General features: G+C 45.7%; 1 protein-coding gene across 1 annotated transcript; it reads right to left on the reverse strand.

The window, feature by feature from the left end:
• Window positions 1-12184: 12184 nt before the first annotated feature.
• LOC106609786 (nuclear respiratory factor 1) lies at window positions 12185-55301 on the reverse strand. The gene is given in 14 exon segments (XM_045711669.1): window positions 12185-13804; window positions 22720-22767; window positions 22770-22843; window positions 37013-37170; window positions 37624-37674; window positions 40672-40752; window positions 41218-41316; window positions 41883-42086; window positions 42966-43124; window positions 49353-49493; window positions 52145-52271; window positions 52540-52654; window positions 53316-53552; window positions 55150-55301. Coding segments are annotated over 13 exon segments (1629 nt in total). The 5' UTR covers window positions 53527-53552; window positions 55150-55301; the 3' UTR covers window positions 12185-13643.
• Between the last annotated feature and the right edge of the window lie 88878 nt (window positions 55302-144179).

The raw sequence follows: 144179 nt of genomic DNA on the forward strand, positions 1-144179 counted from the left end.
ATTGTTTGATCTGTGAAGATTAAATGATGGAAATATTTTAGCTGCTGGGCAGAACAGTCAGTTCCTAAAAAGAGGCCTGTAAGCCTCTATGGATGGTACATTTGCCTTCTCTCTGGTCTGCCTGTGCAAAGACCCTAATGTGTCAATGTATCAATGGGTAATCAGTTTGCCAGGCCAGTATAGCCAATTATGATGTCAATTCGAGGGCGTCATACCGGACGATATCAGCATTTCTCTGACAGAAGAGAGTAGGGGAACAGAGGTAGGTGTAAAGAGATCACCTAGCAACCAAGGGTCCTCAGGACCACTGCTATCACAACCAGGGTCGTGTTCATTAGGGCACGTGGTGCTAGGTAGTCCCTCCCTTTTTCAGTACATTTTCTTCCATTTTGTGCTTAATGAGCATGACCCACCCTTAAATTAGAGGAAAAAAGGCTTATGGGTAAATGTTGGATGCTTCTAAGACGGGCTCTTTCTCAATGAGTCTCCATGCAGACGGTAATCGTCTAGATCCGGGCGGAAGACTTCAGGTTACTTCAGGGTTTGGTGCTACTGCAATGCTATTTGGATAACCGAATGCTGGGCCATTGACACCCTTTGGAAGGTTAGAATGGTGGTTAGTGTGAGAGGATGACTGGCATATTCTGTGTCCTTATTAATAGTTTTATGTTGTGCCATCTTTTTCATTTGAGGTGTTATTAAGTGAAGATGGTGTAATAAGCAATTCTGAAGGTCGTTCCCACTGGGCACAGATGTCATCAGTTCAGTGTCTAGTTTTGATTTACATTTGGTTGAGATGTCAACTAACGTGAATTCAACGTGAAGTCAACATAAACATTTACCATGTCATTGGATTTAGGTTAAAAGTTGGGTTAAAAAAAGACCAAATCCCCTTACTTTGAAGACCAATCAGTTTTCCATGTTGATTCAACTTCATCACATTACATTTTGTGGTTGAAATGACGTGGAAACAATGTTGATTCAACCAGTTTTTGCCCAGTGGGTTTTGTGTTTCTGTATCCGGTGGTTGTATAATGAGGCCTTGTTATATCAATGTGTTATAACAGCGTAATATTTATTTACATTTTTTTAATGCTAAGGATATTAAGATCCCAAAACAAATCCCAGACATCTAATAAAGATGGGTGAATACTGATGTTGAACAGCCTTTTACAACATTTACAAGATGACTAGCTTTGGCCAAGGACCATCTGGCATCTTAACCAAAGGGTTGGGGTAATCTCGTAGTCCTCTTCATACGTTGTGTAAAAGTACTGCATATCTTCCAGCTAAATTGAAAATATTCAAACTAAAGATGCCGGTTTTGTAACAAATGATTGGCACAAGAAATGCCCTGTTTTCAAACTTACAACTCAAGTGAATGAAGTGTGCAGTAACATCTTGGAAACAGTGAGATTAATGTTATGAATGGATTACACATTATTACACATTTACCTCTTCAGTGCCCTAAATGTAGTGACTGTGTGATCACTCGCTCTATTGCTTGCACACATTGCCAGAATTGCCAATATTACACAGCCTTTCCCAGAAATCCAAAGATGGCAGCTCAGGGCGATTAGCGGGGAGGAATTAGTCGTGGCGGTCTACTATTTGAGGAAGTGGACTTACGGTCAGTCTCACATCTCCAAGGCATGCTGACCATCGATTTATTTCCTCGAACGCCATTCCATCCACTGCAGCAGTGCCTCTTTGGCTAAGCTGCGTCACTCCATTCAGGTGGGAAAACAGAGAGTTTTGGAATGTTGCCACCTTTCTCTCACTCTGTTTACATCTCTCTTTCTACAGTCTACTCTCACCTGTCTCCCTCCCTCCCTCCTCACATTTTCTCTCTGTCTCTCTTCAGTGTTCATCTTCTTCCCTCTCTCCCTCTCCTGTGGTCTCTCGTTTCTTGCAGAGTTTGGCTTTACAGGGCTGACTGTCTGGCTGACTGTCTGGCTGACTGACTGGCTGACTGTCTGGCTGGTTCTCTTATACGTGTTGGGGTGATGATGACTCCTGTTCTGTGTATGGCACTGGTAGAATTCACTGTGAAAGCACACTATCAGTGAATTACCATAGGGCCATAAACAGAGCAGAGAAAGAACCACTGGATGACGCCCGTCCATTCCTAGAGCTAACTAAACCCTCCCTTGTCTTCTTCTGCTTGGGGTGAATGTGATGTCTCTGTTTCGGGTGGTATGAGTAATGCTATGGATCTTTGATCGGGTACCTTTGGGCCTTTGGGATCTTTGTGGGTCGATCGAGCTTTGGTGTGTCCCTCACGACAACCGCATCGACTTGCATTGGGACGTCTCCGCCTCTGCTTTTCTTCTTCGCCCATTTTGGCACTAGCACATTTTTGCTTCTGTATATATGCTTTGAGCAATCATGTGTAGTGCCAATATAGGACAAGATAGATTGACGTCGTTTTTGGGGGGGGAATTCAACATTCACTGTGTATTAATACTACCTTGTCTTGTCTCCTGCATTGACAGTTGTAGGACTTTGACTTGATTGATCCTCTGTCTTCTTGCTCTGCAGTCCTGTGTAGATCATTTTCTATTCTCAGTACAATGGAATCTGAGCCTCATTATCTGAATGGATCAACAGAAAATTCAATAGACCAATGGACCACTTTTAAAATATATTCTGCTGACTGCAAGTGTGTGGGAGTCTCGCATGCCATCCCCTCTGAAACCATTCCTTTTAGCATTGACAATGATGAAGATGAAAGTCAAGGGTTTTTATTGCCTAAACTCAGAAAGATGTATTGAATATAATAGCAGAGTGGAATGTTGCATGAAAGCAGATAGGAGCAGATTGATTCATTGCCTGTACCTTCTTCCCCCTGTCATAGCCGTGGTTTTAGAGACAATGCTAGACGCAACCTTAAACCATCCATGTCCCATCCATCGGAGGTACTGGTTCGCTATTCAGACGGACAGGCCTGGATCAGCCAGGCAGCTCTCTGGCGGTGTTTGGCAATGGTAGAACTCACACTGGTGAGGTAGCTGGATCCGGTGGTTCTAGACTTGCCAACTACTGCTCCAGAGCTTCAGCTCAGCCCATCGAGACCAGTGAAGACATCAAGGCACTCTCTACGGTGTAACTCTTCAATGTTCCTATAACGTATCTCAACATTCTCCAAATGAAGACACCTTCTGGATGGCTAGGATAGGGATAGCTTCCTCCCTGAGTGAGTGGCTGTTGGTGGTGAAGGGTGGGGTGAGTCTTCTGTATTCCTCCCTCCACACCCCAGTCTCACAGCTCCATTGAACCAACCTTACAGGCAAGTCTCAGAGCTCCATTGAACCAACCATACAGGCAACAGTTTCAGAGCTCCATTGAACCAAACATACAGGCAACAGTCTCAGAGCTCCATTGAACCAACCATACAGGCAACAGTCTCAGAGCTCCATTGAACCAACCATACAGGCAACAGTCTCAGAGCTCCATTGAACCAACCCTACAGACAACAGTCTCAGAGCTCCATTGAACCAACCGTACAGGCAACAGTCTCAGAGCTCCATTGAACCAACCATACAGGCAACAGTCTCAGAGCTCCATTGAACCAACCGTACAGGCAACAGTCTCAGAGCTCCATTGAACCAACCTTACAGACAACAGTCTCAGAGCTCCATTGAACCAACCGTACAGACAACAGTCTCAGAGCTCCATTGAACCAACCATACAGGTAACAGTCTCAGAGCTCCATTGAACCAACCGTACAGGCAACAGTCTCAGAGCTCCATTGAACCAACCATACAGACAACAGTCTCAGAGCTCCATTGAACCAACCATACAGGCAACAGTCTCAGAGCTCCATTGAACCAACCATACAGGCAACAGTCTCAGAGCTCCATTGAACCAACCGTACAGGCAACAGTCTCAGAGCTCCATTGAACCAACCATACAGGTAACAGTCTCAGAGCTCCATTGAACCAACCTTACAGGCAACAGTCTCAGAGCTCCATTGAACCAACCTTACAGGCAACAGTCTCAGAGCTCCATTGAACCAACCATACAGACAACAGTCTCAGAGCTCCATTGAACCAACCATACAGGTAACAGTCTCAGAGCTCCATTGAACCAACCATACAGGCAACAGTCTCAGAGCTCCATTGAACCAACCTTACAGGCAACAGTCTCAGAGCTCCATTGAACCAACCATACAGGTAACAGTCTCAGAGCTCCATTGAACCAACCATACAGGCAACAGTCTCAGAGGAAAAGAGGGTTTGTGTTCCAACTACAGGAATATCAGTCAGGAAATGTGACAAGATCTGGTCTCTCTTCCATTGGACCTGACTGTATATGTAATGTACCCAGACTTTTCTTGAGAAGTTATGCTAGTAAAACATAGCTTTTGAATGTTATTTGTCATGCCTGCTGGTATTTCACTGTGAAGTCTGTGTATTTGTATATCGCTGTGTGTTTAGAATGAGCAAGTACTGTTTTCTTGCTGTTGCACTCAACCTTTCTTCACTAGCCTGGTCCCATATCAGCTTGTGCTGTTTTGCCAACCCTAATGGCCCTTGTCATGCCAAACAACCATAAGACGGCAAGACAGCACAAACAGATCTAGTGCCAGGCTATAGCTCCATTAGAGTTGAATAGAATTGGAGTCCAGTTCCCAAGTCTGTATAATGAGCCCCCTGTCTGTTCTGCCCATGGCCAGCCAACAGGGGGCCATGCCTCCCTCTCTGGAGTCCCAGACAGAATTTGCAAACTGTGTGGTGTCGTCTTACCCTCCTCTTTCAATGCACCTCTTTTTCCCTCCCGTCCCAACCTGCTTGAGAAAAGAGTGAGAGAGTAGGAGTCTGTATTTTCAGAGAGAGAATGACTTTGGTTGTTAGAGAAGCCCGTAGCCAGGAAGCTACTGCAGTGCTCTGCTCAGCAGATCAGGGTCAGGGTATCTGCTAGTGTAGGTGACAGGGGGATTGGGGGGGTTAAAACCCTTCATCTGCTTTTGCATAAATCCTTGCTATACGCTTCAGCGTCGGCTTATATGATTTGTATCGTCACTCATTCAGCCGGGGGCTATGTCTGTTCTGTGCGCACGCTGTCATTTGACCTGCACAGCGGTGCTTTTAGCTTTTGTGTTGGAAAGCCATTCAAATTTAAAAAGAAGGGAAGTGGTAAGATTGTGGTCGATAGACAGCCAGTATGCCTCGATAGACAGCCAGTATTCCTCGATAGACAGCCAGTATGCCTCAATAGACAGCCAGTATTCCTCGATAGACAGCCAGTATTCCTCGATAGACAGCCAGTAAGCCTCGATAGACAGCCAGTATTCCTCGATAGACAGCCAGTATTCCTCAATAGACAGCCAGTAAGCCTCGATAGACAGCCAGTAAGCCTCGATAGACAGCCAGTATTCCTCGATAGACAGCCAGTAAGCCTCGATAGACAGCCAGTAAGCCTCGATAGACAGCCAGTATGCCTCGATAGACAGCCAGTAAGCCTCGATAGACAGCCAGTAAGCCTCGATAGACAGCCAGTAAGCCTCGATAGACAGCCAGTAAGCCTCGATAGACAACCAGTATTCCTCGATAGACAGCCAGTATGCATCAATACAGCCAGTCTGCCTCGATAGACAGCCAGTATGCCTCTATAGACAGCCAGTATGCCTCGATAGACAGCCAGTATGCCTCGATAGACAGCCAGTAAGCCTCGATAGACAGCCAGTAAGCCTCAATAGACAGCCAGTATTCCTCGATAGACAGCCAGTATGCCTCGATAGACTGCCAGCAAGCCTCGATAGACAGCCAGTATGCCTCAATAGACAGCCAGTATGCCTCGATAGACAGCCAGTATGCCTCAATAGACAGCCAGTATGCCTCGATAGACAGCCAGTAAGCCTCGATAGACAGCCAGTATGCCTCGATAGACAGCCGGGATGCCTCGATAGACTGCCAGTATGCCTCAATAGACTGCCAGTATGCCTCAATAGACAGCCAGTATGCCTCGATAGACAGCCAGTATGCCTCGATAGACAGCCAGTATGCCTCAATAGACAGCCAGTATGCTTCGATAGACAGCCAGTAAGCCTCGATAGACAGCCAGTAAGCCTCAATAGACAGCCAGTATGCTTCGATAGACAGCCAGTAAGCCTCGATAGACAGCCAGTAAGCCTCGATAGACAGCCAGTAAGCCTCGATAGACAGCCAGTAAGCCTCGATAGACAGCCAGTAAGCCTTGATAGACAGCCAGTAAGCCTCGATAGACAGCCAGTATTCCTCGATAGACAGCCAGTATGCCTCAATAGACAGCCAGTATGCCTCGATAGACAGCCAGTATGCCTCAATAGACAGCCAGTATGCCTTAATTGACAACCAGTAAGCCTCAATAGACAGCCAGTATGCCTTAATAGACAGCCAGTAAGCCTCAATAGACAGCCAGTATGCCTCGATAGACAGCCAGTATGCCTCGATAGACAGCCAGTAAGCCTCGATAGACAACCAGTATTCCTCGATAGACAGCCAGTATGCCTCGATAGACAGCCAGTATGCCTCGATAGACAGCCAGTATGCCTCGATAGACAGCCAGTATGCATCAATACAGCCAGTCTGCCTCGTTAGACAGCCAGTATGCCTTAATAGACAGCCAGTATGCCTTAATTGACAACCAGTAAGCCTCAATAGACAGCCAGTATGCCTTAATAGACAGCCAGTAAGCCTCAATAGACAGCCAGTATGCCTTAATAGACAGCCAGTATGCCTCGATAGACAGCCAGTATGCCTCGATAGACAGCCAGTATGCTTCAATACAGCCAGTATGCCTCGATAGACAGCCAGTACACCTCAATAGTGAGCCAGTACGCCTCGATAGACAGTTGATATGCCTAGATAGACAGCCAGTAAGCCTCGATAGACAGCCAGTATGCCTCGATAGACAGCCAGTATGCCTCGATAGACAGCCAGTATGCCTCGATAGACAGCCAGTATGCCTCGATAGACAGCCAGTATGCCTTAATAGACAGCCAGTATGCTTCGATAGACAGCCAGTACACCTCAATAGTGAGCCAGTACGCCTCGATAGACAGTTGATATGCCTAGATAGACAGCCAGTAAGCCTCGATAGACAGCCAGTATGCCTCAATAGACTGCCAGTATGCCCTCGATAGACAGCCAGTATGCCTTGATAGACAGCCAGTATGCCTCAATAGACAGCCTGTATGCCTCGATAGACAGCCAGTATGCCTCAATAGACAGCCAGTATGCTTCGATAGACAGCCAGTATGCCTCAATAGACTGCCAGCAAGCCTCGATAGACAGCCAGTATGCCTCAATAGACAGCCAGTACGCCTCGATAGACAGCCAGTAAGCCTCGATAGACAGCCAGTATGCTTCGATAGACAGCCAGTAAGCCTTGATAGACAGCCAGTATGCCTCAATAGACAGCCTGTATGCCTCGATAGACTGCCAGTATGCCTCAATAGACTGCCAATATGCCTCAATAGACAGCCAGTATGCCTCGATAGACAGCCAGTATGCCTCAATAGACAGCCAGTATGCCTCGATAGACAGCCAGTATGCCTCAATAGACAGCCAGTATGCTTCGATAGACAGCCAGTAAGCCTCGATAGACAGCCAGTAAGCCTCAATAGACAGCCAGTATGCTTCGATAGACAGCCAGTAAGCCTCGATAGACAGCCAGTAAGCCTCGATAGACAGCCAGTAAGCCTCGATAGACAGCCAGTAAGCCTCGATAGACAGCCAGTAAGCCTTGATAGACAGTCAGTAAGCCTCGATAGACAGCCAGTATGCCTCGATAGACAGCCAGTAAGCCTCGATAGACAGCCAGTATGCCTCGATAGACAGCCAGTATGCCTCGATAGACAGCCAGTAAGCCTCGATAGACAGCCAGTAAGCCTTGATAGACAGCCAGTATGCCTCGATAGACAGCCAGTATACCTCAATAGACAGCCTGTATGCCTCGATAGACAGCCAGTATGCCTCGATAGACAGCCAGTAAGCCTCGATAGACAGCCAGTAAGCATCGATAGACAGCCAGTATGCCTCGATAGACAGCCAGTATGCCTCGATAGACAGCCAGTAAGCCTCGATAGACAGCCAGTAAGCCTCGATAGACAGCCAGTATGCCTCGATAGACAGCCAGTATGCCTCGATAGACAGCCAGTATACCTCAATAGACAGCCTGTATGCCTCGATAGACAGCCAGTATGCCTCGATAGACAGCCAGTAAGCCTCGATAGACAGCCAGTAAGCCTCGATAGACAGCCAGTAAGCCTCGATAGACAGCCAGTATGCCTCAATAGACAGCCAGTATGCCTCGATAGACAGCCAGTATGCCTCAATAGACTGCCAGTAAGCCTCTATAGACAGCCAGTATGCCTCGATAGACAGCCAGTATACCTCAATAGACAGCCAGTATGCCTCGATAGACAGCCAGTATGCCTCAATAGACAGCCAGTATGCCTCGATAGGTAGCCAGTATGCCTCAATAGACAGCCAGTATGCCTCGATAGACAGCCAGTATGCCTCAATAGACAGCCAGTATGCCTCAATAGACAGCCAGTATGCCTCGATAGACAGCCAGTATGCCTTGATAGACAGCCAGTAAGCCTCGATAGACACATCTCTGGTGAGTGGTGTAACCTGTTTTCTGCTTGACAAACAGATTCAGATTCACTTGACTCTATTCTAGTCTCACATTGCCAAACTTAACATGCATGGGTGACATGTACATTATTAAGGAAAATGCTTTTTTATCTCTTGATAATGTGATGATTATGTGACTTGTGAAACCCAGTCCTGACTTTGTAATGTAAGTGCACCTGTTGACATTCTAGCTTTTACATTTTTCCTCCATAGAAAATCACAGTCTCTCTCATGCAAATAATAAACTTATTCAAAAGACTAGCCCATTGTCTCAGACTCCTGTAACGATCTTCTCTGCTGTAGTATAGTGCATTGTGGGAAAGCCATCGTCAAGGCAGGGGCCTTCTCCAGATGGGCTGCACCTCTCAGGTTACACCACATTTTCAGCCCCCCTTCTCTCTCACTCTCTCTCTCTCTGCTTCTCTTTCTCACTCTCTCTCTCTCTCTTTCTCTCTGTCTGTCTGTCTCTCTCTGTGTCTCTCTGTGTCTCTCTCTGTGTCTCTCTCTGTGTCTCTCTGTGTGTCTCTCTCTGTGTCTCTCTCGCTCTGTTGCTCTCTTTCTCTGTCTCTCTCCCTCAGAGGCATGATGAGTGGTGCTCAGGGTTAGGTTGGGAGAGTTGGGCTGAGGGCAGAGACAGCCGTGCCTGTACTCCTCTAATGCACCCAGGGGCATTAGTGAAATGAGATTAGGACCCATCGTTCTTACGCCAGTGTCTGTCTGGGCCGGAGGGAGGGTAACAGAGGTGATGTGAGTTAGTAGTGTTGCTGGGGGAAGGTGTGGAGGCCATTATTAGTTATAACCCACTATGTGACAGAGTAGAGCACTTAGTATACTGATAGCAAATGTTGCTATAATTCAGAATTATCCCCTGGTTCATCCAACACATTGTGTGTGTGTAGAAGTGTGGACAGTGGAGTCTTGTTCAGCCCCTCCCCTTCTCCCCCTATCAACCAATCAGCCCCTCCCCTTCTCCCACCATCTCCTATCAGCTCCACCCCCTCTCCCACATCACCCCACCCCTTCTCCCCATCTCCCCCATCTCCTATCAGCCCCACCCCTCTCCCCTATCTCCTATCAGCCCCACCCCTCTCCCCCTCTCCCCCTCTCCTATCAGCCCCACCCCTTCTCCCCATCTCCTATCAGCCCCACCCCTCTCCCCCTCTTCTATCAGCCCCACCCCTCTCGCCCTCTCCTATCAGCCCCCATCCCCTCTCCCCTCTCCTATCAGCCGACCCCTTCTTCCCCCTCTCCTATCAGCCCCACCCCTCTCACAGCCCCACCCCTCTTGCCCTCTCCTATCAGCCCCACCCCTCTCCCCCTCTCCTATCAGCCCCACCCCTTCTCCCCATCTCCTATCAGCCCCACCCCTCTCCTGCCCCCTCTTCTATCAGCCCCACCCCATCTCGCCCTCTCCTATCAGCCCCACCCCTCTCCCCCTCTCCTATCAGCCCCACCCCTTCTCCCCCATCTCCTATCAGCCCCACCCCCTCTCCTATCAGCCCCACCCCCTCTCCTATCAGCCCCACCCCTTCTCCCCCATCTCCTATCAGCCCCACTCCCTCTCCCCCTCTCCTATAAGCCGACCCCTTCTTCCCCCTCTCCTATCAGCCCCACCCCCTCTCCTATCAGCCCCACCCCTTCTCCCCCATCTCCTATCAGCCCCACCCCTTCTTCCCCCTCTCCTATCAGCCCCACCCCCTCATCTCCTAAGGCTGGTGCTGGGACGAGGGGATGGAGTGGAGATTATCCCTTGTGCTGGAGTATTAAGAAACGATTAGTGGAGATTAAAGGCCTGCCCCAGAGTCTGCACGACTCCAGGCAACAAGAATGGAGCTGGCTCAGCCAGAGAGAATCAATATCAATACGCCTCCTACTACTGTGTGTGGAGGTACTGTGTAGGTACTGTGTACAACTGAGTACCAGCACACACAGCCAATGATGTCATATGTAATAAAATGATATGCTATTGATATTACGAGGCTTGACTGCAGTGTATTGTCCTGAGTGGTATTCCCTTGGACAGAGTAGCTTAGTGCTGAAACATAACTGGGTCGTGTTCAGTTGTCACGAAAAGGCAAAGAAACAGTCAGAAACAGAGTAAAACAGGGAGGTACTATCTGAATCCAATAAGAAATGCACGTTTTTGCTTTCCGTTGCAAATCACTTTATTACGGTGTGTCCTTATGAAAAATACCTTGGTTTCCGGGGCATAGTCAGGATTGGTGGACAGGTGATTTGTCACCACAGATGCCCCCTGCTCTTCATCCTTTACAGGTCAGGTCACACACCTCACCGCATCACCGAGCCCCCCAACAGGCATCCGCATAGATCCATCTGCTGCCACCATTAGCTGATTACATCACCACCACCCACCTCACTGACTGACCGGCTTACCACAGCACCTTTCATCAGTGAGCCTGCCTTCATCAGACACTGGAGATGAAACAGTTAACATGAAGTCTGCGTCCTAAATGGCTCCCTATTATAGTGCATTACTTTTGACCAGGGCACATCCACTATAGGGAATAAGGTGCTGTTTGGGACGCAGGGTGCTGAGAGGCGTTAGGTGTATGTCAGGGCGCGTACACCGCTGCTCATGTTGAGGTACGATGTGCACTTAGTGGTTACTTCCTGCTACTTTGTTAATTCCTATTTTGTAGTGGATACTTCATTCTATAAATCCCAAGAATATGTTTGGATGGACAAAACAACAGACAGGGATGGTAAGAATCAATCTCGACACACAGAACCAAATCTGGTGTCTGCGCTGGCCGGCTACTCCATTAGAGTCCATTCATTTATTTAGCAGTCTGTCATGAGAGACGAGGTAAGAACGAATGTGGCTTTAAATTCCCTGTATAGGTGGATATTTTCGAGAGAGAGGGCAAGGCCTGTTTCCCAGAAAGCATTCTAATAAGGCTTTTTTACTCTGGTGCTACAGGGTGATGCACACGTGTCACGCTCCTACCCCCCAGTGGCCAGCTGCCCCCTAACCCCCAACATCCCCCTACCACATCAACACACACACCATTTAGACATCCTCTCAAAATTGTCTCCTTAAAATGTCTCATAAACAAGCGCTTCAATACAGAGAAGATAGCAAAGCAGGAAACAACAGGACTTGGTGTATCTTTCCATCCATGAGGTTGTAACCTGCTTCCTGTGCTGTAATCTGGGAGGCAGAATGGGGTGTGTGTTGACGCCTGACGGATTAGGGCCCGAACCAACGTCTCTCTCCCACTCCGTAACAGAAGGACCCAGCTAGCAAATCCCAGGCTTTAACCACGGGGAGGGCTGCACAGTGCAATACAGCTTATGATGTAACCAGGACCCTGAGCGTCCGTCACGACAGGCTCTGAGTGTGTGTGGCGGGTAGGGGGATGACAGTGGAGTGTATAGAGGTCATGGAGTTTTCATGGCAGGGTAACTACATCGATATACCATGTAGAAAAAGAGGGGCATGGACCAACAACGACCTGGTATGATGTGAAGAATAATAGTAGGGTTTTGGAAAGGAAGTATTTCACCTTCAGAGTTCAATGATGACACTGGCTAGTGTGACCGGTGAACAGTAGTCACTTTATTGGGCGATCACATGGACTGCATGCTTGGTGTAATTCAGTCACCTAATGTATTTCCTAAATCATTCATTCTACGAAGGATTCTCTGTAGTGAGCTGAATTTATTCATACCGTCATATCAATCCAAAGAATGCACACGTATTCTGTACAAATACAAAAGTCATTGAATGCTCTGTAGTACACAGTACGGCCTCCCTCAATGTATAAAATGATTTAGAATAAGTTCCTACCACTGACATCAAAAGGAGCGTCTTGGTTGTTTTGTTTTTAAATACTCAAAAAGGGACAGCTACTCATGCATTGGAGACACCAATTGTGATATTCTCTGGAGTCAAAATGGCTGCCTAGCCAGGTCGTCAAATATCCAGCACAAAAAAATACCTTACTGATAAATCCTGAGTCTTCACAAATCCCAGCATGTGTGTGGAGTGGACTACAGTACAATAAACCACACAACAACAGGTAACATATTTCAGAAATAATGTTTCATTGGAATCATTCTAGGCAGTGAAGTGTCTTACAGTTGATAATTGGGATGCTTCATAGACATCCAGGGTACAAGAGGAACATTGACTAATATAGCAGGGGGTGGAATTAGTGGAAAGGTTCCTGGGTTTCGGCACAACCTGATTGCATATGAAGTCCATGACAACAGAGCAGAGAGTGATTGTGATTTAGTAACCGCATTCTATAACAAACATGGAATAACACTCACATAGACATAGTACCAAAACGTCATTAATGGGACTGTGATATAGGTTCAGAATGAAAGGTGAATTGGTGGTGGTGGCGTCCCCCTTGGCTTTTTGGTTATTCTTTAAGTAAATGTTAAGGTGTGCAGAAATAAATACTAAATACTCTAACCCATGTCACACAATGCTCAACATCAAAGCTAAAAAAGGACATTCAAACAAAAAAACATATCTTCTACTATATACACACACATATAGTAAACAATGCATTGATAAATCCGTCACTTTTATTCCCCTGCAGATGTACATAAAAAATATATTTTTTTACATTGTACAGAGCGCAGCATGTGGAAACCATAGAGAATGATAGAGGCCTCTACTGGCCAAAAGGCTGTATTAGCATGGGCAGCGCCATTTAGGGCTTCCACCATTTTAATGTAGTCAACTGGGGGGGGGACTTCCAACTTCATTGGCTGATCCTTCCTGGTGACGCTGACGGAGTCATGTCCAACCGGGTTATCAGGAGGGATCAGTCAATCGTGAAGCGGAAAATTGACTACTTCAAAATGGAGATGGCCTCAATGGTGATGCCCATGCTGTCACAGACACTATAATGGCACAGATACAAAGATGAGCCCTCTCTCTCTCTCTATGGTGAAAACGGACTATCCCTCCCTCAGCTCCCGGCGGCGGCCATTTTGGGACTTTGTTCCAGCGGAACACACCTGCCAAGGGAGGATTCAGTGTCACTGCTCCAGAGTCACTACCTCCACCGCGTGGCCGTCCAGTGTGACTGTGTTGTCGATGCGTGTGGCCACGGGCGCCATGGCCACTTGTACGGGCCGGTTCCCCTGGGCTAGGCTGGTAACCACCGTCTGGTACATGCTGACTGGGATCTGCACCAGGCCTGGAGAGAGACAGAGGGGGATACAGGCTTAGACACGTTTAAATAGTATAAAGTAGCCTTTTCTTCTGTTCTCCATCGACCTAAATGTCTTTTTATTTTATTTATTTCACCTTTATTTAACCAGGTAGGCCAGTTGAGAACATGTTCTCATTTACAACTGTGACCTGGCCAAGATAAAGCAAAGCAGTGCGACACAAACACAGAGTTACACATGGGATAAACAAACATACAGTAAATAACACTATAGAAAAGTCTATATACAGTGTGTGCAAATGTAGTAAGATTAGGGAGGTAAGGCAATAAATAGGCCATAGTGGCAAAATAATTACAATTTAGCAATTAAACACTGGAGTGATAGATGTGCAGAAGATGAATGTGCAAGTAGAGATGCGGGGGTGAAGAAGCAAAAAATAAACAACAATATGGGAATGAGGTAGTTGGGTGGGCTATTTACAGATGGACTGTGTACAGTGGGGGGGGAAAGTATTTGATCCCCTGCTGATTTTGTACGTTTGCCCACTTACAAAGAAATTATCAGTCTATAATTTTAATAGTATGTTTATTTGAACAGTGACAGACAGAATAACAACAAAAAAATCCAGAAAAAACGCATGTCAAAAATGTTATAAAATGATTTGCATTTTAATGAGGGAAATAAGTATTTGACCCCTCTGCAAAACATGACTTAGTACTTGGTGACAAAACCCTTGTTGGCAATTACAGAGGTCAAACGTTTCTTGTAGTTGGCCACCAGGTTTGCACACATCTCAGGAGGGATTTTGTCCCACTCCTCTTTGCAGATCTTCTCCAAGTCATTAAGGTTTCGAGGCTGACGTTTGGCAACTCGAACCTTCAGCTCCCTCCACAGATTTTCTATGGGATTAAGGTCTGGAGACTGGCTAGGCCACTCCAGGACCTTAATGTGCTTCTTCTTGAGCCAGTCCTTTGTTGCCTTGGCCATGTGTTTTGGGTCATTGTCATGCTGGAATACCCATCCACGACCCATTTTCAATGCCCTGGCTGAGGGAAGGAGGTTCTCACCCAAGATTTGACGGTACATGGCCCCGTCCATCGTCCCTTTGAAGTTGTCCTGTCCCCTTAGCAGAAAAACACCCCCAAAGCATGTTTCCACCTCCATGTTTGACGGTGGAGATGGTGTTCTTGGAGTCATAGACAGCATTCCTCCTCCTCCAAACACGGCGAGTTGAGTTGATGTCAAAGAGCTCCATTTTGGTCTCATCTGACCACAACACTTTCACCCAGTTGTCCTCTGAGTCATTCAGATGTTCATTGCCAGACTTCAGACAGGCATGTATATGTATTCTTGAGCAGGGGGACCTTGCGGGCGCTGCAGGATTTCAGTCCTTCACGGCGTAGTGTGTTACCAATTGTTTTCTTGGTGACTATGGTCCCAGCTGCCTTGAGATCATTGACAAGATCCTCCCGTGTAGTTCTGGGCTGATTCCTCACCGTTCTCATGATCATTGCAACTCCCCGAGGTGAGATCTTGCATGGAGCCCCAGGCCAAGGGATATTGACAGTTCTTTTGTGTTTCTTCCATTTGCGAATAATCGCACCAAATGTTGTCACCTTCTCACCAAGCTGCTTGGCGATGGTCTTGTAGCCCAATCCAGCCTTGTGTAGGTCTACAATCTTGTCCCTGACATCCTTGGAGAGCTCTTTGGTCTTGGCCATGGTGGAGAGTTTGGAATCTGATTGATTGCTTCTGTGGACAGGTGTCTTTTTTACAGGTAATAAGCTGCGGTTAGGAGCACTCCCTTTAAGAGTGTGCTCCTAATCTCAGCTCGTTACCTGTATAAAAGACACCTGGGAGCCAGAAATCTTTCTGATTGAGAGGGGGTCATATACTTATTTCCCTCATTAAAATGCAAATCAATTTATAACATTTCTGGATTTTTGTTGTTGTTATTCTGTCTCTCACTGTTCAAATAAACCATTAAAATTATAGACTGATCCTTTCTTTGTCAGTGGGCAAACATACAAAATCAGCAGGGGATCAAATACTTTTTCCCCCCACTGTACAGGTGCAATGATCGGTAACCTGCTCTGACAGCTGATGCTTAAAGTTAGTGAGGGAGATAGAGACTCCAGCTTCAGTGATTTTTGCAATTCGTTCCAGTCATTGGCAGCAGAGAACTGGAAGGAAAGGCGGCCAAAGTAGAAGTTGGCTTTGGGGATGACCAGTGAAATATACCTGCTGGAGCGTGTGCTACGAGTGGGTGCTGCTATGGTGACCAGTGAGCTGAGATAAGGCGGAGCTTTACCTAGCAAAGACTTATAGATGACCTGGAGCCAGTGGGTTTGGCGAAGAATATGAAGCGAGGGCCAGCCAACGAGAGCATACAGGTCGCAGTGGTGTGTAGTATATGGGGCTTTGGTGACAAAACGGATGGCACTGTGATAGACTGCATCCAATTTGCTGAGTAGAGTTTTGGGGGCTATTTTATAAATGACATCGCCGAAGTCGAGGATCGGTAGGATGGTCAGTTTTACGCGGGTATGTTTGGCAGCATGAGTGAAGGATGCTTTGTTGCGAAATAAGAAGCCGATTCTAGATTTAATTTTGGATTGGAGATGCTTAATATGAGTCTGGAAGGAGAGTTTACAGTCTAACCAGACACCTAGGTATTTGTAGTTGTCCACATATTCTAGGTCAGAACCGTCCAGAGTAGTGATGCTGAATGGGCGGGCAGGTGTGGGCAGCGATCGGTTGAAGAGCATGCATTTAGTTTCACTTGCATTTAAGAGCAGTTGGAGGCCACGGAAGGAGAGTTGTATGGCATTGAAGCTCGTCTGGAGGTTAGTTAACACAGTGTCCAAAGAGGGGCCAGAAGTATACAGAATGGTGTTGTCTGCATAGAGGTGGATCAGAGAATCACCAGCAGCAAGAGCGACATCATTGATGTATACAGAGAAGAGAGTCGGCCCGAGAATTGAACCCTGTGGCACCCCCATATAGACTGACAGAAGTCTGGACAACAGGCCCTCCGATTTGACACACTGAACTCTATCAGAGAAGTAGTTGGTGAAGCAGGCGAGGCAATCATTTGAGAAACCAAGGCTGTTGAGTCTACCGATAAGAATGTGGTGATTGACAGTCGAAAGCCTTGGCCAGGTCGATGAATACAGCAGCACAGTATTGTCTCTTATCGATGGCAGTTAGGATATCGTTTAGGACCTTGAGCATGGCTGAGGTGCACCCATGACCAGCTCAGAAACCAGATTGCATAGCGGAGAAGGTACAGTGGGATTCGAAGTGGTCGGGTGATCTGTTTGTTAACTTGGCTTTCGAAGACTTTAGAAAGGCAGGGTAGGATGGATAAAGGTCTGTAACAGTTTGGGTCTAGAGTGTCTCCCCCTTTGAAGAGGGGGATGACCGGGGCAGCTTTCAATCTTTAGGGATCTCAGATGATACAAAAGAGGTTGTTTAATGCAGTACGCTCAACCAGCCTCACAAGGGCAGACCACGTGTAGTAACCATGCCAGCCCTGGACCTCTACAATGTTTAATGTCATTAATTGTAATTGTTTGTAAATGTATTTTTAGTTATGTGTCCGACCCCAGGAAGAATAGCTGACATCATGGCGTCAGCTAATAGGGATCCTAATAAACATGTATATTCCATATTTTCTTGTGTGATGTTATAAATGTAATTTGAAGTGAAATATTAATTTCCCAGAATGAGAGCAATCCATTTTGCTATGCTATTATATTTTTTGGCCACACATACAATGCAGTATTGACAAAGGGACTGATGAAATGGACAAATGACAATTGGCCATTTTAGTTCTACTGTGAAGTGCCTTGGTCCATGAGGGTCTTTAAGGTGGGGTTAGGGCCTGAGAGAGAGCCATGCTTGAGTCAAACCGCTTTAGGCAGCCATTTTAGAGAGGCTACATTGCAGAACAATGGTCCAATTGAACCGGACTGCCTCTCCTCCCTGCCCAGCTGTGTGTGAGTGTGAGTGTGTGTGTGTGTGTGTGTGTGAGAGACTCTGCCTGGGGATTACTACTTAAGTCACGTGGGTCTCTGCCCAGCCCCACAAGCTGTCACAGTGTCACAGGCTAGGGGAAGGAGGTCATAGCTGGGCGGATGCTCGTGGTCATTCCACATTTCAGTGATACACTGGCATAATGATAACTAATGCGGGCATTTTGAAAATGATGCATAAATGTGATCAACAATATGATAACCCACACCTCTTTACCTTATCCACTAGGTAAAGGATCCAGACCCCTCCTTTAGAAAATGTGATTAGTTTAAACACCACATTTTAGTGTTAAAATGTAACGTGAGAAAATGCAATTTAAACAATGTCTGTCTACAGACATTAATAAAGTCTCAATTATGTTTCAATTATAAAATCACTAAATGTAATGCCAAGTAAATCCATTTGGTCGACTCGTATGATCAATCTGCGGCGTACATGCCTTCTCTAAATGAGGCCCCAGGTCCCCCCTCTGTAGTAGTCTAATAAGCCCCCTTGGTCCAGCTACGTGACAGAATCAAGTTGTGTTGATTCAGGTAGTTGACTGGCTGTGATGATTGTATAGTAGCAGGGCTTACAATACAGTGTGTGTGGGGGGGCAGTCTGGCATAGTAAGTTCACCATGTCTTGACTGATTTCAAGTCAATGCTAATATGGCACAATTTGCTAGCTAGCTGACCAACAACTGTAACAATGTATTTGAGAGACAAGCGCTCATTGTGCAAATGTAAATATGTTTTCAATAAACAGTTGAGACTAAATATAGTTTACATGTTGTCAATATGTGGCAGGTAGCCTGGCATTCAGAGAGAGAGCCCGGTGCTTACTGAGTCAAGTACCAGGCCAAGCCGCTCACACTTCACTTACTGTGACATTGAGGGCCATGGTCGATGAGTGTGTGTATGTGTGCTAGGGACAAAGCTAGCCAATCAGGCAGCACTTCAAACAGTGGCCCCTCCACTCCTCCATTACGGTGATTAGGTAAAGGTCAACAGGCTCAGGAGAGGAGCAGCACTGGGCCAACAGGTGAAGGGCTGGTTGTTAGCTGAGTGGGGCCTGCTGCTAGCTAACATACTAAGTGTGTGTTCCAAATGGCATTCTATTCCCTATACAGTGCACTACTTGTGACCGCTTTGGACAAAAGTAGTCAACTATACAGGGGATAGGGTGCCATTTGGGATGCAAACTAACAGCAGAAGCTACAAGGGAGGGAGGTTTAGCGCTGTGGCTTCTACCAACTGGCTAAAATAACCCACTTGTAGAATGATGGGGCACGGAAGGGGCTCCAGCTATCCCACAATGCCCTTTCCTAGCCTCAGGCTCCTTGGTTCTGCTGCCTCCCTCCCTGTCCATTCACTAAACAGAGTGGCTGAGTTTTTGACGGCTCACAAAAAGCCACAACAGATGTGTTTTCACTAGATAACACAGCCACAAAGTCAAAATTGTCTTTTGGTCTTAAAGTTAGGGTTAGTAGTGTGGTTAAAGTTAGGTTTAAAATCAGATTTTAAGAAGATAAATTGTAGAAAGGGGTGGGGTTTAGCCATAATTACGACGTTGTGGCTGTGTTAACTAGTGACGACCCAACAGATGGGCATCTTAAAAAGGGTAGCTATTTTGCAAATGACCGTATGATTCATGTCCAAATCGGAACATGTTTTTCGTTGGTCATACCGTCTGTCACTCCTGTGAAACATACCACACCCAATAGGGACAGCTTTAACTTCACTTAGGAGAAAAGCATTAGATTCTCACTGCAATGCAATGCAGCGACTGTAAAATGATGGGCAGGCACATTGTGGGGGGGAAAGAAGGCTTCCTGATGTCCATTTCTTTAAATGTAGTTGTAGTGCTTGCTAATCAGCTTTGGGTGTTTAAAGACACACCTTTGCTAGTGGCCTTCTTCCTACTGCAGCCTGTGGGCAGTGGTAGAGGAGGGGACAGTGTGAGTCACCATGAGGCCGGTTGCTGTCCGGTCCCAGGGCGCTGACAGCTGGCCCAGTGATTAGACTATAGACTGATAATGGAGTGGATCAAAGCCTCTTTAGCAAGAGCACTTCAGGGAGATGACAACGCCCCGTGCCTGGGGGGAAGGGTCACCAGCAGGGGCATGGCCCACTGTAGGACAGGGAGGTGACGAGAAGAGACAGGAAACTAGCCCTGAAGGCAGAGAGTATGGAGTTTCTGGAATGATGGTGGTGGAGTGTTACGTGGATAAAAGCTGCTGCTGAGATCATGATGTAACCATCAGCTGATGAGAGCTGGTATCATACGACCTGAAAGAATTGAAATAACTGTAATCAGTATGTATTGGAAATGTGTATCTACAGTATGAACGGTCTGCAGCAGAGTTGTAGAGACATAGTAGGGATTAATAGAATGGTGGACATGCTCACATGGGTCTCTGTTGCATCAACACAGAGTGTCTCACTGACAGGTCCTGTCCTATTCCCTCACATACTGACCAGACCTGGCATCTCCTGTCCTATTCCCTCACATACTGAACAGACCTGGCAGTTCCTGTCCTATTCCCTCACATACTGACCAGACCTGGCATCTCCTGTCCTATTCCCTCACATACTGACCAGACCTGGCATCTCCTGTCCTATTCCCTCACATACTGACCAGACCTGGCATCTCCTGTCCTATTCCCTCACATACTGACCAGACCTGGCATCTCCTGTCCTATTCCCTCACATACTGACCAGACCTGGCATCTCCTGTCCCATTCCCTCACATACTGACCAGACCTGGCATCTCCTGTCCTATTCCCTCACATACTGACCAGACCTGGCATCTCCTGTCCTATTCCCTCACATACTGACCAGACCTGGCATCTCCTGTCCTATTCCCTCACATACTGACCAGACCTGGCATCTCCTGTCCTATTCCCTCACATACTGACCAGACCTGGCACCTCCTGTCCTATTCCCTCACATACTGACCAGACCTGGCATCTCCTGTCCTATTCCCTCACATACTGACCAGACATGGCAGATCCTGTCCTATTCCCTCACATACTGACCAGACCTGGCAAATCCTGTCCTATTCCCTCACATACTGACCAGACCTGGGTTTAAATACATGTCTATTTAAGTATTTGAAATACTTATTTTCTTGTTTTGAAATGTATTTGAAAGTAATTAAAATACAGTAAATAGTACTGGAACCCAGCTGTGATACAGACACTACTGTGTAACTGGGAAGACTAGACTCAATGGAGGAAATGCTGTTGGTGGAAAACCAGCTTCACTAATGTGTCCCGGTGTTGCTACCACCCAAGAACCATACTCATCAACAGTCCTTTTATGTGGACCTCACCTTCTGGGGTAAAATCAGAAAGTACACAACAAACTCCACAACTAAAGTACAGGACCAAATATCCAGTCATACCAACTCCTTTGTTAAATGCACATTGAAACCTATGGCCTTGTTGAAAACCTCCGGGCCTTTTAGTGATTTTCATTTGCCACCCTTCCAGACAATTTGAATGAGTTGAATATGAAAGGAGCTTGACTTGCTCTGAATGTAATGAATGATATAAATCTAGTGTAAACTGAGTATCATTAACATTCAAACTGGACAGTTGTGGTCACTTAATGAAACACATGGGCAGAGTCAAGTTCAGGCAGGCCTCTGCGCTACAGTAAAATCATTCTCCCCCCAATTAGTCCTTTTGGAAGTTTTTCTTGTTAAGCCCTTTTGTTGGTCTGGACAGAGTATCTAGTATGACACACACACACACACACACACACACACACACACCACACACCACACACACACACACGCACAGCACAGCTGGGGAACCTGGGTTATCCTAGCGAGAGCAGGGGACAGGTTTGTATGTGCTGTGTTACCTGTAGCTGACACCCCAGACAGGTCATCATGATATGGGAGGATTATGTTCAACTGAGTGATTTAGTCGTTTTGTATGCATGGTGTATATGAAACAACGTGTGGGTTCAAACGCTAGGGCTGCGTGGGTTCAAACGCTAGGGCTGCGTGGGTTCAAACGCTAGGGCTGCGTGGGTTCAAACGCTAGGGCTGCGTGGGTTCAAACGCTAGGGCTGCGTGGGTTCAATGTTAGGGCTGCGTGGGTTCAATGTTAGGGCTGCGTGGGTTCAAATGCTAGGACTGCGTGGGTTCAAATGCTAGGGCTGCGTGGGTTCAAACGCTTGGGCTGCGTGGGTTCAAACGCTTGGGCTGCGTGGGTTCAAACGCTAGGGCTGCGTGGGTTCAAACGCTAGGGCTGCGTGGGTTCAAACGCTAGGGCTGCGTGAGTTCAAACGCTAGGGCTGCGTGGGTTCAAACGCTAGGGCTGCGTGGGTTCAATGTTAGGGCTGCGTGGGTTCAAACGCTTGGGCTGCGTGGGTTCAAACGCTAGGGCTGCGTGGGTTCAATGTTAGGGCTGCGTGGGTTCAAACGCTAGAGCTGCGTGGGTTCAATGTTAGGGCTGCGTGGGTTAAAACGCAAGGGCTGCGTGGGTTCAATGTTAGGGCTGCGTGGGTTAAAACGCAAGGGCTGCGTGGGTTCAATGTTAGGGCTGTTGTTTGAATTGACATTTACATTTTCCATCAATGAAGTAGCTATCAGCAAAGTCAGAGCTAGAAAGGGGGGGTGCCAGTGTTAGTTCACAAAAGGCATTATTATTATTTTATGTTAGGGGGTGTTGTAATGTTAGGGGGTGTTGTAATGGGTGTTGTAATGTTAGGGGGGTGTTGTAATGTTAGGGGGGTGTTGTAATGTTAGGGGGTGTTGTAATGTTAGGGGGTGTTGTAATGTTAGGGGGTGTTGTAATGTTAGGGGGTGTTGTAATGGTATGAGGAGTGTCAGTGGACTATTTCACATTGATTTATACAGGTGAGTCAATTACCTGACAATAGTTGTTGAGAGGTTGTGTGGTACGTACCGCTGCCATCTTGCACTCCAGTCAGTGCTCCTACAGCAGCCGCCGTTTCCCGGCCAGAACGATTTGACCTCCTCCCTGTAGGGTGGCCTCAGCCAGCGTCGCCACTGCATGGGCCGCAGCCTCACTGCAACACAATCACACACAGCTTAGAGATGGAAAGGAGGTGATGCGTGGCTATTTGTCCACCCTTCACATCATTGACAGACTGGTGGACATGGACAATTATTGGGAGAGGGGACAACAACCCAAGCCCCAACCCTGACAGTATGGTGGTGTCAGAGGCCCAACATTAGCCTACAGTTGACTGTATGGTGCTACCAGAGGCCCAACATTAGCCTACAGTTGGCTGTATGGTGGTGCCAGAGGCCCAAGATTAGCCTATAGTTGGCTGTATGGTGGTGCCAGAGGCCCAACATTAGCCTATAGTTGGCTGTATGGTGGTGCCAGAGGCCCAACATTAGCCTATAGTTGGCTGTATTGTGCTACCAGAGGCCCAACATTAGCCTATAGTTGGCTGTATGGTGGTGCCAGAGGCCCAACATTAGCCTACAGTTGACTGTATGGTGCTACCAGAGGCCCAACATTAGCCTATAGTTGGCTGTATGGTGGTGCCAGAGGCCCAAGATTAGCCTACAGTTGACTGTATGGTGCTACCAGAGGCCCAACATTAGCCTATAGTTGGCTGTATGGTGGTGCCAGAGGCCCAAGATTAGCCTACAGTTGACTGTATGGTGCTACCAGAGGCCCAACATTAGCCTATAGTTGGCTGTATGGTGGTGCCAGAGGCCCAAGATTAGCCTACAGTTGACTGTATGGTGCTACCAGAGGCCCAACATTAACCTATAGTTGGCTGTATGGTGCTACCAGAGGCCCAACATTAACCTATAGTTGGCTGTATGGTGCTACCAGAGGCCCAACATTAACCTATAGTTGGCTGTATGGTGCTACCAGAGGCCCAACATTAACCTATAGTTGGCTGTATGGTGCTACCAGAGGCCCAACACTCTCACCCAAACACCCACTTCAACTCCCCCACATCTGAAGGTGAGTAGGCAGCACAAAACCGACCCCAGTGCCCCAGGGACTGCGGACAAGGAATGGGGTCATTAGAACATGGGGGAGATGGGGTCATTAGAACATGGGGGGAGATGGGGTCATTAGAACACGGGGTGGAGATGGGGTCATTAGAACACGGGGGTCATTAGAACACGGGGGTCATTAGAACACGGGGGGAGATGGGGTCATTAGAACACGGGGGGAGATGGGGTCATTAGAACACTGGGGGAGATGGGGTCATTAGAACACGGTGGGGTCATTAGAACACTGGGGGAGATGGGGTCATTAGAACACTGGGGGTCATTAGAACACGGGGGAGATGGGGTCATTAGAACACGGGGGGTCATTAGAACACGGGGGAGATGGGGTCATTAGAACACGGGGGAGATGGGGTCATTAGAACACGGGGGAGATGGGGTCATTAGAACACGGGGTGATGGGGTCATTAGAACACGGGGGAGATGGGGTCATTAGAACACGGGGGAGATGGGGTCATTAGAACACGGGGGTGGGGTCATTAGAACACGGGGAGATGGGGTCATTAGAACACGGGGGGTGGGGTCATTAGAACACGGGGGGTGGGGTCATTAGAACACGGGGGGTGGGGTCATTAGAACACGGGGGAGATGGGGTCATTAGAACACGGGGGGAGATGGGGTCATTAGAACACGGGGGGTGGGGTCATTAGAACACGGGGGGATGGGGTCATTAGAACACGGGGGTGGGGTCATTAGAACACGGGGGTGGGGTCATTAGAACACGGGGGTGGGGTCATTAGAACACGGGGGATGGGGTCATTAGAACACGGGGGAGATGGGGTCATTAGAACACGGGGGAGATGGGGTCATTAGAACACGGGGGGTGGGGTCATTAGAACACGGGGGTGGGGTCATTAGAACACGGGGGTGTGGGGTCATTAGAACACGTGGGGTGGGGTCATTAGAACACGGGGGGTGGGGTCATTAGAACACGGGGGTGGGGTCATTAGAACACGGGGGGTGGGGTCATTAGTCAGCTCAGCTTTCCCCATTGAGACCGTGTCTGTGCCTTGATCTAGGTTGGGCAAAATTAAAAATGGCGGTGTTCGCTTTAGCAATCTCACTAGTATAAAGACCTCCTCCATTCCTGCCATTATTGAAAGAGATTGTGATACCTCACATCTCAAAATTGGGTTACTTAATGTTAGATCCCTCACTTCCAAGGCAGTTATAGTCAATGAACTAATCACTGATCATAATCTTGATGTGATTGGCCTGACTGAAACATGGCTTAAGCCTGATGAATTTACTGTGTTAAATGAGGCCTCACCTCCTGGTTACACTAGTGACCATACCCCCCGTGCATCCCGCAAAGGCGGAGGTGTTGCTAACATTTACGATAGCAAATTTCAATTTACAAAAACAAAGTGTTCGTCTTTTGAGCTTCTAGTTATGAAATCTATGCAGCCTACTCACTCACTTTTTATAGCTACTGTTTACAGGCCTCCTGGGCCATATGCAGTGTTCCTCACTGAGTTCCCTGAATTCCTATCGGATCTTGTAGTCATAGCAGATAATATTCTAATTTTTGGTGACTTTAACATTCACATGGAAAAGTCCACAGACCCACTCCAAAAGGCTTTCGGAGCCATCATCGACTCAGTGGGTTTTGTCCAACATGACTCTGGACCTACTCACTGCCACAGTCATACTCTGGACCTAGTTTTGTCCCATGGAATAAATGTTGTGGATCTTAATGTTTTTCCTCATAAACCTGGATTATCGGACCACCATTTTATTACGTTTGCAATTGCAACAAATAATCTGCTCAGACCCCAACCAAGGAGCATTAAAAGTCGTGCTATAAATTCTCAGACAACCCAAAGATTCCTTGATGCCCTTCCAGACTGCCTCTGCCTACCCAAGGACGTCAGAGGACAAAAATCAGTTAACCACCTAACCGAGGAACTCAATTTAACCTTGCGCAATACCCTAGATGCAGTTGCACCCCTAAAAATAAAAACATCTGTCATAAGAAACTAGCTCCCTGGTATACAGAAAATACACGAGCTCTGAAGCACGCTTCCAGAAAATTGGAACGGAAATGGCGCCACACCAAACTGGAAGTCTTCCAACTAGCTTGGAAAGACAGTACCGTGCAGTATCGAAGAGCCCTCACTGCTGCTCGATCATCCTATTTTTCCAACTTAATTTAGGAAAATAAGAACAATCCGAAATTTATTTTTGATACTGTCGCAAAGCTAACTAAAAAGCAGCCTTCGCAAATGGAGGATGGCTTTCACTTCAGCAGTAATAAATTTATGAACTTCTTTGAGGAAAAGATCATGATCATTAGAAAGCAAATTACAGACTCCTCTTTAAATCTGGGTATTCCTCCAAAGCTCCATCGTCCTGAGTCTACACAACTCTGCCAGGACCTAGGATCAAGGGAGATACTAAAGTGTTTTAGTACTATATCTCTTGACACAATGATGAAAATAATCATGGCCTCCAAACCCTCAAGCTGCATACTGGACCCTATTCCAACTAAACTACTGAAAGAGCTGCTTCCTGTGCTTGGCCCTCCTATGTTGAACATAATAAACAGCTCTCTATCCACCGGATGTGTACCAAGCTCACTAAAAGTGTCAGTAATAAAGCCTCTCTTGAAAAAGCCGAATCTTGATCCAGAAATTATAAAAAACTATCGGCCTATATTGAATCTTCCATTCCTCTCAATTTTTTTTGAAAAAGCTGTTGCACAGCAACTCACTGCCTTCCTGAAGACAAAACAATGTATACGAAACGCTTCAGTCTGGTTTTAGACCCCATCATAGCACTGAGACTGCACTTGTGAAGGTGGTAAATGACCTTTTAATGACGTCAGACCGAGGCTCTGCATCTGTCCTCCTAGATCTTAGTGCCGCTTTTGATACCATCGATCACCACATTCTTTTGGAGAGATTGGAAACCCAAATTGGTCTACATGGACAAGTTCTGGCCTGGTTTAGATCTTATCTGTCGGAAAGATATCAGTTTGTCTCTGTGAATGGTTTGTCCTCTGACAAATCAATTGTAAATTTCGGTGTTCCTCAAGGTTCCGTTTTAGGACCACTATTGTTTTCACTATATATTTTACCTCTTGGGGATGTCATTTGAAAACATAATGTTAAATTTCACTGCTATGCGGACGACACACAGCTGTACATTTCAATGAAACATGGTGAAGCCCCAAAATTGCCCTCGCTAGAAGCCTGTGTTTCAGACATAAAGAAGTGGATGGCTGCAAACTTTCTTCTTTTAAACTCGGACAAAACAGAGATGCTTGTTCTAGGTCCCAAGAAACAAAGAGATCTTCTGTTGAATCTGACAATTAATCTGGATGGTTGTACAGTCGTCTCAAATAAAACTGTGAAGGACCTCAGCGTTACTCTAGACCCTGATCTCTCTTTTGAAGAACATATCAAGACTGTTTCAAGGACAGCTTTTTTCCATCTACGTAACATTGCAAAAATCAGAAACTTTGTCCAAAAATGACGCAGAAAAATTAATCCATGCTTTTGTTACTTCTAGGCTGGACTACTGCAATGCTCTACTTTCCGGCTACCCGGATAAAGCACTAAATAAACTTCAGTTAGTGCTAAATACGGCTGCTAGAATCCTGACTAGAACCAAAACATTTGATCATATTACTCCAGTGCTAGCCTCCCTACACTGGCTTCCTGATAAGGCAAGGGCTGATTTCAAGGTTTTACTGCTAACCTACAAAGCATTACATGGGCTTGCTCCTACCTATCTTTCCGATTTGGTCCTGCCGTACATACCTACACGTACGCTACGGTCACAAGACGCAGGCCTCCTAATTGTCCCTAGAATTTCTAAGCAAACGGCTGGAGGTAGGGCTTTCTCCTGTAGAGCTCCATTTTTATGGAATGGTCTGCCTACCCATGTGAGAGACGCAGACTCAGTCTCAATCTTTAATCTTTACTTAAGACTTATCTCTTCAGTAGGTCCTATGATTAAGTATAGTCTGGCCCAGGAGTGTGAAGGTGAACGGAAAGGCTGGAGCAACGAACCGCCCTTGCTGTCTCTGCCTTGCCGGTTCCCCTCTTTCCACTGGGATTCTCTGCCTCTAACCCTTATACAGGGGCTGAGTCACTGGCTTACTGGTGTTCTTCCATGCCGTCCATGGGAGGGGTGCGTCACTTGAGTGGGTTGAGTCACTGACGTGGTCTTCCTGTCTGGGTTGGCGCCCCCCCTTGGGTTGTGCCATGGCGGAGATCGTTGTGGGCTATACTCGGCCTTGTCTTAGGATGGTAAGTTGGTGGTTGGAGACATCCCTCTAGTGGTGTGGGGGCTGTGCTTTGGCAAAGTGGGTGGGGTTATATCCTGCCTGTTTGGCCCTGTCCGGGTGTATCATCGGATGGGGCCACAGTGTCTTCTGATCCCTCCTGTCTCAGCCTCCAGTATTTATGCTGCAGTAGTTTATGTGTCGGGGGCTAGGGTCAGTCTGTTACATCTGGAGTATTTCTCTTGTCTTATCCGGTGTCCTGTGTGAATTTAAATATGCTCTCTCTAATTCTCTCTTTCTGTCTTTCTCTCGGAGGACCTGAGCCCTAGGACCATGCCTCAGGACTACCTGGTATGATGACTCCTTGCTGTCCCCAGTCCACCTGGCCGTGCTGCTGCTCCAGTTTCAACTGTTCTGCCTGCGGCTATGGAACCCTGACCTGTTCACCGGACGTGCTTGTTGCACCCTCGACAACTACTATGATTATTATTATTTGACCATGCTGGTCATTTATGAACATTTTAACATCTTGACCATGTTCTGTTATAATATCCACCCTGCACAGCCAGAAGAGGACTGGCCACCCCTCATAGCCTGGTTCCTCTCTAGGTTTCTTCCTAGGTTTTTGGCCTTTCTAGGGAGTTTTTCCTAGGGAGTTTTTCCTAGCCACCGTGCTTCTTTCACATGCTTTGCTTGCTGTTTGGGGTTTTAGGCTGGGTTTCTGTACAGCACTTTGAGATATCAGCTGATGTACGAAGGGCTATATAAAAATAAATTTGATTTGATTAGAACACGGGGGGTGTGGGGTCATTAGAACACGTGGGGGTGGGGTCATTAGAACACGGGGGGAGATGGGGTCATTAGAATACGGGGGGAGATGGGGTCATTAGAACATGGGGGGATGGGGTCATTAGAACATGGGGGGATGGGGTCATTATAAAGCATCTTTTCTGCCATGGTCAACTTTGGGAATCTAAAAGACATGAGCTGGCGCACACCCAGAAAAAAGATTGTGTGGAGGTGCTGACTAACGGCGAATAAACTATAAAAATAAAGAGTCTAACACTCCATATATAAACTCCCAGTAATTTATTGGGTAAATCACCTTACTTTGGGAATCTGACACATATTCCTCAACAGGGATACTAACTTCTAGTTCTCCTCTTCCAGCCAAACGACATAGGAAATATAATCAACACCCAAGAGTTTCATCCACAACGATTCATAGAATGACTGTTTACAGCTCACATTTATAGAACAAACTAAAGATCACACTGACAAGAATTGACATATCCCATTTTCAACCATTCTGTCATAATGAGAACATCCACTAGGATAAAAAAATAAGCTCTTTTTGAGAGAAAAAAAAAAGCCTTTTCCCTCCTCAGTGGGCACTGGGGGTTGGGAAACAGGGACGGAAGGTTCTGGCAGTGCAGAGTGCAACGCTGCTCACATGAGGTAACCAGGAGGGAAGAGGACTCCTGTAACAAGCCCCAATGGGAACTCCAAGACACTGGAGGAAATGACTCCAAACTACCGTAGTGTCGACGAGTGCACCGCCAGCATCTACCGTAGTGTTAACAAGTGCACCGCCAGCATCTTCACACTTAGTACACACAATAGGTTCCAAAAAAACAAATGACTTTAAACCAGTTTTACTGTTTAGTTCACAAACACCCGTTACCACACTTTTGTGAAAAGTGCAAACTCATTCAGCAGTGGTTTTGTGAGGAATAAATGTAGCGGCTGATTGGTTGGTTAGCAACCACTTAACACCCCAGAAACCAGGCGAGGCAGTTGAGTACAAAGGTAACGGCTAATTAATTAACTAAAATTAAACACTGAAACGGGAGGAAAAAGCAGCTGACCCCATGTCCCTATGGGACCCTTAGTTTCCTGCTCCAACCGTCCCCGCTTTCTGACATCACAGGTGTTATAGAACTACCTATGCAATTAGAGACTATGGGAATAACACTATTCAGCCTAGTTGCCTGCCCCTCCCTTGTTACGGCTCAGACCCCAGGGTCTCGTGTCAGCACTTGCTGATATGAATACACCTAGATGCACTTTGTTCACGCTATAAGATGCCCCATTGCCAATGCAAGCACTGTCCTTAAAGGCCCAATGCAGCTGTTTTTATCTCAATATCAAATCATTTCTAGGTAACAATTAAGGACCTTACATGATTGTTTTCAATTAAAACGGTTTCAACTAAAATAGCTTCTTAATAAAGGACAATTTCTCAAACAAGAACTTTGCTAGGACTAGAGTGGTCTGAGTGGGGAGAGGAAAATGTAACTTCAGCTGTTATTGGCAGATGTTTGGAATCCTCTTTCTTATTGGTCTATTAACTAATTTACTGCATGGTGAAATTTCAGGCGGTCTTTTCAAACAGCTCTAACACTAAAATGGCATTATCATCATTTTATACAATTTCAAAGTATTATTCCAACCTCAGTGTGGAAATATATAAAACACAGGAAATCACCCATTTGACTGCACTGGGCTGGACCTTTAACCATCAGTGGGGGACATGCTAAACTGACCCAAAATCAGTGTCTATGGGCAACTTCATCCTACTCCATTATAAACAGAGAGGAGAGAGCATCTCTCAATCCCACTGCGGCATTCTGGGACAGCAGGATTCTGACTCCACACCCTTGTACCAGCATCCTGCATTAAGCCCACAGAGAGCCCCACCCCTAAGCAGTGCAGCAGGAGATGTGTGCATTGTGCACATTGTTTACAGAATTAGATTTCTCCCAATCTCAAAATGTTTCTGCAGGTTTCATTCAGTTTGGATGTTTTTAGATTGACACAGTGTGTTACGTAATGACATTCTGTAACAACATTATATCATGGTTACAGTTTTTATTTGATTTAACATTTAAATATACAGTTTAGTCTCACTGACATCAAATCTATTTCACAAGAGAAACCTGTTAGAGATGACTGTCAGTAGCTCAAAACATACACACTGATGACTGTGTTGCTCAAAACATACACACTGATGACTGTCAGTAGCTCAAAACATACACACTGATGACTGTCAGTAGATCAAAACATACACACTGACGACTGTCAGTAGCTCAAAACATACACACTGACGACTGTGTTGCTCAAAACATACACACTGATGACTGTCAGTAGATCAAAACATACACACTGATGACTGTGTAGCTCAAAACATACACACTGATGACTGTGTAGCTCAAAACATACACACTGACGACTGTCAGTAGCTCAAAACATACACACTGACGACTGTCAGTAGCTCAAAACATACACACTGACGACTGTCAGTAGCTCAAAACATACACACTGACGACTGTGTTGCTCAAAACATACACACTGACGACTGTGTTGCTCAAAACATACACACTGACGACTGTGTTGCTCAAAACATACACACTGACGACTGTGTTGCTCAAAACATACACACTGATGACTGTCAGTAGCTCAAAACATACACACTGATGACTGTCAGTAGCTCAAAACACACACACTGATGACTGTCAGTAGCTCAAAACACACACACTGATGACTGTCAGTAGCTCAAAACACACACACTGATGACTGTCAGTAGCTCAAAACACACATACTGATGACTGTCAGTAGCTCAAAACACACACACTGATGACTGTCAGTAGCTCAAAACATACACACTGATGACTGAGTAGCTCAAAACATACACACTGATGACTGTCAGTAGATCAAAACATACACACTGATGACTGTCAGTAGCTCAAAACATACACACTGACGACTGTCAGTAGCTCAAAACATACACACTGACGACTGTGTTGCTCAAAACATACACACTGACGACTGTGTTGCTCAAAACATACACACTGACGACTGTGTTGCTCAAAACATACACACTGACGACTGTGTTGCTCAAAACATACACACTGACGACTGTGTTGCTCAAAACATACACACTGACGACTGTGTAGATCAAAACATACACACTGATGACTGTGTAGATCAAAACATACACACTGATGACTGTGTAGATCAAAACATACACACTGACGACTGTCAGTAGCTCAAAACATACACACTGACGACTGTGTTGCTCAAAACATACACACTGATGACTGTCAGTAGCTCAAAACATACACACTGATGACTGTCAGTAGCTCAAAACATACACACTGATGACTGTCAGTAGCTCAAAACATACACACTGATGACTGTCAGTAGCTCAAAACATACACACTGACGACTGTCAGTAGCTCAAAACATACACACTGACGACTGTGTTGCTCAAAACATACACACTGATGACTGTCAGTAGATCAAAACATACACACTGATGACTGTGTAGCTCAAAACATACACACTGATGACTGTGTAGCTCAAAACATACACACTGACGACTGTCAGTAGCTCAAAACATACACACTGACGACTGTCAGTAGCTCAAAACATACACACTGACGACTGTCAGTAGCTCAAAACATACACACTGACGACTGTGTTGCTCAAAACATACACACTGACGACTGTGTTGCTCAAAACATACACACTGACGACTGTGTTGCTCAAAACATACACACTGACGACTGTGTTGCTCAAAACATACACACTGATGACTGTCAGTAGCTCAAAACATACACACTGATGACTGTCAGTAGCTCAAAACACACACACTGATGACTGTCAGTAGCTCAAAACACACACACTGATGACTGTCAGTAGCTCAAAACACACACACTGATGACTGTCAGTAGCTCAAAACACACATACTGATGACTGTCAGTAGCTCAAAACACACACACTGATGACTGTCAGTAGCTCAAAACATACACACTGATGACTGAGTAGCTCAAAACATACACACTGATGACTGTCAGTAGATCAAAACATACACACTGATGACTGTCAGTAGCTCAAAACATACACACTGACGACTGTCAGTAGCTCAAAACATACACACTGACGACTGTGTTGCTCAAAACATACACACTGACGACTGTGTTGCTCAAAACATACACACTGACGACTGTGTTGCTCAAAACATACACACTGACGACTGTGTTGCTCAAAACATACACACTGACGACTGTGTTGCTCAAAACATACACACTGACGACTGTGTAGATCAAAACATACACACTGATGACTGTGTAGATCAAAACATACACACTGATGACTGTGTAGATCAAAACATACACACTGACGACTGTCAGTAGCTCAAAACATACACACTGACGACTGTGTTGCTCAAAACATACACACTGATGACTGTCAGTAGCTCAAAACATACACACTGATGACTGTCAGTAGCTCAAAACATACACACTGATGACTGTCAGTAGCTCAAAACATACACACTGATGACTGTCAGTAGCTCAAAACATACACACTGATGACTGTCAGTAGCTCAAAACACACACACTGATGACTGTCAGTAGCTCAAAACACACACACTGATGACTGTCAGTAGCTCAAAACACACATACTGATGACTGTCAGTAGCTCAAAACACACATACTGATGACTGTCAGTAGCTCAAAACATACACACTGATGACTGTCAGTAGATCAAAACATACACACTGATGACTGTCAGTAGATCAAAACATACACACTGATGACTGTCAGTAGCTCAAAACATACACACTGATGACTGTCAGTAGCTCAAAACATACACACTGATGACTGTGTAGATCAAAACATACACACTGACGACTGTGTAGATCAAAACATACACACTGACGACTGTCAGTAGCTCAAAACATACACACTGACGACTGTGTTGCTCAAAACATACACACTGACGACTGTGTTGCTCAAAACATACACACTGACGACTGTGTTGCTCAAAACATACACACTGATGACTGTCAGTAGCTCAAAACATACACACTGATGACTGTCAGTAGCTCAAAACACACACACTGATGACTGTCAGTAGCTCAAAACACACACACTGATGACTGTCAGTAGCTCAAAACATACACACTGATGACTGAGTAGCTCAAAACATACACACTGATGACTGTCAGTAGATCAAAACATACACACTGATGACTGTCAGTAGATCAAAACATACACACTGATGACTGTCAGTAGCTCAAAACATACACACTGACGACTGTGTTGCTCAAAACATACACACTGACGACTGTGTTGCTCAAAACATACACACTGATGACTGTGTAGCTCAAAACATACACACTGATGACTGTGTAGATCAAAACATACACACTGATGACTGTGTAGATCAAAACATACACACTGACGACTGTCAGTAGCTCAAAACATACACACTGACGACTGTGTTGCTCAAAACATACACACTGACGACTGTGTTGCTCAAAACATACACACTGACGACTGTGTTGCTCAAAACATACACACTGATGACTGTCAGTAGCTCAAAACATACACACTGATGACTGTCAGTAGCTCAAAACACACACACTGATGACTGTCAGTAGCTCAAAACATACACACTGATGACTGAGTAGCTCAAAACATACACACTGATGACTGTCAGTAGATCAAAACATACACACTGATGACTGTCAGTAGATCAAAACATACACACTGATGACTGTCAGTAGCTCAAAACATACACACTGATGACTGTCAGTAGCTCAAAACATACACACTGATGACTGTCAGTAGCTCAAAACATACACACTGATGACTGTCAGTAGCTCAAAACATACACACTGATGACTGTCAGTAGATCAAAACATACACACATACACACTGATGACTGTCAGTAGCTCAAAACATACACACTGATGACTGTCAGTAGATCAAAACATACACACTGATGACTGTCAGTAGATCAAAACATACACACTGATGACTGTCAGTAGATCAAAAGATACACTCTGATGACTAGGTGTAACTCTTGGGTAAAACACATGTATTGACAAAGGAAGGCCGCTGTCCTGCAGTCCTTGCCAGTGAGTATCTTTACTCTCAGTATTCAGCTAATGGGTCCACAGGTCATGAGGTCATCACTCACCAACTAGCCTACAGTAGTCGAACCAATAGCAGTCCGCTGTGGAGCCTGGGGGAATTGGGATGGTTTATAAAAGCGCCAGAGGCACAGCCCATGGGTCACCTGACCAACAGGGCTCTGCCTCGTCCTATCAGAAGGTCCGTATGAGGTTGTGCATTACGTCATGCAGCCAGGCCCGGTTGGTCACATTTGACTGCACTAGGCCTTTAAGTAAACATGGATGGGTCATCTAATGGCTGTGGTATCTGTGTGTTGTCATTATGAAGACTGGTCCCCCAGACTAAGTACTCTCAATAGTCACCTACTCCCAGAGTCAGTGCAGATACAGCATATGGCCTGATTGTCCACAATGCTGTTGAGATGCACATTTTCTTCGCCTGGCTGGACGACCCTGCTTGTCCCTTGACACCAACCCCCCTGAACACGCCCTACCTGTTAAGTGCCATGGTGACGGTGTGCCCTAATGAACACGCCCTACCTGTTAAGTGCCATGGTGACGGTGTGCCCTAATGAACACGCCCTACCTGTTAAGTGCCATGGTGACTGTGTGCCCTAATGAACACTCCCCACCTAATTAAATGCCATGGTGACGGTGTGCCCTAATGAACACGCCCTACCCGTTAACCTGTTGGGGCTAGGGGGCAGTATTTGCACGGCCGGATAAAAAACGTACCCGATTTAAACTGGTTACTACTCTTGCCCAGAAACGAGAATATGCATATAATTAGTAGATTTGGATAGAAACCACTCTAAAGTTTCTAAAAATGTTTGAATGGTGTCTGTGAGTATAACAGAACTCATATGGCAGGCCAAAACCTGAGAAGATTCCATACAGGAAGTGCCCCGTCTGACAATTTGTTCTCCTTCTGTGGCATCTCTATCGAAAATACAGCATCTCTGCTGTAACGTGACATTTTCTAAGGCTTCCATTGGCTCTCAGAAGGCGCCAGAAAGTGGAATGGGGTGTCTGCAGTCTCCGGGCGAAGTACAGGAGCTCTGTTTGTGAGTGGTCAGGCTGGGAACAGTGACACTGAAGATGCGCGTCCACGAGACTACTAAATTTTTTTCTTTCAGCCTTTGAATGAATACAACGTCGCCCGGTTGGAATATTATCGCTATTTTACGAGAAAAATAGCATAAAAATGTATTTTAAACAGCGTTTCACATGCTTCGAAGTACGGTACGGGAATATTTAGAATTTGTTTGTCACGAAATGCGCTTGCTCGTCACCCTTCGGATTCTGACCTGAACGCACGAACAAAACGGAGCTATTTGAATATAACTATGGATTATTTGGAACCAAAACAACATTTGTTGTTGAAGTAGAAGTCCTGGGAGTGCATTCTGACGAAGAACAGCAAAGGTAATCCAATTTTTCTTATAGTAAATCTGAGTTTGGTGAGGGCCAAACTTGGTGGGTGTCAAATTAGCTAGCCGTGATGGCCGGGCTATGTACTTAGAATATTGCAAAATGTGCTTTCGCCGAAAAGCTATTTTAAAATCTGACACCGCGATTGCATAAAGGAGTTCTGTATCTATAATTCTTAAAATAATTGTTATGTATTTTGTGAACGTTATTCATGAATGAAAATGGCTGTGTGATTATTATTATTTTTGGCAGAGTACTCTCCTGACATAATCTAATGTTTTGCTTTAGCTGTAAAGCCTTTTTGAAATCGGACAATGTGGTTAGATTAACGAGAGTCTTATCTTTCAAATGGTGTAAAATAGTCCTATGTTTGAGAACTTTGAATTATGACATTTTGTGGTTTTAAATTTGGCGCTCTGATTTGTCACTGGCTGTTGAATAGTGTTGGACGATTTCGTCCCACGTACCCTAGAGAGGTTAAGTGCCATGGTGACGGTGTGCCCTAATGAACACGCCCTACCCGTTAAGTGCCATGGTGACGGTGTGCCCTAATGAACACGCCCTACCCGTTAAGTGCCATGGTGACGGTGTGCCCTAATGAACACGCCCTACCCGTTAAGTGCCATGGTGACGGTGGCTCCCTGCTGCATCTCCTGGGAGGCGGCAACAGCGGCCTCGGCGAGGGACGCGACCGCCTGATTGGCCTCGGATGCCTGTGTGGTCTGTATGGTCATCTCCCCACCCTGTAGAGTCGCCCAGTTCTGCTCAACCTGGCCAGTAAGGAGGGATGGAGGGGGAGAGAGGGATGGAGGAGGAGAGAGGGATGGAGGGGGAGAGAGGGATGGAGGGGGAGAGAGAGGGGAGAGAGGGATGGAGGGGGAGAGAGGGATGGAGGGGGAGAGAGGGATGGAGGGGGAGAGAGGGATGGAGGGGGAGAGAGGGATGGAGGAAGAAGGAGGGATGGAGGAAGGGGTGAGGGAGGGATTGAGGGGGGGAAATAGGATAGAAGGAAGAGGGTAAGAGAGAGGGAGAGCAAGTGAGAGATGGAGAGAGGAAGTCGTAAGAGAGATGGAGAGAGAGTAAGAGAGGGGGAAAGTGACAGAGAGAGGCAGAGTTAGGGTGTTTCTACACTACAACAAACAAAAACGAGTATGATTGTGATCCTTCGACAAACATTTGTCATAGTCAATTAACATAAAATGTGACGTAGATCTGCCGCTTACAATAAACTGTGGCGACACCTCCATCGGTAACGTGCGACACACCGACATATTCTGGTGAAGAGTAGAGAACTTGGTATTCAGCAATGATATTGAAACAAGTATGAAGTTGCATTGCAGGGTTACAGAACAGTAAATATAACATGTTCCTCAACAAGAGATGAAGGCATAGTGATTTATGATAATCCTACAAATACCATATCATGCAAATTACAATAAAAATGTTTTGTTGGCTAACATATTCAGACAACGCATAAAAGCTTTTGTTGTTGTTGATTAAAATGATTAAAAGCTTTTTTCCTCCCCAATTTCATGATATCCAATTGGTAGTTAGTCTTGTCCCATCGCTGCAACTCCCCTACGGACCCGGAGAGGCGAAGGTCGAGGGGCCATGCGTCCTCCGAAACACGACCCCGCCAAGCCGCACTGCTACTTGACACACTGCTCGTTTAACTCGGAAGCCAACCGCACCAAATGTGTCGGAGGAAAAGCCGTACAGTTGGCGACAGAAGTCAGCGTGCATGCGCCCGGCCCGCCACAAGGACTCGCTAGTGCGCTATGGGACAAGGACATCCCGGCCGGCCAAACCCTCTCTTAACCCGGACAACGCTGGGCCAATTGTACGCCGCCTCATGGGTTTCCTGGTCGCGGCCGGCTGTTTGAACCCGGGTCTGTAGGGACGCCTCTAGCACTGAGATGCAGTGTTTTAGACCGCTGTGCACTCGGGAGGCCGGAACGCATTAAAGTCTTGAGTAATATTAAATTCTATTTAAAACCATATCCTTGTATTGATCATCTCTTGAAAATGAAATAGGACTATATACCAACAGGATTATTTATCCATGCGTGCACATCTATGGCTAGCAGTATCGCCGGATCCCAGAGTGTAAGGTACACCACACTAGCAGTATCGCCGGATCCCAGAGTGTAAGGTACACCACACTAGCAGTATCGCCGGATCCCAGAGTGTAAGGTACACCACACTAGCAGTATCGCCGGATCCCAGAGTGTAAGGTACACCACACTAGCAGTATCGCCGGATCCCAGAGTGTAAGGTACACCACACTAGCAGTATCGCCGGATCCCAGAGTGTAAGGTACACCACACTAGCAGTATCGCCGGATCCCAGAGTGTAAGGTACACCACACTAGCAGTATCGCCGGATCCCAGAGTGTAAGGTACACCACACTAGCAGTATCGCCGGATCCCAGAGTGTAAGGTACACCACACTAGCAGTATCGCCGGATCCCAGAGTGTAAGGTACACCACACTAGCAGTATCGCCGGATCCCAGAGTGTAAGGTACACCACACTAGCAGTATCGCCGGATCCCAGAGTGTAAGGTACACCACACTAGCAGTATCGCCGGATCCCAGAGTGTAAGGTACACCACACTAGCAGTATCGCCGGATCCCAGAGTGTAAGGTACACCACACTAGCAGTATCGCCGGATCCCAGAGTGTAAGGTACACCACACTAGCAGTATCGCCGGATCCCAGAGTGTAAGGTACACCACACTAGCAGTATCGCCGGATCCCAGAGTGTAAGGTACACCACACTAGCAGTATCGCCGGATCCCAGAATGTAAGGTACACCACACTAGCAGTATCGCCGGATCCCAGAATGTAAGGTACACCACACTAGCAGTATCGCCGGATCCCAGAATGTAAGGTACACCACACTAGCAGTATCGCCGGATCCCAGAGTGTAAGGTACACCACACTAGCAGTATCGCCGGATCCCAGAGTGTAAGGTACACCACACTAGCAGTATCGCCGGATCCCAGAGTGTAAGGTACACCACACTAGCAGTATCGCCGGATCCCAGAGTGTAAGGTACACCACACTAGCAGTATCGCCGGATCCCAGAATGTAAGGTACACCACACTAGCAGTATCGCCGGATCCCAGAGTGTAAGGTACACCACACTAGCAGTATCGCTGGATCCCAGAATGTAAGGTACACCACACTAGCAGTATCGCTGGATCCCAGAATGTAAGGTACACCACACTAGCAGTATCGCTGGATCCCAGAATGTAAGGTACACCACACTAGCAGTATCGCTGGATCCCAGAATGTAAGGTACACCACACTAGCAGTATCGCCGGATCCCAGAATGTAAGGTACACCACACTAGCAGTATCGCCGGATCCCAGAATGTAAGGTACACTACAGTGCTGCATGTTCTACAACACTTAACATAATGAAACAAAAACAAGACTGATTTCTATGGCGCTTTTTATATCAGCGCAGGGTTTTTCTGGATCAAAAAAGGGCTTAGGTGGTGGGCGTGGCAACGGGCGCAGTCAGCCCGTAGGCGCAGATGAATTTAAGAGGCCCTCATCTTGATGGTGTACAGTATTATTTGCATTTTATGCCAATTTCCCGCAGTTCTACACATTTCTCCATGGAGCGGAGATAATTTTCTGCAGTTCTACACATTTCTCCATGGAGCGGAGATCATTTTCTGCAGTTCTACACATTTCTCCATGGAGCGGAGATCATTTTCTGCAGTTCTACACATTTCTCCATGGAGCGGAGATCATTTTCTGCAGTGCTCACATTTCTCCATGGAGAAGAGATCATTTTCAGGAGGTTTTAAAAGTTCATTTCCTGCAGGGCTCACATTTCTCCATGGAGCAGAGATCATTTTCTGCAGTTCTACATATTTCTCCATGGAGCTGGGAGAAGATATTGCAATTTTAAAGCAAAATTCCTGCAGTTCTGCCATGGCTAATGCAGTGTTATTTTGCTCAAACATAATAACAAAATCAATACTGGTAAATTTATTGTTTTTACTTTGGTGATTGTTAGTTCTCAAAGATCATATTCTAATATATATACATCTAGTCTTTTCTACATCCGTTATATCTGTTGTTTAAGTTTACACTGAAAAGTGTTTGTCCATCCCGAAAATCTATCAAAAATAAAAACGTTTTTCTCCCTCACTGTGTGGACTTAGGTGACCCGATAAACCGTTCAGGCGGCCCGCCCAAGGATTTCAATGGCAGAAAAATCCCTGTCAGCGCTTTAAATAGTAAGGGGGAAATCACCTCATCCATGACCAATGTGTAGAACCCACCTGGGTGTGGTCTGGACTGCCCCTTTGCGCCAGAAAGCTCACCACACATCAACTATTGCCGAGGAGAGGTGAGGAATGATATATGCCAATTAGGAATCAGGAGATGGTTAACATTAGCATCTCAAAAAGAGGAAACGCTGTCCGCACACTGCAGAAAAACGACCTTCAGGCTTAAAACGCCATCAAAATCGTTTTGTATTTATTTATTATAAGTGATAAGGTGTAAAGGGGCATATTGCCTAAAAGTGTGTAATGGAGCCAGTCAAAGAAACATTTCAGCTACACGCTATGTTCACTACTCTGGAGACTTAACAGTAACATTAACACTCCTCACAGAATAGTAGTAACACACCTTACACACAGGAGGGACTGTCATTACAACCGCATACAGTCATCAGATAGGAGAATCAGGTGTCTCTGCACATGTGTGTATTTGGAAGCGTGTGTGTGTGTGTGTGTGTGTGTGTGTGCGCGCGTTTGTGTTCTGAGAGACTGATGAGGTGTGTGGTGTGTGTACCTCTCCGTCGTTCACAGTGTAGTTGACCTGGGCCACGGTCACTGTGCCTGGCAGCTCCGAGGCATCGGCCAGAGTGGCCACCGTCTGCCCTGTGCCCACCTGAGGGGAAGAGAGAGGAAAAGAGAGTTAGAGACAGAGAGAGGAAAGGGAGATTACAATGGGCAGCCTGGGTACAAAACAGCCAAATCCTTCCCATGGATTATATCCCTTCAAATCATCACCCAGGGCATCTTTTAATCACCACCCAGAGAGAGGGAGGCCTGCCGGCCCGCCCAGGGACAGGGAGGCCTGCGGCCGCCCATGGACAGGGAGGCCTGCGGCCGCCCATGGACAGGGAGGCCTGCGGCCGCCCATGGACAGGGAGGCCTGCGGCCGTCTATAGACAGGGAGGCCTGCGGCCGTCTATAGACAGGGAGGCCTGCGGCCGCCCATAGACAGGGAGGCCTGCGGCCGCCTATAGACAGGGAGGCCTGCGGCCGTCTATAGACAGGGAGGCCTGCGGCATCTGGATCCTTAGTAGGGTTGCAAAATTCCAGATCTTGGGCCAGTTTGGCATTACCCCACAAAAAAATAAGCTGATCTGTTCCTAGGGGAAACTTTACCCCGGAACTTGACCAAATATTGGTTAAGGGAGATCCTAGATCTGTACCTATGGGAAATCTGACCTGTATGAGGGAGACGGTGCCGTCGGGGTTGCTGATGGTCTGCACCACGGTCTGTGAGGGCACCAGGTGGGTGATGCTGTGGGTGGCCGTGGTCATGGCCGTGTGCTGTGGCACCTGGTCCTCAAAGGCGTACAGCAGGTCCTCGCGCCCATGCTGCTTGTAGCAGTTCTTCACGATGGTCCGCAGCGCCTGCGTCCACGACACCTAGCAAGGGGCGCCACAGCACGAGATGTTATACAAGGGGACTGGTAGATTGTTTGTGTTGTTTCCGGTACTCTTGAAACCCAGACAGAATTACGCCATGTTTCACTATAGTTTAACTTTACTAATTGATATAGTGGAGTGAAACGGAGCTGAATTCAGTCTGGGCTTTAGTTGCAATACATAAATCATTTGAATAAGTAATTTCATTGCAATGATATTCTGATGGTATACTTTTTTTGTATATTGTTGTCTTTTATGTAAAATAGTAAGTCAAACAAAATGTACATTTGTATTCATTGATACCTATGCTTCATAACTAAACATATTTTAAACAGTAAAGAAGTCATTTCCACATAACTTATTGTTGGATTGTCCCTGGTAGAACTCTATCCCACCAAGTTATTTGTGTTGGATTGTCCCTGGTAGAACTCTATCCCACCAAGTTATTAGTGTTGGATTGTCCCTGGTAGAACTCTGTCCCACCAAGTTATTAGTGTTGGATTGTCCCTGGTAGAACTCTATCCCACCAAGTTATTTGTGTTGGATTGTCCCTGGTAGAACTCTATCCCACCAAGTTATTAGTGTTGGATTGTCCCTGGTAGAACTCTGTCCCACCAAGTTATTAGTGTTGGATTGTCCCTGGTAGAACTCTATCCCACCAAGTTATTAGTGTTGGATTGTCCCTGGTAGAACTCTGTCCCACCAAGTTATTAGTGTTGGATTGTCCCTGGTAGAACTCTGTCCCACCAAGTTATTATTCTCTAACCGTCTCCACTCAAAGACCCTTTGACCTCCACAACGTCTTACCTCTCTACCATATTCAACATTGTAATGATACCAGGGAGGCAATTCACAGGGAAAGTTTGTTTTCATCCTCACCCTCTGTTTCTGTTCCTCAGTGCGCACGTCGCTGCGCACGTTGGCCCAGGGGATGTCCTCTGGCCACCAGATGGGCTTGCAGCTCTCCTTGCCCCAGCCAGGCTTGCCCCTGCCCGTCGAATACTTCAGCATCTCTGGGATGAACGCTCGCAGCTGGGCCTGACCAGAGGAAACAAGATACAGGGGGTGAGTGGTACACACACACACACACACACACACACACACACACACACACACACACACACACACACAACACACACACACACACACACACACACACACGCGCCCTTGACTAGGGGAGGGAAGCGGTATTGATTACATACCTGCAGCTTGCTGAGGTGGACTGGGCCCAGAAATAGGATTTCTAAAAAGGAGACCACACTGCACTGAGGTCTATCTACAGGCCAGTCTATGACTGAGGCTCCAGTCTGCCTCCCTGACTGATGAACTAAGACAATCTTGGCCTAATGGCTCTGAACTTGGGTGGCACTGAATGGAAGAAAACAGACTGAAACCTAGAGGGACTACCTGGACTGCGCTCTTTCCTTTTCCGCTGAAAAACATTTTACAACTTTTCGCTGTTGCCTGCCCAAATGAACAAAACCCTGTTCTGGGCAGAAAACCTGAACCGCCTCAATAGCTGACACTCTAGTCTCCATCAGTTGTACTGTAACAAACAACTACATCCAGATAAACACACCCATATTAACTACAGTTCAATAACATGTTAACAGACTGCTGTAGTGACCAGAGGAGATTCACTACAGTTCAATAACATGTTAACAGACTGCTGTAGTGACCAGAGGAGATTCAGTGAGATTCACTACAGTTCAATAACATGTTAACAGACTGCTGTAGTGACCAGAGGAGATTCACTACAGTTCAATAACATGTTAACAGACTGCTGTAGTGACCAGAGGAGATTCAGTGAGATTCACTACAGTTCAATAACATGTTAACAGACTGCTGTAGTGACCAGAGGAGATTCACTACAGTTCAATAACATGTTAACAGACTGCTGTAGTGACCAGAGGATGAGATTCACTACAGTTCAATAACATGTTAACAGACTGCTGTAGTGACCAGAGGAGATTCACTACAGTTCAATAACATGTTAACAGACTGCTGTAGTGACCAGAGGAGATTCACTACAGTTCAATAACATGTTAACAGACTGCTGTAGTGACCAGAGGAGATTCAGTGAGATTCACTACAGTTCAATAACATGTTAACAGACTGCTGTAGTGACCAGAGGAGATTCACTACAGTTCAATAACATGTTAACAGACTGCTGTAGTGACCAGAGGAGATTCACTACAGTTCAATAACATGTTAACAGACTGCTGTAGTGACCAGAGGAGATTCAGTGGTAGTTTTAAACCAGTAGTAGGTGGATGATGTTTCATTCATTCTCCCTACTGTTTAAGTGGTGTGCTGTACTCTGTGAACTGTACTCTGAACAGTTAGGATTGACGACTAACCACAATGAAGCCTGATTGCTTGGACTCATCCAACCTATTTGCATAAGAGGCCTCCTCATTTATTTATTCTGATTTGCCCCCTCCTCCTCTGAGATGAAGGGGGCCTTACCAGTGCCCTGTGTGTGTGGTATGTGTAGCCCTGTGTGTGTGTCTTCCCCAGCTGGGGTGGGTTTAGTCCCCATGTCCTCAGTGTCCCTGGTAATACTGGGGCCGGGGTAGGGATGGGGCCACTGCAGCATCTACCCACATTGACATCACTGAGTAGATTTGGCTAAAAATAGAATCACCACACAGCTATCCAGTTTGCTCTGTGTTCTGAGAGAGTAGACAAAATGGCGGTGCCTTGACTGGCTCTGGACAGTCTGAAAGATGGATGGGTAACCTCTGGTAATAACATATCATACTAGAAATTGTTTTTGAGAAAGCCATTCTGACCCGTCTTCGTCTCAGTCCTGCTGTAGTTGCAGCCAGTGAATTAGCGTTTGGAGAAACCCTCTCAAAAACAACAGAAACACACATGTCAGAGTTTATAAAATGGAGACCGACAAAGACTAGTTTACTAATGTAGCAGGTAGCAACAGCTATAGTAAGCTCCTCAGTGCCTCTGTTTCTCCACCTGAAGCTGGTGAGGGGGGAATTGGGGGACAGATGGCCTAATTACAGTGACTGTGTGTGGCGTTAACCCCCTCCCTTTGGTCTAATCCGGCAGGCTATCAGCCAATCAGCAGCCAGCCACTCCAAACCCAAAGAGCTGTAATTACGGGTTGGCTCACCCTGGCTGGTCTCTTGACTCACCTGCTGCTCCTAGGCTCTCCATACCACCAGCCACCAGGGCCCTCTCGTGAACTCCCCAAACCCAGCCAGATGAGCCTCTCCAGGGATAGTCAGGGTGACTCCCCTCCCCTGGTTGTCACTCAATCCCTATCCATCTTACAACCTCTTATTTGAGCCTTTCTCCTGGCACAACCATGTCTTCCACTCCACTACTATATTTAACCTTTACATGTATACAGGTTTGTCTCATTGAGAGCATCTCTTTTGAAAGAGACACCTATTCAGCATAGTAGCAGTCGACAGACTACATCTCCACAAAGCCCATACTCTCCCGTCACTCTGGCCCCAGCCAGGTGAGTGTCCTGGGATACTGATTTGACCTGGCTCTCCAGCTGCTCCAGAACCCCCCCCCGTTGCAAAACCTGGACACATACAAATCAGCTGGGCTAGACAATCTGGACCCTCTCTTCCGAAAATTATTCGCCGCCATTGTCTCAACCCATATTACCAGTCTGTTCAACCTCTCTTTCGTATTGTCCGAGATCCCTAAAGATTGAAAGCTGCCGCCGTCATCCCCCTATTCAAAGGGGGGTGACACTCTAGACCCAAACTGTTATAGACCTATATCCATCCTGCCCTGCCTTTCTAAGGTCTTCGAAAGCCAAGTTAATAAACAGATCACTAACCATTTTGAATCCCACCGTACCTTCTCCGCTGTGCAATCTGGCTTCCAAGGTACTAAACGATATCATAACCACCATTGATAAAAGACAGTACTGTGCAGCCGTCTTCATCGACCTGGCCAAGGTTTTCGACTCTGTCAATCACCGTATTCTTATCGGTAGACTCAACAGCCTTGGTTTCTCAAATGACTGCCTCGCCTGGTTCACCAACTACGTCTCAGAGTTCAGTGTGTCAAATCGGAGGGCCTGTTGTCCGGACCTCTGGCAGTCTCTATGGGGGTGCCACAGGGTTCAATTCTTGGGCCGACTCTCTTCTCTGTATATATCAATGATGTCGCTCTCGCTGCTGATGATTCTCTGATCCACCTCTATGCAGACGACACCATTCTGTATACTTCTGGCCCCTTTTTGGACACAGTGTTAACTAACCTCCAAACGAGCTTCAATGCCATAAAACACTACTTCCGTGGCCTCGAACTGCTCTTAAACGCTAGTAAAAGTAAATGCATGCTTTTCAACCGTTCGCTGCCCGCAACCACCCGTCCGCCCGACTAGCATCACTACTCTGGACGGTTCTGACTTAGAATATGTGGAACTCTACAAATACCTAGGTGTCTGGCTAGACTGTAAACTTTTCTTCCAGACTCATATTAAACATCTCCAATCCAAAATGAAATCTAGAATTGGCTTCCTATTTCGCAACAAAGCCTCCTTCACTCACGCCGCCAAACATACCCTCGTAAAACTGACTATCCTACCGATCCTTGACTTCGGCGATGCCATTTACAAAATAGCCTCCAACACTCTACTCAGCAAACTGGATGCAGTCTATCACAGTGCCATCCGTTTTGTCACCAAAGCCCCATATATCACCCACCACTGCGACCTGTATGCTCTAGTCGGCTGGCCCTCGCTACATATTCGTCGCCAGACCCACTGGCTCCAGGTCATCTATAAGTCTTTGCTAGGTAAAGCTCCGCCTTATCTCAGCTCAATGGTCACGATAACAGCACCCACCCGTAGCACGCGCTCCAGCAGGTATCTCTCACTGGTCATCCCCAAAGACAACACCTCCTTTGGCCGACCTTTCCTTCCAGTTCTCTGCTGCCAATGACTGGAACGAATCGCAAAAATTGGTGATTGATATTTCCCTCACTAACTTTAAACATCAGCTAACCGATCGCTGCAGCTGTACATAGCCCACCTGTAAATAGCCCATCCAAGCTACCTACCTCATTACCATATTGTTTTTATTTACTTTTCGGCACACCAGTATTTCTACTTGCTCATCTATCACTACAGTGTTAATTTGCCAAACTGTAATTACTTCGCTACGATGGCCTATTTATTGCCTTACCTCCTCACGCCATTTTCACAAACTTTATATACTTTCTCCCCCCCCCCCTTTTTTCTCTGTTGTGTTATTGACTGTACGCTTGTTTATTCCATGTGTAACTCTGTTGTTTGTGTCGCACTGCTTTGCTTTATCTTGGCCAGGTCGCAGTTGTAAATGAGATCTTGTTCTCAACTGGTTAAATAAAGGTGAAATAAAAAAATAAGAACACACCGTCCGTAAACCCATTGCCAACCAGCTTTGGCAGAGTAAAGTAAGGCAACAGATCCTCCTCTCCTCAACTAAAAAACAAACAAAAAAACAACAACCATCGAGATTCTTCCTGGTTCTATCACGCCTGCCCCAAAGGAGACAGGATTGGCCGCTCCTCTCCCTGTGGGCCGTGTGATTGGCTGTTTCTATCCCTGTGGGCTCAGTGATTGGCTGCCTCTGTCCCCTCTCCCTGGGGTAGTGTCTCTGAGGGCGAGCCATGGTACCAAGTCTCTGATGATGACGATCCAATGACTGTGTCAGCAGTGAAGTAAACAAGCTAGCACCACTTGGGATGAAGACTACTCTGTGAGCCATCTCTGGGCTGTGTTCATTAGGGCACAGCGAAGCAAAACACTTTGGAATGGAAAAACAAAAATGAGTGGCTCTTACTTTTTGGATAAGTTCAGATAGCACCTCCCTGTTTCAGTCCGCTTCGTGCCTACAGAACAGGACTCTAGTGTGGACCAGGACACAGCGTTCACTGCTTTCTCTTCCTCTCATACTGACTGGCACCACACCCTGACAACCAAATGGAGGATATCTGCCTCTTAAAACGATACGGGCATATCGGAAAGCCTTGTTTGGCTCATTATGGATTCCAAATGTGTCTCATGAAGTTACATACCGTAATTGGACTATTAAGCGCACCTGAATATAAGCCGCACCCACCGATTTTTTTTATTTTTACTATTTTGAACATAAATAAGCCGCACATGTCTATAAGCCGCAGGTGCCTACCGGTACATTGAAACAAATGAACTTTACACAGGCTTTAACGAAACACGGCTTGTAACAAAAATAAATAGGCTTTAACGAAACACGGCTTGTAACAAAAAATAAAAAATTAGCAATAAGCTTTAGTTGTCTTTTCGCACTGAGTCAATTCCTCACGCTGCTGTTTCCAATGTCTTATCATCGACTCATTAAGACCAAGCTCCCGTGCAGCAGCTCTATTTCCTTTTCCAACAGCCAGATCAATCGCCTTTAACTTGAAAACTGCATCATATGCATTTCTCCGTGTCTTTGCCATGATGAGGGTGACAAAATGACTACCGTAATCAGAATGATGGGAAGTTTGAGAGCGCTCGATTTAATCTAAACAGTAAACAAAAAAGTTGTTTGACCGTAACCCGTTCGGCAATTTCATTGGTCTAATGAAAGCTTCATGCCGCCAAAAAACGGAGCACGTCACAGAATGTTAAAAAAAAAAAATGTAAAAAATTGAAAGCGGGAAAAATCCATATATTAGCCGAGTCATTGTTTAAGCCGCGAGGTTCAAAGCCTGGGAAAAAAGTTGCGGCTTATAGTCCGGAATTTACGGTAGTTAAATTACAAACTAGAATCAAATAGGATCTATAGTTCTAACGAGCAACTCATGCTGGAGAAACTAGTGGCAACTATCATCATGAGAACAGGTGACAACCTTGACAAATTGACCTAAAAGGGGCATTTGACCTTGAAGCATGTCATTTTCTAGCGTAGCCAACGCATGAAACCATGGTCTGAGCAGTGAGGGATTTATAACCAACTGGCGCCATCTGCTGGACAGACGAGGGTTCTCATCTCACCCATAAACATGAATAAATATAGCTGTGTGTGTCAGTGTATCATCTCACCCATAAACATGAATAAATATAGCTGTGTGTGTCAGTGTATCATCTCACCCATAAACATGAATAAATATAGCTGTGTGTGTCAGTGTATCATCTCACCCATAACATGATAAATATAGCTAGGTTCATCTCACCCATAAACATGAATAAATATAGCTGTGTGTGTCAGTGTATCATCTCACCCATAAACATGAATAAATATAGCTGTGTGTGTCAGTGTATCATCTCACCTGTGTCATCTTGTCCACAGAGACGGGGATGCCGTCAATGGTGAGGGGGGGCAGCTCGGAGGTTAGTTCCCCCCCGGGGGGGGCGTGCTCGGCCAGGGCATTCTCCAGGTCCTCCAGGATCATGCCCTTGTACTTCCTCACCTGCAGGGAGAAGGAGGAGGGGTAGGAAAAACATGGGTTAGTGGACGACCCAGAGTAGGGGGGCAAAGGTCAAGGGAAGGTTATCCCTAACCTTGTAAAAGCAGTCTGAGAACCAAACATGTGAGGTACTCTGCAGGCTAGGGCTGGGTAGATATGGCCAAAACCTCATATCCTGACATAGGTCATTTCATATCCCGATAACGATACATATCACGATATAGCACATTTTCTGTAAATTCAATGAATAAATAGTTTATATAAAATGACCACATGTAAAGGCCTATTTCTTATTACATTTTGAATTATACTCAACAAATAAAAGGTACTGACTCATATTTGAATATTTCTTCTTTTATTTAGAACCTTTGTGCAAATGTTCAATTAAGCACGTAACAAAATATAAAATATTAAATCTAAAAAGGTAAATAGAAAACACTTCAACTATAGTTGCAAACTAAATAAAAATAGGCCGAAAATATATATTTTTGGTGGGGGTGGGTGGGGGGGGCTTGCCTGTTCTGCATGTTATTTTGGCATTAATACGTGTCACATATGGGGTGGCAGGTAGCCTAGTGGTCAGAGCGTTGGACTAGTAACCAGCAGGCAGCCTAGTGGTCAGAGCGTTGGACTAGTAACCAGCAGGCAGCCTAGTGGTCAGAGCGTTGGACTAGTAACCAGCAGGCAGCCTAGTGGTCAGAGCGTTGGACTAGTAACCAGCAGGCAGCCTAGTGGTCAGAGCGTTGGACTAGTAACCAGCAGGCAGCCTAGTGGTCAGAGCGTTGGACTAGTAACCAGCAGGCAGCCTTGTGGTCAGAGCGTTGGACTAGTAACCAGCAGGCAGCCTAGTGGTCAGAGCGTTGGACTAGTAACCAGCAGGCAGCCTAGTGGTCAGAGCGTTGGACTAGTAACCAGCAGGCAGCCTAGTGGTCAGAGCGTTGGACTAGTAACCAGCAGGCAGCCTAGTGGTCAGAGCGTTGGACTAGTAACCAGCAGGCAGCCTAGTGGTCAGAGCGTTGGACTAGTAACCAGCAGGCAGCCTAGTGGTTAGAGCGTTGGACTAGTAACCAGCAGGCAGCCTAGTGGTCAGAGCGTTGGACTAGTAACCAGCAGGCAGCCTAGTGGTCAGAGCGTTGGACTAGTAACCAGCAGGCAGCCTAGTGGTCAGAGCGTTGGACTAGTAACCAGCAGGCAGCCTAGTGGTCAGAGCGTTGGACTAGTAACCAGCAGGCAGCCTAGTGGTTAGAGCGTTGGACTAGTAACCAGCAGGCAGCCTAGTGGTCAGAGCGTTGGACTAGTAACCAGCAGGCAGCCTAGTGGTTAGAGCGTTGGACCAGTAACCGAAAGGTTGCAAGATCGAATCGCCGAGCTGACAAGGTAAAAATCTGTTGTTCTGTCCCTGAACAAGGCAGTTAATCCACTGTTCCTAGGCCATCATTGAAAATTAGAATGTTCTTAACTGACTTGCCTAGTTAAATAAAGGTAAAATAAATTCAAATAAAATTCTATTTGATACCTTGGGTCGAGTGTTTGCACTAACTCACGAAACCCCTGTTTCTCGACTGTGTAAATTGGGGCCATGTCTTTGCAGATGTAAGTTGTAACGGCAGCTGTTATCTCCTTCCATCTTCGTGATTCTTTGCCATATGGTGTGGCGCGGACAAAAGCCACTTGCAACGTCTGAGTCTGGGGTTTGTTTTGAGCACTCGACTGTACTTTCTGGGGTCTGATCCGTAGACTCTCTCCGTACTGTTTCACATGACTGTTGTGTAGGTGGTAAAATAGGTTAGTGGTGTTTGAGCCGGTTGTTGGGACCGGCCTGCGGCATATTTTGCAGAGGACGGTTTTCTGGTCCGTGTCAGACTTTTCATACCCAAACCACGTCCATGTGACAGAAGCAGCCCCTCTTTTAGGTACGAGCTCTGTGTCTCTGTGCTCTGTGTCACGCTCACGCTCCTCCATGTTTGTTTGTGTTGCAAATTTCCTTCCGCATAGCATCGTCCAATTGATGAAAAATATTGACGTAAAGAGTGTGATTTGTAACACAATGAAATAAACGATAAGAGCATAATATGAAACGATAGACGTTTTTCTATCGTCACACGATATAGATCGTCCTATCGCCCAGCCCTACTGCAGGGCATAGAGTCAGTATGCATTGAGACTACTGTTGGTAGGATGTTGACACTGCGACTTGAATGGCCAATGCAATGGATGTTCTGGATAAAAGACTTTAGGCACAAATCTCAGATCAGAATACAACCCCTTAAATAGTAACCTTAACCACTAGGAAGGAAAAACGTTTAGGGTAACTATTTGTCGACACTGATATTTTCTAAATGCATCTGTCTTTTCCTTGAGGTAAGGAAAGGAAAAGCCCTCGTCGAGCGAAGACGATGTTTCAGTCTACTGCTTTCACCAATCACAGATCAGCGTTTACTTCAACCAATGAAGGACAGAAGAGCGGATGCACTGAGAAAAGTTGAACTGGGCCATTGTTTTAACCCCAATGTAAGGCAGGAACAGTGAACACACTCCTTATATGAAACACTAACTCCTTTTTCTTCTGTGTTACAGATTCAGCCACACATTATGAGGCGGCAACACATCATCCGTCTGTGTGGCTGACGTGTGGCAGACATGTTTGCACTCACCACATTCTCCAGCGGCGCAGCACCAAACACCTTGAACAAAGCGTTGGGCTTGGAGGGAGAGATGCACAGAACTATGGCCTGTTGGCCAACTCTGGTGGTGTACTCATCCAGGGTGGCTCGCAGTTTCCTACAGACACAAAAACACCACAAAAATCACTCAAACGGGCTCTTCCTAGTCACGGGGACTATAAAAACAAATAGCCGTGACAAATGACTGTAATTCCATACTTCAATTAAAATAAAATACCCCCTTTCAGAAAAAACTAAATGATTACAAATAAAACTAAATAAAGTAGGATTCTGTTCAGAATGACAAGACAAAAAGAGGCAGGAAAACAGTTTCCTAGGTGAGTTCTAGAAGATTTTGGGGTCATAGACAGTTTTGGGACGTTCACCTCAGCAGGCGTGTCTGCTGTCTCTTGCGGATGGACGGGTTGGACTCGAAGATGTGGGGCCTCTTGCGTTTCTTGCCTGTTGCTACGGCAGCAGCTGCAGCCATGCCTACTGGGCCTGTGAATAGAAACAAAACAGTTGAAATGGAGCAGTTCTCATTAGTGGTCTGACAGCACCATCTGCTGGTCAGTTATGTACATTACACCATACATATGAACAAATGTCTATGGCTAGGATAACTACTCTTTTAGGTGTGGGGATCAGTTCAAAGACTTGTCAATGTCATGTCTGAAATAAGTAGTTGGGGAAAAGATTCAGAAGAGTGTAGATCCGTCAAACTCAACTCTGGACCTGGATTCCAGGTCCCACTGCCTTTTCTTTCACTGTTCCCCTCTACAGGGACTGATTTAGACCTGGGATACCAGGTGTGTGTGCAATTAATGATCAGGTAGAAGAGAAAACCAGCAGGCTCCGGACCTCATCGGGTCAGAGTTGAGTACCCCTGGTGTAGATAGACATGTTATGTACAGAGCTGGTTATGATCGCCTACTCTACATGACAGACAACCATGTCTTTCTGTTCAACACAGCATTCTGTCATTTTCCTAATGTGTGACCCTGAAACAAGGGTCCCATGACCTAGCTTTGGCAGAGCAGATCCTGAATACAGTAACCTCTTCAAGACAGAGACCAAAGCGCTCATTTCACTCTGCTACTATGATTAATAGACTGTCCTCCATCATGCCAAAGACCCCCTCCTCTCATTGGCCGGGGCTCACCTGCGGCTGCCAGGTGCGCGGTCATCTCGTCATTGCCGGCCGAGTGAAGGATGTCTGAGTCATCATAGGCGTCGTCGTCAGGGGATGAGGGCGAGTCCTCGTCGGCGCTCAGCATGCTGTGATCTGTGTACGTGGCCACATGTACCTGCTGCACGGCGTGCTCCTCGATGGTGGTCATGTGCTCGGTCTGGTGAACGTTGTGGTCCTCCATGGCGTGGTGCTAGCCTCAAACACTAACTGAAAAGAATAGAAAATAACTTATTCTATTTGCATGGAATAATTCATTTTTTTGCTGTCTCAGTATGTAACAGGCTGGGACAGCCATAGAGAAGTGCTCCTGCCTCCTGGAGCAGAGTTGGGGTTTATGTGCTTTACAGCAATAGTTAGGCCATGGGATATTGATGCAAGCAAACTGGACACACACACGTGTCATTCAGGGGTGTGTATAGGCCCCCGCCCACTTCTACTGTGATACTATCCCAGAAGTATGTTAACAGGGCTCAATGAAATAAAGCTTGTTATGTCTAGGGGCTATATATGAAAATGTGTACTAGCTAAATGTGTGATACATGACATAGCTAATGATGATGCATATGGATCTTCCAGTAGTAATATTGTCAGTGTAGACACATTGATGCAGTGCCTCTGTACTTATGTTCAATAAATGTAAATAGCATGTATAATGGCTGAGGTTGACTATATTCATTCAAAAGGCATGTATTACTTTACTACTCAAAAGGCTAATTGAGTATTGCACTGGGTGACCAATTAATGATATTTCAGAATAGATTTGGTGGTGGGGGGGAGACAGGAAATGCAAAGATTGAATGTTGAATGGCTTGCATGATGCATCTTTATAAACTGTTATATAGCCCTACTGTGAATTATGTGAGGGGGAGAGGGTGTACATAGATAGTGAGACAGACAGGGGCAGGAATGGGCTGGCTAGCCAACCAGTTAGTCTTGACAAATTATCAATTGACATCGAGATTGTCTAGCTAACAGTAACTCAAAATTAGGTTGCACTGATAAGCATTCTCTGTCTCTGCTATTAAATACTTCCGAATAATGAGACGTATGCGAGCTATATTGATAACAGACCATAGGTACTAGCTAGCTAACGCTACCCAACCTGCCATTCAATGGCGGTGGATAGACCATAACAAGTTAGCTGGTTAGTGGCTAAGTTAAGTTAGCAAATGTGATTCGCTAAGTGTTTAACAGCATTTCTGATCAAATGTTATGATTATTTTACTAGCCATGTAGTTAGCTAGGTTACTGTTAGTTAACTCCGATGATGCTTTTAGATATGACAAGAACCTAAATAAACCTCTTATTAACGTTAGCTAGCAAGTCAACCATAAAAACGTAGTTGGCTAGCAAATGTCCAAGACACATTTCGCTAGAGAATTAGCTGGCCAAGCGGCTGTATTTAGCGACATACTAGACAATTGTGTAAAAACTAGAACAATTATTGGAATCAGAATCCAAAATATTGCATGCTAACCAAACATCGCATGCGATTACATGTGCTGTGTACTGGTAAGCTAAAATAACGCGACTACTGTAGCAGCGAACCCGCCATCTCGAGCTACAACTGTAACACAATACATAACAGGCCTAGCGGCCTACACCAACGCTATTGCTGCATTATCTCGACTTATTCTCAGTGTGCGCAAAGTGTATTGTCGTCAAAAATGACAAATATTCGTTTTTTTCGTTTTCTCATCGGTATCTAAAACAATCTGCATCTTTTCGCCCCTATGCTGCCGGGTTTGTTGGTGCGGCTGCGCCGGGGCTGAAATAGCTGGAGATTGCGCGGTAGGGCACTAACCTCAGAGCGGCTGCGCTACTTCGGGCCTGCGCCGTACGATGGGCCTGGGAATCCGAGCTGTAATGGAGGACAAAGAACAGCCAGCCCGAAAACACACCGGAGCTGAAGCTCAGCGGTCCCACTGATCTACAACACCGGCCTAACCACGCCCCTTTCAGTTCAACATCACCGCACGGCAAAAGGAGATTTTTCTTATTTTATAAAAAGTAAAACATATACCAAATATTCTTCAGTATTCATTCAATATAATCCATATAGATATGTTTATTTTGTCCGATTTTTTTTTATACAGTATCGCCAACCACCCATGAAATAATTAGTTTTTATAAACATCGCTAGCAAAAACAATACACGCAATTTGAATGACATACCTACTGTACAAAATAGGATAATATCTTATTTCTAATGATGTCAACTTTAAACAGCTGCTCTTATCGACAATGTGTTTAGAGTTACCTTTCTAGCTAATAGTCTATGTTATAGTTTACACTTCTTCCAATTATAGTGTGGGGAGGTAATGGAAAAACTATCTACCAAATCTATTCATTTTAAAATGTTGATTACTTCTCCTTGCGATTATCATTCACCTGATGATAAGACAAGACATGTGGAAAACATTTTTGCCAAGGTATTGGAACGACCCTGGGTTTATACAGTGAGGGAAAAAAGTATTTGATCCCCTGCTGATTTTGTAAGTTTGCCCACTGAAAAAGAAATGATCAGTCTATACTTTTAATGGTAGGTTTATTTGAACAGTGAGAACCAGAATAACAACAAAAAAATCCAGAAAAACGCATGTCAAAAATGTTATAAATTGATTTGCATTTTAATGAGGGAAATAAGTATTTGACCCACTCTCAATCAGAAAGATTTCTGGCTCCCAGGTGTCTTTTATACAGGTAACGAGCTGAGATTAGGAGCACACTCTTAAAGGGAGTGCTCCTAATCTCAGTTTGTTACCTGTATAAAAGACACCTGTCCACAGAAGCAATCAATCAATCAGATTCCAAACTCTCCACCATGGCCAAGACCAAATAGCTCTCCAAGGATGTCAGGGACAAGATTGTAGACCTACACAAGGCTGGATTGGGCTACAAGACCATCGCCAAGCAGCTTGGTGAGAAGGTGACAACAGTTGGTGCGATTATTCGCAAATGGAAGAAACACAAAAGAACTGTCAATCTCCCTCGGCCTGGGGCTCCATGCAAGATCTCACCTCGTGGAGTTGCAATGATCATGAGAACGGTGAGGAATCAGCCCAGAACTACACGGGAGGATCTTGTCAATGATCTCAAGGCAGCTGGGACCATAGTCACCAAGAAAACAATTGGTAACACTATGCCGTGAAGGACTGAAATCCTGCAGCGCCCGCAAGGTCCCCCTGATCAAGAAAGCACATATACATGCCCGTCTGAAGTTTGCCAATGAACATCTGAATGATTCAGAGGACAACTGGGTGAAAGTGTTGTGGTCAGATGAGACCAAAATGGAGCTCTTTGGCATCAACTCAACTCGCCGTGTTTGGAGGAGGAGGAATGCTGCCTATGACCCCAAGAATACCATCCCCAGCGTCAAACATGGAGGTGGAAACATTATGCTTTGGGGGTGATTTTCTGCTAAGGGGACAGGACAACTTCACCGCATCAAAGGGACGATGGACGGGGCCATGTACTGTCAAATCTTGGGTGAGAACCTCCTTCCCTCAGCCAGGGCATTGAAAATGTGTCGTGGATGGGTATTCCAGCATGACAAGGACCCAAAACACGGCAACAAAGGAGTGGCTCAAGAAGAAGCACATTAAGGTCCTGGAGTGGCCTTGCCAGTCTCCAGACCTTAATCCCATAGAAAATCTGTGGAGGGAGCTGAAGGTTCGAGTTGCCAAATGTCAGCCTCGAAACCTTAATGACTTGGAGAAGATCTGCAAAGAGGAGTGGGACAAAATCCCTCCTGAGATGTGTGCAAACCTGGTGGCCAACTACAAGAAACGTCTGACTTCTGTGTTTGCCAACAAGGGTTTTGCCACTAAGTACTAAGTCATGTTTTGCAGAGGGGTCAAGGGGTCAAATACTTATTTCCCTCATTAAAATGCAAATCAGTTTATAACATTTTTGACGTGCGTTTTTCTGGATTTCTTTGTTGTTATTCTGTCTCTCACTGTTCAAATAAACCTACCATTAAAATTATAGACTGATCATTTCTTTGTCAGTGGGCAAACGTACAAAATCAGCAGGGGATCAAATACTTTTTTCCCTCACTGTAAGCGGATATTCCAGTATGTTTAGTTACCGGTTTGCCTGGAAGGGGGTCTCTGGGCAAGAAAAGGTTGAAGACCCCTGGCCTTGAATAATATAATATTTTGGGAGGTCCAAACGGGATGACGCCATTTCAATCTGATACAGGTTTGTCAGAGTCGTTATTGTTCTTTAAACATTTGACTCTTATTTGAATCAAATTGCATTTTTTTTATCTTGTTGACAACATTGATTTGTGAACAATCATTGTTTATTCTCTATGTATAGTCACTTTACTCCTACCTACATATACAAATTACCTCGACTAACCTGTACCCCCCCCACATTGACTCGGTACCGATATCCCCTGTATATAGCCTCGGCATTGTTATTTTATTGTGTTACTTTAAAAAAAATTATTTTTTAATTTAGTAAATCTTTTCTTAACTATTTCTTTAACTGCATTGTTGGTTAAGGGCTTGTAAGTAAGCATTTCAGGGGAAGGTCTACATCTGTTGTATTCGCCGCATGTGACAAAAATTGTATTTTATTTGATGTGAACATGAGTCTGCTTGTAGTCAAATTCAATACAATGACGCTTTTGACAACAAAATTGTCAATAAGGTTATACTAAATATGGCATAGCACAGTAGCCTACTGTGCTATGCCATATTTAGTTGGGCAAAAAATAAAAAGCCTGATTCAAAGGGAAAATGTAACAGTAGCCCTGTTTATCAAGGGGAAATTAAATACAACTAGGGTAAAGCCAAGCACATGTCAAAAGGCCTCCTGCTTCTACTACAGTTAATATGGTACAAAACCCACTACTACTGCTATAACAGTTAATATGGTAGAAAACCTACTTATTCTGCTATTACAGTTAATATGGTACACAACCTACTGCTGCTGCTGCAATTAATATGGTACAATACCTACCCTGCTGCTACTACAGTTAATATGGTACATTACCTACCCTGCTGCTACTACAGTTAGTATGGTACATTACCTACCCTGCTGCTACTACAGTTAATATGGTACAATACCTACCCTGCTGCTACAACAGTTAAAATGGTACACAACCTACTGCTGCTGCTATTACAGTTAATATGGTACATAACTTACCCTGCTGCTGCTACAGTTAATATGGTACATTACCTACCCTGCTGCTACTACAGTTAGTATGGTACATTACCTACCCTGCTGCTACTACAGTTAAAATGGTTCATAACCTACTTCTGCTGCTACAGTTAATATGGTACATAACCTACTGCTACTGCTACAGTTAATATGGTACATTACCTACCCTGCTGCTATTACAGTTAATATAGTACATTACCTACCCTGCTGCTACTACAGTTAAAATGGTTCATAACCTACTTCTGCTGCTATTACAGTTAATATGGTACATAACCTACTGCTGCTGCTACAGTTAATATGGTACATTACCTACCCTGCTGCTACTACAGTTAATATGGTACATTACCTACAGCTGCTGCTACAGTTAATATGGTACATTACCTACCCTGCTGCTACTACAGTTAATATGGTACATTACCTACCCTGCTGCTACTACAGTTAATATGGTACATTACCTACCCTGCTGCTACTACAGTTAATATGGTACACAACCTGCTCCTGCTCCTATTCTTTATTTTACATGAGTTATTCCCTAATGAAGGCTAATGGTAATTGCCTAAAAATGCCTAGAAACTAGGTTACTGTACATGTAAAAATAGGTTTACCAGAAACGTTGGCTCAACTTAAAAGAATATCTTTACTGTTTTACTTCTTTACAAATTTAGTTTCAACATGCTAAAACCAATAACTACCATGAATTTGAACCCACTGAAGAGATCAACTTTTTCACTGTCCCAAAGCAGCAACACAACTGAGCGTTGCTATTCTTTACCATGCCCACAAAAGGGCAGTGTTGCATCACTAATCACTTCATGAGTCCAGCATCTCCACTTCACAATAACAGGAGATGGCAGCACCTGTCTCTCCGCAGGTGCCTTGGCATCCATTCCAGATGATGGATGTTTTACATTAGTATGTGATGACAACAACGTATGTTTGTGTCCCACTAAATGTCAGCAAGTATCATATTCAGAAGCTGATGCAGGCCTCATAGTTTGTCTCAACGTTTCACAGCCCCCATACTGTGACCTTCGTGTCTCTTCGCCCCCTCCCCATCTCACATCACAGTAGTAGACCTATAGGGTTACACATGTCCAGTAGGTTATTCAGGACTGGAAATAAATGGCATATTCAGTTGAAACCTAAGTCGTGTACAATATGACACTAAAAATCCATTACACCTTTTCGACTGAGATCAGCCAAAACAGAAATTCGGGCACACAGTGTCTGTCTGTCATAGCTCAACGTCACACCTGAAGTGAAGGTATGACACTTAAGAATGAGCCATGTCCTCGTCACTACCCATTCTGTCCCTGTACCCATCCCCTTCCACTGGGCTGTGGTGGTGAGCTGTAGATAAGCCCTGCAGCCTGGGGGGCTGGGATCAATAAGAGCTGTGGTTATTGGTAACGGCATATGATGTTTACACGTGTCAACTAAAAAACAGAATACTTGAGTATCCCGAATAATAACGGGAGATTGGTGTGCATGTAAACGTGGTCACTGTTTCTGTCTTTCTCTGTCGGTCTCTGTCTCGTCGCAATAACCATGTGTTTATAGGGTTTATTAGATAATAGCCTTATCATATTAATCGTACAGTATCTAACCTACCCACGTGCCTTTACCTCCCGAGTGGCGCAGCGGCATAAGGCACTGCATATCAGTGCTGGAGGCGTCACTACAGACCCTGGTTCGCTTCCAGGCTGTATAATGACCGGCCGTGATTGGGAGTCCCATAAAGCGACGCACATTTGGCCCGTCGTTGTTAGGGTTTGGATAGGGTATGAATTTGTTCTTAACGGACTTGCCTGGTTACATTTAAAAAAAAAATGTTATTGATTAATATGAAGGCATTGTAGGGCATCTCTTCTGAGTAGGTCCTGTATCAGGTTGTCTGCCCAGGAAATATTTTTTAAAACAAGCAGGATCCCAACTAGTTGACCATTTATGCAGTCTTCCGATAGCACCTCCCAGGACCTTAGATGAGATTCGAATTCAATGTCAAGTTTGATTCCCACGGCTTTTGAGGAGCAGGTGCAATGTCATCTCCTTGATGAACAAAAGGGGGCAGTAAAGCACCACATATAAAACGAAATAAAATGCTGAGTAGGGAACAACTGAAATAACATCTCCAAAGAGTCATACTGACTTATTTGAAACACAAATATTAGCGTGCAATTTTACCTTGAGAATAATTACAGATTGTTGTAATCCCTGTCTAGGTCATTGTGACCATGTTCGAGGAGTTGTATTGCTTTGCAAACAGAACTTATTGTTGGATCTTGCAGAATGTACGGCGTCTGTACTGAGTGACTTCCCTTTGTTGCATAACTTTTCACCTTCTATTTGATCTATGAAAATAAAGATATCCAATCAACACTATAGGATGGGCTATTCTGGATAGGCAAATGTCACAATGTATTTCAGGAGGCTGTAGTTTATCCACTCTACATCAGTTTGCATGGGTTTTACATTGTAGCCTGAGGTATATTGTTATAGTGTTACATCACATTATTATTGAGCTTTTTCATTTTCTCTCAGACAATTGCTTTCATTTTTGGTCTAATTCCCATTTCTTGAAAAACAGGCTTAAAATAAAGGTTAAAATCCAGGTCATGTGACATGATTAACCCAAACAAAGGAAATCCAGGTCATGTGACATCATTAACCAAAACATGAAATCCAGGTCAGTTGACATGATTAACCCAAACACAGGAAATCCAGATCATGTGACATGATTAACCCACACATAGGGCCCTGTACATTCCGCTCTATGTAACAGCTGTGAACATGGGCAGGAGTCAATGAAAGGTGAGGCCATGGTCATGAGTCTTAACTCTTGAACTTATACCACTGCATCAGCCAGCATCCTCATCTGTCCATGATTTTGATCATTGAGGATCATGAGTAGATGGATGGATGAATGGATGAGACAGTTGAATGGGAGATAGGATGGGTCGACGGAGAGGTGAACGCATGGTGGATAGATGGACACCGATAGACAGATGAGTGGACGGAGGATGGATATGCCATTGATCATCCTCTGCACCAGGGACAGCGTTTCCAGACGGCTGCTCCACTTCAGTGTTCCTACCTGCCGCCGTTTTATCTCAGAGATGAAAGACAAACTCTATTTAACTATCATGTTTGTCTCCTTTAACCCTACGTGGACACCTGTAACATCTCTATGTTGATGTCTAACATCTAACGATATAATGACGGATGTAGCCATTCACGAGTGGCCATGGAATTTGAGTCGTCAGAATAGAAACACAATGTTCCCCAGTGACATTAGCTATCACTATGAGTGAGGAAGGGAGAAATAGCTGCATAAATAATCTAATGTTATTGTTTTCTGTGGTAACCTGTTGCTAGGTGAGATTCCTCTCTGTCATCATCTCTAATCTCCAGATCTCTTTTTTTCTCTCTCTGTTTCACGTCTCCTTCCTCACTCAGACAGAAGTCCTTGGCATGGAACACATGGAGAAAATATTTTTCCAATCAGAAAGGTCGAGCGAGAGAGAGAGCTGGGGAGAGGTTTGTATGTCACGTATTTGTTATGTACTACCAAGTCAAAGCCCTGCCTTTATCCGCCACAAACACACACCTCCTGTTGTCAATGGAAACAGGGAGGACTGGAAGAGAGGGAGCTGGACACAGAAATAGAGAGAAAGAGAGAGAAAGAGAGGGGATGCAGGAGAGGGACAAACAGCTACTTAGTACCTCTATAGCCCTCTGTTAGGGTTTACATCCTTCAGACTATGTTCTCCTGTTTAATGGCAATGTCATGTAGAGAATGAACCAGACTTACATGATAGTATTTATCAGAGGCAGGTCTTGTAGATGGTGGATGGAGGGAGGGAGGGATAGAGGGAAGAAAGCCAGTATGCCATAATCCCATGTATACTGAACAACAATCTAAACGCAACATGCAACAATTTCAAAGATTTGACTGAGTTACAGTTCACATAAAGAAATCAATCAATTGAAATATATTAATCAGACCCTAATCGATGGATTTCACGTGACTGGGCAGGGGTGCAGCTATGGGTGGGCCTTGGAGGGCATAGGCCCTCCCACTTGGCAGCCAGGCCCACTCACTGGGGAGCCAGACCCAGCCAATCAGAATGAATTTATCCACAAAAAAGGGCTTTATTACAGACAAAAATACTCCTCAGCAACAAAAAACCCCGACAATCCCGCAGGTGAAGAAGCTGGATGTGGAGGTCCTGGGCTGGCGTGGTCTGTGGTTGTGAGGCTGGTTGGACGTACTGACAAATTCTCTAAAACAACTTTGAAGGCAGCTTATGGTAGAGAAATGAACATTCAATTCTCTGGCAACAGCTCTGGTGGACATTCTTGTAGTCAGCATGCCAATTACACGCTCCCTCAAAACTTGAGACATCTGTGGCATTGTGTGACAAAACTGCACATTTTAGAGTGGCCTTTTATTGTCCAGAGCACAAGGTGCACTTGTATAATCAGCTACTTGATATGCCACACCTGTCAGGTGGATGGATTATCTTGGCAAAGGAGAAATGCTCACTAACAGGGATTTAAAGACATTTGTGCACATCATTTGAGAGAAATAAGCTTTTAGTGCGTATGGAACATTTCTGGGATGTTTTATTTCAGCTCATGAAACATGGGACCAACACTTTATATGTTGCGTTGATATTTTTGTTCAGTTTAGTTTTCTAAAAACACCCTGCAGGTTTTACGTAGATGTTAAGGGAAAGGAGCAGGGAGGTGGTCTGGAGGGAGAGGGGGATGGAGGAATAGAGAGGGAAAAGAGAGCCAGATTGCCGTGATGCCATTTTCCAAAAACACCTCCCAGATGTTCCCACCTGGCACCTGCTCCAAAATGTCTGGCCGCCGAACAAGTGCTTGGACGGAGCTAAAAGGGGCACGCTCTGTCTCCACAGTGAACTCTTAATTTAACGCCTTGGAGAGGGGACCAGAGCGCCCCTGACACGAGTGTCACTGCTGTGACCATTGCTCAAGAGGGTGACATTTTCAGCTCTGCAGGTGTAATGACCGAGCACGGTGGAAAGTGAGAAACTAACCAGGGGAGTAACAGAAAGAAAGGAGGAGGGAGATAGGGGAAAACTCTGATAGCAACTAACAGACTGTAGATGCCAACACCTCACTCTCTCACACACCTATCCCAGCCTGCTCTCCTCTTCTTCAGTGGCTGACACTAACAATGGCTTATGGGGCTCTGCTCCTGTCTCAGAGGGCGACTTTGGGATGAGACCACTCCACCCCGCCCCCCCCCCCCCACCGCCCCCACCCCCCCACCCCTCCATTCCCATAAAGAGATTGAGGGGAAAATCCAGTAGTGGGGATGTTTTTTTGCTGCATGTGTGTTAAACTTACATCATCACCCAGATATGTTTTATCCTTGTTGTGTTAACGACTTCTAACATGTTTGAGATGCTCAAAAAGTTTAGTAAGCCTTGTAAGGCTTCCTCTTATTTACCGATTAACTCTCAGAAAATGTTATTAGTCACAAACTACACAGGCACAAGCACTGTGACCTTGGCTCTCATCATTGAATAATGCATAATAACAGCCCGATAATAGATTTACCTATTTTGACTCAAGTTTTGACTTGAGTGTCGCATCATTTTAAATGTAGAAGAAACTGTTGTTTTGACACCCATGGCTCCTCGTTGCTTAACGGAGAAATATTTAGCAGTTTGACTTAATGAGCTTCATTAAATTATGACTCATACGTCTATGAGGTTGAATGTCTCTTATTTCCATATTCCCCCTCTTTTTAACGCTGGTAATCCTTCTCTCTTTTTCAGAGTTCTGACACTGTCTGGCCAAATCCTTAAAAAAATAAACGGTGTTTGATAGTGTTCGTTTTTTTAATAAACACATGATTCAACACAAAGGCTCCATGGTACGGCAAGTATCCTAGCGGTTAGATTGGTGAGCCAGCAACCGGAGGGTTGCCAGTTTGAATCCTGGGTCTGACTGGAAAAATCTGGTGGGAAGTGAGCTGGTAACTGCCCAGTGTGGCAGCCCCCTGCACCTCTACAAAAAACAGTATATACACTGAGTGTAGAAACATTAGGAACACCTTCCGAATATTGAGTTTCACCCCCTTTTGCCCTCGGAACAGCCTCAATTCGTTGGGGCAGGGACTCTAGGTGTCAAAAGCACTCCACAGGGATGCTGGCCCATGTTGACTCCAATGTTTCCCGCAGTTGTGTCAAGTTGGCTGGATGTCCTTTGGGTGGTGGACCATTCTTGATACACATGGGAAACTGTTGAGTGTGAAAAACCCAGCAGCATTGCAGTTCTTGACACACTCAAACCAGTGCTACTGGATGGAAACTGCAAGTGTAACAGGGAAACAGATCCCAATCAAAGGTGTTATCACATGCTCCACTGAGGTAAACATTATGTGGGTAAAACAAAGTGCAAATTAAAAGTACGAATCTCGGAGCATCGTAGCACCGTTAGGAGCAAAAACTCGACTTACCCAGTTGCGGCCCACCTTTTGGAAGCAAACCACTTGATTTCGTCCCTACGTTATATCGACATCGAACATGTCACCCTCCCTAGGAGAGGGGTGACCTCGACAATTATTGTTAAAACGAGAGGCTGGCTGGATCTTTAATTTAAAGACCCTTACTCTCTTCGGTCTCACCGTAGACTTTGATCTGAAGCCATTATTGTGATTGTTGTGATTTTGCTATTGTAAATGTTTGTAGTCCTATGTAGCCAAATTGTATCTATGATCGTATGCTATCGTTTCATGTTTTTGGTATGTTATTTTTATGTCTGAAGATTAACCAATGATATCAGGCCACACTCGGCCATGATTACAGACACCTGTGTGTGTCCTTTGACACTATATAAACTGGTCACCCCGCAGTGTTTGTCATTATACCCTGATGAAGACAGCTTTTCTGTCAAAACGTTGGTTATTCAATTATTGCATCTGAGCTCCTAAAGTGTGCGGCTCTCCTTTAACGCTAGCCAGCACCTCGCCTGAATAGGTGTTCTACTCCGCTAGCCAGCACCTCGTCTGAATAGGTGTTCTACTCCGCTAGCCAGCACCTCGTCTGAGTAGGTGTTCTACTCCGCTAGCCAGCACCTCGTCTGAATAGGTGTTCTACTCCGCTAGCCAGCACCTCGTCTGAATAGGTGTTCTACTCCGCTAGCCAGCACCTCGTCTGAATAGGTGTTCTACTCCGCTAGCCAGCACCTCGCCTGAATAGGTGTTCTACTCCGCTAGCCAGCACCTCGTCTGAATAGGTGTTCTACTCCGCTAGCCAGCACCTCGTCTGAGTAGGTGTTCTACTCCGCTAGCCAGCACCTCGTCTGAATAGGTGTTCTACTCCGCTAGCCAGCACCTCGTCTGAATAGGTGTTCTACTCCGCTAGCCAGCACCTCGTCTGAATAGGTGTTCTACTCCGCTAGCCAGCACCTCGTCTGAATAGGTGTTCTACTCCGCTAGCCAGCACCTCGTCTGAATAGGTGTTCTACTCCGCTAGCCAGCACCTCACTTGAATGGGTGTTCTACTCCGCTAGCCAGCACCTCGTCTGAATAGGTGTTCTACTCCGCTAGCCAGCACCTCGCCTGAATAGGTGTTCTACTCCGCTAGCCAGCACCTCGTCTGAATAGGTGTTCTACTCCGCTAGCCAGCACCTCGTCTGAATAGGTGTTCTACTCCGCTAGCCAGCACCTCGTCTGAATAGGTGTGCGTTTCTGTTCATGCTGTATGACATGACAATGACCATAAGAGTTGGCAACATCGTGCAAACAGATCTGGGACCAGGCTACCTGATTTCAAGATGGCTCCAGCCTCTTCTCCCTCAGTCATGTTCATGTGCAGCACACAGTGTTCCTAGTTCGGCCCCCGAGATGCGATTGTGATGAGAAAATAGCTGACGAGAGGGGAAAGTATGACCGGCTCTTGTTTTAAAAGTCAGGACGTAGAAGAGGTGTGTTTGCTGCTGTCCTTTCTCTAATTGTCTGTCCGGGGCCTACGTGTTCTGCTTGACTAAAACGTCCATTGATTCGCAGTCATTTGCACACCAGGGTTATTGCTTCGCTTGTAGCTTCCACTCTGCCTAGGTGTAGCGCTGCGATGGAGGGATGGGGAGAGAGGGAGAGAAGGAAGCTGTGTTGGAGGGATGGGGAGAGAGGGAGAGAAGGAAGCTGCGTTGGAGGGATGGGGAGAGAGGGAGAGAAGGAAGCTGTGTTGGAGGGATGGGGAGAGAGGGAGAGAAGGAAGCTGCGTTGGAGGGATGGGGAGAGAGGGAGAGAAGGAAGCTGCGTTGGAGGGATGGGGAGAGAGGGAGAGAAGGAAGCTGCGATGGAGGGATGGGGAGAGAGGGAGAGAAGGATAGGGAGGGGTGTGTTCTGGCATGCCATCCTGTCTCACTACGACACCTGAGATGATGTTCTGATAGTCAATGGAAAGTGTTTGCATTATAGATCAAGTACAGCATGTAGCAGAGTGCAGTACAGATACTTACTCAAGCACCTGACTTCCTTTATGAATCCATACGAGCCAACATGTAGATTGATGTAATGAAATGGGAACGATTCCCAATTTAATCGTTGTTATCCATAGCTGGCTTACATTACAGTGTAAAATGTTCAGTGTCTCTTGAATATCATATGAAATACTTGTGATCCAGGCAGAAGGTTCATGCTATGTAATGTACTGTATGTGTCTATCAAAGACAGACCACAACCTATAGAATATGTCATATGATCCAGTGATGCTCAAGCAGTAAATGTATTACATGGAAATGAAACATCTAGAAGACATTGTAGATTCAACTTATCAACAGTCATAATGTACAACTAGTTTGAGTGCAAGATATGACTTTGACACTTGAGAACTCAGAACGTAAGACAAATGTTCTGTTATGGTGTCCTTCAACATTGGAATGCAGCCAGATACTCCCGCTAATGTTATACGACCGTTGATCTCTCATCCTTAAGGACCTTCCTTAACGAGGCACACTTCCTCTCCCTGGGCCGAGCAGGTTGTCGGGGTCCGTGGGAGGTGTGGTCTGGAGACCCTGAAGGTGAGGGTCCAGTCCAGTCAGCAGAACCTACAGTTACAACATGTGAGTGTCCGTGTCAACCAGCAACTTCATCATTGTTGTTGTAGTTGTCATATTTATCATCACCACCATCATCATCACCATCATCACCAACCCCATCATCATCACCATCACCACTACCATCATCATCATCATCATCATCATCGTCTTTGTCGTAATCGTCATCATCAACCATCAACCATCAGCCATCAACATCACAATCAGAGAGTTTCTCAATGAGAGCCTGTCACAACTTCTGCCGAAGTCGATGCCCCTCCTTGTTCGGGCGGTGCTCGGCGGTCGACGTCACCAGTCTTCTAGCCATCATTGATCTATTTTTCATTTTCCATTGGTTTTGTCATGTCTTCCTACACACCTGGTTCCAATCCCATTCATTACATGTTGTGTATTTAACCCTCTGCTTTCCCTCATGTTCTTGTCGGAGATTGTTTGCTGTTTTTGCAATTGTTGTCATGTTTGGTGCGCAACGGGTCTTTGTACCCATGTTACTTTTGTATTGTACTTTGGTTATGGAGTTTGTTTTACTTGATTCAACTTCTCCAGTTCCACCAAGATTGTTTCTCCTGCGCCTGACTTCTCTGCCACCTACACACACGCCGTGACAGAGCCTCTGTCTCTGAAAGTGCTGTCTGTCTGTAACTGTCTCCAGCAGGAGGGTCTACTGCCCATCGTTAGGAGAATGTCTACATTTATGGGTCCATGTGACATGGTGACAGCTCATTTTTGTTGTGGCCTGGAAGAGGAGGTTGAGTCTGTGACTTAGGTTATGTAAACTGCCTAATGTGTGTTGGCAGTCTTCATTTGCCTGCTTGCTTCTCATCATCATAAGTGATTATAATCATTTTGCTTTGGTGCAGATGCATGATGAGTGTGTGTGTGTGTGTGTGTGTGTGTGTGTGTGTGTGTGTGTGTGTGTGTGTGTGTGTGTGTGTGTGTGTGTGTGTGTGTGTGTGTGTGTGTGTCTCTATGTGAGTTAGTGAGAAAGTGAGTGTGTGTGTCCACGTGTATGTGTGTGTGCCAGCATGCATGCCGTGTGTGCTCAGGAAGGTGCCTGTAATAACTGGAGTGTAATACATGTGAATTCCCCCTCGCCTCCCCCTCGCCTCCATGATTGATGTCACCATAAGCCCCTCTCTCATATACCAGTCTGGCTTTTGCGTCAGTATTCACACACTGACTAATGGACAGTTTGTACAGACCATCTGCATTCATGGCAGCATAACTTTCAGACAAAGAAACGGACGTATCTCCTGACATCTCTCTTACTCTCCTTGTAATACACAGACGTATATATCCCCGCCTACCATAAATCTCCCATAAGCACCTGCTGTATTCTGAAAAGCACTTTATAATTAAAAACACGCCTAGTCGAAAATCCAGACGCTGAAATATTAAGATCCACTGTGTGCATCGATCCCCCGTTTTCTGTAACCCCGGTTTGTTCTACAGAGCCAAACTCTGTGAAGCATTCCATTTTTAATGTCGACTTATTTCCAAATGCATTATTTATTAGGCAGTGGGCAGGGTGATTTACAAGCCATCTGATTGTCTGTGAGTCCAATGCCCGGGTGGGATTGACCCAACTGAGGTGTGTGTGTGTGTGTGTGTGTCTGTGTGTGTGTGTGTGTGTGTGTGTGTGTGTGTGTGTGTGTGTGTGTGTGTGTGTGTGTGTGTGTGTGTGTGTGTGTGTGTGTGTGTGTGTGTGTGTGTGTGTGGGCATCAACTGGAGGATAGATGGATCATGGCTGGATTCGACAGTGCAGTGAGACAGGGATTGGTGGTGTTGGATGCAGAACTGATTTACACAGTATGGTTATGTGGTTTAAAGTCTGGGCTGTGGAATCAGATCTTCGACACTCGTTTTAATGGCCTATTCCGTTAGAAGCGCTGCCATTTATGAGAACTGAAATTGTGACCCGGAAGATAATCACCATCACTGAGACATGGTGGGATATGGAGGGGTCAAGCTTTCTGAATTATGCGATGTGTCATCATGTAAGGTGTAAAAAAGCTGTAAACTCTTCTATTGCTGCAGCTGCTTCCCTTCGTCCTCCGGGTAAGTTAGAGACGTGCTTTTCTCCCCCCTCCACCCATTCTCCCTCCTTTATTCATTTGTTTTATTGCATTACAGAATTATGTAAATATGTGCATTGCCGATTCTTGAGGGAGAGCGCAGGGCCGGGGCCCGAGAGCATCCGCAAGGGCAATTTGATCGTTTGCGATGAATGCTCACTAACATATGTCGGCTTGTCACACATACAAATGGACATTAATACGATCACGGAATGAACCCATCTGCGGAGGGGTGACATGGTAAGGGGCATCCTGGTGTCTAATTTACAAACTGAACCGTGGAGTGTGGGATACATGAGGCCTGTGAATGGGTATTATTAATGGATATCTGTCACACACACACACACACACACACACACACACACACACACACACACACACACACACACACACACACACACACACACACACACACACACACACACACACACACACACACACACACACACACACACACAGGGCTGTCTATCTGGCTGCTTAGTGGCTGACCCTCAGTCAATGTGAATAACAAAGGCAGTGGGATCATTAGCCCCCCCCACCTGGGGGCATCTTTAATCGGGTTTGTATAATGAAGGCAGCTGCCGCGAAATGCTGCATATCCATAATGTGCCGGCGACGTCGCCGTAATGTTGTATTAGTGTTGCATCGTCCGGGAGTGTGTGTGTGTGTGTGTGTGTGTGTGTGTGTGTGTGTGTGTGTGTGTAATTGGGTCTGTGAAATTATGTCCACAATCATATCCCGCAGACGTTTGCGGTAGTTCCAGCGTTGCTCAGGCGTTGTGACAGTGTTATGACAAGGCCTGAAGGCCACACCGATGATGTCAGACGGAGCGATGATGTCAGATGGAGCGATGATGTCAGATGGAGCGATGATGTCAGATGGAGCGATGATGTCAGATGGAGCGTATGAAATGAAGGTGCACTAAACTGTCTTGTACTGTGTGCATGACGCAAGAGCATCTGATTGGTTGGGCTCTGGACTGGGGGACAAAAATGACAACCAATGAACCAATGATGCCCTCTTGTCTCAGGGCCTGGGTACCAACCATAACTCTCCTAAACTCTCTTACAGTGACTCTCCTAACAGTGATGTCATCCCTATACAGTACATTCTGTTGACTAATCCCTTATTGTGGGCACATCAGTTAAGCCTTCATGTTCTTCCTAGTGGGAAAGTGTGTTTTTAAAATGAAATCTGCCACGGAAAGTGTGACGAGTCGCTCTCTTCCCCACCCTCTGACATAGGCCCTACAGAGTAATGACAGAATCTGGAGCCCACTCCGATACAGCAGAGCCACTCTGCACTGTAAAGAGCTAACTCCTCCAGCAAGGTACAAACCCCCATGACTCTCTGCGCACACACACACACACCGCCCAGTCATGTCCCACTAATACCACATCCCCTTTAAAAACGACAAGATCTGTATCTTAATGAGGGGGCCAACCAATGAGGTTTGTTTGTATTGAGTCAATCCGATCAATCTGTGTGATCAGTTGCCAAATAAGTGACCCTTTTTGTTTGTGTTCCTCTGAGGTGCCAGCGTTGCCAAGTCTAGGCTGATTTCCCAGCTGTTTGACCCTAATTAATTGGTATGGCGAGCAGCGTGCCACTCTCATGTGTTTTTGATGTCAGCGACCACGCTCCTGCCTTTGTACGGCCCTAGCAACAGTGCAGGGGTCTTAACCGGCGCCAAGTTGTTGTCTTATCTAAATTAAAACTATGCTAATCTCTGTATTATTCCCACCCCATAGAGCTGCACATTTCCAACAAGACCCCTCTCTCTCTTACTCTCTCTCTTTCTTTCTCGCTCTCGCTCTCTCTCGACCTCCTATCCTTTCTCTCTCTCTCTGTCTCTCTCTGTACCCCTCTCTCTCTCGCTCTCTCTGTCTGTACCTCTCGTCTCTCTCTCTGTTCCTCTCTCTCTCTCTCCCTCACTCTGTACATCTCGTCTCTCTCGTCTCGTCTCTCTATCTATCTCTCTCTCTCCCCCCCCTTCTCTCTCTCTCGCTCTCTCATTTCCTGAACATATTTGATCAGCAGTCAGATATAGCAGTCAGTGCTGTGCGCCGGGGGAATAATAGCTATTGAATGCCCCACTTTAATTGCATACATTTGTTTTTACAACCATTGTTTTTTATCCTGCCGCTTTGAGGTAATTACGAGTCTGTTGTAAGGCTGCCAGGATACATGGTGTCTCCTGCAAAGGCACGTAGGGATAGATCCCCTGAAGGAGATGACTAGCTGAATTAAAAAAAACTCAGGGGGGGTGGTGGCATCTGTCCCAAATCCTGACCTCCCCTACTGTCTTACCATTGGCTGTTTATGTTTATTTTTGTTTTCAGGGACCCCTGAACTCCTCAGTAGCAAGTCCCATTCCAAACCCCCTCCATCTGTCCTACGCATAGAAATACAATTACGCAATTCTATTCAAGTTCATTCTAGTTATTATATTTCTATGGTTCTATCATAGGACAGAAGGAGGGGATTTAGAACAGGCCCCGGTCACGCAGGCTGTTTACGAAAGCAGACACAAGGCGTGTAGCCTAGGGGTTAGAGCATTGGACTAGTAACCGGAAGGTTGCAAGATCAAATCCCTGAGCTCACATGGTAGTAATCTGTCGTTCTGCCCCTGAACAAGGCAGTTAACCCACTGTTCCTAGGCTGAAAATAAAAATGTGTTCTTAACTGACTTGCCTAGTTAAATAAAGGTAAAAAAAGGAGGCTCCATTTACAAATGCAAAGGATGAGTTGTTTTTAAAGAAGGGAAACCTCTCCTGTCGGTGAATAAAGAGAGGGACTGAATACATATGAGGCATGCCTTCATGATCTGTTTTAATAGTCTATTTTACTGGGGAGAAGTGTCCAAGAGTGAGTCCTAAATCGCTCAGGTCAAAAGTAGTGCACTATATAGGGAATAGGGTGCCATTCGGGAGTCAAACACAAAGTTCTTCTTCATAAAGCAGCCCAATCCTCAGCTCGTCAAATGCCAATCGCAAGGCCGATAAAAAGCAAAATCCATTTGAGAGGGTTTTTCCCCATGTGCACATCCCTGGCTTTTTATTTCGGATGTTTTTTTCTAGCGGGATGATCTGATGGAAAGTGCCTTAAGGGATATAAATGGTTTTTGTCTGTCTCTTTCAAAATACGCAAGGGGCAACGTTGCCTCGCAGTGATTGGGGGATTCTCTTCTGTCTGTCTGCATCAGCATAATTCAAGACTGAAGTAAAAGGGTTTTGAGTGCCACGCTTTTGGCAGCCCCTACGTGAAGAGAATCCATTGCTGCAATCAAAGTCTGATTTATATCATTGTAAATGGCTGTTGAGTTGCAGGGGCCCACTGTGAACTGTACTGTACTATACAACCACTACTCCTCCTAATGTAGGAGTTGAGAGGCATGTTTATCCATTTCCAAGCCAAAGGCACACCACAGTTGAAGCAGACCTTTCAGTCACAATGACTTTATTACAGTGTAATCATTCCATGATAAAATATTGTTAATGAACTGTAAATGTAATATCCACACAAACACACACATCCCCACCACCACCTCCCACCAGATACACATGTTCCTTGGCTTCCTGAAGTAAGCAAACACACACATCCCCACCACCACCGCCCACCAGATACACATGTTCCTTGGCTTCCTGAAGTAAGCAAACCTTGGCTCAGCTTTGTAGTTGCAGGAGAGGTTGCACAGAGTTAGGTGAACTAAGGGAAGAGTATCTTTCTCTTTAGGACTTTAGTTTTCCTGTCACATTCTGAACGGGAAGATAAGATTCCATTAGTGGTGGGCGACAGACTGTGTCATTTCGACACAAGATTCTCAAACAAAGCCTTCCTTTCTCCACCTTATTAACCTCCCAGGGATCTCTCTTCACAGAGAAGCCAGTCCCCTCGCCCACCTTATTAACCTCCCAGGGATCTCTCTTCACAGAGAAGCCAGTCCCCTCGCCCACCTTATTAACCTCCCAGGGATCTCTCTTCACAGAGAAGCCAGTCCCCTCGCCCACCTTATTAACCTCCCAGGGATCTCTCTTCACAGAGAAGCCAGTCCTTATCTCAGTAATAAATCCATTCCAGCACACCGCCACGGCTTTATTATTTATTATTCATATTACTTTTCTGCTGCTGTATAATCTGAGGACAGATCATTAGAACGGCAACACACAGGGAAATGTCACTGCTGAGAGGGAGGCTGTGGCTATCTCCTCTCCTGGATTATTTTACTACAACGTGGAGAGGAGACACAATAGGACTTGACTTTACGGAGTTAGGGACTGGGATAAGTTTTCCCAAGCATTAGGTAAACCCAAAAGAGGATGTATATTTTGACAAAGCCAGGAAATGTGCAAATAGAAGTGATGATGGATGATGTAGATAGGTAGTGGATGATGTGGATAGTAGATAGTTATTGGGGGATGTGGATAGTATGTAGGTAGTGGATGATGCTGATAGTAGATAGGTAGTGGATGATGTGGATAGGTAGTGGATAATGTGGATAGTGGATTGGTAGTGGATGATGCTGATAGTAGATAGGTAGTGGATGATGCGGATAGTATATAGGTAGTGGATGATGTGGATAGGTAGTGGATAATGTGGATAGTGGATAGGTAGTGGATGATGCTGATAGTAGATAGGCAGTGGATGATGTGGACAGTAGATAGGTAGTGGATGATGTGGATAGGTAGTGGATGATGTGGATAGGTAGTGGATGCTGTGGATAGTAGATAGGTATTGGATGATGTGGACAGTAGATAGGTAGTGGATGATGTGGATAGGTAGTGGATGATGTGGATAGTGGATAGGTAGTGGATGATGTGGATAGTGGATAGGTAGTGGATGATGTGGATGATGTGGACAGTAGATAGGTAGTGGATGGTGTGGATAGTAGATCGGTAGTGGATGATGTGGACAGTAGATAGGTAGTGGATGATGTGGATAGGTAGTGGATGATGTGGATAGTAGATAGGTATTGGATAATGTGGACAGTAGATAGGTATTGGATAATGTGGACAGTAGATAGGTAGTGGATGATGTGGATAGTAGATAGGTAGTGGATGATGTGGATAGTAGATAGGTAGTGGATGATGTGGATAGTAGATAGGTAGTGGATGATGTGGATAGTGGATAGGTAGTGGATGATGGGGATAGTAGATAGGTAGTGGATGATGTGGATAGGTAGTGGATGATGTGGATAGGTAGTGGATGATGTGGATAGTGGATAGGTAGTGGATGATGGGGATAGTAGATAGGTAGTGGATGATGTGGCTTGGTAGTGGATGATGTGGATAGTGGATAGGTAGTGGGTGATGTGGACAGGTTGTGGATGATGTGGATAGTGGATAGGTAGTGGATGATGTGGATAGTAGATAGGTAGTGGATGATGTGGATTGGTAGTGGATGATGTGGATAGTGGATACGTAGAGGGTGATGTGGATAGGTTGTGGATGATGTGGATAGTGGATAGGTAGTGGATGATGTGGATAGTGGATAGGTAGTGGATGATGTGGATAGTGGATAGGTAGTGGATGATGTGGATAGGTTGTGGATGATGTGGATAGGTAGTGGATGATGTGGATAGTAGATAGGTAGTGGGTGATGTGGATAGGTTGTGGATGATGTGGATAGTGGATAGGTAGTGAACGATGTGGATAGTGGATAGGTTGTGGATGATGTGGATAGTGGATAGGTAGTGGATGATGTGGATAGGTAGTGGATGATGTGGATAGTAGATAGGTAGTGGGTGATGTGGATAGGTTGTGGATGATGTGGATAGTGGATAGGTAGTGGGTGATGTGGATAGGTAGTGGATGATGTGGATAGTGGATAGGTTGTGGAATGTGGATAGGTAGTGGATGATGTGGATAGTAGATAGGTTGTGGATGATGTGGATAGTGGATAGGTTGTGGATGATGTGGATAGTGGATAGGTAGTGGATGATGTGGATAGGTAGTGGATGATGTGGATAGTAGATAGGTAGTGGGTGATGTGGATAGGTAGTGGATGATGTGGATAGTGGATAGGTAGTGGATGATGTGGATAGGTTGTGGATGATGTGGATAGTAGATAGGTAGTGGGTGATGTGGATAGGTTGTGGATGATGTGGATAGTGGATAGGTAGTGGATGATGTGGATAGGTTGTGGATGATGTGGATAGTAGATAGGTAGTGGGTGATGTGGATAGGTTGTGGATGATGTGGATAGTGGATAGGTAGTGGGTGATGTGGATAGGTAGTGGATGATAGTAGGTTGTGTTTGTTTATGTATGAACTACAGAGGGTCTACTCTAGTTGAATTTGACATGCCTTCGTGTAGGAAATAGGTAAAGTGGTCTGTGTAAAAATACCATGTCTCCATGTGAGAGATATGTCAAAATGTCTTGTGTTGGATTGTCAAGTCTTCGTGTGAGGGATATGTCATATCGTGTGAAAATATCACCTCACATGCTGTGTGTGGAAGCCAGGGTATACTCTATGTAAAAACGCTGTGTGTCCACATGGGGTAGGTAATTGTCATGTCTGTGTTTGGAAATAGGATGAACCGGAATGTACACGTGTCAAATATCTGTGTAATAGAGAGGCAGGGTCTACACTACTGTATACGAACATGTTCTGTCTTGTGAGAGATACAGAGTGTGTGATGCATGTGTGATCTCAAGTACGTGCCAAGCGGATGATGGACAGGCTTAGGTAATTATGCATTATTCAATCATCTGCTGTCTAAAAATAAGCCCTGCCATCTGTTGAGTCCAAAACAAGTCACAACACTATTTATTTCAATATTAATATGGTGAGCCAGAGAAAAGGTGAGGCGCTTTGTGCGATTGAATAATATCAGAGTATGTGGCTTGTCGACCAATCGAGAGCCTTGACCTTTCTGCAGTGTTTCACGTGTCACAGTGTGCATGGGGGGGAACTATGTGTGAAGGAATAGACGTGTGTGGTAGAGGTAGAGAACAATAGCAAGCGAGAGCAAGAGAAGGGCCTTTCACTTGGCCCTCATCCAGCTTCGTATCACTCGGCCTGTCAAAACTTTTCAAAGTCAATTTATTTTTTTAGATATTTCATTTGGAGGCGATTTTCGCTCTGTGGTCCCCCCGACTGCTGCAGTCTTGCCCACCTCTCCCGCGGGTGTCCGTATATAAGCCCATTCCTCGCCTGCAGTGCAGCGCTATTTGATTTAATTCAGAGAGCCATCTGTAACCCTCTGCTGGACAGAGTCCCAGGGCCCCCATAGCCTCTCTCTCTCTCTCTCTCTCTCTCTCTCTCTCTCTCTCTCTCTCTCTCTCTCTCTCTCCATCTCTCTCTCTCTCCTCTTTCCCTCTCTCTCTCTCCTCTTTCCCCTCTCTCCTCTCTCTCTCTCTCTCTCTCTCGCTCTCTCTCTCACCTCTCTCTCTCCCCTCTTTCTCCACTCTCTCTCTCTCTCTCTCTCTCTCTCTCTCTCTCTCTCTCTCACTCACTCTCTCCATCTCTCTCTCTATCCTCTCTCTCTCTCTCTCTCTCTCTCTCTCTCTCTCTCTCTCCTCTGTCTCAGTCAGACTAATGCAGACAGGTCCCCATAACATTCAGGTGTTCTGCTCCTTTGTTGAAATAGCCACATGCAGAACTCCCTGCTCCTGTAACACACAGTACCATACAATACCGGTTACTTTAATTACTTTAGAACCAGTAGGTTATCTTAATCACACGTAAGAAGTCTGCTGCTATGGGTTGGAATTGAAGTTGCTCAATGTGAGAATGGACACAATGCAAGAGACTCTTCAAAATCAAATAAACAGTAAGGTGGACAGTCTCCGTGACAACCTGGAGAAGCTGCTCATAGAACATCTAAATCAAATAAACAGTAAGGTGGACAGTCTCCGTGACAACCTGGAGAAGCTGCTCATAGAACATCTAAATCAAATAAACAGTAAGGTGGACAGTCTCCGTGACAACCTGGAGAAGCTGCTCATAGAACATCTAAATCAAATAAACAGTAAGGTGGACGGTCTCCGTGACAACCTGGAGAAGCTGCTCATAGAACATCTAAATCAAATAAACAGTAAGGTGGACGGTCTCCGTGACAACCTGGAGAAGCTGCTCATAGAACATCTAAATCAAATAAACAGTAAGGTGGACGGTCTCCGTGACAACCTGGAGAAGCTGCTCATAGAACATCTAAATCAAATAAACAGTAAGGTGGACAGTCTCCGTGACAACCTGGAGAAGCTGCTCATAGAACATCTAAATCAAATAAACAGTAAGGTGGACGGTCTCCGTGACAACCTGGAGAAGCTGCTCATAGAACATCTAAATCAAATAAACAGTAAGGTGGACGGTCTCCGTGACAACCTGGAGAAGCTGCTCATAGAACATCTAAATCTCATGAAAACCGATTTAGCGCAGAAAGCAAAAGAAATCCGTGATGGTGTTGACCTGGATATAGCGCACCTGAGTTAAAGAATGGACAGTATCAAGGAAAAAAACGCAACAACCCAAAATGAACCCAACTAACCGGTTTGACCCAAACATATCTATATTAACAGGACTAGCTTATGAGTACAACAAAGATATGGCAGAAAAGGCGAGGGAGCCGCTCACCGAGGGTCTGCACTGTGAGCAGGTGCCAGAACTGGTGGCTACCAAAAGGATGAGAGCGAGAGGCCAGGGACCAGGAGTCGTGAAGGTCACATTCTGGGGGGTCAAAGATAAAGTTGATATCCTCTGGCTGAAGCAACATCTGAAGAGCAGCCAAAAATGTTCATCAGATCAGCCAAGTCTCACACAGATCGAATCCTCAAACTCAATTTCAGAAAACTCCTACGAGAGATCCCGGCTAGGAGAGATTTCACATTTTCGGGGAATGGGAGGATGATGAAGCGGCCTCCTGATCCCGAGAGCGACCACAGGGGCCGGGGAGCTGTTCCTGCTGATCATGCCCAGTAAGGCTGTGAACCATCTGCCCAGTCCGTAAGTGCTGAACAATGTTCTTTAATTCACTGGAGCGTTTAAAGGATGGATGACCACAAACTGTACACATAGAACATCACTACTACAGTCCCTAAACCCTGACTTTATTTCTTTGAATGAAACTCATTTGTATGACGACTTCACTGTTGATTTGGATGGTTATTCTTGGTTTGGACACAACCGAAACGTTCATAGAAGAGAGCCTCTGAAGCTTCAGGTGACGTCAGACTTTTTGTTAGGCACGAAGGATTTGAACTATATAGAGTGAACATTGTGGACAAGTCAATGGATGGAATAATTTATGTAATATTTGAACACCGTCTGTCGCAATATTCTTTAGTTTATTTTCTCTTGTTATTTACCACCTGAGGGTTCTACAAGGGGATTGGACTCTTTTTTTCAGCAACTTGTTGTTGCAGGTGAATTCTCTGGACACTGACAATACACATGTGGTGACCTGAACAGTCGTATCTCTGATCTGAGAGATTGTGTAATTGACGTTGATGGTATTGCACCTAGAGTTGCCATAGACAGGTGGAAGTAGGCATGGGGAAATGTTAATTGAATTCTTAAAGGATTCCAAGTGCTGCATTCTAAATGGTAGACTATCACCACAAAATGATCATTTCACATCAGTATCAACAAAGGGCAAAGCAGTCGTAGACTATATTGTAACACCCCGTGACTGTCTGAATAGAACTGAGCTTGTGGAAAGTAAAGGTCCTGAGGGTATTAGACTGATTGGAGACTGTAGTAGACTGGCTGATCATTCATTGTTGTTTCTCAAATTCACGTGGGAAACTATAGTGGGGAGGATGGGGAAGTAGGCTTATCTAAGTCAAGTGCAAATCAATCAGACCAAAGAAGGCCCAGAAACCTACCCGACCAATGTCTTTCATCTGACATGTGCTGTACTGTTCTTATGGACCTTATTGATAACCTGGAAGCTTGCCAGAAAACACCATATAATATTGATCAGTGGTATGGCCGGTTCTGTCATGTACTACATGAGGAAATGGAATAGTGTTTACCTGTTAAATCACTATCCTCCAAGGCTAAGATACCTCAACACATTGGTAAACTGTATTGGAATAAAGAGTTAAGTCATTTATGGTCTGTAATGACAGTTGCAGAAAATAAGTTCCTAACATGTAAAGACCAATCTTCTCATTGACTGGTCTTTACATTTTAGGAACTAAGACCAGTCAATGAGAAGAGGTTTCAATGAGAAGAGGAACATCTGTAAAGACCTTGGCTATTGTTTATATTCACAGTTCTATCATGCATGTGTGTGTCCTATACTGAATTATGCAGCTGGAATCTGGTGTTTTAAAGTATCCAAAACAGCAAACTCGATTCAGAAAAGAGCCATAGCAGGTTTTCTGGGAGTGCATATGTTTGCCCCAAGCCTTGCTATTCACGGAGACATGGGTTGGTGCCCGGTGAAGTATGGCAGAGGGTTGAATTATTAGGTTATGGAACCGTCTTATCAATATATCAGAGGACAGAATAACAAACACGGATTTCAACTGGGATAAAACACACAGCTACCCTTGGACAAAGGAACTCGATGCCATATTTAAGGAAGCTGATCTACAACACATATTTAGAAACAAGTTAGGATGCAATGTCAAGATGATCAAACACAAGTTAAGCATAAGTTACAAAGACATAATGGTCAACTGACATATGGCTAAAACCAAAACTCAGAACTTACAACCAGATCAAAAACAGCTACGATCCAGAACTTTATGTCACCTCTCACCTAACCAGAAACCAAAAATTGTTGTGTGCCCAGTTGAGAACCGGATACTGCAGCTGGCAAATGAAGTTGGTAGGTTCAATGCCATAGATGGAGAAGAGGTCTATGTACAGTCAGTTATTTAGGGGAGTTCAAAATGTACTTTACATGATGATTTGAGAGCTAAAATGTTTGATAAAATGATGCAAAGAAAACAGGAACAGAGAAACCACTGATGGGAGCGGCCATTTGTAATGTCTGTGTAATGTATTGTTTTGTATGTATTGTATTGTATTGTTGTTAGAAATATATTTTAGATTTTTTGAAGTAATTAGGAAAGAAGTATTCGTGGTTGCAATTTTTATGTCCAAAGCTCAGTGGCGGTTCTAGACCATTTCAACTGGGGTTTTTCACAGCCGAATGTTTATACAGGAAAAAAATATATATATATACACTGCTCAAAAAATAAAGGGAACACTAAAATAACCAGGAGACGTGGAGGAGGCCGTAGGAGGGCAACAACCCAGCAGCTGGACCGCTACCTCCACCTTTGTGCAAGGAGGAGCAGGAGAAGCACTGCCAGAGCCCTGCAAAATGACCTTCAGCAGGCCACAAATTTGCATGTGTCTGCTCAAACGGTCAGAAACAGACTCCATGAGGGTGGAATGAGGGCCCGACGTCCACAGGTGGGGGTTGTGCTTACAGCCCAACACCGTGCAGGACGTTTGGCATTTGCCAGAGAACACCAAGATTGGCAAATTCGCCACTGGCGCCCTGTGCTCTTCACAGATGAAAGCAGGTTCACACTGAGCACGTGACAGACGTGACAAAGTCTGGAGACGCCGTGGAGAACGTTCTGCTGCCTGCAACATCCTCCAGCATGACCGGTTTGGCGGTGGGTCAGTCATGGTGTGGGGTGGCATTTCTTTGGGGGGCCGCACAGCCCTCCATGTGCTCGCCAGAGGTAGCCTGACTGCCATTAGGTACCGAGATGAGATCCTCAGACCCCTTGTGAGACCATATGCTGGTGCGGTTGGCCCTGGGTTCCTCCTAATGCAAGACAATGCTAGACCTCATGTGGCTGGAGTGTGTCAGCAGTTCCTGCAAGAGGAAGGCATTGATGCTATGGACTGGCCCGCCCGTTCCCCAGACCTGAATCCAATTGAGCACATCTGGGACATCATGTCTCGCTCCATCCACCAATGCCACGTTGCACCACAGACTGTCCAGGAGTTGGCAGATGCTTTAGTCCAGGTCTGGGAGGAGATCCCTCAGGAGACCATCCGCCACCTCATCAGGAGCATGCCCAGGCGTTGTAGGGAGGTCATACAGGGACGTGGAGGCCACACACACCACTGAGCCTCATTTTGACTTGTTTTAAGGACATTACATCAAAGTTGGATCAGCCTGTAGTGTGGTTTTCCACTTTAATTTTGAGTGTGACTCCAAATCCAGACCTCCATGGGTTGATAAATTGGATTTCCATTGATTATTTTTGTGTGATTTTGTTGTCAGCACATTCAACTATGTAAAGAAAAAGTATTTAATAAGATTATTTCTTTCATTCAGATCTAGGATGTGTTGTTTAAGTATTACCTTTATTTTTTTGAGCAGTATATATATATATACACACACTACCGTTCAAAGGTTTGGGGTCACTTAGAAATGTCCTTGTTTTTGAAAGAAAAGCATTTTTTTTTGTCCATTAAAATAACACCAACATTGTTGTGTTGTTAATGTTGGAAATGACTGTTGTAGCTGGAAAAGGCAGATTTTTTAATGGGATATCTACATAGGCGTACAGAGGCATTATCAGCAACCACATCACTCCTGTGTTCCAATGGCACGTTGTGTTAGCTAATCCAAGTTTATAATTTTAAAAGGCAAATTGATCATCAGAAAACCCTTTTGCAATTATGTTAGCACAGCTGAAAACTGTTGTTCTGACTAAAGAAGCAATAAAACTGGCCTTCTTTAGACTAGTTGAGTATCTTGAGCATCAGCATTTGTGGGTTCGATTACAGGCTCAAAATGTCCAGAAACAAAGAAGTTTCTTCTGAAACTCGTCAGTCTTGTTCTGAGAAATGAAGGCTATTCCATGCGAGAAATTTCCAAGAAACTGAAGATCTTGTACAATGCTGTGTACTACTCCCTTCATAGAACAGTGCAAACTGGCTCTAACCAGAATAGAAAGAGGAGTGGGAGGCCCCGGTGCACAACTGAGCAAGAGGACAAGTACATTAGAGTACCAAGTTTGAGAAACAGACGCCTCACAAGTCCTCAACTGGCAGCTTCATTAAATAGTAACCGCAAAACACCAGTTTCAACATCAACAGGGAAGAGGCGACTTCGGGATGTTGGCCTTCTAGGCAGAGTTGCAAAGTAAAAGCCATGTCTTAAACTGGCCAATAACAATAAAAGATTAAGATGGGCAAAATAACACAGACACTGGACAGAGGAAGATTGGAAAAAATAGTTACGGACAGAGTCATCTAAGTTTGAGTTGTTCGGATCACAAAGAAGAACATTTGTGAGACACAGAAAAATGAAAAGATGCTGGAGGAGTGCTTGACGCCATCTGTCAAGCATGGTGGAGGCAATGTGATGGTCTGGGGGTGCTTTGGTGCTGGTAAAGTGGGAGATTTGTACAGGGTAAAAGGGATCTTGAAGAAGGAAGGCTATCACTCCATTTTGCAACGCCATGCCATACCCTGTGGACGGCGCTTAATTGGAGACAACTTCTTCCTACAACAGGACAATGACCCAAAGCACAGCTCTAAACTATGCAATAACTATTTAGGGAAGAAGCAGTCAGCTGGTATTCTATCTATAATATACCTGGGATAGGATAAAGTAATCCTTCTAACCCCCCCCTTAAAAGATTTAGATGCACTATTGTAAAGTGGTTGTTCCACTGGATATTATAAGGTGAATGCACCAATTTGTAAGTCGCTCTGGATAAGAGCGTCTGCTAAATGACTAAAATGTAAAATGTAAAAATGTATAATGGAGTGGCCAGCACAGTCACAAGATCTCAACCCTATTGAGCTGTTGTGGAAGCAGCTTGACCTTAAGGTTCATAAGAAGTGCCCATCAAGCCAATCCAACTTGTGCGAGGTGCTTCAGGAAGCATGGGGTGAAATCTCTTCAGATTACCTCAACAAATTGACAACTAGAATGTGCAACACAGAGTTACACAATAAACAAACATACAGTCAATAATACAGTAGAAAAAAATCTATATACATTGTGTGCAAATGAGGTAAGATAAGGGAGGTAAGGCAATAAATTGGCCATGGTGGCGAAGTAATTACAATATACCAATTAAACACTGGAGTGATTGATGTGCAGAAGATGAATGTGCAAGTAGAGATACTGGGGTGCAAAGGAGTAAGATAAATAAATAAATACAGTATGGGGATGAGGTAGTTGGATGGGCTATATTACAGATGGGCTTTGTACAGGTGCAGTGATATGTGAGCTGCTCTGACAGCTGGTGCTTAAAGCTAGTGAGGGAGATATGAGTCTCCAGCTTCAGTGATTTTTGCAGTTCATTCCAGTCATTAGCAGCAGAGAACTGGAAGGAAAGGCAGCCAAAGTATGAATTGGCTTTGGGGGTGAGCAGTGAGATATACCCGCTGGAGCGCGTGCAACAGGTGGGTGCTGCTATGGTGACCAGTGAGCTGAGATAAGGCGGGGCTTTACCTAGCAGAGACTTGTAGATGACCTGGAGCCAGTGGGTCTGGCGACGAGTATTAAGCGAGGGCCAGCCAATGAGAGCGTAAAGGTCACAATGGTGGGTAGTATATGGGGCTTTGGTGGCAAAACGGATGTCACTGTGATAGACTGCATCCTATTTGTTGAGTAGACTGTTGGAGGCTATTTTGTAAATGACATCGCTGAAGTTGAGGATTGGTAGTATGGTAAGTTTTACGAGGGTATATGTGGCAGCATGAGTGAAGGATGCTTTGTTGCGAAATAGGAATCCGATTCTAGATTTAATTTTGGATTGGAGATGCTTAATGTGAGTCTGGAAGGAGAGTTTACAGTCTGACCAGACACCTAGGTATTTGTAGTTGTCCACATATTCTAGGTCAGAACCGTCCAGAGTAGTGATGCTTGACGGGCGGGCAGGTACGGGCAGCGATCGGTTGAAGAGCATGCATTTAGTTTTACTTGCATTTAGAAGCAGTTGGAGGCAATGGAAGGAGAGTTGTATGGCATTGAAGCTCGTCTGTAGGTTAGTTAACACAGTGTCCAAAGAGGGGCCAGAAGTATACAGAATGGGGTCGTCTGCGTAGAGGTGAATCAGAGAATAACCAGCAGCAAGAGCGACATCATTGATGTATACAGAGAAGAGAATTGGCCCGAGAATTTAACCCTGTGGCACCACCATAGAGACTGCCAGAGGTCCAGAAAACAGTCCCTCCGATTTGACACACTGAACTCTATCTGAGAAGTAGTTGGTGAACCAGGTGAGGCAGTCATTTGAGAAACCAAGGCTGTTTAGTCTGCTGATAAGAATGTGGTGATTGACAGAGTCGAAAGCCTTGGCCAGGTCGATGAGTACGGCTGCACAGTAATGTCTCTTATCGATGGCAGTTATGATATTGTTTAGGACCCTGAGCGTGGCTGAGGTGCACCCATGACCAGCTCTGAAACCAGATTGCATAGAGGAGAATGTACGGTGGCATTCGAAATGGTCGGTAATCTGTTTGTTAACTTGGCTTTCGAAGACCTTAGAGATGCAGGGTAGGATAGATATAGGTCTGTAGCAGTTTGGGTTTGGAGTGTCTCCCCTTTTGAAGAGGGGAATGATCGCAGCAGCTTTCCAATCTTTGGGAATCTCAGATGATACGAAAGAGAGGTTGAACAGGCTAGTAATAGGGGTGCAACAATTTTGGCAGATCATTTTAGAGAGGGTCCAGATTGTCTAGCCCGGCTGATTTGTATGGGTCCAGATTTTGCAGCTCTTTCAGAACATCAGCTATCTGGATTTGGGTGAAGAAGAAATGGGCTTGGGCGAGTTGCTGTGGGGGTTGCCGGGCAGTTGAGGGGAAGCCAGGTGGAAAGCATGGCCAGCCGTAGAAAAATGCTTATTGAAATTCTCAATTATAGTGGATTTATCGGTGGTGACAGTGTTTCCTAGCCTCAGAGCAGTGGGCAGCTGGGAGGAGGTGCTCTTATTCTCCATGGACTTTACAGTGTCCCAGAACCTTTTTCAGTTAGTACTACAGGATGCAAATTTCTGCTTGAAAAAGCTAGCCTTAGCTTTTCTAACTGCCTGTGTATATTGGTTCCTAACTTCCCCGAAAAGTTGCATATCACGGGGGCTATTCGATGCTAATGCAGAACGCCACAGGATGTTTTTGTGCTGGTCAAGGGCAGACAGGTCTGGAGTGAACCAAAGACTATATCTATTCCTAGTTCTACATTTTTTGAGTGGGGCATGCTTATTTAAGATGGTGAGGAAGGCACTTTTAAAGAATAGCCAGGCATCATCTACTGACGGGATGAGGTCAATATCATTCCAGGAGACCCCGGCCAGGTCGATTAGAAAGGCCTGCTCGCTGAAGTGTTTTAGGGAGCGTTTGACAGTGATGAGGGGTGGTCGTTTGACTGTAGACCCATTACGGATGCAGGCAATGAGGCAGTGATCGCTGAGATCTTGGTTGAAAACAGGATTCTTTGACGAAAGAAAAGTTTGAAGGACACAATTATTATTTCAATTAAAAATCATTATTTATAACCTTGTCAACGTCTTGACTATGTTTCCTATTCATTTTGCAACTCATTTCATGTATGTTGTCATGGAAAACAAGGACATTTCTAAGTGGCCCCAAACTTTTGAACGGTAGTGTATATATATACAGTACCAATCAAAAGTTTGGACACAGCTACTCATTCAAGGGTTTTTCTTTATTTGTACAATTTTCTACATTGTAGAATAATAGTGAATACATCAAAACTATGAAATAACATATATGGAATCATGTAGTAACCAAAAAAAGTGTTAAACAAAATATATTTTATATTTGAGATTCTTCAAAGTAGCCACCCTTTGCCTTGATGACAGCTTTGCACACAGTTAATTTGTGGAATTTATTTTCTTCTTATTGCGTTTGAGCCAATCAGTTGTGTTGTAACAAGGTAGGGGTGGTATATAGAAGATAGCCCTATTTGGTAAAATACATAGTCCATATTATGGCAAGAACAGCTCAAATAAGCAAGAGAAATGACTGTCCATCATTACATTAAACATGAAGGTCAGTCAAACAGGTAAAATTTCAAGAACTTTAAAAGTTTCTTCAAGTGCAGTCGCAAACACCATCCTGTGATGAAACTGGCTCTCATGAGGACCGCCACAGGAAAGGAAGACACAGAGTTACCTCTGCTGCAGAGGATAAGTTCATTAGAGTTAGCTGCATCTCAGATTGCAGCCCAAATAAATGCTTCACAGAGTTCAAGTAACGGAAACATCTCAACATCAACTGTTCAGAGGAGACTACGTGAATGGTCGAATTGCTGCAAAGAAACCACTACTAAAGGACACCAATAAGAAGAAGAGACTTGCTTGGGCCAAGAAACACGAGCAATGGACATTAGACTTGTGGAAGTCTGTCCTTTGGTCTGATGCTGATGAGTCTAAATTTGAGATTTTTGGTTCCAACCGCTGTGTGTTTGTGAGATGCAGAGTAGGTGAATGGATGATCTCCGCATGTGTGGTTCCCACCGTGAACCAAGGAGGTGGTGTGATGGTGCTTTGCTCGTGACACTGTCTGTGATTTATTTAGAATTCAAGGCACTCTTAACCAGTATGGCTATCACAGCATTCTGCAGCGATACGCCATCCCATCTGGTTTGCGCTTAGTGGGACTATCATTTGTTTTTCAACAGGACAATGACCCAACAAAACTCCAAGCTATGTAAGGGCTATTTGACCAAGAAGGAGAGTGATGGAGGGCTGCATCAGATGACCTGGCCCCCACAATCACCTGAGCTCAACCCAATTGAGATGGTTTAGGATGAATTGGACCGCAGAGTGGAGGAAAAGCAGCCAACAAGTGCTCAGCATATGTGAGAACTCCTTCAAGACTGTTGGAAAAGCATTCCTCATGAGGCTGGTTGAGAGAATGCCAAGAGTGTGCAAAGCTGTCATCAAGGCAAAGGGTGGCTACTTTGAAGAATCTCAAATATAAAATATATTTTGATTTGTTCAACACTTTTTTGGTTACTACATGATTCCATATGTGTTATTTCATAGTTTTGATGTATTCACTATTATTAGAAAATAGAAAAGATAGAAAGTAGAAAATAGAAAGTAGAAAATCATACAAATAAAGAAAAACCCTTGAATGAGTAGGTGTGTCCAAACTTTTGACTGGTAATATATGTGTGTATGTGTGTGTGTGTGTGTGTGTGTGTGTGTGTGTGTGTGTGTGTGTGTGTTTGTCTGTGTGTGTGCATACAGTATATAGACATTCAAAATTTTTTTAGCTACAGCAAATACAGTGTCTTATAAGCCCATGTGGGCGAGGCATCCTGAAGATGCATGACACTATACTAATACAATATATCAAAGCAATCAATCAAAACCTACAAATTGGTCCTTCAGGCCTATTTTTGTGAGGTATTATATCTATACCCCAGCAATCACAGAGAAGCATGGAGTTCTGCACAGTTTGTGTTCAATTGACAGGCTTCTCTAAAGGACCTAGAGCCTCTTAGTGCACACATTAATGGGCTTAATTACTCCCTACGTGCCTCCAAAGTCCTTCTCCAGCAAGATTCACAGTCACTCTGCAGTCTGTGACCAGTTTGATTGAGTCCCTCCCAGCAGCAGTGAGGCTATGCTAGTGTTTTGCTAGGCTATGCTAGGATATGCTATGCTAGGATATGCTAGCTAGACGATGTTAGGATATGCTAGGCTAGGCTAAGATATCTGCCCTCTGGTGGTTGGTGGTGGTAGTGCAGTGGCCACTGCTGAGCGAGGCTGCCATTGCCCCCTCTCTCTTAGGGTGAGCGGCCCCTCTCTCTTAGGATGAGCAGCCCACTCTGTTAGCTCTGGCCAGAGATAAGCACCTGGAGAGCTTTTCCATTTCCTAAAGTACCCAATCAAGTGGAGGGGGACAACTCAGCACTAAAGAGGTCCAAGCACTCCCCTCTATCCCTCTCCCTCTCTATCTCTCTCTAGCTGTCTCTCTATATATACTGTATCGCTCTCTCTCTCTCTCTCTCTCTCTCTCTCTCTCTCTCTCTCTCTCTCTCTCTCTCTCTCTCTCTCTCTCTCTCAATATCCCCCCTTCTCTCTTTCTATCTCTCTGAAGCACTTCATTTAGCCCTGGGCTTCACCCACTGCCTTTGAGGGGACACCTGGCCTGGCGAAATGTTGTAGTGATACTCCCACGTCAACTTTTCACAAATGTCTTTTTTTTTTGGCAGAAAAAATCCATTCTTGACAAGTGGTACTCATTGGATCCTACTCACGTCAGGCCGTTATTCTAACCTGGCATATCTAGATCTGAGTTGTGAAGTGGTGCTTAAAGGGTCATGCTACTTTGATGTGTGGTTAATTAAAAAGGTAAAGTGCGGGGTGTAGAAGCAGACCATAATCCTACTATGTTCTGACTCAGTATAAAATGTGTGTGGAGTTAAATGTTATCGTCTCCATTGGATTTCAAAGTTATTCTTCCCATATGGGGTAAAAAGCTGGCTATAGCCTATGTAGCATGCAAAGTACCTTATGGCAAACTAACGTTACGTTTATGTGTGCACTGGCTTTGTATGTAAATGTTATGATATCGGGTTGGAACTTAGTTGCCTTAGTTGCCTGTGATAGAAAAAATCTCTCTCTCGCTCCCTCCCCCCTTTCGCTCTCTAGCTTTTACACTCCTCCTCTCAGCCATCTCCCTCTCCTTTTTTGGAGGCAGTAGGATGGGGTGATGAGTGTTTTTCTTTCTGATGTGTGTTAAAGCTGTGAGTCAGCAGTGATTATGAAAGGGTTTGTCACCGCTGACCTCCAGCAAGACTTTCATGTCCATAAATAACCGCAGAAGGGGTCAGCCCGCTGCAGACAGCAACACCACCGCCTGTGAATACCAACGAGCTTTGGGCCCAGTCACAGACTACTGCAGCATCACTGAGCTGTGTGAGTGACTGTGAGAGAGAGACTGGAATAGTGTGTGTATGTGGGGGTTTGTGTGTGTGTGTGTGTGTGTGTGACTGCCTGTGTGCTTGTGCCCTGTGTGTGAGTGTGTTATTCCCCTCTGCCCTAGTAGCTGGCGGGCCATGTTATTAATAAGTGTTTAAATATGTCCTTCATAGTGTGTAAATGGGCCATCGGTCTGGTCTGTAAGTAGCAGTGTCATCCCAGTAACAGAGGAGGGCTGTAGGAGCTGTAATTCCCCCCGCCGATCGATCCTCGACACAACGCTCCTGATAAACAACCAGCTCGCTCGGAAGGATTTGCTGCACAGGCAGGATCGGTTCAGGGGGAAGGAGGTGTTTGTGTGTGTGTAGTGTGTGTGTGTGTGTGTTTATGTGTGTGTGGGGAGGGGCGGGGTACTCGGGAGAGGAGGTAGGTATGGAAGTGTGTGTGTGTGTGAGAGGGGACATGCTCTCTCTCAGCACCCATCCTCCCCTATTCACACCACTACCTGGCAGAGTGAAGACATACACACCGATCACCTGCGTTGTTTAATCATTGAGCTCTATGAAAGGACTCCATAGGGTCTCCACTGTACTCTACCCGTGGAAGTCATTTTATAGGCTCTATAGGGTTTTGCACAGACTCAGGGCCAGTCAGTCAGACAGAACTGTAAGGGATATCACACTGAGCCTAACCCTCGGATCCACCTATAATGGATGAGGGCTCCATTGTGGAGACTGAACGCTCTCCTGCCACCGCATCACTGTTGGCACCCGCTCAGCCTGAAGTTTCAAGGGCATGGGATTCAACATGGCTTCATTAATATGTATTGGAAATTATTTTCTACTTTGTTAAGAAGTCTAGCGGTCTCTTTGCTCTGAAGGTTAGAGCGGATAGGCTGAGGGGGTGTGCTGAGGCGAGGAAGGGTTTTGTCTTCAAGGAGATCTGGAGATCTGTAGCGATAGGATGCTCCAGGGTTGCATGCAGGAAAATAATGTTATTTTTCATTGTGTCTTATTTTTGACAAAAGCTTTTGTGAAGGTAAAGCAGGCTAGTGGTGTTATTGTGTTCACATGTGATTCAGTCCAATTCTTAAAGAAGATCAGTTGGGTCAAAGGTAGAGTTATTACTTGACTCAAGACATTAAGGAATCTTCTCAGTCAATGCCACCTTCAGGGAGATACTGTAAACCAAAGCCCAAAACTCCAAAGCCTTCTGAATCGCTGGCTCTCCAAGTTTCACTTGGCATCTTTTCAACACGAGTGATCACTCCCTGCAGGGCTAGCCCAGATACTGTCCTGCACTTTGTGACTTTGTTGATTTGAAAAGGGTCTTAGAAATACATTTAATTGATTGATCGATTGTTGTTTCACCATTAATTATTTTATGATATGATCTGCGCAACCCTGTGATATTAGAATTCTGTGCTAAGAGAGTGACAGGGGAAGGGTGGGGGCAGGGTTAGTTAATGGTGTGTAGTATTGGCAGCTAATGGTAAGAGAGCTGGCTATTTGGAGACCAGTGAGACTGCAGCTGATGTGATTTAGCCAGCAGATCCCTCTCCAAGACTATTCATTACCCACACAGACCAGGGACCAGGAACACGGCCGCTCTGCATACATTATCCCGAGCCACTACAGTTACGTACATTATCATGAGGCACTACAGTTTAATATATTACCATGAGCCGCTACAGTTCCATACATTATCCTGAGCCACTACAGTTCCATACATTATCCCAAGCCACTACAGTTCCATACATTATCCCGAGCCACTACAGTTCCATACATTATCATGAGCCACTACAGTTTAATGTATTACCATGAGCCGCTACAGTTCCATACATTATCCTGAGCCACTACAGTTTCATACATTATCACGAGCCACTACAGTTACGTACATTATCATGAGCCACCACAATTTCATACATTATCCAGAGCCACTACAGTTTCATACATTATCATGAGCCACTACAGTTCCAAAGTTTATCCCAAGCCACTACAGCTTCATACATGATCATGAGCCACTACAGTTCCATACATTATCCCGATTCACTACAGTTTCATACATTATCCCAAGCAACTACAGTTTTATACATGATCCTGAGCCACTACAGTTTAATTAATACATTACCAGGAGCCACTACAGTTTCATACATTATCCCAAGCCACTACAGTTTCATACATTATCCTGAGCCACTACAGCTTCATACATGATCCTGGGCCACTACAGTTTCATACATTATCCCGAGCCACTACATTTTTGTGCATTATCCAGAGCCACTACAGTTTAATACATTATCCTGAGCCACTACAGTTTCATACATTATCTTGAGCCACTACAGTTTCATACATTATCCCGAGCCACTACAGTTTCATACATTATCCTGAGCTACTACAGTTTCAGGGAGTGGAAGAATGGAAGAATATGAGCACAAGACGGACAGAGAAAATAAGTCCCAGATCATTTGTTAATGTAATAGAGCACGTGTCATCCTCATTCCACAGAGGGCTGAGTTTCTGCAGGTTTTTGCTCCATCCTTGTACTTGATTGATGAAGGTCACTAATCAGTCAGGAACTAAGTAAGGACTGGTTGTATAGGTCTTAATTGAAATGAAAACCCCGCAGACACTCGGCCCTTTGTGGAATGAGGTTGACACCCTGTAATAGACAGCATTATGTTAAAGTTGTTAAAGTCCTGTTGTATTTGTTGTTAACAGACTTTGTCTGATGATGACTGATGGGAATGTGTAATTGTGAATATCGTGGTGTGGTTGGCTCTTGTTGTGTCCGTTGCTCTTTCAAAACCCACTAGTTTGATTTGTAGCTCAGTTGGTAGAGCATGGTGTTTGCAACGCATGGTGTTTGCAACGCCAGGGTTGTGGGTTCGATTCCCACGGGGGCCAGTATGGAAAAAAATAAATAATAATTATGAAATGTAAGTCGCTCTGGATAAGAGCGTTTGCTAAATGACTAAAATGTAAATGTTAAAACTATAAAAAAATCTATTTCATCTCTTTCAACAAGTCTGATCGTTCTAACTCTGTCAGAAGATTAATCTCATGGTGTCAAGATGTTTAAATGTTTCATGTCATTTTTCATCTTTACTGATGGTGCACCGTTGCACCCGTAAGGTGCCTTCGGGGTTAGATTGTGTACTGATGAAACATCAAGGGTAATTATATCGCTGAGGGTGGACTAAATATGGCATAGGTTTTGGACAGCAATTTTCCCTCGGAGCGAACGAAAACACAACAGCCCATGTTGTGGAGATGCTGTTGGCCCCAAATGAATCCAGAGAAAACACCACTTCATTTTTCAAGCCTGGATATATGACGGTTCTTTTAATAGAAAATATCATAATGAAGGATTTTCACTGAGTCACACACACACACACACACACACACACACACACACACACACACACACACACACACACACACACACACACACACACACACACACACACACACACACAACCTTCCCCCACACACTCTCGCTCTCCCTCTCCTCCCTGCTGCATCCCCTTTCTAAATAAGAGGCACAAGCATTTAAATGGATGTGTCATCAGGAAGATGGATAGGTCTCAGTTAATGTGTTTTTTCTCACATGGCTAGGAATTAACTCCTCTGCAACTACCCTCTCCTGGGATCGGGGGTGTAAGGAACCCAAAACGGAAAGTGCTGAACGTGTTTATCTTTACTCTGTTTCCACCAAAACCAGATTGCTCCACTCTCCGTGACTTATTGTAAACTCAAAGCTCAAAGCCAATTTCACAAACCTGCCGTCGCCCGCCCCTAATCATTCATATGTGTGTACTGGGAACAGAGAGGTGTGTGTTCGCGTGTGGGTGTGTATGCCTGCAGTGTGCATCTTGATTGGTACACACAGAACGGAAATGGAAATCAAGTGGTTTTGGTATAAGTCCGATCCCCAGCCCCTTTGGCTGATTTGAAGCGCTGCAGATCAGTGAGTGTTCCTGTTCTGCGGTGGCAGAGGGAGATTGGAGTGTTCCTGTTCTGTGGTGGCAGAGGGAGATGGGAGTGTTCCTGTTCTGCGGTGGCAGAGGGAGATGGGAGTGTTCCTGTTCTGCGGTGGCAGAGGGAGATGGGAGTGTTCCTGTTCTGCGGTGGCAGAGGGAGATTGGAGTGTTCCTGTTCTGTGGTGGCAGAGGGAGATTGGAGTGTTCCTGTTCTGCAGTGGCAGAGGGAGATGGGAGTGTTCCTGTTGTGTGGTGGCAGAGGGAGATGGGAGTGTTCCTGTTCTGCGCTGGCAGAGGGAGATGGGAGTGTTCCTGTTTCACGGTGGCAGAGGGAGATGGGAGTGACCCTGTTCTGCGGTGGCAGAGGGAGATGGGAGTGTTCCTGTTCTGCGGTGGCAGAGGGAGATGGGAGTGTTCCTGTTTCACGGTGGCAGAGGGAGATGGGATTGTTCCTGTTCTGTGGTGGCAGAGGGAGATGGGAGTGTTCCTGTTCTGCGGTGGCAGAGGGAGATGGGAGTGTTCCTGTTTCACGGTGGCGGAGGGAGATGGGAGTGTTCCTGTTCTGCGGTGGCAGAGGGAGATGGGAGTGTTCCTGTTCTGCGGTGGCAGAGGGAGATGGGAGTGTTCCTGTTTCACGATGGCAGAGGGAGATGGGAGTGTTCCTGTTCTGCGGTGGCAGAGGGAGATGGGAGTGTTCCTGTTCTGCGGTGGCAGAGGGAGATGGGAGTGTTCCTGTTTCACGGTGGCAGAGGGAGATGGGAGTGTTCCTGTTCTGCGGTGGCAGAGGGAGATGGGAGTGTTCCTGTTCTGTGGTGGCAGAGGGAGATGGGAGTGTTCCTGTTCTGCGGTGGCAGAGGGAGATGGGAGTGTTCCAGTTTCACGGTGGCAGAGGGAGATTGGAGTGTTCCTGTTCTGCGGTGGCAGAGGGAGATGGGAGTGTTCCTGTTCTGCGGTGGCAGAGGGAGATGGGAGTGTTCCTGTTCTGCGGTGGCAGAGGGAGATGGGAGTGTTCCAGTTTCACGGTGGCAGAGGGAGATGGGAGTGTTCCTGTTCTGTGGTGGCAGAGGGAGATGGGAGTGTTCCTGTTCTGCAGTGGCAGAGGGAGATGGGAGTGTTCCAGTTTCACGGTGGCAGAGGGAGATGGGAGTGTTCCTGTTCTGTGGTGGCAGAGGGAGATGGGAGTGTTCCTGTTCTGCAGTGGCAGAGGGAGATGGGAGTGTTCCTGTTCTGCGGTGGCAGAGGGAGATGGGAGTGTTCCTGTTCTGCAGTGGCAGAGGGAGATGGGAGTGTTCCTGTTTCACGGTGGCAGAGGGAGATGGGAGTGTTCCTGTTTCACGGTGGCAGAGGGAGATGGGAGTGTTCCTGTTCTGTGGTGGCAGAGGGAGATGGGAGTGTTCCTGTTCTGCGGTGGCAGAGGGAGATGGGAGTGTTCCTGTTCTGTGGTGGCAGAGGGAGATGGGAGTGTTCCTGTTCTGCGGTGGCAGAGGGAGATGGGAGTGTTCCTGTTCTGCGGTGGCAGAGGGAGATGGGAGTGTTCCTGTTCTGCGGTGGCAGAGGGAGATGGGAGTGTTCCTGTTCTGCGGTGGCAGAGGGAGATGGGAGTGTTCCTGTTCTGTGGTGGCAGAGGGAGATGGGAGTGTTCCTGTTTCGCGGTGGCAGAGGGAGATGGGAGTGTTCCTGTTCTGCGGTGGCAGAGGGAGATGGGAGTGTTCCTGTTTCGCGGTGGCAGAGGGAGATGGGAGTGTTCCTGTTTCGCAGTGGCAGAGGGAGATGGGAGTGTTCCTGTTTCACGGTGGCAGAGGGAGATGGGAGTGTTCCTGTTCTGTGGTGGCAGAGGGAGATGGGAGTGTTCCTGTTTCACGGTGGCAGACGGAGATGGGAGTGTTCCTGTTCTGCGGTGGCAAAGGGAGATGGGAGTGTTCCTGTTCTGCGGTGGCAGAGGGAGATGGGAGTGTTCCTGTTTCACGGTGGCAGAGGGAGATGGGAGTGTTCCTGTTTCACGGTGGCAGAGGGAGATGGGAGTGTTCCTGTTCTGCGGTGGCAGAGGGAGATGGGAGTGTTCCTGTTCTGCGGTGGCAGAGGGAGATGGGAGTGTTCCTGTTCTGTGGTGGCAGAGGGAGATGGGAGTGTTCCTGTTCTGCAGTGGCAGAGGGAGATGGGAGTGTTCCTGTTCTGCGGTGGCAGAGGGAGATGGGAGTGTTCCTGTTCTGTGGTGGCAGAGGGAGATGGGAGTGTTCCTGTTTCACGGTGGCAGAGGGAGATGGGAGTGTTCCTGTTCTGCGGTGGCAGAGGGAGATGGGAGTGTTCCTGTTTCACGGTGGCAGAGGGAGATGGGAGTGTTCCTGTTCTGCAGTGGCAGAGGGAGATGGGAGTGTTCCTGTTTCACGGTGGCAGAGGGAGATGGGAGTGTTCCTGTTCTGCGGTGGCAGAGGGAGATGGGAGTGTTCCTGTTCTGCGGTGGCAGAGGGAGATGGGAGTGTTCCTGTTTCACAGTGGCAGAGGGAGATGGGAGTGTTCCTGTTCTGCGGTGGCAAAGGGAGATGGGAGTGTTCCTGTTCTGTGGTGGCAGAGGGAGATGGGAGTGTTCTTGTTTCACGGTGGCAGAGGGAGATGGGAGTGTTCCTGTTCTGCGGTGGCAGAGGGAGATGGGAGTGTTCCTCTTCTGCGGTGGCAGAGGGAGATGGGAGAGTTCCTGTTTCACGGTGGCAGAGGGAGATGGGAGTGTTCCTGTTCTGCGGTGGCAGAGGGAGATGGGAGTGTTCCTGTTCTGCGGTGGCAGAGGGAGATGGGAGTGTTCCTGTTCTGTGGTGGCAGAGGGAGATGGGAGTGTTCCTGTTCTGCAGTGGCAGAGGGAGATGGGAGTGCTCCTCCTTTAAAGACAAGGCTGACAGGCCTTCCTCCTGAGAACAGAGTACTGCTCCTCATTTAAAGACAAGGCTGACAGGTCTTCCTCCTGAGAACAGAGTACTGCTCCTCCTTTAAAGACAAGGCTGACAGGCCTTCCTCCTGAGAACAGAGTACTGCTCCTCATTTAAAGACAAGGCTGACAGGTCTTCCTCCTGAGAACAGAGTACTGCTCCTCCTTTAAAGACAAGGCTGACAGGTCTTCCTCCTGAGAACAGAGTACTGCTCCTCCTTTAAAGACAAGGCTGACAGGTCTTCCTCCTGAGAACAGAGTACTGCTGCTCATTTAAAGACAAGGCTGACAGGCCTTCCTCCTGAGAACAGAGTACTGCTCCTCCTTTAAAGACAAGGCTGACAGGTCTTCCTCCTGAGAACAGAGTACTGCTGCTCATTTAAAGACAAGGCTGACAGGTCTTCCTCCTGAGAAGGCCGGCCCCCTCTCTCTCTCTCCCCCAAAAGGCAGCTCTCGACCGTGCCTTTCTCCTCCGTGTCCTCCCCTGTCCCAGAACCAACACGTGCTATGGTGCTGTTCAACCGTCCCCCCCTCACTTAAACTTAACATTTAAGACAAGTAGGCCTCAGGCAGTGAGGAAACACACTCACACACCAAAGATTCTTGGTTTAGCGGTTTTCTTTGACACACTGCATTCTCCATACACAGAGAACATGCCTTGCTACAGTATGATATTGTGAAGAAATCCCTCCCTCCCCCAGACACTCTGCAGTCAGCACACTCTCTGTACACCCTTCTTTATAGACACTTCTGATTGATATTGATGTTAATTAGTGAGGTTGCCACTAACAACCCTGTTTCTCAGCACCATCAATCTAACCATCCATTAAAGTTGTGTAATGTGCCTATTGAATCATTTTCACCCCTAACAAGATAACTATCCATCAATCTTTTATGGATTGTCGATGGCCAGCGTAATGAATGGCTGTACAGGTAATGATAAATAATGTATCTGCACCTCATCTTCAGCTAAACTCCGTCTCATCGCCCCTCGTGCAACAACACAGATTGATCCTGGAGTAGATTTGCTGGGGAGACATTCTGTGAAGTATTGTTGACATTGCACAAGACACTACCCACTTTATATTTGACATACTTGACATTGAACATTCATCATTTATACTATTGTGTACATACCAGTTGTATAACTATGCATATTGTCACGCCCTGATCTGTTTCACCTGTCTTTGGTATTCTCTCCACCCACCTCCAGGTGTCACCTGTTTTCCTCATTAGTCCCTGGGTACATATTCCTGTGTTCTCTGTTTGTCTGTTACCAGTTCGTCTTGTCAAGTCAACCAGCGTGTTATTTCCCTGCTCCTGTTTTTTCCAAATCTCTGTTTTTCCTAGTCCTCCCAGTTTTGACCCATGCCTGCCTTGACTCTGAACCCGCCTGCCTGACCCTACTGCCTGCCTTGACTCTGAACCCGCCTGCCTGACCCTACTGCCTGCCTTGACTCTGAACCCGCCTGCCTGACCCTACTGCCTGCCTTGACTCTGAACCCGCCTGCCTGACCCTACTGCCTGCCTTGACTCTGAACCCGCCTGCCTGACCCTACTGCCTGCCTTGACTCTGAACCCGCCTGCCTGACCCTACTGCCTGCCTTGACTTTGAACCCGCCTGCCTGACCATGCTGACTGTCCTGACCTCGAGCCTGCCTGACCATACTGCCTGTCCTGACCTCGAGCCTGCATGACCATACTGCCTGTCCTGACCTCGAGCCTGCCTGACCATACTGCCTGTCCTGACCTCGAGCCTGCCTGACCATACTGCCTGTCCTCTACCTCGAGCCTGCCTGACCATACTGCCTGTCCTGACCTCGAGCCTGCCTGAACATACTGCCTGTCCTGACCTCGAGCCTGCATGACCATACTGCCTGCCCTGACCTCGAGCCTGCCTGACCATACTGCCTGTCCTGACCTCGAGCCTGCATGACCATACTGCCTGTCCTGACCTCGAGCCTGCCTGACCATACTGCCTGTCCTCTACCTCGAGCCTGCCTGACCATACTGCCTGTCCTGACCTCGAGCCTGCATGACCATACTGCCTGCCCTGACCTCGAGCCTGCCTGACCATACTGCCTGTCCTGACCTCGAGCCTGCATGACCATACTGCCTGTCCTGACCTCGAGCCTGCCTGACCATACTGCCTGTCCTCTACCTCGAGCCTGCCTGACCATACTGCCTGTCCTGACCTCGAGCCTGCCTGAACATACTGCCTGTCCTCTACCTCGAGCCTGCCTGACCATACTGCCTGTCCTCTACCTCGAGCCTGCCTGACCATACTGCCTGTCCTGACCTCGAGCCTGCATGACCATACTGCCTGTCCTGACCTCGAGCCTGCCTGACCATACTGCCTGTCCTCTACCTCGAGCCTGCCTGACCATACTGCCTGTCCTGACCTCGAGCCTGCCTGAACATACTGCCTGTCCTCTACCTCGAGCCTGCCTGACCATACTGCCTGTCCTCTACCTCGAGCCTGCCTGACCATACTGCCTGTCCTGACCTCGAGCCTGCATGACCATACTGCCTGTCCTGACCTCGAGCCTGCCTGAACATACTGCCTGTCCTCTACCTCGAGCCTGCCTGACCATACTGCCTGTCCTCGACCTCGAGCCTGCCTGACCATACTGCCTGTCCTGACCTCGAGCCTGCCTGAACATACTGCCTGTCCTCTACCTCGAGCCTGCCTGACCATACTGCCTGTCCTGACCTCGAGCCTGCCTGACCATACTGCCTGTCCTGACCTCGAGTCTGCCTGAACATACTGCCTGTCCTCTACCTCGAGCCTGCCTGACCATACTGCCTGTCCTGACCTCGAGCCTGCCTGACCATACTGCCTGTCCTGACCTCGAGCCTGCCTGAACATACTGCCTGTCCTGACCTCGAGCCTGCCTGACCATACTGCCTGTCCTGACCTCGAGCCTGCCTGAACATACTGCCTGTCCTGACCTCGAGCCTGCCTGACCATACTGCCTGTCCTCTACCTCGAGCCTGCCTGACCATACTGCCTGTCCTGACCTCGAGCCTGCCTGACCATACTGCCTGTCCTGACCTCGGAGCCTGCCTGACCATACTGCCTGCCCTGACCTCGAGCCTGCCTGAACATACTGCCTGTCCTGACCTCGAGCCTGCCTGACCATACTGCCTGTCCTGACCTCGAGCCTGCCTGAACATACTGCCTGTCCTCTACCTCGAGCCTGCCTGACCATACTGCCTGTCCTCGACCTCGAGCCTGCCTGAACATACTGCCTGTCCTGACCTCGAGCCTGCCTGCCACTCTGTACCTCCTGGACTCTGACCTTGTTATGATCTTTTTCCTGTCCACGACCATTCTCTTGCCTGCCTCTTGGATTATAATAAATATCAGAGACTCGAACCGTCTGCCTCCCGTGTCTGCATCTGGGTCTCACCCTGTGCCCTTATAGAATAGTATACTTTCTTCATCTTACTTGTTAGTTTTGGCTTACTTTTGATTATTTATTATATTTATATTCAAACTGCACTGTTGAGGGAGGTGCAAGTAAGCATCTCGCTGCATCCCGTTTATACCTGCTGTAACCTGTTTACGTGACGAATAAACTTTGATTTGAAATCTTAGAGAAGTGGTACATGGCTGTCCCTACCTCTTAGAGAAGTGGTACATGTCAGTCCCTTCCTCTTAGAGAAGTGGTACATGGCTGTCCCTTCCTCTTAGAGAAGTGGTACATGGCTGTCCCTACCTCTTAGAGAAGTGGTACATGTCAGTCCCTTCCTCTTAGAGAAGTGGTACATGGCTGTCCCTTCCTCGTAGAGAAGTGGTACATGTCAGTCCCTACCTCTTAGAAGTGGTACATGTCAGTCCCTTCCTCTTAGAGAAGTGGTACATGGCTGTCCCTTCCTCTTAGATAAGTGGTACATGGCTGTCCCTTCCTCTTAGAGAAGTGGTACATGTCAGTCCCTTCCTCTTAGAGAAGTGGTACATGGCTGTCCCTTCCTCTTAGAGAAGTGTTATATGGCTGTCCCTTCCTCTTAGAGAAGTGGTACATGGCTGTCCCTTCCTCTTAGAGAAGTGGTACATGGCTGTCCCTTCCTCTTAGAGAAGTGGTACATGTCAGTCCCTTCCTCTTAGAGAAGCCCCTCTTAGAAAACGTATACATGGCTGTCCCAGAGTTAATCCTGCAGGATAATGGCCCAGGATTGATTTGGGATGAGGTTATATTGGATTATAATCCGCCCATCTGAAGTCAGTGCTCTTATTGCTTTGTGCAGTGTTTGACAAGATTAAATTATCTTTTTTCTGTGTTTAACATTTGTATTTTGTATTTGATGGTTCCTCAGATCAGAGGTTGCAAAACGTTCCACACTGAGCCCCCCTCCCAGCATTGAGGAACTGCAATCTAACCTGAAACTCTTTTAGCACACTTCACTATCCCACTTCACTATCCCTACCTTCATCTACTTTCAAATGAGCAATTCCATCTCATGCAGGCATTACCTCTGTAATAACAACATATTTGTTCAGTAGTTAGAAGAAGAGAGATGAGTCTCAGTCAGGTAGTCTTGGTAGAGAACAGTGTTCAGCATGGCTCGGAATAGAAAACACACCAGGTGAGAGACAGAACACCAATGTTTTGTTTGGCATGCTTTGAGTACACACACACGCACGCACACACGCACGCACGCACGCACGCACGCACGCAAGCACGCACACACACACACACACACACACACACCCTTTCTTGTATAACTAACCTTGTGGGGACACACAATTCACTACCATTCAAAATCCTATTTTCCCTAACCCATAACTCTAAACCTAACCTTAACCCTAAACCTAACTCCTAACCCCTATCCCTAAAACTAACCCTAGCTCCTAACCCTAAACCTAATTTTAACCTAATACTAATTCTAACCTTAACCCTTTTGTTTGTTTACTATTCTTGTGTGGACTCCTGGTAAATTAAACACATCCACACACACACACATACAGACACACAGTGCTGCATGTTATTATGATGACATATTGTTTACAGACTCAACTGTTGCCCTGACAAGGCCTACAGGGCACCTCAGACTGCACCATGACCAAAATCCTTGTCATCTTTCATTTGGTTTGTATCTGGTGCCGAGAGTTAGACTCTGACCCTTATGGGACGACACACGCCTCCATTCCTTTCATATTCTAATCAGGGAAAAATCATATTGGATTTTTGACCAGGTACTGAGACTTTATTATTCCCCCCCAGCCTGTCAAACTCGGGGCCTTGAGAGAGGCACCAGGAGAAAACACAGAATGAAGATAAGTCTTTGTGCCTCTTGGCACTATCATCACAAATCTGCTGACATTCTCCGCAGTCCAAGTTGTGGGATCGTCGTTTATTAAAACGTCAGACTATATTACATTATAAAAGGGGCCCACATTTACTTACAGCTGCAAATAAAAGCATAAAATACTGGAGCACACTAGAACTAAGAGTAATGCTGCAGTCAGTGTCGCAGAAAAATAAAAAGGTCCTTTGGTGATGAAACTGGTGAAACGTAATGTGGTAAATGTGGCACAAAATGGAGTTCTGAGGGCTTTTTATTGCATATTGCAGGCTACTGGCTGTGACCGACCGGCCATCGACACTACTGGATGACTTTCTCTCCCTCTCGCTACTCCCCTACTCCCCCTCTCTGTCTCTGACCAAAAGGCACGTCAGTCACACAAAAGGGATTGGCCAAGATTACTACATTACGCTCCGTAGAAAACGACTTGCCCAGGGGGGAAATTTGATTGGTTGGAACGTGGAGTCCATAACTATTTCCTGTGAAGAATGGAGAAGCCCGCAGCAGAGCTTGCTACGTTGCTGGTTAATAATACATATTTATACTTCCCAGACCCAGGAACAGTTATACCTTCACACATTTCATTTATTTCTTGCATCTTATCTTTTGCACCTCCGGCGGTGTTTTTCCTTTTTCTTGGGTCTCGTTATTATTATATGATGCACCTTTTCCCCTCCTTTGGTGCAAAGCCTCGGAGAATTGATGATAGAAAAGGTAGCAAAGTTTTGAAAAGTTTGAAAACTTCATGTTTTCTGAATCAGTCTCGCTCGGGTGGTTGCCGCTCGTTTCAGCATTGTTCCTTCCATCCGGTTTTCATTTGTAGATATATCAAAATATTCAGCGCAGCGTTGGAATACTTTATATTCGCACTATAGCTGACAGACCCATTCGACACACGCTCACTAAAACTTGATATTTGGGAGACAGTTTGATAGGGTGCTTTTCATTTTAATTTATCCCTTTGCCCGTTTTCACTCTTTCTGTAAAAAACATGTGGAAGTCATTGAACGACCATCACTTGTGTCTGTTAAGGACGATCTGGAAAAATCTTCATCTCTCTCCTGAGCCGTGTGATAGGCTGCAGCCATTTACAATATAATGACAGGATCAATATGAACAGTGCTACTGGCGTCTTTGATAGTTCTGTCACGATCAACGCCGGAGATAAAGCACTATCATTTCTTCTCATTCTGAACGGAGCTGCTGCCATAATGACCTGTAGTCATAATGGACCTAATTTTGTCCCATGGAATAAATGTTGTGGATCTAAATGTTTTTCCTCATAATCCAGGACTATCGGACCACCATTTTATTACGTTTGCAATTGCAACAAGTAATCTGCTCAGACCCCAACCAAGGAGCATTAAAAGTCGTGCTATAAATTCTCAGACAACCCAGAGATTCCTTGATGCCCTTCCAGACTCCCTCTGCCTACCCAAGGACGTCAGAGGACAAAAATCAGTTAACCACCTAACCGAGGAACTCAATTTAACCTTGCGCAATACCCTAGATGAAGTTGCACCCCTAAAAACTAAAAACATCTGTCATAAGAAACTAGCTCCCTGGTATACAGAAAATACACGAGCTCTGAAGCAAGCTTCCAGAAAATTGGAACGGAAATGGCGCCACACCAAACTGGAAGTCTTCCGACTAGCTTGGAAAGACAGTACCGTGCAGTATCGAAGAGCCCTTACTGCTGCTCGATCATCCTATTTTTCCAACTTAATTGAGGAAAATAAGAACAATCCGAAATTTCTTTTTGATACTGTCGCAAAGCTAACTAAAAAGCAGCCTTCGCAAATGGAGGATGGCTTTCACTTCAGCAGTAATACACTTATGAACTTCTTTGAGGAAAAGATCATGATCATTAGAAAGCAAATTACAGACTCCTCTTTAAATCTGGGTATTCCTCCAAAGCTCCATTGTCCTGAGTCTGCACAACTCTGCCAGGACCTAGGATCAAGGGAGATACTAAAGTGTTTTAGTACTATATCCCTTGACGCAATGATGAAAATAATCATGGCCTCCAAACCCTCAAGCTGCATACTGGACCCTATTCCAACTAAACTACTGAAAGAGCTGCTTCCTGTGCTTGGCCCTCCTATGTTGAACATAATAAACGGCTCTCTATCCACCGGATGTGTACCAAGCTCACTAAAAGTGGCAGTAATAAAGCCTCTCTTGAAAAAGCCGAATCTTGATCAAGAAATTATTAAAAACTATCGGCCTATATCGAATCTTCCATTCCTCTCAAAAATGTTAGAAAAAGCTGTTGCACAGCAACTCACTGCCTTCCTGAAGACAAACAATGTATACGAAACGCTTCAGTCTGGTTTTAGACCCCATCATAGCACTGAGACTGCACTTGTGAAGGTGGTAAATGACCTTTTAATGACGTCAGACCGAGGCTCTACATCTGTCCTCGTGCTCCTAGATCTTAGTGCCGCTTTTGATACCATCGATCACCACATTCTTTTGGAGAGATTGGAAACCCAAATTGGTCTACATGGACAAGTTCTGGCCTGGTTTAGATCTTATCTGTCGGAAAGATATCAGTTTGTCTCTGTGAATGGTTTGTCCTCTGACAAATCAATTGTAAATTTCGGTGTTCCTCAAGGTTCCGTTTTAGGACCACTATTGTTTTCACTATATATTTTACCTCTTGGGGATGTCATTCGAAAACATAATGTTAAATTTCACTGCTATGCGGACGACACACAGCTGTACATTTCAATGAAACATGGTGAAGCCCCAAAATTGCCCTCGCTAGAAGCCTGTGTTTCAGACATAAAGAAGTGGATGGCTGCAAACTTTCTACTTTTAAACTCAGACAAAACAGAGATGCTTGTTCTAGGTCCCAAGAAACAAAGAGATCTTCTGTTGAATCTGACAATTAATCTGGATGGTTGTACAGTCGTCTCAAATAAAACTGTGAAGGACCTCGGCGTTACTCTGGACCCTGATCTCTCTTTTGAAGAACATATCAAGACTATTTCAAGGACAGCTTTTTTCCATCTACGTAACATTGCAAAAATCAGAAATGTTCTGTCCAAAAATGACGCAGAAAAATGAATCCATGCTTTTGTTACTTCTAGGCTGGACTACTGCAATGCTCTACTTTCCGGCTACCGGATAAAGCACTAAATAAACTTCAGTTAGTGCTAAATACGGCTGCTAGAATCCTGACTAGAACCAAAAATGTGATCATATTACTCCAGTGCTAGCCTCCCTACACTGGCTTCCTGTTAAGGCAAGGGCTGATTTCAAGGTTTTACTGCTAACCTACAAAGCATTACATGGGCTTGCTCCTACCTATCTTTCCGATTTGGTCCTGCCGTACATACCTACACGTACGCTACGGTCACAAGACGCAGAGCCTCCTAATTGTCCCTAGAATTTCTAAGCAAACGGCTGGAGGTAGGGCTTTCTCCTATAGAGCTAAATTTTTATGGAATGGTCTGCCTACCAATGTGAGAGACGCAGACTCAGTCTCAACCTTTAAGTCTTTACTGAAGACTTATCTCTTCAGTAGGTCCTATGATTAAGTATAGTCTGGCCCAGGAGTGTGAAGAGGAACGGAAAGGCTGGAGCAACGAACCGCCCTTGCTGTCTCTGCCTTGCCGGTTCTCCTCTTTCCACTGGGATTCTCTGCCTCTAACCCTTTTACAGGGGCTGAGTCACTGGCCTACTGGTGTTCTTCCATGCCGTCCATGGGAGGGGTGCGTCACTTGAGTGGGTTGAGTCACTGACGTGGTCTTCCTGTCTGGGTTGGCGCCCCCCCCTTGGGTTGTGCCATGGCGGAGATCGTTGTGGGCTATACTCGGCCTTGTCTTAGGACGGTAAGTTGGTGGTTGGAGACATCCCTCTAGTGGTGTGGGGGCTGTGCTTTGGCAAAGTGGGTGGGGTTATATCCTGCCTGTTTGGCCCTGTCCGGGTATCATCGGATGGGGCCACAGTGTCTTCTGATCCCTCCTGTCTCAGCCTCCAGTATTTATGCTGCAGTAGTTTATGTGTCGGGGACTAGGGTCAGTCTGTTACATCTGGAGTATTTCTCTTGTCTTATCCGGTGTCCTGTGTGTATTTAAATATGCTCTCTCTAATTCTCTCTTTCTCTCTTTCTGTCTTTCTCTCGGAGGACCTGAGCCCTAGGACCATGCCTCAGGACTACCTGGTATGATGACTCCTTGCTGTCCCCAGTCCACCTGGCCGTGCTGCTGCTCCAGTTTCAACTGTTCTGCCTGCGGCTATGGAACCCTGACCTGTTCACTGGACGTGCTTGTTGCACCCTCGACAACTACTATGATATTATTATTTGACCATGCTGGTCATTTATGAACATTTAACATTTTAACATTTTGACCATGTTCTGTTATAATATCCACCCTGCACAGCCAGAAGAGGACTGGCCACCCCTCATAGCCTGGTTCCTCTCTAGGTTTCTTCCTAGGTTTTTGGCCTTTCTAGGGAGTTTTTCCTAGGGAGTTTTTCCTAGCCACCGTGCTTCTTTCACATGCTTTGCTTGCTGTTTGGGGTTTTTAGGCTGGGTTTCTGTACAGCACTTTGAGAATATCAGTTGATGTAACGAAGGGCTATATAAAAATAATTTTGATTTTGATTTGATTTAGTCATTACTGCACATAGTGGGCCAAGTTCCGATAAGACCCCCACAATTTCCTGTTAGTTCCCCAACAAATGATTGGCTGCTCCAGCAGTAATTTGATTGCTAATTGGCTAGAGCAGGCTAGATGTTATAATGAACTGTATGATTATTGGTCAAGTTGGGTGTGGCACAATAATTCAGCCCTGCTGATGGTTAAAGAGCCAAGGGGCCGAGCGTTCGCTCTCCCAGTCACTCTCCAAGGCTTTTGAGTGACATCAGCTCAACACAAAGGATGAAATACCCCAGTCCTAATAGTCATTGGAATCTTTGCATATACAATTACAGTACTGTTATTATGTGGCCAGGGCCTTTTTCTCTTCTGTAAAGATATTCAACATTTCTATACTATTATTCAAGCTATTCTCTCCCTCCTCCCCTCCTCTCCCTTCTCTCCCTCCTCCCCTCCTTCCCCTCTTCCCCCCACTCCCCTCCTCTCCCCCTCCCCCTCTTCCTGAATGAAGTTACTGTGAAGGAGATAAGAAAGAGAAAATAAGATACACAGTGATTTGTTTTACTGTGGACACCTGGAGGTGAGTGAGGCTGTCAGGGGTTAGCGATAAGGGATGTGAGGAGAGTGAAGGCTGTCTTGGCTGTCAGGGGTTAGTGATAAGGGATGTGAGGAGAGTGAGGCTGTCAGGGGTTAGTGATAAGGGATGTGAGGAGAGTGAAGGCTGTCAGGGGTTAGTGATAAGGGGATGTGAGGAGAGTGAGGGGCTGTCAGGGGTTAGTGATAAGGGATGTGAGGAGAGTGAGGCTGTCAGGGGTTAGTGATAAGGGATGTGAGGAGAGTGAGGCTGTCAGGGGTTAGTGATAAGGGATGTGAGGAGAGTGAGGCTGTCAGGGGTTAGTGATACGGGATGTGAGGGAGTGAGGCTGTGGGGTTAGCCGATAAGGGATGTGATGTGAGTGAGGCTGTCAGGGGTTAGTGATACGGGATGTGAGGAGAGTGAGGCTGTCAGGGGGTTAGCGATAAGGGATGTGAGGAGAGTGAGGCTGTCAGGGGTTAGTGATAAGGGATGTGAGGAGAGTGAGGCTGTCAGGGTTTAGTGATAAGGGATGTGAGGGGAGTGTGAAGGCTGTCAGAGGTTAGTGATAAGGGATGTGATGTGAGATAAGGAAGAGAAAATAAGAAACAAAGTGATTTGTTTTATGGTGTAGACACCTGGAGGAGAGTGAAGGCTGTCTTGGCTGTCAGAGGTTAGTGATAAGGGATGTGAGGAGAGTGAGACTGTCAGGGGTTAGTGATAAGGGATGTGAGGAGAGTGAGGCTGTCAGGGGTTAGTGATAAGGGATGTGAGGAGAGTGAAGGCTGTCTTGGCTGTCAGGGGTTAGTGATAAGGGATGTGAGGAGAGTGAGGCTGTCGGGGATTAGTGATAAGGGATGTGAGGAGAGTGAGACTGTCAGGGGTTAGTGAAAGGGATGTGAGGAGAGTGAGGCTGTCAGGGGTTAGTGATAAGGGATGTGAGGAGAGTGAAGGCTGTCTTGGCTGTCAGGGGTTAGAGATAAGGGATGTGAGGAGAGTGAGGCTGTCAGGGGTTAGTGATAAGGGGATGTGAGGAGAGTGAGGCTGTCAGGGGTTAGTGATAAGGGATGTGAGGAGAGTGAGGCTGTCGGGGGGGTGAGTGATAAGGGATGTGAGGAGAGTGAGGCTGTCAGGGGGTTAGTGATAAGGGATGTGAGGAGAGTGAGGCTATAGGGAGGGGTCCACGGTGAAGGGGTGTGGCCTATTTGGCTGGCTCCTGAGCCGAGATCCTACACGGGTTTAAGGGATTTCCGTCCATAATTTGTGACTCCTGATCTCTCTGCTTATCTTCTCACTTGACCCTCAACCCCTTCAATTCCTCTCCCCCAAATCAAATCAAATCAAATGACATTTCATTTTTTTCACAAGCCCCGAATACAACAGGTGTAGACCTTACCGTGAAATACTTACTTACAAACCCTTAACCAACAATGCAGTTCAGAAAATCGAGTTAAGAAAATATTTACTAAATAAGTAGTAAAAAAAAAAAGAGAGAAGAAAAAAAGTAACACAAACATTTACATAACAATAACGAGGCTATATAGAGGGGTACCGGTACTGAGTCAATGTGCGGAGGTACAGGTTAGTAGAGGTCATTTATAAAGTGACTATGCATAGATAAGAAACAGCGAATAGCAGCAGTGTAAAAACAGTCCGGGTGGTTGAATTGTTCAGCAGACTTATGGCTTGGGGCTGGAAGCTGTTAAGGAGCTTGCCATGCGGTAGCAGAGAGAACAGTCTATGACTTGGGTGACTGGAGTCTTTGACAACTTTTTGGGCCTTCCTCTGACACCGCCTAGTATATAGGTCCTGGATGTCAGGAAGCTTGGCCCCAGTGATGTACTGTACGCACTACCCTCTGTAGCGCCTTGCGGTCAGAGGCCGAGCAGTTTCCATACCATGCGGTTATGCAACCGGTCAGGATGCTCTCGATGGTGCAGCTGTAGAACTTTTTGAGGATCTGGGGACCCATGCCAAATCTTTTCAGTCTTCTAATGGGGAACTGTGTTGTTGTGCCCTCTTCACAACTGTCTTGGTGTGTTTGGACCATGTTAGTTTGTTGGTGATGTGGACACCAAGGAACTTGAAACTCTCGACCCGCTCCACTTCAGTCTCGTTGATGTTAATGGTGGCCTGTTCGGCCATCCTTTTCCTATAGTCCACGATCAGCTCCTTTGTCTTGCTCACACACCTCCTTTTAGTCTCTCCCTCCATCTCTCTGGCCATTTTATTTTGTTCTCTTTCACTATCCTCACTTTTACACATCCATCCTCTCCAATCCCTCTTCCTCCTCCTGGTCCCTCCCCTCCCTCCCTCCCTCCCTCCCTCCCTCCCTCCTCCTCCCTCCCTCCCTCCCTCCCTCCCTCCCTCCCTCCCTCCCTCCCTCCTACCTTCTCCTCCTTCCTGTGTCTTTCCATCTCTCCAATCCCCACAGGGGGTGTTTAGGTGGTGTGGGGGGATATGCAGTGGAGCTGGAACTGCTTGAAACAAATCAGCCAATCGATCCCCTGGTTGTATCTCTCCATCTATCCCTCTGATCGTCAGCAGAAAACAAAGTGTTTATTAAGCGATACCCTCCCCCGATCCGAGTCACCACCACTGTATCTAAGGCATATCTAAGGCGGAGGGAGCCGTTGCAGAGTGCTCTCTCCGATTCCCCGGTGTAGGCCTGCTGCCCGGTTGCCGATGGCATCTCAGTAGATGTTTACCTGAGAGAATTCTTAATTGCCTGTTTCTTGACTTTTTTTGCTTACCCAAACTTTTTTCTCTCTCTCCCTCACAGAAAGTGGGGAGAGAGAGAGAGAGAGAGAGAGAGAGAGAGAGAGAGAGAGAGAGAGAGAGAGAGAGAGAGGGTGAGCTAGCTCTCCCATTTATGACAATGAATAGCAAAGCAAAGCAAAGCTTAAAAAGCGCCAGAGAAGTGTGTTTATCTGTCATCTGCGGTCTATGGGGCTTTTAAAGTGAATCAGGGTCTGAATTCAGAGGAAACCATTGCATTATAGGTTCCTCCCAGCTTGATTGAAATGGAAAGCTGTGGCTTCTCTCTCGCGGAGAGAAAAAAACCCATCACTGCTGATTAGATTATGGAAAGAAAGAAAAGCGTAGGGGGATAGGAAGAGGAAACTTACAGAGAGAGACAGAGGGAGGGGAGTTTGAGTCTAGAGAAGAATGCAATGAGGCAGAAAGAGAAAAATAGATAGAGAGAGAGAGGGAGAAAGGCAAAGGGAATGAAGGAGTAGGCTAGTGAATGAGCAGAGAGAAATTGTCCCCATCAATACAGTGTGTTAGACGGAGTCAGAAGGCTGTATGCAGTGTTCTCATCCTTGCCTGGCTACCCAGACTCCTTGCTCCGGCCAAATTCTACGCCACGCTCATGGATGTTCGATTTCTTCTCCGCATTGAGTCTGGATCTTAGTACCTCCCCGACCGTTCACCGAATACGAACACATTTGCGACCGTCTGATTGGTCCAGAAACCGATGGTTTAGGCAAGAATCAGAACACGTGGGTAATTCAGCATTGTGAAAACGTGTGCCCTTGTGCCCTCGTCACCACAAACGACTTCAATGATGTCAGTCTCAGACTGAAGTAATTAGCGAATGATAGAGCAAATGAAGAATTTAGTGTGAGTTGTCAGGCTAGTTTCACGCCCCACACAGACAGACACAGAATAGATTTGTGCCACTCTGGCTTCAGGGCTGCAACGTCTGAATAATCAATCAGACATTAATGGAGTAAGTGGCTATGGAAGGATATTAAATGTTAATTGTTGTAAAATATCGATCCCACTCATTGATCCCCAGGATAATTGCAATCAGGAAAAACAAATATACATTACACCAGAGTAGCCCCCCTGTACTGGAAAGGGCCGACCAAGATGAATGGCTGTTTCGATGAGATCTGTTTTGGCGTTGTTTATGTGTCTGCCGGCCATTTTCAGGGGCTCAGGCTGCTTCCAAAATGGAACCCTATTCCCTATTCAGTGTCCTACTTTTTCCCGAGGCCCCAGGGCCCATAGCGGTCTGGTCAGAAGTAGTGCACTACATAGGGAAAAGTGAGAGAGAACTTTGTGGGAAGGAAAGAGTGCTCAATCATCTGGACACGTCCTCTCTGGTATTATGGGTAAATTTAGAATGACATATTTATTATTCATTTTGCCTATCAATCAGGAGCTATTCTGATATGCATTTTCATTCTGCAATCCGACCCGTGCCGGATTTCACTCGGGCTCGACTTTCATTATACGCCTGACTCTTATAACATTTCGAGCTCTCCTTCAGTGCATTCAGAGTAGCTACTTTGCCATACTCAATTCTATTCAAGTTCTGAGCATCCAGGAGATCCTGGTATTGGTATCTCTGGTTTACTTCCTGGTCAGAGCACTTCCGGGGAGTACTGAGCCTTGTGATTGGTGGATGCTGGTTATGACTCAAGGAGTATAGACACTACACTAGTCTCTGGCCTTGCAATTCATAGATTAACCCTCTGTGGCCCTGGAACAACAATCCCACTATCCTCCAACCTCTAGTCAGGGTGGCTCGGGAGGGGGCTCGGGGTGTAGAGGAGGGGGGAGACAGGGGCTACTCCCAGGGTACCCGGGGAGAGTTGGCTTGGCAGCCGAGAGGCGGCCTGTCAGATGCCTGTTGAATAATTCATGGTCAGGACTCGTTAGCAGTTGGAGCTCCTAATACCCCATGAGTCTCAGACATCCCCGTACGGCCCTAATCAATAACACTTAGCCGCTGCTTTATAATCAAGGAGAGACACTCAAATTCCATCATCAGCCAATTAGCTGTGGAGTCCTCCTTCTCATCCTACTGTTCTCCCTCCTTCTGAAGCGCAGAGCACGTCATCCATTGTTAAAGCTGAATAATGCTTTTTGATTGAGGGTTTCCATGGGTTTAATAAGAAAAATGTCAAGTTGTGCGCCAATATTGCCTCGGAGCGGAGCGGGGGAAGAGTGGCAGCCCAAGACTGATTCCTATCTAAAGGTTTCTTTGTGCGTTCCTCCAAAAAAGGTTTTTATCATGTATTTATGGTCTGTTCTTTTTCAGCTCTCTCTGGATGATGGGATAGAGAGAGAGAGAGAGAGAGAGAGAGAGAGAGAGAGAAAGAGAGCGAGAGAGAGAGAGAGAGAGAGCGAGAGAGAGAGAGAGAGAGAGAGAGCGAGAGAGAGAGAGAGAGACGGAGACCAGGGAGACCAGGGGGACAAGGGAGATGGTGACAAGGGAGAGTGAGATGAGGGAGACGAGGGAGAGGGAGACAGGATAGAGGGAGAGGGAGACGGGGAGAGGGAGACAGGGTAGAGGGAGAGGGAGACGGGGAGAGGGAGACAGGGTAGAGGGAGAGGGAGACGGGGGAGAGGGAGACAGGGTAGAGGGAGAGGGAGACGGGGGAGAGGGAGACAGGGTAGAGGGAGAGGGAGACGGGGGAGAGGGAGACAGGGTAGAGGGAGACAGGGTGGAGGGAGAGGGAGATGGGGTAGAGGGAGAGGGAGACAGGGTAGAGGGAGACAGGGTGGAGCGAGAGGGAGATGGGGTAGAGGGAGAGGGAGACGGGGAGAGGGAGATGGGGTAGAGGGAGAGGGAGACGGGGTAGAGGGAGAGGGAGACGGGGGAGAGGGAGATGGGGTAGAGGGAGAGGGAGACGGGGGAGAGGGAGATGGGGTAGAGGGATAGGGAGACAGGGGAGAGGGAGAGGGAGACAGGGTAGAGGGAGAGGGAGACGGGGGAGAGGGAGATGGGGTAGAGGGAGATGGGGTAGAGGGAGAGGGAGATGAAGTAATACTTACTGCAGTGTGGTTATGTTCTCTTGTGCAATAGTGTCCTCCCTTCTTGTTCTACTCTTTGCTGGCCTGAGGGTGGGACAAGTAATGTTACAACCCCATGTGCTGTACTGTACACTACCTCATAGAAAACACTGTAATCCCCACTATACACATGCCCAACAATCCCTCATACACCACCTCATTAAACAGTACAGTCAAACAGTCTGCCCAGAAGACAATGAAATGAGGAAATTGATAGATCCATAAGAAAAAAAATGTCTCTGGAATAATAACACTGACCTGATTGGTCTCTAGTTGTCTCTGGAATAATAACACTGACCTGATTGGTCTCTAGTTGTCTCTGGAATAATAACACTGACCTGATTGGTCTCTGTGTGTCTCTGGAATAATAACACTGACCTGATTGGTCTCTGTTTGTCTCTGGAATAATAACACTGACCTGATTGGTCTCTAGTTGTCTCTGGAATAATAACACTGACCTGATTGGTCTCTAGTTGTCTCTGGAATAATAACACTGACCTGATTGGTCTCTAGTTGTCTCTGGAATAATAACACTGACCTGATTGGTCGCTAGTTGTCTCTGGAATAATAACACTGACCTGATTGGTCTCTAGTTGTCTCTGGAATAATAACACTGACCTGATTGGTCTCTAGTTGTCTCTGGAATAATAACACTGACCTGATTGGTCTCTAGTTGTCTCTGGAATAATAACACTGACCTGATTGGTCTCTAGTTGTCTCTGGAATAATAACACTGACCTGATTGGTCTCTAGTTGTCTCTGGAATAATAACACTGACCTGATTGGTCTCTGTGTGTCTCTGGAATAATAACACTGACCTGATTGGTCTCTAGTTGTCTCTGGAATAATAACACTGACCTGATTGGTCTCTGTGTGTCTCTGGAATAATAACACTGACCTGATTGGTCGCTAGTTGTCTCTGGAATAATAACACTGACCTGATTGGTCTCTAGTTGTCTCTGGAATAATAACACTGACCTGATTGGTCTCTAGTTGTCTCTGGAATAATAACACTGACCTGATTGGTCTCTAGTTGTCTCTGGAATAATAACACTGACCTGATTGGTCGCTAGTTGTCTCTGGAATAATAACACTGACCTGATTGGTCTCTAGTTGTCTCTGGAATAATAACACTGACCTGATTGGTCGCTAGTTGTCTCTGGAATAATAACACTGACCTGATTGGTCTCTGTGTGTCTCTGGAATAATAACACTGACCTGATTGGTCTCTAGTTGTCTCTGGAATAATAACACTGACCTGATTGGTCTCTGTGTGTCTCTGGAATAATAACACTGACCTGATTGGTCTCTAGTTGTCTCTGGAATAATAACACTGACCTGATTGGTCTCTAGTTGTCTCTGGAATAATAACACTGACCTGATTGGTCTCTGTGTGTCTCTGGAATAATAACACTGACCTGATTGGTCTCTAGTTGTCTCAGGAATAATAACACTGACCTGATTGGTCTCTGTGTGTCTCTGGAATAATAACACTGACCTGATTGGTCTCTAGTTGTCTCTGGAATAATAACACTGACCTGATTGGTCGCTAGTTGTCTCTGGAATAATAACACTGACCTGATTGGTCTCTGTGTGTCTCTGGAATAATAACACTGACCTGATTGGTCTCTAGTTGTCTCTGGAATAATAACACTGACCTGATTGGTCGCTAGTTGTCTCTGGAATAATAACACTGACCTGATTGGTCTCTAGTTGTCTCTGGAATAATAACACTGACCTGATTGGTCTCTGTGTGTCTCTGGAATAATAACACTGACCTGATTGGTCTCTGTGTGTCTCTGGAATAATAACACTGACCTGATTGGTCTCTAGTTGTCTCTGGAATAATAACACTGACCTGATTGGTCTCTGTGTGTCTCTGGAACAATAACACTGACCTGATTGGTCTCTGTGTGTCTCTGGAATAATAACACTGACCTGATTGGTCGCTAGTTGTCTCTGGAATAATAACACTGACCTGATTGGTCTCTGTTTGTCTCTGGAATAATAACACTGACCTGATTGGTCGCTAGTTGTCTCTGGAATAATAACACTGACCTGATTGGTCTCTAGTTGTCTCTGGAATAATAACACTGACCTGATTGGTCTCTGTGTGTCTCTGGAATAATAACACTGACCTGATTGGTCTCTGTGTGTCTCTGGAATAATAACACTGACCTGATTGGTCTCTAGTTGTCTCTGGAATAATAACACTGACCTGATTGGTCTCTAGTTGTCTCTGGAATAATAACACTGACCTGATTGGTCTCTGTGTGTCTCTGGAATAATAACACTGACCTGATTGGTCTCTAGTTGTCTCAGGAATAATAACACTGACCTGATTGGTCTCTGTGTGTCTCTGGAATAATAACACTGACCTGATTGGTCTCTAGTTGTCTCTGGAATAATAACACTGACCTGATTGGTCGCTAGTTGTCTCTGGAATAATAACACTGACCTGATTGGTCTCTGTGTGTCTCTGGAATAATAACACTGACCTGATTGGTCTCTAGTTGTCTCTGGAATAATAACACTGACCTGATTGGTCGCTAGTTGTCTCTGGAATAATAACACTGACCTGATTGGTCTCTAGTTGTCTCTGGAATAATAACACTGACCTGATTGGTCTCTGTGTGTCTCTGGAATAATAACACTGACCTGATTGGTCTCGTGTGTCTCTGGAATAATAACACTGACCTGATTGGTCTCTAGTTGTCTCTGGAATAATAACACTGACCTGATTGGTCTCTGTGTGTCTCTGGAACAATAACACTGACCTGATTGGTCTCTGTGTGTCTCTGGAATAATAACACTGACCTGATTGGTCGCTAGTTGTCTCTGGAATAATAACACTGACCTGATTGGTCTCTGTTTGTCTCTGGAATAATAACACTGACCTGATTGGTCGCTAGTTGTCTCTGGAATAATAACACTGACCTGATTGGTCTCTAGTTGTCTCTGGAATAATAACACTGACCTGATTGGTCTCTGTGTGTCTCTGGAATAATAACACTGACCTGATTGGTCTCTAGTTGTCTCTGGAATAATAACACTGACCTGATTGGTCTCTAGTTGTCTCTGGAATAATAACACTGACCTGATTGGTCTCTAGTTGTCTCTGGAATAATAACACTGACCTGATTGGTCTCTAGTTGTCTCTGGAATAATAACACTGACCTGATTGGTCTCTAGTTGTCTCTGGAATAATAACACTGACCTGATTGGTCTCTAGTTGTCTCTGGAATAATAACACTGACCTGATTGGTCGCTAGTTGTCTCTGGAATAATAACACTGACCTGATTGGTCTCTAGTTGTCTCTGGAATAATAACACTGACCTGATTGGTCTCTAGTTGTCTCTGGAATAATAACACTGACCTGATTGGTCTCTGTGTGTCTCTGGAATAATAACACTGACCTGATTGGTCTCTGTGTGTCTCTGTTTGTCTTGTCTTCCACTTCCAGTTGTGGAAATCGATCTGTTGATTCAACCAAGATAAGACACCACACTGAACAAACCACACTGAATTGAACTAATGCCACTCTCCCTGCCTGTCGACTATCTACTCACCAGCGAGTTCATCCAGTGAGGACTTACTTCCTGGGTCGTGTTAATTGGGGCCCACTGTCACAAAATGTTTTGCAATTGAAATGAAAATGAGTGACCATTAACTTTGGTGAAGTGCCTACTGAACAAGAGTCTAAACTTTTAACTCCGATATGTATTGACTACAGTATGTCTCAATTCGTTGTATACCGTAGGCTAATTGTATATTTGGCAACTGTTAGAATGAGAGTGGGGGTCAGAGGTCAGTGGATGGTAATGCACCAGACTGGGAGTTCATTAGCGGGTCCATTATCACCCCCTCCTGGGGGTCAGCTAGAAAGGGATTGTGGTTGTTTAGTCTCTTGTGGTGAAGTGGTCTGGGAGAGTTTATGGGTTGGTAGTTATTAAGGTTGTTATAACACTCCATCATAAGGTTGTTATAACCCTCAACATAAGGTTGTTATAACCCTATAACATAAGGTTGTTATAACCCTGTAACATAAGGTTGTTATAACCCTTCATCATAAGGTTGATATAACCCTCTAACATAAGGTTGTTATAACCCTCTAACATAAGGTTGTTATAACTCTTCATCATAACGTTGTTATAACCCTCTAACAAAAAATGTGTTTTAACCCTCCAACATAAGGATGTTATAACCCTTCAACCTAAGATTGTTATAACCCTCTATCATAAAGTTGTTATAACCTTCTAACATAAGGTTGTTATAACTCTTCATCATAAATTGTTATAACCCTCTAACACAAGGTTGTTATAACCCTGGAACATAAAGTTGTTATAACCCTTCATCATAAGGTTGTTATGACCCTATAATATAAGGTTGTTATAACCGTTCATCATAAGGTTGTTATAACCCTTCGTCATAAAGTTGTTAAAACCCTCCAACATAAGATTGTTATAACCCTCCACCATAAGGTTGTTTTAATCCTTTATCATAAGGTTGTTATAACCCTTTATCATAAGGTTGGTATAACCCTTTTACATAAGGTAAATACATGATCATTGTTTATTTTTTTGCTACCTGGTATAGTTATTTTAATGCGAGAAGGAAGTTATGTTACAAAGTACAAGTATCATAAGGTTGTTATAACCCTATAACATAAGGTTGTTATAACCCTATAACATCAGGTTGTTATAACCCTCTAACATAAGATTGTTATAACCCTCCACCATAAGGTTGTTATAACCTTTTATCATAAGGTTGTTATAACCCTTTATCATAAGGTTGGTATAAAACTTTTACATAAGGTTGTTATAACCTTCTATCATAAGGTTGTTATAACCCTGTAACATAAGGTTGTTATAACCCTCTAACATAAGGTTGTTATAACCCTCTAACATAAGGTTGTTATAACCCTCTAACATAAGGTTGTTATAACCCTGTAACATGAGGTTTTTATAACCCTGTAACATAAGGTTGTTATAACCCTGTAACATAAGGTTGTTATAACCTTCTATCATAAGGTTGTTATAACCCTGTAACATAAGGTTGTTATAACCCTGTAACATAAGGTTGTTATAACCCTGTAACATAAGGTTGTTATAACCCTGTAACATAAGGTTGTTATAACCCTCTAACATAAGGTTGTTATAACCCTCTAACATAAGGTTGTTATAACCCTCTAACATAAGGTTGTTATAACCCTGTAACATAAGGTTGTTATAACCCTGTAACATGAGGTTGTTATAACCCTGTAACATAAGGTTGTTATAACCCTGTAACATAAGGTTGTTATAACCCTGTAACATAAGGTTGTTATAACCCTCTAACATAAGGTTGTTATAACCCTCTAACATAAGGTTGTTATAACCCTGTAACATAAGGTTGTTATAACCCTGTAACATGAGGTTGTTATAACCCTGTAACATAAGGTTGTTATAACCCTGTAACATAAGGTTGTTATAACCCTGTAACATAAGGTTGTTATAACCCTGTAACATAAGGTTGTTATAACCCTGTAACATAAGCTTGTTATAACCCTGTAACATGAGGTTGTTATAACCCTGTAACATAAGGTTGTTATAACCCTGTAACATAAGGTTAGAGGGTTCAGGTCCCTTCCTTCCTCCACTTCCATCGTCTTGTCGTTCTGAAGCCTCCTTCGTTCTGTGCTACCTTTCCATTCTTCCCCTCCTCCTTCCTGTCTGCACGTAGAGCATGTCAGTTAACAGCCAGTTCAACTTTTGTGCCGTGTCAATCCCTCAGATTGCAAGGAAAGCACTTCTCCTCCCAGCCAGGGGGAGAGGGGGTATCAGCATTTTAGTGCCAAACTTGAACCTCACCCCAACCCCAACCTTTCATATTCACGATTAGCGTGAAAATCCTTTGCTGTCATCCACAACTATCTGAATTTCTGAGGTGAGTGCAGGAATGTGTGTGTGAGTTAAGTCCCCCACCTCTGTAATTTGTCCCTGGACAGCCAGTTGTCTCATTATCTCCCTGGACCCTTCTGTCAGAATAGTGCCACGGAGACTTCCAGAATCTCCTCAGCACATTCTGGAGAGACTTCTCCTCCTGCCCTCTGAGTCCACGAGGTCAGGCTTGGTCTCCGGCCCCTCCACCAGGCTGCAATAATGGAACAATTAACTGGGAGGAAAATTGTCTCTGGGCACAATGGCTCTGACTCCCTCCATTAGAAATAAAGACAGAGAGAGAGCTGGGGTCCGTGATTAGGTCTCTCTGGGTTTTAATTGTCTTGCCGTTATGGCAGCAGGGTATTTCTGTTAGTCATAATGAGCGAAGGCTCTCACCCACAGAGCTCCAGACACTGTTCTGTAGTCTCCACACAGCCATGGTGACAGGGCGGTGGGAGTGGGGTGGAGTGTGTGCTGCGTGTGTGTGTGTGTCCATGCATGCTTTTGTGTGTGTGTGTGTGTGTGTGTGTGTGTGTGTGTGTGTGTGTGTGTGTGTGTGTGTGTGTGTGTGTGTGTGTGTGTGTGTGTGTGTGTGTGTGTGCGTGTCATGCGTGGGTTGTCGAGAGGGCTGGATGAATGATGGATAGATCTTCTGTCGGTCCACTGTAGCCCGGCTCTGAACTATGTCCAATCACAGACATCTTGTCTACCTGTGAGAGAAAAAAGCTTACTGACTCTTACCTCTTGCTTACATTCAAATATCAATGTTCTGTACCTTTAATATACAGTAGTCCCATTGAGACAAATATCAATGTCCTGTACCTTTAATATACAGTAGTCCCATTGAGACAAATATCAATGTTCTGTACCTTTAATATACAGTAGTCCCATTGAGACAAATATCAATGTTCTGTACCTTTAATATACAGTAGTCCCATTGAGACAAATATCAATGTTCTGTACCTTTAATATACAGTAGTCCCATTGAGACAAACGACTGTACAGTAGTGTACATATTGGTTTTTCATACACCCATTCTCTGGTCCTGGATGCAGACGATTTGTGCGTCCCAAATGGAACCCAGCTCCCTCTATAGTGCACTGCTGTTGACCAGGGCCCGTAGTACTACTTTTGACCATGGTCCATAGATAGTGCACTATAAAGGGAATAGGGTGCCATTTGGAACGCAGGCTATGGTTCATGAGGCCCCGGTTTACTCCCATTTTGATTTATTAGAATTTTCATCACCCAATTGATCCAGGCCTTTACTCAAGGGACAAAGATGCAGACTAAATGACTATTGACGCTGAACGTTTGAAAAATGCATTTGTCAGATCGCCCGGGCTATGAATGAGGGGCGGGATATAAAAAAATGATTTGTCCGATCAATGGAAGAGGAAGGGAGAGAGGGAGGGAGGAGTGTAGCAGAGCTGCAGTGACAGAGTCCTTAGTAGCAGACTACTCTGTCTGTGTTGACCTCTCTCTCTCTCTCTCTCTCTCTCTCTCTCTCTCTCTCTCTCTCTCTTTCTCTCTCTCACTCTCTGTCTTCCTCTGTTTCTCTCTTACTCTCTCGTCTTTCCTTCCTGATTTCTCTCTCTCTCTCTCTCTCTCTCATGGCAGCTGCATGGGCCTGTGCTAACTGCTGCTGGCGCATTGCAGTAAACTAGCAGAGGTGGAGGAGAGGGAGGAGTGCGTGTGTGCATGTGTGCGTGTGTAATGGTGTGTGTGTGGGTAAGTGAGGATCAGGCAGGAAGCATCAACAAGCATCCTCTGGTTTACTGTCTCCATAAATCAAACTCATCCACTTCACATTGTGTAGTTTTGTCCACACGCACGCATGTATTCACAAACATAATCACGTACACACGCATGTATTCACAAACATAATCACCTACACACGCATATATTCACACACATAATCACGTACGCACGCATGTATTCACATACATAATCACATACGCACGCATGTATTCACACACATAATCACATACGCACGCATGTATTCACACACATAATCACATACGCACGCATGTATTCACACACATAATCACATACGCACGCATGTATTCACACACATAATCACATACGCACGCATGTATTCACAAACATAATCACGTACACACGCATGTATTCACACACATAATCACCTACACACGCATGTATTCACACACATAATCACATACTCACGCATGTATTCACAAACATAATCACATACGCACACATGTATTCACAAACATAATCACATACGCACTCATGTATTCACAAGCATAATCACGTACGCACGCATGTATTCACACACATAATCACATACGCACGTGCATTCACAAACACACACCCGTTCCATTGACCTTTCATCATGAGTTTATTTCTGTGCAGAACAGTGAAAACGAATCACTTTGAAATGTAAATGTCACATTCATTAGTTTGGGGATTTAATGAAGTGTGGCATATGGAAATAATGGAGAATAGGATATGAAGAAGGAACTGTTGATTGGAGAACTCTTATTGTCTGACAAAACATTGTTCCCGACTTCTAACAGTCTCATCAGCCTCTCTCTGATAATGGAATCAAGGACCTTGAAAGACGAAAAGAGCAGCGTCTCAAAGTAGGAGGGCTGATTTAGGATCAGTTTTGCCTTTTAGATCACAATGAATAAGATTACATGTACAGGGGGGGACCTGATCCTAGATCAGCACTCCTACTCTGAGACGCTTGATACATACGGCCGCAGGAAATACATTGTTTAAGTCTGGTTGCACCAACATCAATCTAGTCAAAGGGCTCGGCCGTCAATACTTTGAGCCTTATTAGCTCTTTCTGTATCTCTCCCTTTTTCTGTATTCCTCCAGACACACTTTAACCCCTTGCTGCCCTCAGGCAGTGTCATGCCTGAATGATGTCTTTGTCAAACCTTTATTTGAGGAGTTAAATGCGGACCTCAACCATCCATAGAAAGTGTTTAGCTGTCTCGGAGCACGGAGGTTTTGTAGTTGTATTTGCCGTAGGATTTTACTATCCTCATTTCAAGACTGGCTGATCTTTATGTTGGTGTTGTGATCTATGTGCTACAGTCCACATAGTATATCAGCTGTCTTTACTCTCTGCCTGGTACTTCCTCCATCTGTGAATGTACCATGTGTTGATTAAGTATGGGGGGGAATTTTTTTATCTCCGCTCTGCTGACGACTGCTTTGGTCCGCTCAGACATCGTAAATAAAGGCCCGGCACCCTCAGCACCCCTACTTCCCATCATCATCACTGCCCTCACTAACCATCATCATCACTACACTGCTATCATCATTATTGATATTGTGATGAAAAAAACATAGTAGCATAGTGGGCCTCTGAGTACTGGGTCAATAGCAGTGTTGGAAAAGTCATCTGATTACGTATCGTTCCTCTTTTGATCGTTCTTGTCTTCCTTTCTAACTGTTTCTTAGTAAATCAGTCCGTCTGTCTCTCATCTTCCTTTCTCACTGTTTCTTAGTAAATCAGTCCGTCTGTCTCTCTCCTTCCTTTCTCACTGTTTCTTAGTAAATCAGTCTGTCTGTCTCTCATCTTCCTTTCTCACTGTTTCTTAGTAAATCAGTCCGTCTGTCTCTCTCCTTCCTTTCTCACTGTTTCTTAGTAAATCAGTCCATCTGTCTCTCTCCTTCCTTTCTCACTGTTTCTTAGTAAATCAGTCTGTCTGTCTCTCATCTTCCTTTCTCACTGTTTCTTAGTAAATCAGTCCGTCTGTCTCTCACCTTCCTTTCTCACTGTTTCTTAGTAAATCAGTCCGTCTGTCTCTCTCCTTCCTTTCTCACTGTTTCTTAGTAAATCAGTCCGTCTGTCTCTCTCCTTCCTTTCTCACTGTTTCTTAGTAAATCAGTCCGTCTGTCTCTCATCTTCCTTTCTCACTGTTTCTTAGTAAATCAGTCCGTCTGTCTCTCTCCTTCCTTTCTCACTGTTTCTTAGTAAATCAGTCCGTCTGTCTCTCATCTTCCTTTCTCACTGTTTCTTAGTAAATCAGTCCGTCTGTCTCTCATCTTCCTTTCTCACTGTTTCTTAGTAAATCAGTCCGTCTGTCTCTCATCTTCCTTTCTCACTGTTTCTTAGTAAATCAGTCCGTCTGTCTCTCATCTTCCTTTCTCACTGTTTCTTAGTAAATCAGTCCATCTGTCTCTCTCCTTCCTTTCTCACTGTTTCTTAGTAAATCAGTCCGTCTGTCTCTCTCCTTCCTTTCTCACTGTTTCTTAGTAAATCAGTCCGTCTGTCTCTCATCTTCCTTTCTCACTGTTTCTTAGTAAATCAGTCCGTCTGTCTCTCTCCTTCCTTTCTCACTGTTTCTTAGTAAATCAGTCCGTGTAAGGGCTGTCTGAAGAGAGAGACCAAGGTGCAGCGGAGTTAGTGTTCATCATAAGAATTTAATAGACCAACGTGAACACTTTACAAAAAACCAAGAAAACTGACAGCCAAAACAGTCCTGTCAGGTGCAAACACTAACAGAAACAATTACCCACAAAACCCAAAGGAAAAACATGCTCCTTATGTGTGACTCCCAATCAGCAACAACGAGCTTCAGCTGTGCCTGATTGGGAGCCACACACAGCCCAAAACAAAGAAATACAAAAACATAGAAAAGGGAACATAGAACGCCCACCCAATGTAACACCCTGGCCTAACCAAAATAAAGAACAAAAACCCCTCTCTATGGCCAGGGCATTACAGTCCGTCTGTCTCTCTCCTTCCTTTCTCACCGTTTCTTAGTAAATCAGTCCATCTGTCTCTCTCCTTCCTTTCTCACTGTTTCTTAGTAAATCAGTCTGTCTGTCTCTCATCTTCCTTTCTCACTGTTTCTTAGTAAATCAGTCCGTCTGTCTCTCTCCTTCCTTTCTCACTGTTTCTTAGTAAATCAGTCCGTCTGTCTCTCTCCTTCCTTTCTCACTGTTTCTTAGTAAATCAGTCCGTCTGTCTCTCTCCTTCCTTTCTCACTGTTTCTTAGTAAATCAGTCCGTCTGTCTCTCTCCTTCCTTTCTCACTGTTTCTTAGTAAATCAGTCCGTCTGTCTCTCTCCTTCCTTTCTCACTGTTTCTTAGTAAATCAGTCTGTCTGTCTCTCATCTTCCTTTCTCACTGTTTCTTAGTAAATCAGTCCGTCTGTCTCTCTCCTTCCTTTCTCACTGTTTCTTAGTAAATCAGTCCGTGTAAGGGCTGTCTGAAGAGAGAGACCAAGGTGCAGCGGAGTTAGTGTTCATCATAAGAATTTAATAGACCAACGTGAACACTTTACAAAAAACCAAGAAAACTGACAGCCAAAACAGTCCTGTCAGGTGCAAACACTAACAGAAACAATTACCCACAAAACCCAAAGGAAAAACATGCTCCTTATGTGTGACTCCCAATCAGCAACAACGAGCTTCAGCTGTGCCTGATTGGGAGCCACACACAGCCCAAAACAAAGAAATACAAAAACATAGAAAAGGGAACATAGAACGCCCACCCAATGTAACACCCTGGCCTAACCAAAATAAAGAACAAAAACCCCTCTCTATGGCCAGGGCATTACAGTCCGTCTGTCTCTCTCCTTCCTTTCTCACCGTTTCTTAGTAAATCAGTCCATCTGTCTCTCTCCTTCCTTTCTCACTGTTTCTTAGTAAATCAGTCTGTCTGTCTCTCATCTTCCTTTCTCACTGTTTCTTAGTAAATCAGTCCGTCTGTCTCTCTCCTTCCTTTCTCACTGTTTCTTAGTAAATCAGTCCGTCTGTCTCTCTCCTTCCTTTCTCACTGTTTCTTAGTAAATCAGTCCGTCTGTCTCTCATCTTCCTTTCTCACTGTTTCTTAGTAAATCAGTCCATCTGTCTCTCTCCTTCCTTTTCTATTTTGTGTTGAAATAAGTGAAGCTTTTCTCTAAGGTTCAGTCCCTGTGGCAGTCAGAGACAGACATGCTCTTAAAGACACAATCTGTAAAAATACCATAGATCAGATTAATTTACTCCATTGTTTCCGTTTTGATGGTATGGACAACTTACAAAGTGTGGCTTTAATGTCCCCCATTCATAGCAATATCTGTTTGTCTAGGGCAGAGAATAGAACTGAAGTCAGTATTTATAGCATGATGTACTACAGCACCCATAATGCAACAGATGGAAGCAAACATAATGGCAAAGATTTTTAAAACTAAGATAGACCACAGCCTGTTGTTTTCGATGGGAACTAAGAGTCATAGTGGGCTGAACAAGCAAGGAAGTGGGCAGAGTCAAGCTAGCAAGATCCTATTGGTACGTTCTAGTATACATTTACATATTTCCGTTAAGGAATGCCTACTCTGTGAAGTGTGCGTGTATAATAACTCAATTCTCCTTTGCACTCCTTCTAAACAACTATTTTTTTTAAATACTTTGGCAAAGGATAAAGTCTACAAAACTTTGTCCACTCTGTTCAGCACAGATTCTAGTTTTGGGAATAGAAAACTGTAAAGAGATCAAATGTTTCATTGATGAGAAAATGTGCAGAATGTCCGCCAGAATCCATCTCGTTCCATCTTCTCTCGCTGCCTGCCAATGGGCTTCCTCTCACTACCATATTTGGTAGTGAGTGGAAACGCCAAGCGGATGCTTCACATTTATACCGCCAGTGAAATATCTGTCTCATTGTTCTATCTGTGATAATGGTGTCCTGTCTTTAAGTACAGGAAGCAGTGGAGACTGGCGTTGTGGCCCTGCACGAGATGACAGTGACGAGCTGAAAATGGCCAGGAAATGACTAACAAAGGGTTCTGTCGGGCCATTATCACTACCACGGAGATCACGTGTCTTATGGGACAGAGAGGAGATGGTGTCTAGGATATAAACACAGCAGTCTCTAGTTCTCTGAACTACTGTATGTGGATCACATTGTTTATAGAACTTTGCTGAAAGCCCCAGCGGATGTTTCATAAAAGGCCATTCAGACAGTTGGGACTTTAAAATGGAAAAAGTCACTCTGTGTGTGTGTGTGTGTGTGTGTGTGTGTGTGTGTGTGTGTGTGTGTGTGTGTGTGTGTGTGTGTGTGTGTGTGTGTGTGTGTGTGTGTGTGTGTGTGTGTGTGTGTGTGTGTGTTTGGGTGGGTGCGTGCTTGTGTGAGTCATTCTGTTTAGTATCCTTTTGGACATTTGATTCAAGGATGTATATAATTCTGCCGCAGTCGGTGAATGAAAAAAGGTATTTTCAGCCAGTGCTCTCGCTCTCTCTCTGCATGGCAATAAAATCTACTTGAGTGCACTTCAAACAGACCTTTAGAGAAACACTTAGAATGTGCGTTTGGCCTTAGGGGGGCTTTATGTATGAATAGGTTGTAGTAGTGATGGGTTTCATGTCAAGAGGACTGTATTGGGTACTAATTAATTAGGGTGGGACAAAGTTAAGACTTGCACCTAAGACTTCCTTGTTATCTGAAAAGGTCAAAGTTCAGGGGGTCAAGATCAGGGCCCGTATTCATGAAGCATTTCAGAGAAGGAGTCAGTTTTGCCTTTTTAGATCATAATAAATAATGATTATATGGACGGGAAATATGATCCTAGATCAGCACCCTGACCTCCTGACCCTTCCCTAGAGGATAAAAAAAGGGGGTGTCTTGATCGTGTTAACTGGTGCATATCCATAATGAATAGTGCCGTGAACATCGTTGAGGAAATGAAAAACCCCACAGAAACGATTTGTTTTGTGGTGAGATCAGCAGAAATTAAGCGTTATTGTGTTTATTACGGGCCTTCCCCCTGTGTGGAGAACGCAATGCGGCCTGCATCCTAATGTCCTAATCTCCTCTTCATTAAAGCTTAACGCGGCAGTTAGCGGGAGCTTCCGATAGAATCACACGGCCCCCACAGCAGCGACACACCCAGCCTGCGCTTGACTGATAAAGTTACAGGCACGACTGAAGACAGCTAAAATACAGCTCCCAAGCCGCCTCCTCGCCCAGTAAAAACCCCAACGAGTGGCGGTAGCCACGGTGGCGATAGAGAATCTCATTAAGAATAATTAAACACTGTTGTTTTAAAAGATTAGCGCCGGAGAGGGAAGAAACGTTGTCGTCATCCACTGCTTCATATTTCAGGGCGGACGCTGCTGACGTTCTCCTCCATATCTTGAAGTGCCATGTCTTCCCCCCATCCTGGTGATCCACGGCAGGAGATACCATCTGGGATAGTCTACGGCTGTGTGTGTGTGTTTGTTTGTTTGTATTCTAAACATCCAAGCAGCCAATGTTAGCCGGCACAAAAAGGGACTCAACAGAGTGGGTGTCAGTGGAAGAAGATACTTGAATGAAGCTAGATTACACATCACACCCTATTGTCTGTAAGTAGTAGTAGTAGTAGTAGTAGTAGTAGTAGTAGTAGTATTAGTATTAGTAGTAGTAGTAGTAGTAGTAGTAGTAGTGGTAATAGTAGTAGTAGTAGTGGTGGTAGTAGCAGTAGTAGAAGTAGTACTACTAATAGTAGTAATAGTAGTAGCAGTGTAGCTACTAGCAGTATGGCAGTAGCAGCAGTAGTACTAGTAGTAATGGTGGTAGTAGTAGTAGTAGTAGTACTACTAGTAGTAGTAATAGTAGTAGTACTGCTAGTAGTAGTAGCAGTAGTACTAGTAGTAATGGTAGTGGTGGTAGTAGTAGTAGTAGCGGTAGTAGTAACAGTAGCACTGGTAGTAATAGTAGGAGCAGTAGTAGCAGTATTACTGATAGTAGTACTATACTGGTAACAGGTGTTGCATATTAAATGCCTCATTTATATTCCATTGGAATGCCAAACTGGATTAGTCCCATCAATCAATGGCAAAGACATACAATTACTAGAAGGGACAAAGTCCCTCAGACCACGACAATTTGAATGAGAATGTACATTCTAGTAATTATATTTCTATGTGTAGTTTTCCTCTCAGATAGAGGCTCACTACAAGTAAGAAACACATCAACCAATTTAGAGATGTTGTTACAATCAGTCAACATTGGCTTTAACTCAGAGAAGAAACAGGAGGGGCAGGAGATGAACGAGAGAGAGAGTGGAAAAGAGTTCATGGAAGAGAGATATTGTCAGAGTGAATGGAGAGATGCATTCTCTTCAACCGATCGCTGCCCGCACCTGCCCGCCCTTCCAGCATCACTACTCTGGACGGTTCTGACCTAGAATATGTGGACAACTACAAATACCTGGGTGTCTGGTTAGACAGTAAACTCTCCTTCCAGACTCACATTGAACATCTCCAATCCAAAATTAAATCTAGAATCTTCCTATTTCGCAACAAAGCATCCTTCACTCATGCTGCCTCGTAAAACTGACCATCCTACCGATCCTCGACTTCGGCGATGTCATTTACAAAATAGCCTCCAACACTCTACTCAACAAATTGGATGCAGTCTATCACAGTGCCATCCGTTTTATCACCAAAGCCCCATATACTACCCACCACTGCGACCTGTACACTCTCGTTGGCTGGCCCTCGCTTCATACTCGTCGCCAAACCCACTGGCTCCAGGTTATCTAAAAGTCTTTGCCCGGTAAAGCCCCGCCTTATCTCAGCTCACTGGTCACCATAGCAGCACCCACTCGTAGCACGCGCTCCAGCAGGTATATCTCACTGGTCACCCCCAAAGCCAATTCATCCTTTGGCCGCCTTTCCTTCCAGTTCTCTGCTGCCAATGACTGGAATGAACTGCAAAAATCACTGTCGCTGGAGACTCATATCTCCCTCACTAGCTTTAAACACCAGCTGTCAGAGCAGCTCACAGATCACTGCAACTGTACATAGCCCATCTATAAATAGCCCATCCAACTACCTCATCCCATAATGTATTTCTTTATTTATCTTGCTCCTTTGCACCCCAGTATCTCTACTTGCACATTCATCTTCTGCACATTTACCATTCCAGTGTTTAATTGCTATATTGTAATTACTTCGCCACCATGGCCTATTTATTGCCTTACCTCCCTTATCTTACCTCATTTGCACACAATGTATATAGACTTATTTTTCTACTGTATTAGTGACTGTATGTTTGTTTTACTCCATGTGTAACTCTGTGTTGTTGTATGTGTCAAACTGCTTTGCTTTATCTTGGCCAGGTCACAGTTGTAAATGAGAACTTGTTCTCAACTAGCCTGGTTAAATACAGGTGAAATAAAAAAAGAAAAAAGAGAGATATCTCCTGAGAGGGAGCGGAATAGCGAGAGAGAGAGAGACCTCATCATGATTCTTACAATGAGACAGAGGAAGCATCGCATCATAATTTAGTGCTGGGTCTCTCTCCATTCTGCCACAAAGTGCATTATGCACAAACCAGTCTCCTGGAAAACAAGGATCTTGTGATAGCCTGGAGGCCTCAGGGTTGCCTTGCCTCGCCGCTGCAGCCGTAGAAAAGCACCTTGGGGCACGTGACAACCGCCCATCCTTTCCCATCGGAATGAGGGAGATGTTTTTCCTTCTCTTTTCTGCTCTTGTTGTTTTTGTTCTCTGTTGTTCTCTCTAAAGAGGTTGATCACATCCTCACAGATAAGTCTCACAGATAAGACTCACAGATAAGTCTCACAGATAAGTCTCACAGATAATGAAACAAAGATATGCCATCTCTCTCTCTCTCTCTCTCTCTCTCTCTCTCTCTCTCTCTCTCTCTCTCTCTCTGGATTCGATCGTAGCATGTAATTACAATCAAAGAGGCCTTATGCGAGGCTTGAAAATCTACTTTCGTTTGCTTTTATCCTGCGAAACAATCATTATGATTTGCTAATATTGTAGTAAAAATTCTGCCTTTTCATTCGCTGGTTATGCTCTGTACTCATCACCAACTACCAGAATTGCAAAACAAGCATTTATGTGACTCTTTAAGTTTTCCTGAATACTAAAGTACTCAACGCTTCTCAATTTGAATTGGAGGTCACGTGGGCAGTGTGACTCAAGGACACAATCAAAGTTATTTTCCCCGCATTCAATCACCATTTATTCAGTGTCACGCACATCACCACTGAAAAAAGAAGCATTTCCGACAAGCGATCTTCAATAAATTCAATTCCGTCAGGTGAGGAATTTACATCAACTGCTTTAAGAAGTTTTTAATTCACCATATCAAGTCTAATTAGAAAAAGAACCTTTACCATAACACCAGCTCTGCCATGGAACGACAGTAACTTTATCATCAACAGCGTAGGATCCTTTATGGTGTCATTTGGCTCCAGTGAGATTGATTCATGTGATCAGAGACGTACTGTAGGCATAAATGAGGTTGAGATTGACACTTCAGTTTGTTAGCGCTGCGTTCAAGACTGTAAATGAAGTGGTATAATTAAGATCCATCTCTCTCTTTGCCGTCATAACCGTCCTGCTCTCCATCTCTCTCCATGTTAGCATTATGTATCAAAAGTCTCTCTCTCTCTCTCTCTCTCTCTCTCTCTCTCTCTCTCTCTCTCTCAAGTGATTGCCTCCGAGTCCCAGTAAATTGGGATGTCTAATCACATACATGTAATTGTGTCGTTTTCATATTGACATGGCATCTGATTGGTCCCCGCAATTAAGCTATCCCGTTAATTGAGTCTGTCTTAACACTAAACACATAGAGAGAGAGAAAGACAAGGACACAATGAATGGAGAAAAGTTATATTAGTCACAGGAAGGCCATATACCTTACTGCATCTCTGATTGAATGTTCAGGGGATTTGGAATGAGGACATTCAAAAGACATTGGAAGATCAACTTCTGAAGAGGTTAAATCATATCATGTTGATTGATGATAGAAATAGATCAAATCAATAAGTTATTTTGGAGTATTGGTACCCAGAGCATCACGTGGGAGGTAAAGATATGTCTGCACTGAGGATTTCCCTGGGTCAAATACATATATAAAATATTGTCAACTACTTGAGGTTTGTGGTACAGTGGACCCAATGCCATAGTCCCAAAAGGGCAAATCCTAAGCTGTATGAAAGCATTTGAGGTTATGTATTTGACCCAGATGTGGTCTGAAACATGTATCAAGATGAAGGGCTGAGGTGTGTCTTCAACAGTGGAGATGAAGGAGCCCGTAACCTAATGATGACACCTGGAGCAGTGAGGGTGTTCCTGAAGCTGATTTCACTTGTATTTGTTGAGTTGCATCACATCACTCTGATCGCAGGGATTCCAAGTTTGCCTCCGGTGTTGGAACCAATACAAAGTTATTAAGCCCGCACAAAAATCTCAACCTCCCTCCTTTTTAAGGGATAGTTCAACTAAATGAAATGTATATATTTGTTTCCTCAACTTGAAAACAGTCTATGGGTTAAGGCAAGACTGCAATCCACACTTTGATTTCGTTAAACTAGACATTGCCACTAAACGCTAATATTACATAAACATGTTATTTCGCTGAACTGTCCCTTTAAAACCTCAACTTTATCGAAGTTCCTCAGCTCATCTCACTCTGTTTAGTTTCTCTGTGATGTGATGAATCCCCGGTGGTCTCTGTTTAGATTTATGGCCCTCCACCTCGCCCCAGTTATGAACTCAGGATGAGCGACACAATCTAATATTCCCCCTAAACGATGACTAATGTCAGACAAGCGAGCCGAGAGGTATCAAAACAGAGGAATGTTAAGCGTCAAAACTCAATTTTGACCCACGGGGGAAAATGCAGTTTTAATGGGGGGTAGGAAGCCATCAGATTTGCCAGCCGTGGTGGATATGAGATATTTGGTGGCGGTGGCAGCGGTGGTGGCGGCGGTATCAATTATTTTTGTTGGGGGTGGGTGTCGGGAGACAAACGGGAGGCGGCGGCAGGCAATCGAGCCAGGCGATTAGGGTCCTTAAGTGGCCTTCCCTGGTGTCACACCTTGTCCATCAGCCTCTATTAGGGGGAACAGGGCTATATATTAGGGGGCTTCTGACGCCTTCTCCCCCGCCTCGGTCCCCTCTCTAATCCCCCACCCAGGGGGGTAACAGCAGAATACTGTAATAGCTCCTCCTGGAATAGCCCACTGTTCGAATGCTAATGCTAACTTGATGGATCAACAACCCTCACCCCCCAACCTCCCTTATCACGCCACTACCCCAAACCACCCACCCTCTCCTCACTCCCTCCCTCCCTTCTTCCCCCCAGGGTATCTGGATGTCTCTGATAGAGAGATACAGCCCAGCAGATGTTCAGCAGACGTTCAGCAGACGTTCAGCAGACGTTCAGCAGATTGACAGTTCATGCAGCTTTAGTATTCTGATCATGGAAATCCGAATCCGGTCATGCTACACCTACATTTAAATGTGTCTACCGTGTCCACAGTGTGTCCGGATTCCCTTTTCCCGCAATATATTCAAATGCCAGTATGCATTCTATAAACGGTGAAATAGGCAGAATATGATAATAACACAGCAACAACTGATGGAAGTAGCTAACTAACTGTAGCTAACTAGCCAGCTAACCTCTGTAGCTAGCCAGCAAGCTAGCAAGCCTCGCTAAAGGGATTGCAGACTGGTTAGCATAACTCTAGCCAAACAAAAGGTTGTTTTTCTAAATACTGTATTAGCTAGCTGGCTAGCATTGAGTCCAGCAAAGCCGTTCCTCAAACGGTAGGAGCGTATTTCCTTCGACGTTATAATGAAAAGGGGCCTCTTGGTCTCAAAACACACATTTTCTGGAGACTTGTGGGATGAGTGCTGATGACATCGCCCACTGTATGTGCATTCGGTGGCCTGATTGCGTCCAGACTGAGGAGAAAACCCGTACACAATGCATCCCTGACCACCTCCTGAAGTGGTCAGACAGATCAGGACACAATCAGACCACAAAGCAAATCAAATAAAAATCAATGTGTGATCTTCATATTCTGATAGCAGAAGTCACATGTAAGTGTCAAGTGTAGACACGACCAAAGACTCTGTCCTTATGTCTTTGTAAGTGGGCCTTGATTAAAATGGAATTGTAAGTAAGTGGATCTAAATGTCATACAATTACAGTTACCTCTCCCCTCTCTTCTCCCCTCTGTGAATACGACTAAACCTGAGAGAGAAAGAGAGGATGAGGGAAGGGAGCGTGTAGGGTAGTGCACACGTCACAATCCTAGTGCTCAGAGTGTCACAATTGTACCAAATGAGAGACGAGCATTAAAATGCACGTCACCTCCTCCTCCTCGCCCTGAGTGAGAGATGAGATACCGATCACACTCTTGACAAAACAATCATCTCTTCTTCCATTCCCGACCACGGCTGACACTCGTAAGTCAAGGCTCTAGCACCCCACTGTTTCATTCTGTCTCCATCTCCCTCCCTTCTCTTTCTCCTCTTCCCCACCTGGCCATCACAGTAATTAGTGTTTCCACCATTTCCCTGTGACACTGAGGTAAGACTGATGTCCCCTTGCTACTGCTCTGTGGCAGAAAGAGAGGGAGGGAGAGAGGGAGAGAGAAACAGACAGGAAGACAAAAAGAGAGAGAGAGAGAAGCAATAGGTCGACTCCCTGAGCGATCGATGCTCAATCGCCTGAGAACTCTTTCCCCCTGTTTTTTTGCCAATTCAACACATGATTAAAGCCGGTGGGCAATTACGATTCACCTCGGAGGAAGAACAGACCCTCAAAGAAATGTAAGAATCAATCCATTATGAGCTCCTCTCCGCTCTCTCTCTCTTTCTCTTTCTGCTCCCTCCCCAAAGCAGCATTTTCTCTCTCCAGCTCTGTAGCAGTGTCCCAAATGACACATCCTCTGTGACTGTCACATTGGTTTGACCACAATGGCAGAAGCTGTTTTTCAGAACATTATCACCTCTTAATTTGACCAGAAGCTGTATCGATTCTTTGATTTGACATTTGTTTCACAGTCAAGGAAAATCTCAGGCAAGATGACAAGCGAAACGATGAGAGAATACAATGGCACAGGGAGAGTGTTCCAATGGATTTTACCATCTGGCTGTTCCAATGGCATCGTCAATAGGCTGTTCCAATGGATTTTACCATCTGGCTGTTCCAATGGCGTCATCAGTAGGCTGTTCCAATTGCATCATTATTAGGCTATTTCAATGGCTTCATCAATAGACTGTTCCAATGGTTCATCCATAGACTGTTCCAATGGCTTTCACCAATAGGCTGTTCCAATGGCTTTCACCAATAGGCTGTTCCAATGGCTTTCACCAATAGGCTGTTCCAATGGCTTTCACCAATAGGCTGTTCCAATGGCTTTCACTAATAGGCTGCTCCAATGGCTTTCACCAATAGGCTGTTCCAATGGCTTTCACCAATAGGCTGTTCCAATGGCTTTCACCAATAGGCTGTTCCAATGGCTTTCACTAATAGGCTGTTCCAATGGCTTTCACTAATAGGCTGCTCCAATGGCTTTCACCAATAGGCTGTTCCAATGGCATTCACCAATAGGCTGCTCCAATGGCTTTCACCAATAGGCTGCTCCAATGGCTTTCACCAACAGGCTGTTCCAATGGCTTTCACCAATAGGCCGCTCCAATGGCTTTCACTAATATGCTGCTCCAATGGCTTTCACCAATAGGCTGCTCCAATGGCATTCACCAATAGGCCGTTCCAATGGCTTTCACCAATAGGCTGCTCCAATGGCTTTCACTAATAGGCTGCTCCAATGGCTTTCACTAATAGGCTGTTCTAATGGCTTTCACCAATAGGCTGTTCCAATGGCTTTCACTAATAGGCTGTTCCAATGGCTTTCACTAATAGGCTGTTCCAATGGCTTTCACTAATAGGCTGCTCCAATGGCTTTCACCAATAGGCTGTTCCAATGGCTTTCACTAATAGGCTGCTCCAATGGCTTTCACCAATAGGCTGCTCCAATGGCATTCACCAATAGGCTGCTCCAATGGCTTTCACCAATAGGCTGCTCCAATGGCTTTCACCAACAGGCTGTTCCAATGGCTTTCACCAATAGGCTGCTCCAATGGCTTTCACTAATAGGCTGCTCCAATGGCTTTCACCAATAGGCTGCTCCAATGGCATTCACCAATAGGCTGTTCCAATGGCTTTCACCAATAGGCTGCTCCAATGGCTTTCACTAATAGGCTGCTCCAATGGCTTTCACTAATAGGCTGCTCCAATGGCTTTCACCAACAGGCTGCTCCAATAGCTTCACCAATAGGCTGTTCCAATGGCTTTCACCAATAGGCTGTTCCAATAGCTTTACCAACAGGCTGTTCCAATAGATTCATCAATAGGCTGTTCCAATAGCTTCACCAACAGGCTGTTCCCATAGCTTCACCAACAGGCTGTTCCAATAGCTTCACCAACAGGCTGTTCCAATAGCTTTCACCAACAGGCTGTTCCAATAGCTTCACCAACAGGCTGTTCCAATAGCTTCACCAACAGGCTGTTCCAATAGATTCATCAATAGATTGTTCCAATGGATCATCAATAAACTGTTCCAATGGTTCATCAATAGACTGTTCCAATGGTTCATCAATAGACTGTTCCAATGGCTTCACCAACAGGCTGTTCCAATAGCTTCATCAATAGACTGTTCCAATGGCTTTCACTAATATACAGCTTTTTATTTTCAGGCATTCAGTTCTGTGAGTAAATCATTCAGCAATGTGATGCAGTGACGACACAGCTTTTTAGAATATACCTTACTAGAATATGTCTAGTAAAACTAGCATGTTTTACCTCCCTCTAGTGCAAGAAATGTTCTTACATCATTTTGTTTTTACAAAAATCTATTTCGATACCACAGGAGGCTGGTGAGAGGAGGACGGCTTATAATAATGACTGGGATGGAGTAAATGGAGGGCTCCCGAGTTGCGCAGCGGTCTAAGACACCGTATCTCAGTGCTAGAGGCAGCACTACAGACCCTGGTTCGATTCCAGGCTGTATCACAACCGGACGTGATTGGGAGTCCCATAGGGCGGCACACAATTGACCCAGCGTCGTCTGGGTTAGGGTTTGGCTGGGGTATGCCATCATTGTAATTAAGAATTTGTTCTTAACCAACTTGCCTAGTTAAATAAAAAAAATGGAATGGTATTAAACTCATGAAAACCACATGTTCAATGTGTACTATTCAGTTTATTCTGTTCCAGCAATTACAATGAGCCATCCTCCCCAATTAAGCTACCACCAGCTGCCTGTGGCCTATACAGTAATACACTTTGACTTATCTTGTTGATTTAAGTCAGCCCCAGTGGTCCCAGGCATATTCCCTGTTGACTACTGAAGCTGTGTACCTTAACTGAACGGTTCAGGTGTTAAGTTTGATTATCACTCTTCGCTAATGGTCTAAGAGGGGAAAGACGAGGGAAGGAGGCGTCTACACTGTATACACTAGACAGTTTGCAATTATGGCTGTTCAGAACGGAACTAGTGCAGGTCCAAGTCATTTAAGTGAGCCCGGGTTGTGGGTCATTAAACCAAGTGTATAATGTCCCAAGATGTATTAAGGCATGATGTTTGAGGATGGTGCTAAGCGTTGAGAATGGAGAGCGATACGGACTGGCTGGGGAATTGGAGTTCTTCAGAGAACCAGGTATAACCTAGAGAAGGAAATATGATGTGAAATGATCTCCCCACAGACAGGAAATAAAACACACAGGGAGGCAGGCAGAAAGACAGGCAGGCAGAAAAAAGGCAGACAGGAAGACAGGAAGGTAGGAAAACAGACAGGCAGGCAGGCAGGCAGGCAGGAAGGAAGGAAGACAGGCAGGCAGGCAGGCAGGCAGGCAGGCAGGCAGGCAGGCAGGCAGGAAGACAGGCAGGCAGGAAGACAGGCAGGCAGGAAGACAGGCAGGCAGAAAAAACAGGTAGGCAGGAAGACAGACAGGCAGGCAGGCAGGCAGGCAGGCAGGCAGGAAGACAGGCAGGCAGGCAGGCAGGCAGGCAGGCAGGAAGACAGGCAGGCAGGCAGGCAGGCAGGAAGACAGGCAGGCAGGAAGACAGGCAGGCAGAAAAACAGGTAGGCAGGAAGACAGACAGGCAGGCAGGAAGGAAGACAAGCAGGTAGGAAGACAGGCAGGCAGGCAGGCAGGCAGGAAGACAGGCAGGCAGAAAAACTGGTAGGCAGAAAGACAGACAGGCAGGCAGGAAGGAAGACAAGCAGGCAGGAAGACAGGCAGACAGGCAGGCAGGCAGGCAGGAGGCAGGCAGGCAGGCAGGCAGGCAGGCACACAACTGCTCTAAATAAGCATAATAACAACAAATATCATAGAAAATTATTTCCGGTCGTGTGAAAAATTGAATGTAAACAACCCTGTTTTTTTACTTGTTGATTTATGTTGATGTAGAAACCCAATTTAAAAAGTCACACTTTTAGTAAAGTGATAAGTTAGAAGTTTGTATACAGCTGTGCAAGGAAGGCCACAGCTCATCACAATCCAAACTAGTACGCACTCTTAGGCAAACATCACACAAGTCTGTCTTAGTCAGAATGAGATGTGTATTTTTCCTCCCCTCTCAGAATAGCGTGACTGATGAACTTGATTCGCTCTCAGAGCATTGCATCAAGACAGAACTGATACACACGAAGACGTTCCGAGAGGGAATGTGGCGAGGGTTCCAATCGCTACTCCCTCCCCTCCCTCAGTCCATCCATGCCAGTGTAGAATGGAGAATGTTGATTATGTATTCTAATGATGTATTCTGATTCCCATCTGATTGAGCGGTCATCTGTAAAGAGTGAAATGAGCGTGAGGGGGAGACTCAAATCTCAGCCCGGAGGCGAGGATACATACAGAGGAGATGGAATTGTGTGATGATCCCAGCAGGAGATGATCATATACTGTCACCAGAAAGCCTCAGAGGGACGGACAGACGGTTCACTATAAATACACACCACCATTACTTCATCATCAGAGCTAATCAACGATTGATTGCAACACTACAGCCACTTTTGTTTTTGGTTAAATCGTTTTTTTATGGGGAAGCCTATAGTTAGTGTTATGTTAGTTGTGTTAAAATCAGTGTTGTATTAGTGGTGTTGAAATCAGTGGTGTATTAGTGGTGTTGAAATCAGTGTTATATTAGTGGAGTTGAAATCAGTGTTATATTAGTGGAGTTGAAATCAGTTGTCACGTCCTGACCAGCAGATGGAGCTGTTGTAGTAGTTTTGGGGTCAGGACGTGGCAGTCTTGTGTGTGCGATTGTTCTGTGTTGGTCTTGTGACTCCTGATCAGGAACAGCTGGGGATCGTTGTTCCTGATTGGGAGTCATATATGTAGGAGTATGTTTGTCACTTGGTTTTGTGGGTAGTTGTTTTTGCACTGCGTTGGTGAGCCTGCAAAACTGTTTAGTGTTGTGGTTATCATTTATTGTTTTGTCAAGTGGATGCTTTACTCTTTTTTTGTTAATTAAAATATGAGTATCCACAACTCCGCTGCATTTTGGTCTTCCCTGCAACACAACGAAGGATTTTGTGACAGAACTACCCACCACCAAAGGACCAAGCAGCGGAGAAGAGGACAGAGGCAAGTGAGGGAGGAATGTTGGAAGCAGCGCTCGGGAGGTGATGGATTCCTGGTCGCTGGAGGTGTTGACGGAGAGGATTGACTGGACATGGGAGCAGTTGCGGCTCCACTGTGACAACCTGCCTGGGAGGCAGGTAGAATCCGAGAGGCAGCCCCAATAATTTTTTAGGGGGGGGCACAAGGGCTATTTGGCGGGGCGAGATTACAGCCCCAAGCCAGCTCCCCGTACCCTTGTAGGGCAGACTGGACAGGTCCCGTGCTTTGGGGTTGGGGCTGTGGTGAGGCCTGGGATTTTCAGGCCGGTAGGCAAGGTACCAGCACCCCGCATGTGCCAGGGCGAAGTAGGCATCGAGCCGGAAGGGGTGATGCCAACCCTGCGCTCAAGACCGCCAGTGCGCCATTTCGGTCCGGTGTTTCCCGCTAGACGCACTAGCATGGAGGTGCGTGTCTCCAGGCTGGCGCGTCCAGTACCAGCCCCACGCATCAGGAGTCTAGTGTGTCAGCCCAGCCTCGCCAGTCAACAGTCGTCGGAGCTGCCCGCCAGTCAACAGTCGTCGGAGCTGCCCGCCAGTCAACAGTCGCCGGAGTGGCCAGACTGCGCTGAACTGCCGGAGTGGCCAGACTACGCTGAACTGCCGGAGTGGCCAGACTGCGCTGAACTGCCGGAGTGGCCCTCCTGCCCTCCGGCCCAGCCCGAGGGGCCCTCCTGCCCTCCGGCCCAGCCCGAGTGGCCCTCCTGCCCTCCGGCCCAGCCCGAGTGGCCCTCCTGCCCTCCGGCCCAGCCCGAGTGGCCCTCCTGCCCTCCGGCCCAGCCCGAGTGGCCCTCCTGCCCTCCGGCCCAGCCCGAGGGGCCCTCCTGCCCTCTGGCCCAGCCCGAGGGGCCCTCCTGCCCTCCGGCCCAGCCCGAGGGGCCCTCCTGTCCCCCGGCCCAGCCCGAGGGGCCCTCCTGTCCCCCGGCCCAGCCCGAGGGGCCCTCCTGTCCCCCGGCCCAGCCCGAGGGGCCCTCCTGTCCCCCGGCCCAGCCCGAGGGGCCCTCCTGTCCCCCGGCCCAGCCCGAGGGGCCCTCCTGTCCCCCGACCCAGCCCGAGGGGCCCTCCTGTCCCCCGGCCCAGCCCGAGGGGCCCTCTTGTCCCCCGGCCCAGCCCGAGGGGCCCTCCTGCCCTCCGGCCCAGCCCGAGGGGCCCTCCTGTCCTCCGGCCCAGCCCGAGGGGTCCGTCTGCCTGGCGCAGCTATCGGCGCCACCGAAGTGGGCGACGCCGAGGGTGGAGCAAGGTCCACGTCCTGCACCTGAGCCACCTCCAGGATAGGTGGGTTGGGGAGGGAGGGTGTAGCACAGTGCCGTCGTTGACGGCAGCCACCCTCCCTTCCCTCCCTTATTGTTTAGGGGTTATTGTTTATGGGTTTTGTTGGGGATTTTGTTTGTTGGTGTTTTTTTGTTGTTAGGTACATTCCGGGGTCTGCACCTTGAGGGGGGGGGTACTGTCACGTCCTGACCAGCAGATGGAGCTGTTGTAGTAGTTTTGGGGTCAGGACGTGGCAGTCTTGTGTGTGTGATTGTTCTGTGTTGGTCTTGTGACTCCTGATCAGGAACAGCTGGGGATCGTTGTTCCTGATTGGGAGTCATATATGTAGGAGTATGTTTGTCACTTGGTTTTGTGGGTAGTTGTTTTTGCACTGCGTTGGTGAGCCTGCAAAACTGTTTAGTGTTGTGGTTATCATTTATTGTTTTGTCAAGTGGATGCTTTACTCTTTTTTTTGTTAATTAAAATATGAGTATCCACAACTCCGCTGCATTTTGGTCTTCCCTGCAACACAACGAAGGATTTTGTGACATCAGTGTTATATTAGTGGTGTTGAAATCAGTGGTGTATTAGTGGTGTTGAAATCAGTGTTATATTAGTGGAGTTGAAATCAGTGTTATATTAGTGGTTTTGAAATCAGTGTTGTATTATTTGAATGCCTGAAAAGAAAAAGTGTTGAAATCAGTGTTATATTAGTGGAGTTGAAATCAGTGTTATATTAGTGGTGTTGAAATCAGTGTTATATTAGTGGAGTTGAAATCAGTGTTATATTAGTGGTGTTGAAATCAGTGGTGTATTAGTGGTGTTGAAATCAGTGTTATAATAGTGGAGTTGAAATCAGTGTTATATTAGTGGTGTTGAAATCAGTGTTGTATTATTTGTGTTAAAATCAGTGTTGTACACTGCTCAAAAAAATAAAGGGAACACTAAAATAACACATCCTAGATCTGAATGAATGAAATAATCTTATTAAATACTTTTTTCTTTACATAGTTGAATGTGCTGACAACAAAATCACACAAAAATAATCAATGAAAATCCAATTTATCAACCCATGGAGGTCTGGATTTGGAGTCACACTCAAAATTAAAGTGGAAAACCACACTACAGGCTGATCCAACTTTGATGTAATGTCCTTAAAACAAGTCAAAATGAGGCTCAGTAGTGTGTGTGGCCTCCACGTGCCTGAATGACCTCCCTACAATGCCTGGGCATGCTCCTGATGAGGTGGCAGATGGTCTCCTGAGGGATCTCCTCCCAGACCTGCACTAAAGCATCCGCAAACTCCTGGACAGTCTGTGGTGCAACGTGGCGTTGGTTGATGGAGCGAGACATGATGTCCCAGATGTGCTCAATTGGATTCAGGTCTGGGGAACGGGCGGGCCAGTCCATAGCATCAATGCCTTCCTCTTGCAGGTACTGCTGACACACTCCATCCACATGAGGTCTAGCATTGTCTTGCATTAGGAGGAACCCAGGGCCAACCGCACCAGCATATGGTCTCACAAGGGGTCTGAGGATCTCATCTCGGTACCTAATGGCAGTCAGGCTACCTCTGGCGAGCACATGGAGGGCTGTGCGGCCCCCCAAAGAAATGCCACCCCACACCATGACTGACCCACCGCCAAACCGGTCATGCTGGAGGATGTTGCAGGCAGCAGAACGTTCTCCACGGCGTCTCCAGACTGTCACGTCTGTCACATGTGCTCAGTGTGAACCTGCTTTCATCTGTGAAGAGCACAGGGCGCCAGTGGCGAATTTGCCAATCTTGGTGTTCTCTGGCAAATGCCAAACGTCCTGCACGGTGTTGGGCTGTAAGCACAACCCCCACCTGTGGACGTCGGGCCCTCATACCACCCTCATGGAGTCTGTTTCTGACCGTTTGAGCAGAGACATGCACATTTGTGGCCTGCTGGAGGTAATTTTGCAGGGCTCTGGCAGTGCAAAAGTATTCACACTGAGATAAAGTATTCACGCTGAGATAAAGTTTTTACCCTGATATAAAGTGTTTACACTGAAAGTATTTACGCTGATATAAAGTATTTACACTGAGATAAAGTATTCACACTGAGATAAAGTATTCACGCTGAGAGAAAGTATTTACGCTGAGATAAAGTATTTACACTGAGAGAAAGTATTTACACTGAGAGAAAGTATTTACACTGAGATAAAGTATTCACACTGAGATAAAGTATTTACACTGAGAAATGATTTACACTGAGATTAAATCAACAGCTGTGGGCTTTAAATTTGACTTTTGACATCCAGATAGCTCTCTCACAAAGAGAAGTCAGGTGACTTTGTTTATGTGTCAGCAGGTAAAGCTTATTGTGTCGGCAGTGACAACATGTCAGAGGATAGGTCAAGTTTATTCAGAATAGTCCTCAATAGAGTAAGACTTCAGCTGCTATTTCCCTTTTCTTTTTACTGACAAAGACATAAAAGCAACCAAGCATTTCCACCTGAGGTTATGCTCTTCTAAATTACTAATGGTTTTCACATGGAATTCCCCAAATGACATGAAAGTAGCTGTGTAGGCTATCTATACCCAATAATGTCCTTAAATGATTATTTTGACCCAAACATAATTGCAAATAAATGGGTATGAGAATAAAACATTACATTGGCTTCCTCCCTTAGGGGACCGAGGGCAATGAAATTGATTGATTATCGACGGATAACATCGTCGAGAAAATATAATCCTTACGAAATGAACGACGTTATTGTAGTCGCAGTCAGCAACACATTTACTTTTCATTAGAGTAAAGTACCCTCCATTTTAATGAAATGCCAAGTGTGAAAAGAGAGTGGTTCTTAGCTGTCAGACCCACAGTGGCACTTAATCATATAAACAGCCCAGGACCAATTATGCCCCCAGAGAGGATATAAATGGTCTTAACTGCCCCTTGATTACACCCCCCCCCAAAACCACCTCGTTACTAACCATAATTACTGACCCCAATGGAGGCCCAAGTCAAAGGACATACTGACGTTTGGATGGATTCATAAAAAACTAGATCCTCTGTAATGGCAGTGATAGATTTAAACCTGATTCACGCTATGAGGCCGACCAGAACCGTACTGTGCTGGTTCGGATATATCTTTTCACATGGTTCTTTCTAGAACATATCCAGCTAATGTAGTGAATGTTTAACATGGCCAGTCTCAGGTCAGGTTGGCTCAGGTCAGTTCGGCTCAGGTCAGGTTGGCTCAGGTCAGGTTGGCTCAGGTCAGGTTGGCTCAGGTCAGTCAGGTTGGCTCAGGTCAGTCAGGTTGGCTCACGTCAGTCACGTTGGCTCAGGTCAGGTTGGCTCAGGTCAGGTTGGCTCAGGTCGGTTCGGCTCAGATCGGTTCGGCTCAGGTCAGGTTGGCTCAGGTCGGTTTGGCTCAGGTCAGGTTGGCTCAGGTCAGTTTGGCTCAGGTCGGTTCGGCTCAGGTCAGGTTGGCTCAGGTCAGTTCGGCTCAGGTCGGTTCGGCTCAGGTCAGGTTGGCTCAGGTCAGGTTGGCTCAGGTTAGTTCGGCTCAGGTCGGTTCGGCTCAGGTCAGGTTGGCTCAGGTCAGTTCGGCTCAGGTCGGTTCGGCTCAGGTCGGTTCGGCTCAGGTCAGGTTGGCTCAGGTCGGTTCAGCTCAGGTCGGTTGGGCTCAGGTCGGTTGGGCTCAGGTCAGTTCGGCTCAGGTCGGTTCAGCTCAGGTCGGTTCGGCTCAGGTCGGTTCGGCTCAGGTCATGTTGGCTCAGGTCGGTTCGGCTCAGTAGCGTGAAAAGCCCTCAAGGGACAGTAGTGTGAAAAGTCCACAAGGAACCGTAGAAAAGTTTATTAGAAACTGTAGTTTACAGAAGGACAGACGTGGGGAGGGGGGGATTTAGCTTCACAATTAATTAAAACTGTTCTTATGATTAACATTCACACTGATGTTCTGTTCCAATGATTAACATTATTTTCCGGCCATAATTAGTGTGGTGTTGTACAACACTGATGCTAATCGTCTTTGTGCAAATATCTCTCGTTTTCCACTGACTGAAGCCAGGGCCGCATTCACAGTCTTGCCTCCAGGCACAATTAAATGATACGCCTCTGAATGTGTTTGCATGAGGAAATCGTTACTCAATTACGTCCTTAGACGTAATCTCCTTGTCCACTCCAGCTGCCTTTTGATAGCACATTGGTGTCTATGAGGAGTCCTGTCACTCTAATGACGGTTTGATGTGTGAGGAAGCCTCCTCTCTCCTTCAGAGGAGCAAACATCATTCATTAAAGCTGAAAAGGCTCTGACAAGAGCATTTCATTAATTACACGTTAAAGTTCTAAACGGAAAGTAACAGAATCAACAGAATCTCTCAAGAGATATCGAGAAAGTATACCCGGATATTACAATAACTCCAAAAAATGTTTGCTCAACTGTCTGTTTTCATGAGATCATTATTTGGTTTTCATAATGTGTTAGGGGAGAACACACAGGCACTTAACATGGGGTTGAAACAATGTGCCACACTGGCTCAGAGAGAGGGAGATGTTGAGGCAGGTTTTACACACTAACTACACACTAACTACACACTAATCATAACACACTAATCGCTACAGAGGTCTGTCAAAGTTTTCCCCCCTTTCGCGTCTGTGCGGTGAGAAGCTTCGACATTGTTAGAAGAGCTGTTGAGCTCTCGAAGAGCACTTCACATTCTGCCAATTATGTTTTTCAAGCTTGGCGTCAAGTGCCGGTGGCGGCGGCTTCATTTTCATTACTATCGGCAAGCCCTGGACCCTGCAATTGGGGAGAGACCCCAAATATGTTATTTTAAATGAATTTGAGTGAACTATCTCACAGTCTTGCGTTATCAAGCCATTTCACAGAC

Source organism: Salmo salar, unplaced genomic scaffold (assembly GCF_905237065.1).
Source record: "Salmo salar unplaced genomic scaffold, Ssal_v3.1, whole genome shotgun sequence".
NCBI lineage: Eukaryota > Metazoa > Chordata > Actinopteri > Salmoniformes > Salmonidae > Salmo > Salmo salar.